The sequence below is a fragment of the Mirounga leonina genome, unplaced genomic scaffold (genome assembly GCF_011800145.1).
Source record: "Mirounga leonina isolate KUSES-001 unplaced genomic scaffold, KU_Mleo_1.0 Mir_165, whole genome shotgun sequence".
Taxonomy (NCBI): domain Eukaryota; kingdom Metazoa; phylum Chordata; class Mammalia; order Carnivora; family Phocidae; genus Mirounga; species Mirounga leonina.
Genome location: NW_023270415.1, coordinates 41105488 through 41249666, shown reverse-complemented (window position 1 = coordinate 41249666; position 144179 = coordinate 41105488). Strand labels below are relative to the sequence as shown.

The 144179-nt window shown below is 42.4% G+C and overlaps 1 protein-coding gene and 1 long non-coding RNA gene across 2 annotated transcripts; one reads left to right on the top strand and one right to left on the bottom strand.

Moving 5' to 3' along the window:
* The first annotated feature begins 28793 nt into the window (after positions 1 to 28793).
* Positions 28794 to 101318, top strand: CDH17 (cadherin 17). The gene is made up of 18 exons (XM_035011533.1): positions 28794 to 29400; positions 48151 to 48221; positions 53444 to 53542; positions 60315 to 60449; positions 61377 to 61515; positions 63464 to 63622; positions 63725 to 63924; positions 66289 to 66420; positions 66723 to 66873; positions 71414 to 71629; positions 75297 to 75373; positions 77289 to 77480; positions 85752 to 85996; positions 88873 to 89003; positions 93026 to 93265; positions 98231 to 98347; positions 98484 to 98597; positions 100768 to 101318. Exons 2-18 carry the CDS (start codon positions 48174 to 48176, stop codon positions 100866 to 100868), a joined length of 2496 nt encoding a protein of 831 aa, XP_034867424.1. The 5' UTR covers positions 28794 to 29400; positions 48151 to 48173; the 3' UTR covers positions 100869 to 101318.
* An 11030-nt stretch (positions 101319 to 112348) lies between these two features.
* On the bottom strand, positions 112349 to 128824 carry LOC118014750. Its single transcript, XR_004680369.1, has 3 exons — positions 128726 to 128824; positions 125721 to 126639; positions 112349 to 112390 (listed from the first exon to the last, which is right to left on the bottom strand). It is a non-coding gene; the product is annotated as an uncharacterized LOC118014750 (long non-coding RNA).
* Between the last annotated feature and the right edge of the window lie 15355 nt (positions 128825 to 144179).

Genomic DNA, 144179 nt, shown 5'->3' with positions numbered 1-144179 from the left:
TGCAAGCAACAGAAACCGAGATAGGCTCAAAATTGGAATAATTCTAGATAGTTTATAGGAATTAAGGGAAAATCTGAAGGGTAAAATCTCTGGAAATACAGAATATGTCTCAGCTCCAACAATCTTGTGTGTGCGTGTGTGTGTATGTGTGTGTGTGTATGTGTTCAAGATGAGGCAGCATTGTCACTGAAAGGTTTCAGTAAACAAGATGACATGAAAGGCAGGGTTGGGGTGGGGCGAGCGGGAGGGAGGGAGTGTTTCCCCAAAGGTAAACTAGGGTGTTGTTATGAGAGCGGGGGAGGGCTACTGGGCAGGCCAAACAGTAAGTGCCCACTATTCTTCACAGAAAACTTTCTCAGAGCTGTTGATATTGCATTGTGAATCTCAGGTCGGGAGGACCAGAGTATGTGACGTTTCTCATACCTGTTTGCCCAAGACAACTCTGGTGCATCCTACAGAATTAGTGTTCCACAGAACATGTTTTGGGAAATGCTCTCATTGCTAATAAAAAGAACTCTGTACTTGTACAAGAGCAAGTGCAGTCCTGGTTGAGTCTTTTCTTCAGTGTGTAAATTATTATTATTATTTTTAAAGATTTTATTTATTTATTTGACAGAGAGAGAGAGAGCACAGCAGAGCGAGAGGGAGAAGCAGACTCCCCGCTGAGCAGGGAGCCAGACACGGGACTTGATCCCAGGACTCTGGGATCATGACCTGAGCCGAAGGCAGACCCTTAACTGACAGAGACGCGTAAGCGCCCTTCAGTGTGTATATTAGACCCACCTTATGCAAAAGGCAAGAACACGCATCACATACGTGCCGGCGCTGAGCTGTGGTGAGTTTTGACTTCCCAAGTGCATGCTGGGAAGCTAGAGTCAGACTTGAGAATCCTCCCATAAACTCGCAGCTTGGGTGATGACCTCACAGAAGCTACACAGAAATATAGTCTATGAATTTTGGTGGACATATTATCTGTGTGATGGGTACAAATTTCTCTGTAACATTCCTCAGCAGGGCTGGTCTTTTTGGGGAGACCTCCACTCTTTTGGACTATTCATGACACCATGGGATTTATTTGAGGCCAAAAGACCTGGCCCTAAGGGAATGATTACCTTTATCACTATTGTTCTTTCTGCTACTCAGTACCCCACTGGGTGCTGGTCCCACCGTGTGTTGGGCACTGACACTCCGGGTGTGTTCCTGAGATGCCCTCCTCTGTATTCTTCTCCCCTGACTTCAGGCTCAGCACAGGGCCCTTCGTGCGCTCCCCAAACCTCTTAGCATCCTGCCTCTGCAGACATCCATGAAGCCAAACCCCCACTGAAGTCCACCACCCTGTGGGGTGGCGCGGGGGAAGGCTGGGATCGTCTTGCAGGAGCCCCATCTCCTCCACAAGCTCTGGAACTCCAATTCCATTAGACAGCGAGTCATTTCTGCTTCTTACCTCAAAGCATCAATGCCTCTATCCCCTCCTGTGGAACATAGCGACTCAGTACCAACCCTTGGGGTCAGGGGGTTGCAGACTGCTAGTCAAACTTCAGTTCCCCCAGGGGGTTTTAGACATCCCAGGGCCCTGACCCCGGAGGTTCTGCTTCAATACCAGAATGGGGCCCAGATCCAGCTCCCAGCTTATACAGCACGTCTTCTGACCACACTTTGATGAGCGCTGGCCTAGACCTGGTGACAAAGGCCTGACAAGTCTCCTGGGGGTAGAAAGAGCTCGGGTCTGTGAAACTCCACCGCTGGTCTCCCAGCTTCCAAAAACGGAGAGTGGCTTTCTTCTGAAGGGGCAACAGCATACAACCAATACGCTTCCATTTTCATCTTCTGATTGATTTGCCATGCCTCACCCCCGGGGAGTGGTGTTCTGGAAGTCCCTGTAAACACAGAGGGGAGAGTCTGGCTATTGTGGCTGCGCAGCATGGCCATGACCTTGGCCAGGCTCCTGGCTTGCTAACTCTTGGTTTCTGACAGGCTTGTGGCTTGAAGTGATTAGGGGCAGACAGATATGGGGGTTGCAGGGGCTTGTCTTCCCCAGGGCATAGCTGGGAATCCAGTCACCGATTTGGGAATCCTTGGTGACTTTCAGAACCAGTGCCTGCTATTTTCTGTTCCTTCCCCAGATTCCGTGCAGGCATCCATATTTCAATCTGTCACAGACCCTAGTGTTCCAGAAATGAGCAGCTCTTCACCGGGACTGCAGCAACCCCATCAGCTCCAGGTAAGGTGGGAATGGCTGGTTTTTTAATTCCAAAACTGAGGGCCAATTGGCAGGGTGATTTGGGGCCCTCTGAAGACAGGTTTTAGGAAGGAGCGGTTGGTGCTTTGGTAGGATCCTCTCAAGAGTCTGACTGGCCTCTCTTTCCAGAGGCTCAGGTTTGGGGATGAAGGACCTGCATGCTGAGGGCAATAAGCAAGGACCAATGAGAATGGGCAGTGGGAATGTTCCCGGTGCTGAGAATGGTATTCTTTAGAATGTGAACCTGGTGGCAGGACACTGGAGACACGGGACCTGCCTCAGTTCTTCCACAAATGGCTGGTCACCTCTGTGCTTCAGGATTTAGTCTTTGGTCAAGTGAAGAGGGTTGGGCTAAATCTATTAATTCAAAAATAAACATTTACTGAGCTTTGACTAGGCACCAGGCTCTGTGCTAGAGGGATGTGACATTAAATAAAGCATGATACATGCCATTGTGAAGATGATTTCCAAGGTCTCTCATCCGAGTCTCTAAAATAACGCCTGGCCCACAGCAGTCCTCACACACTGTGCTTTCACGTGCGTCATCATGACCGCACGGTGTGATGGTTGTCCTTCCCACCACGTGGGCGTCAAGTGACTGGTCTAAGGTCACACGGCTATGAAGCAGCAGAACTGGACGATGAATCCAGATCTGATTCTCAGTCCTGGGCTCTCTGCTCTGTAACTTGCTGTCTATGACTTTCCTTCTGGGTATGATGCTCTCAGCTTCCAGATTTTTCCACCCAGGGGACAAATAGCTCTCATTTGCCAAGCACTTACTTTAGGTCCTGCTCCCTGCGTTCTCTTGGAAATCTCACAGCAACCTCATTAGGTTCTGTTGTTATTGTCATCTTACAGAGGAGGAAGCCGGGTCAAGGAGGCTGAGGGCCTTGATGTCAAGTAGCGTGTCAGTGGTGTTTGATCCTAGGTCTGTTCTGGGGCTGCCGTGCTGTCCTGCCTTCTGGGATTGTGGAGAGAGATGACTGGGAGCACAGCGGGCTCTGTTCTCTCTTGCAGAGCTGAAGGCTGGTAGGGTCCTTCCTGGGCTCCCACTGGAGGATGGAGAGAGAGCCAGAAGGCTCCAGGGAGCTGGTTGTGATGAGGCCTTGGCCAGGGCCTACATTTGGAGTCTTTGTGGGGGAAATATGACAGACTTCAAAGCCTCAGAGACATCCCAGGTCCCACAGATCTAGATGTCCTAGTAGGAGTCAGCTGGAAGGCACGAGCACCCTGTCATTTTCCAGAAGAGATGGTATGCCCTGGCTGGGGAAGCTGCTTCTGGGGGTGCATGCCTGCCATCCTGTTCTCCCTGCTCCCACCCTCAGGCCAACTGCAAGGACGTTCCTCTTCCTAAAGCCTGCCAGTGGTGCTCCCTGTCCCCAGCTCTTGGAAGTCTGAAAACAAATTAACCTGTGGCTGGGCAGTGCCATCACCTCGGGGCTTCTGCCCAGCTTCATGCCATTGTGGGAAGGCTGAAAACTAGTGGGGTGCACCCCAGTACACAGATGGGGAGTGTAGGTTTAAAGGGGAGAGAACTTGGTCACCTCACGAATCACTGATAGAGGGAACTGGGCCTGAAGCCTTGACCTTACAGTTTCCAAGGGCAGGATGCCGAGCTGGCCCAGCAACATATGGCTCCCACCTGTGTTTGCTTTTAGGCACTTTATCTTATCTACTACAACCCTGCAAGGCAGGTAGTCCCGTCTCCATTCTACAGAGGAGGAGCCTCAAGCTGGGCGTGGTTAAGTAACTTGCCTAAGGCCAGTCAGCCAGAGGGCCACAGGGCAGGATTCAAAGTCAAGACCTTCTCGTTCCCTCCCCTGCGTCCCACTGTACCTTTTCTCCCTTCTCCCACCTGTGATTCTCCAGACATGTAGGGTTCAAAGGAAGGCTGAGTTCCCTGGATGTGAGTGAAGCACAGCTCGTTCTTTATGGTTGGTGGCTGGTAATTGGGGTCCTAATTGCCCATCAATAGCTGACCCTCCAGGCCCTGGATTTTAATTATCTTGCAAGCTGTTCTGATAAGCGTAGACTCTTTTGTTAGCAACAGGAAGTGTGTGGGAGGTGCAGAGGCTCCAAGGGACCTTTTAAGGTAGCCTGCAGCTTGGGAACAGTTATGGGTAGGGTAAGCAGAGCAGTCCGGAGATGAATCCACAAGCGGTAGGACCCCAGGAAAGGGGGCTCTGGGTGAAGTCACCCTCCGGTGACAGATGCTAATGGACGAAAGTCATGGCCTTTGCAGAGATGGGTGTGAGGCATGCTTGTGTGAGGAAAGACCGCAGGAAAGACTCACAGGCCTGCTCTGAAACCCAGGGATCCTAAACAAGCTCTCTCCACAGTTGCCCTCCCATAAAATACATGATTAATTATGATAAAAGCCTCTTAGAAATGTGAGGCTTGAAACTGGTTTTGCAATTAGCATGAGGAGAAGGTGCTTCACATTCAATTAATTTTTATCTGACGTGTCTGATCTCCTAAGGCAAGGCTCTGCTCCTGCTGAAAGGATGACATTCTCTGCCAGGGCCTGAGGGGATTGCAGCTCTGGATTCTTCCAGACTGGAGAGTCTTATTTGTGAGATGGGCAAGTAGAGCCCTTGGGGGTCTAATGAGCTTAACTGTCTTCTTTCCCACCCCCTGGAGACCCAGGGAGGTAAAATCTAGCCTGTCCTTTTGGAATTTGAAAGAGAAGTCAGGTGGCACAATTTTTTCTCAAGAAAGCATAATTCTTGAAGGGGGAAATTTCAAGTCTACACAGATGATTTTGACCCTGCACTGGCAGAGAGAGAGAGAGAGGGAGAGAGAGAGAGAGAAACACAAGCCGTGGATGGGGCTCTTTCTGGGTGCCCGATAGTCCTTGTGACCCCCTGGCTTTAGCATGGCCCACGTCTTGGTTTCTCCCCCCGGAAAATGCGGAGGGTCAGTGAACACGCCGGGTACTTGAGGCTTGGTCCCAGGGTCACAGTCACAGACAGGCTCTGGGGAAGAAGTGCCGCACCTTGGGACAGACTTAGATGACTGGGTGAGGGGGGAATGCCGATGTGACTTCAGGCTGGTCCCAGCTCCTGATCTGAGTGCTCGGTCCCCCCAAGTGGTCACAGGGACCCCAAAACACTGGCTCTGGCTGTAAATAGGGGGAACAGGGTGGGGGAAGCCAATGGAACCATTCGCTGGAGTGAAAAGTCCCAGGGGACTGTTTGGGGTGGCCTGTGAATGGGACAGGAGGATTTAAATCTGGGGTTTGGGGTCACTTTACCCTGTCTTCAGATAAGGCCAGTGGGCCATGATCGGCCACACCCCAGGCGGCCTGGAGGCTTGGAGTTTTAGGAATAAGCGTTCAGAGTTCTCACCACCTAATTACCCAGAGAGCTCTCAAGTCAGGCAGACCGGTTCCACCTCTTTCCTGTTGAGTCATCTTGGGGAGATTATTTAACCTTGTAATCCTTATCCTTACAATACGAAGGTCACAACCATCTCCCGGTAGGGTGATGTGATGGAATAATAGCAATGGACCCCTGGGTCTGCTGCAGGCATGCTCCTGAGCCTGCCAGCCTAACGGACTCACCTTTTCCTCTGATAGCCCTGGAGGCTCATCTGAGGCCCGTTCCACATTGTCCCATCTTCCTCCTTCATAACTTTGAGCTCTTGGTGGGGTGAGGGGTGTTTATCTCCTAATGGCCCCCCACTCTGATTTCCTGCTTCTGCGGGATTCTCCAGCTCCTTTGCACCTCCCCTGCTGTGACTGTCCTGTTACCACCCCTGCCCCTTTATTCACTAGGAAAAGTGTCATTAACCAAGGTGCTTGTGTCTACTGCAGATGTGGGCCTCGCTGGGCCGGTGCAAGAGGGTTTACAGCACAGACCAGACAACAACTTAAAAGTGAGGATTAGTGGCCCTTCCTTGTTCTGTGGGCCATACCCCTAGTCATCTGTATTAGTTAGCTATTGCTACATAACAAATCATCCCGAAACGTCGTGGTCACAATTCTGTGCATTAGCAGGTGAGGATCAATGAGGTGGTTCTTCTGGTTTCAGTGGGATTCTCATGTGGATCTTGAGTTAGCTGTGGGTCATTTTGCTGATCTCAGCTGAGCTGGGACACGTAGGCTCTGTTTCATGTGGTCTCTCAACTTGCAGCAGATTACACTAGGCTCGTGCGTGTGGGGGTGAGTAGAAGCATGCAATGTCTCTGAGATCTAGGCTCACAGTAGGCACCGTGTCACTCCCGCTGCACGGTGCAGGTCCACACAAGCCATAGGACCAGTGCAGATGCAAGAGCCCGGGAAAAGGACTCTACTTTTGGATGAGGGGAGTTGCAAAATCATATTGCAAAGGGTGTGCATCTGGGGAGGAGTGAAGTGTTGTTTCAGTTTGTTGTAACCCAGTACACCACCTTTTCCCTCAGGGTCTTGCCTGCTGTCTTGTGGGTGGATCTTTAGTCTTTCCTTCTCAACTGTCTAGAGCTCTTTCCAAATATTCTCTTCTCCCTGTTCTAGGGTTCCCAACTCTTCTTCCTACCTGAAGAAGACTCCAAAGTCTCCTGCCTTTATTATGCAGAATGTTTTTTTTTTGTTGACATCTTTTTCCTTCCCAGTCAAATTCACACCAAAAATGGTCCTAAGTGTGTGGATTAAAGTAAACCAGTGGTTCTCAACCTGCCTGGGCATCAGACTCACTGGCAAAGCTCTTAAAAATGACTGATGCCTGGATGTGAGGGTGATCTGGCTGTGACATCTGTCAGTCCATTGATCACCATGGTTGATTTGGCTGGCCAGGTGGATGTTCCCTTCCTCCCTCATGGCCCCTTGTACATCCCTCCAGAAGCTGCATGCTTGGTCCAAGAGGATGACCTTCCCCAATAGAAGAAGATTGTTCTTCTGTCAAGGGTATATGAGTAGCTGGTGCTCCCCAGCTAGAAACTCCAAACAAGCTCTCAGGGTCCATTCGTAGGAGAATGTAGGGTAGTCAAGCTTCCAAGACTCCAGATGCCTCCAAATAAGGTGTTTCATGTGGCAGCCTACCTTTCTTTTAAAAAACAATGAGTGATGCCTGAGTCCCACACCCAGGACTGGGGGTAGGTTTTGGATATTGTGAGTCTTTTTCTTTTCAAATTTTAAGTAGGCTCCATGCCCACTGTGGAACTTGAACTCACAACCCTGAGGTCAAGAGTCACGTGCTTTACCGACTGAGCCAGCCGGGCGCCCCTGGATATTGGTATTTTTAAAAAGCTTCCAGATGGGGCGCCTGGGTGGCTCAGTCGTTAAGTGTCTGCCTTCAGCTCAGGTCATGATCCCGGGGTCCTGGGATCGAGCCCCGCATCGGGCTCTCTGCTTGGTGGGAAGCCTGCTTCTCCCTCTTCCATTCCCCCCTGCTTGTGTTCCCTCTCTCGCTGTCTCTCTCTCTCTGTCAAAATAAATAAATAAAATCTTTAAAAAAAAAATAAAATAAATAAAAAGCTTCCAGGTGGTTCTAATACATAATGAGGGTAGAAAACCACTGGAATAAACAAAAATACCATGTATCTCTGAGATAAATTTTGCTCCTTCCTTAAAATGTGGACATTTTAGAAGCTGTTTTTTTTTTTTTTTTTAAGATTTCATTTATTTATTTGACAGAGAGAGAGACAGTGAGAGTAGGAACACAAGCAGGGGGAGTGGGAGAGGGAGAAGCAGGCTCCCCGCTGAGCAGGGAGCCCGATGCGGGACTTGATCCCAGGGCCCCGGGATCATGACCTGAGCTGAAGGCAGATGCTTAACTGACTGAGCCACCCAGGCGCCCCAAAAAGCTGTTTGTTTGTTTGTTGATAAACGAATTCCCCCTTTGTATTACGTTTGTAAAGTGTCCAGTGCCTTGCACACACTCACTAAATATAAGCTATCATCACTGTGACTGTTGCCATCATAGGCACCATAGTGTGGTGGTAAGGAATGGGGGCTCTAAGTCAGAGCACTTCACCTCTCTGCCTCAGTTTTCCTATCTGTAAAATGAGGATAATTAAAATTCCTGCTTCATAAATGATACTTATTTCGCAGTATGATTGTGGGTATTGCTTAATATGTCTTAATGATTATACTCAGACACAAAGTAAGTGTTCAGTAAATGGCAGATAGTACGTAATCATCGTTGGATTTATTCAGCACCCCATAGTTTACTAAACTCACCCTCAGTTTGCTTTCTCTTTGATCCAGTTTCCAAATCAAATGTGATGACAATGGATAGTGAGAGGTGCTCGCGCGCTAATTAGAGCATACTCGTGTTGGAAGAAGGCAAAGAGACATTTCCATTGCTTGGAGGAGCGCTCGGCTCTGCCAACTCCAGATTATTAAAAGCATTAAGAAAATTCTCTGGCAAACCTGGGTATCTTTTTTCTTTTCCAAGCTGAGTTTTCTTCAGCCCAAACATTCATTTTAACGGAGGCAGCCTCAAATTTGTGCAATTACTTGAGGAGAGCATAATTGGCACATTTAGCTCAATCTGGATGTCCTGGAGATAGTAGATATGAGCAGGGATGTGAAAATCTGGGAGCAGTCTGGGCCGGGTCCAAGTGCCAGCCTGGGTGTGGTGGGGGGCTGCCAGCACAATGAGGGGCATGGGTGGGACAAAGGACGTCTTGGAATCACAGAGTCAGAGTCAATGGGACCCTTTGATATCTAGACCCACATACAAGGAAATAGAATTCTAGAAGAACCAGGCATATCCAAAGTCACATGACTGGTGACTGGTAGAGCTTAGACCAGGGAGAACCATGGGGATTTTAACTGTCATTGTGTCCCTCCTCATGCTGGGCTTGTGTTGGGTCTTTATCTTTACTACTTATATCTCATAACTCCAAGAAGTAGGGATTATTGGCTCCTTTTTGCAGCTGAGAGAACAGAGTCTTCAAGAAGTTAAGATGTCACAGCAACTAAGAAGTTAGATCACAGCACAACCTGTGACACCACAAAAACAGTTTAAGGCACTGGAATAACATTTTAAAACACTCCTATAAAATTTTTATCACTTTGAAACAGATTGCTCACCTGTCACCAGATGCCAAATGACATTATCTCCATGGTTTTTTAGGAAGACCCTAAGTAAAAAACAAAACCAAAAACCAAAAACCACAAACTTTCCAAAAAGTGAAATTAGAAAACCCAAACAAATCTCACTTCAGTTTCCTGCCGTCTTACTCATGGATATGTGAAAAAGAAATTAGAGCTCAATTTAAGGTTTTAGTTCCTGATAAAATGGAATCATTCTTGAAAGAAGCTAAAATATAATGTGACCTGAATGAAACAATGTAGTATGATGGAATGATCCTCATATTTTACATAAACAATTTGGCTTAAAACTTGGCCCACCACATATATGGAAAATGCTGGAGGAATGGCATGGACGAGATCTTATTTGGTGGTAAAAAAGTCCAAATTAGGAAATATTTAGAAAATACACAATTTTATAATGGTCTCTATTAGAAAGCCATGTATGTGATATTATTATGCTAAATAAACTGTAAGAATTTAAAAAATGATAAATCTCAACAGTCCTGATAACTGTCTCGTCAACACAAAACAATTACAAAGCTAGAATGTGGTGTAGTAGACTGGTCGGTTATGGTTTTCAAGTTGGGAATCAAACTTCCTGGTTTTGAACCCTGGTGGGACCACTTTACTAGTTGTGTTACTTTGTGCAAGTTTACTTAACTGCTCTGGGTCCACTTCCTTACCTAGGAAAATAGTCATAAAGACTGTGGGATGTACCTCATAGTGTCTTTTGAGATCTGAATGTGTTAATGTATTATTTTCTTCTCTTTACAGAAATCCTCTCTGGGTATTACCTAATTGCTAGTGACATGTTTTTTGAAAGAAGGCAACTACTTTCCTGGTTTCTGGTCATTATCATTGCATTGGACAGTCTGGTGTTACCTCTCATCTCCTCTAATTTCCTACTTGTGCATGGCTGCCCTGGTGTGGACTACCCGCTCTTGCATTGTTTTTCACCTTAGCCATGATTTTCAGAGTTTTGGCAAATGTGCACGGACTGGCCCACGGTTTGCTGCAAGAGGCACCGTGGAAGGAAAGGCAGGCAGGGGCCAGCAAGAGATCAAAGTGCAGCCTTGCCACTGGCTGCCGGCCTCTCAGCAGCTCTTTGGAATAGTTCTGCCCAAACTATGAGCCGCCATTAGTCTAAGTTTGGGGTTGGAGGAGATAAGAGACCCAGCAGATGGCCTGGTGAGAGCCTTTCCAGGGCCTCAGTGAGACTCTGCAACAAGGATGATCGTCAAGAGGGTGTGATGGATTGAGAAATATGGGTGTGTCTTGCTACCAGAAGCATCCCCAAATCTCTTTAGAAGAGGAGGTATGGTTTGCCGTCTATTGGCTTGGATGTATATCTACATGAGTATTCCTCCCCACAACTCCCCTAATCACAGATGAAACCGTGGAACCACATGTAGTATGACAGACTGACTATCACAGGTTTCTTCTGTTACAGGCATTTTGTGTGCACTTTATGCTTTCCTTACTTCTGGCACAGCATAAAGAGAAGTCACAAGTCATATGAAATTTGAAGATCTGTGTTCAGATTTAGATTCTTCTATTAGCTGACAGATGCTAAGGCAAATCACTTAACTGAAAAGAGGTTCTCCATCTGTAAATGGGACCATAACAGTATTTAGCTCACTGGTTGGAAAAATAGCATCTTAGATAAAAAAAATGCCTATTTTCTCAATCAATGGATTATTTTTCTCACTAGAAAAGAAGAGATAAAATCGTACCTTGGAACTGATGCAGTGATGCTCTCATCAGGCCTGTGGCCTCTTTGGAGGTTTCTACAAGAACCCTGGTGCTTGGCATCACAACCTAGATGCTTCCTTCCTCACTTTGGGATGAATCTTGCTCAAGATGTATGAGAAATGTATGTGTAAGAGAGAAAGAGACTGTGAGCATTAATTTTATGTGTCAACTTGGCTGGGCATGATGCCCAGATATATGGTCAAACAATATTCTGGATATTTCTGTGAGGGTGTTTTTGGGTGAAATGAACATTTAGATCAGTGGACTTGAATAAAGCAGATTGCTCGCCATAATGCAGGTGGGCCTCACTCAATCAGTTGAAGGTTTGAATAGAACAAAAGACTGATTCCCCCCCCACCCTCACCCACCCCCTTCACCCCCAAGCAAGAGTGAATTTTGTCAGCAGATGGTCTTTGGACTTGAACTGTAACATTGGCTCTTCCTGGTACTAAGCCTTTTGGCTCCCCCTGAGGATTTTGGATATGTTAGCTTCCATTATTGCATGAGCCAATTCTTTAAAAAGAAATCTCTTTCTGTATAGATACACATCATATTGGTTCTGCTTCTCTGGAGAACCCCGACTAATACAGGGGTGGAGAGACAATGAAAACATCAGTGTTCTCTGCTGCTTTATATCAGCTGAGGGACTTCACTCGACAACCCAGCTCACAGCATGTTTCCAGGAAAATTTTGCATTTTAGGAATAGTCTTTTTGTCTTGTACCTGCTTTATATGTATTTGCTTATTTGGGATAAATTAAAAGCCGTAAATGAGGAATAGCATGGTGGTTATTAGATTGCACAGTGTTCAAGTGAATCTGAGCTCAAGCTAAGACCAAAGACACACACTCACTCCTCTTCTAAGGATACAACCCAGTTTGCATCAATGTAGTTCTATTTTAAGGACCTACAGGGCATGGAGTATGATATTAATAATTCCAATATGACAATAATAACAATAGGTGCCACCCAGGAGCCCTTACCGATTATGGGCATACATAGGACTTTATGTATGTTATTTCCTTACACGTGATAGCAGATTTGGGAACCTCCCCCAATGTACAGGGCAATCATTTTCTACCATATTCTTTCCAATTCAGTTTTAAGTCTGTTTTCTCCAAAACCTTCGTGTGATGGAGTAAATATTTTGGCGGAAGTCATATTTATCTAGATCCAATGGCAGGAGAGCCAGCGTGGTCAGAGAATGTTTTTTCTGGGGAAGCAAAGATTCTGGTTATATAGATTTCACATAGCCATATGCAGCTGAACATTTATCAGATAAATGTAATTCAATAAGAGATATTTAAAGCTCTGCCTCTCTGGAATATAATTGCATTTTGATGAGTCATAAACCTCTTCAGGACATCTCGCTGCCTCTAGGTCATCTTTACAGCCATCGATACTCATTGTATTGTATCACTACTTTCTAATCAAGAGAATGCTAAACAAATGAGCTCTCATTGAGTTACTTGCCACAGGGGAAAAGGGACTGCATCTGTCTATAAAAATATCACTCATGATCTATTTAAAAGTGATATAAGGCAATGGGAAAAAGGAGCTGTGAGATACACTTCCTTTTTACTCATTGCCCACCAGCACCTGCCAGGCTTTCGGAACGCCTTTGTCCTGCATTTGCTGCCTAGATAAATGGCCGAGGCATGAGCCGTCTTCTGAACTCACTTGCCTTCTGTAACAAGGTATTCATCCTGTCCCAGACAGTGCTGTTACCTTTATTTCAAGGGTTAGGATTTTTACTCAGGAAATGCTCTGTGAATGACCCCTGCAGGGACACCAGCCATCAGTATCCCCCAGGTGCTGCCCAGGGACCTGCCAGACCCAGACAGTGGAGAAAGGGTTTTGCAGGCAGACTTCCCTGGGTTAGAGGACAGACCAGGTCACTTACCAGCTGTGTGACCCTGAGAAAATTATTTGACCTCTCTGAACCTCCCCATCATCAGCTCTGATTTCTCTGACCACTGGAGACACAGAACACCAAATCATGCTGGGAAAGGCTAAAGACATTCCCACAGTGGCTGCAGATTCCTGGGGCTTAGTCTCCAGTGGGCAGTCTACCCCTTGCCCCCGCTACATTCCCCTCACTCCTAGGTCACGGGCTCCTGTGTTTGCACATGCTCTGTTTCACTCTGCACCCACTAGGCCACGAATCCTAGCTCCCGCGAGAGGCTTTGCATTTAGATGCTAACAAAGGAGAACAGTTTTTATGTTTCGATACTAATATTTTAAGACTTTGACCTCCAAATTTACCTTCTAATTCAGGAGTCTTCATTTAAATTTTCCAAAAGGCCAGATCCAGAATGTGAAGCAAGAGGATTCAGCACATGGTGTTAGGGTTGAATAGTCTCTTCTCAGGTGGCTTTCCAATTAGAATGTGCTCATGACTTTCTTTAAAGAAGGAAATGTCTTGATTATTTAATGAACAAAAACCCCACCACTCACCCATTATTGACTCAGATCCTCTGCTCAAGAATGAGAAGTTAGGGGGGCGCCTGGGTGGCTCAGTCGGTTAAGCGGCTGCCTTTGGCTCAGGTTATGATCCTGGAGTCCCGGGATGGAGTCCCGGGATCGAGTCCCGCGTCGGGCTCCCTGCTCAGCAGAGTCTGCTTCTCCCTCTGACCCTCCCCCATCTTGTGCTCTCTCTCACTTTCTCTCTCTCAAATAAATGAATAAAATCTTAAAAAAAAAAAAAAAAAGAGAAGTTAGGGAAGGTCAGAATGTATGTGTGTGTGTGTGTGTGTGTTTGTGTGTGACTTGAATTTCCTCATCTTAACATTTTCTTTCTTTTTTTTTAAAGATTTTATTTATTTATTAGAGAGAGAGTGCATATGCATGCGAGAGCGGGAGCAAAGACAGAGGGAGAGGGAGAAGCAGACTCCCTGCTGAGCAGGGAGCCCGATGCGGGGCTCGATCCCAGGACCCTGAGATCATGACCTGAGCTGAAGACAGATGCTTAACTGACTGAGCCACCCAGGCGTGCTTCATCTTAACATTTCCTAATAGAAAATTACAAATGCACACAAAAGTAGAGAGAACAGCATAATGAACTCCCATGTACCATCATCCAGCTCCAGCTGTTACCCCCTCATGTCTGATCTTGTTTCACCTCTGTCCCCCTCACTGCCCACCCTCACAGCCCAAATGGATTCTTCTGATGCAAGCCCCAGGCAGTAAACCATTTAATCTATAACTCTTTCTGTGTGTATCTCTACATGATAGGGGCTCATTAAGAACTGAAACCACATAGGGCGCCTGGGTGGCTCAGTTGGTTGAGCAACTGCCTTCGGCTCAGGTCATGATCCTGGAGTCCCGGGATCGAGTCCCGCATCGGGCTCCCTGCTCGGCGGGGAGCGTGCTTCTCCCTCTGACCCTCCCGACCCTCCCCCCTCTCATGCTCTCTCTATCTCATTCTCTCTCTCAAATAAATAAATAAAATCTTTAAAAAAAGAACTGAAACCACATAACTGTTATCAAACAGTGGGCAACATTGGAATTTTCCTAATTGTTTCATTCCCCTATCCCCACTCTTTAGAAAGAACTGGTTGTTTCAACCAGGTCCAAAAATTCTCTTAAATTTGTTTTAATCTATAGGCTTCTTCTCCCTCCTCCCCATCCCCCCCTTTTAAAAAAAAAATTTTTATTGTTATGTTAATCCCCATATATTACATCATTAGTTTTAGATGTAGTGTTCCATGATTCATTGTTTGTGCATAACACCCAGTGCTCCATGCAGAACGTGCCGTCCTCAATACCCATCACCAGGCTAACCCATCCTCCCACCCCCCTCCCCTCTAGAACCCTCAGTTTGTTTTTCAGAGTCCATCATCTCTCATGGCTCGTCTACCCCTCCGATTTCCCCCCCTTCATTCTTCCCCTCCTGCTACCTTCTTTTTTTTTTTTCTTAACATATATTGCATTATTTGTTTCAGAGGTACAGATCTGAGAATCAATAGTCTTGCACAATTCACAGCGCTTACCAGAGCACATACCCTCCCCAGTGTCTATCACCCAGTCACCCCATCCCTCCCACCCCACCCCCGACTCCAGCAACCCTCAGTTTGTTTCCTGAGATTAAGAATTCCTCATATTAGTGAGGTCATATGATACATGTCTTTCTCTGTTTGACTTATTTCGCTCAGCATAATACCCTCCAGTTCCCTCCGCGTCATTGCAAATGGCAAGATCTCATTCCTTTTGATGGCTGCATAATATTCCATTGTATATATATACCACCTCTTCTTTATCCATTCATCTGTCGATGGACATCTTGGCTCTTTCCACAGTTTGGCTATTGTGGACATTGCTGCTATAAACATTGGGGTGCACATACACTTTCAGATCCCTACTTTTGTATCTTTGGGGTAAATACCCAGTAGTGCAATTGCTGGATCATATGGTATTTTCAACTTTTTGAGGAACCTCCATACTGTTTTCCAGAGTGGCTGTACCAGCTTGCATTCCCACCAACAGTGTAGGAGGGTTCCCCTTTCTCCGCATCCCCACCAACATCTGTTGTTTCCTGACTTGTTAATTTTAGCCATTCTGACTGGTGTGAGGTGGTATCTCATTGAGGTTTTGATTTGGATTTCCCTGATGCCGAGCGATATTGAGCACTTTTTCATGTGTCTGTTGGCCATTTGGATGTCTTCTTTGGAAAAATGTCTGTTCATGTCTTCTGCCCATTTCTTGATTGGATTCTTTGTTCTTTGGGTGTTGAGTTTGATGAGTTCTTTATAGATTTTGGGTACTAGCCCTTTATCTGATATGTCATTTGCAAATACCTTCTCCCATTCTGTCGGTTGTCTTTTGGTTTTGTTAGCTGTTTCCTTTGCTTTGCAAAAGCTTTTTATCTTGATGAAGTCCCAATGGTTCATTTTTGCCCTTGCTTCCCTTGCCTTTGGCGATGTTTCTAGGAAAAAGTTGCTGCGGCTGAGGTCGAAGAGATTGTTGCCTGGTTCTCCTTTAGGATTTTGATGGACTCCTGTCTCACATTGAGGTCTTTCAACCATTTTGAGTCTATTTTTGTGTGTGGTGTAAGGAAATGGTCCAGTTTCATTCTTCTGCATGTGGCTGTCCAATTTTCCCAACACCATTTGTTGAAGAGACTGTCTTTTTTCCATTGGACATTCTTTCCTACTTTGTCAAAGATTAGTTGACCATAGAGTTAAGGGTCCATTTCTGGGCTCTCTTTTCTGTTCCATTGATCTATGTGCCTGTTTTTGTGCCAGTACCATACTGTCTTGATGATGACAGCTTTGTAATAGAGCTTGAAGTCTGGAATTGTGATGCCACCAGCTTTGCTTTTCTTTTTCAACATTCCTCTGGCTATGCGGGGTCTTTTCTGGTTCCACACAAATTTTAGGATTATTTGTTCCATTTCTTTGAAAAAAGTGGATGGTATTTTGATGGGGATTGCATTGAATGTGTAGATTGCTCTAGGTAGCATTGACATCTTCACAATATTTGTTCTTCCAATCCATGAGCATGGAACGTTTTTCCATTTCTTTGTGTCTTCCTCAATTTCTTTCATGAGTATTTTATAGTTTTCTGAGTACAGATCCTTTGCCTCTTTGGTTAGATTTATTCCTAGGTATCTTATGGTTCTGTGTGCAATTGAAAATGGGATTGACTCCTTAATTTCTCTTTATTCTCTCTTGTTGTTGGTGTATAGGAATGCCACTGACTTCTGTGCATTGATTTTATATCCTGCCACTTTACTGAATTCCTATATGAGTTCTAGCAGTTTTGGGGTGGAGTCTTTTGGGTTTTCCACATAAAGTATCATATCATCTGCAAACAGTGAGAGTTTGACTTCTTCTTTGCCGATTTGGGTGCCTTTTATTTCTTTTTGTTGTCTGATTGCTGTGGCTAGGACTTTCAATACTATGTTGAATAGCAGTGGTGATAGTGGACATCCCTGCCGCGTTCCTGACCTTAGGGGGAAAGCTCTCAGTTTTTCCCCATTGAGAATGATATTCGCTGTAGGTTTTTCATAGATGGCTTTTATGATATTGAGGTATGTACCCTCTATGCCTATACTCTGAAGAGTTTTGATCAAGAAAGGATGCTGTACTTTGTCAAATGCTTTTTCTGTATCTATTGAGAGGATCATATGATTCTTGTTCTTTCTTTTGTTAATGTATTGTATCACATTGACTGATTTGCGGATGTTGAACTAACCTTGCAGCCCAGGGATAAATCCCACTTGGTCGTGGTGAATAATCCTTTTAATGTACTGTTGGATCCTATTGGCTAGTATTTTGGTGAAAATTTTTCTTTTTTTTTTTTTATAATTCCTCAATACCATTTTTTTTTTAAAGATTTTATTTATTTATTTGAGAGAGAGAGAATGAGAAGGAGGAAGGTCAGAGGGAGAAGCAGACTCCCTGCTGAGCAGGGAGCCCAATGCGGGACTCGATCCCGGGACTCCAGGATCATGACCTGAGTCGAAGGCAGTCGCTTAACCAACTGAGCCACCCAGGCGTCCCTTGGTGAAAATTTTTGCATCCATGTTCATCAAGGATATTGGTCTGTAATTCTTTTTGACGGGGTCTTTGTCTGGTTTTGGGATCAAGGTAATGGTGGCCTCATAAAACGAGTTTGGAAGTTTTCCTTCCATTTCTATTTTTTGGAACAGTTTCAGAAGAATAGGTATTAATTCTTCTTGAAATGTTTGGTAGAATTCCCCTGGGAAGCCATCTGGCCCTGGGCTTTTGTTTTTTGGGAGATTTTTGATGACTGCTTCAATTTCCTTAGTTGTTATAGGTCTGTTCAGGTTTTCTATTTCTTCCTGGTTCAGTTTTGGTAGTTGATACATCTCTAGGAATGCATCCATTTCTTTTCTTTTCTTTTTTTTTTAAAAGATTTTATTTATTTATTTATTTGAGAGAGAGAATGAGATAGAGAGCATGAGAGGGGGGAGGGTCAGAGAGAGAGGCAGACTCCCCGCCGAGCAGGGAGCCCGACGCGGGACTTGATCCTGGGACTCCAGGATCATGACCCGAGCCGAAGGCAGTCGCTTAACCAACTGAGCCACCCAGGTGCTCCGAATGCATCCATTTCTTCCAGGTTATCTAATTTGCTGGCATAGTTGCTCATAATATGTTCTTATAATTGTTTGTATTTCTTTGGTGTTGGTTGTGATCTCTCCTCTTTCATTCATGATTTTGTTGATTTGGATCATTTCTCTTTTCTTTTTTTTTTTAAAGATTTTATTTATTTATTTGACAGAGAGAGAGATAGCGAGAGCAGGAACAGAAGCAGGAGGAGTGGGAGAGGGAGAAGCAGGCTTCCCGCCGAGCAGGGAGCCCGATGTGGGACTCGATTCCAGGACCCTGGGACCATGACCTGAGCCGAAGGCAGACGCTTAATGACTGAGCCACCTAGGCGCCCTCTCTTTTCTTTTTGATAAGTCTGGCCAGGGGTTTATCAGTCTTGTTAATTCTTTCAAAGAACCAGCTCCTAGTTTCGTTGATCTGTTCTGCTGTTCTTTTAGTTTCTATTTCATTGATTTCTGCTCTGATCTTTATTATTTCTCTTCTCCTGCTGGGTTTAGGCTTTATTTGCTGTTCTTTCTCCAGCTCCTTTAGGTGTAGGTTAGGTTGTGTACTTGAGAGCTTTCTTGTTTCTTGAGAAAGGCTTGTATTGCTATACACTTTCCTCTTAGGAGTGCCTTTGCTGCATCCCAAAGATTTTGAATAGTTGTGTTTTCATTTTCATTTGTTTCCATGAATTTTTTTAATTCTTCTTTAATTTCCTTGTTGACCCATTCATTCTTCAGTAGGATGCTCTTTAGCCTCCATGTATTTGAGTTCTTTCCGACTTTCCTCTTGTGATTGAGTTCTAGTTTCAAAGCATTGTGGTCTGAAAATAGGCAGGGAATGATCCCAATCTTTTGGTACCGGTTGAGACCTGATTTATGACCTAGGATGTGATCTATTCTGGAGAATGTTCCATGGGCACTAGAGAAGAATGTGTATTCCGTTGCTTTGGGATGGAATGTTCTGAATATGTCTGTGAAATCCATTTGGTCCAGTGTGTCATTTAAAGTCTTTATTTCCTTGTTGATCTTTTGCTTAGACGATCTGTCCATTTCAGTGAGGGGGGTGTTAAAGTCCCCCACTATTATTGTATTGTTGTCGATGTGTTTCTTTGCTTTTGTTATTAATTGCCTTATATAATTGGCTGCTCCCATGTTAGGGGCATAGATATTTACAATTGTTAGATCTTCTTGTTGGATAGACCCTTTAAGTAGGATATAGTGTCCTTCTTCAACTCTTATTACAGTCTTTGGTTTAAAATCTAATTTGTCTGATATAAGGATTGCCACCCCAGCTTTCTTTTGGTGTCCATTAGCATGGTAAATGGTTTTCCACCCCCTCACTTTAAATCTGGGGGTGTCTTTGGGTCTAAAATGAGTCTCTTGCAGACAGCATATTGATGGGTCTTGTTTTTTAATCCAATCTGATAGCCTGTGTCTTTTGATTGGGGCATTTAGCCCATTTACATTCAGGGTAACTATTGAAAGATAGGAATTTAGTGCCATTTTATTGCCTGTAAGGTGACTGTTACTGTATATTGTCTGTGTTCCTTTCTGGTCTATGTTGCTTTTAGGCTCTCTCTTTGCTTAGAGGACCCCTTTCAAGATTTCTTGTAGGGCTGGTTTTGTGTTTGCAAATTCCTTTAGTTTTTGTTTGTCCTGGAAGCTTTTTATCTCTCCTTCAATTTTCAGTGACAGCCTAGCTGGATATAGTATTCTTGGCTGCATATTTTTCTCATTTAGTGCTCTGAATATATCCTGCCAGTCCTTTCTGGCCTGCCAGGTCTCTGTGGATAAGTCTGTTGCCAATCTAATGTTTCTACCACTGTAGGTTACATATCTCTTCTCCTGAGCTGCTTTCAGGATTTTCTCTTTGTCAATGAGATTCGTAAGTTTTACTATTAGATGTCGGGGTGTTGACCTATTTTTATTGATTTTGAGAGGGGTTCTCTGTGCGTCCTGGATTTTGATGCCTGTTTCCTTCCCCAAATTAGGGAAGTTCTCTGCTATAATTTGCTCCATTATACCTTCTGCCCCTCTCTCTCTTTCTTCTTCTTCTGGGATCCCAATTATTCTAATGTTGTTTCGTCTTATGGTATCGCTTATCTCTCGAATTCTGCCCTCGTGATCCAGTAGTTGTTTATCTCTCTTTTTCTCAGCTTCTTTATTTTCCATCATTTGGTCTTCTATATCACTGATTCTCTCTTCTGCCTCATTTAGCCTAGCATTTAGCGCCCCCATATTTGATTGCACCTCATTAATAGCCTTTTTGATTTCTACTTGGTTAGATTTTAGTTCTTTTACTTCTCCAGAAAGGTTTCTCTAATAACTTCCATGCTTTTTTCAAGCCCAGCTAGTATCTTTAAAGTGATGATTCTGAACTCTAGATCTGACATCGTACTAATGTCTGTATTGAGTAGGTCCCTGGCAGTCGGTACTACCTCTTGTTCTTTTTGTTGAGGTGATTTTTTCCATCTTGTCATTTTGTGCAGAGGAGAATAGATTAATGAGAGAACAAAATGCTAGCAGGGTAACAACATCCCCAGAAAATATACTCTAAACAAATCAGAAAAGACCTGAAGCAGTGGGAAAAGAAAGGGAAAGAGAGAAAAGAGAAAAAGAAAAAAAAGAAAAAGAAAAAGAAAAAGATAAAGATAAAAACAAACAAAAACAGAACAAAACAAAACAAAACAAAAAAACAGAATGTGATCAAATATGATCAGGCTGGTATATAGATCAGTGCTACACACTAGATTTTGGGGGTATTTTGGTCTGTTAGAAGAAAGTGCCTCCCAAAATTTTAAAGAAAGAAAAACTTATATATGTACAAAAATAAGGGTTAATATGATGAAGGGATGGAATATGACTGTAAAGATGGAAATTATAAAAAATTTTATAAAAGGAATTGATAAGTTGTTTGAAAAAAGAAAGAGGATTTAAAAAAAAAGAAAAAAAAGGGAGAGAATGTGATCAGGCAGGGGAGTAGAAAAAAACCATACACTAGAGATTTAGGGTATATTTTGATCTGTTAGAAGAAACTATCTCAAAATTTTAAAGAGAGAACAACTTATATATATATATATATATATATATGCCAAAAATACGGGTAACTACTGTGACGGGATAGAATATGACTTTAAAAATGAAAAATAAAAATGTTTTTTAAAAAAGGGATTGATAAGATGTTGGTTGAAAAAGGGAAAAAGAAAAATTAAAAAAAAAAAGACAGTTAAAAAAAAATTAACTTTGAAAGACAAAAGAATCGTGGTAAAAAAGCCATGAATTCTCTGTGCAGTATTCCCAGAGCACTGGAGTTCTGCCATTCTCATTGATGTATAAACTTGGTCTTGGCTGGCTGTTCTTTTTTTTTTTTTTAATTTATTTTATTTATTTATTTATTTATTTGACAGAGAGATAGAGAGCACAAGTAGGTAGAGAGGAAGGCAGAGAGAGAGAGGGAGAAGCAGGCTCTCTGCTGAGCAGGGAGCCTGATGCGGGACTCGATCCCAGGACCCTGGGATCATGACCTGAGCCGGAGGCAGCCGCTTAACCAACTGAGCCACCCAGGTGCCCCTTGGCTGGCTGTTCTTGCCGATCTTCTGGGGGAGGCGCCTGTTGCTGTGGTTCCCAAATGTCTCTGCCGGAGGCAGAATTGCCCCGCCCTTGCCCCGTCCGGGTTAAGTAATCTGCTCGGGTTTGCTCTCCGGAGCTTTTGTTCCCTGCGAGCTTTCCGTACAGCTTTGGAGGCGGAGACTGAAAATGGCTGCCTCCCAATCTCCGCCTCGGAGGAGCTGAGAACTCAGGGCCCCGCTCCTCAGTGAGCCCCCAGAGAAAAGCAGTCAGTCACTCCCGGCTCCCTGGTCTCCGGCCACACTCCGTGCTCACCCGGCCTGTGACCGAGCATTTCTATCTCTGGCACCCGACCCTGTGTGGAGTCTCCAAACCCAGCAGATCCCTGCGGTGCACTCCTGCGCCACTCCTCCCGGGGGAGGAAGGTGAGTCTCCCCGGATCTGCCGCTTGTTGGGTCCCTGCTGGAGGAGCAGTGGCCCGACTGTGCCGCGGATCACGGTCTATAGCAACCCCGAGCTGGGAGTCCACGCCTCGGCTCCATCTCTGCAGCCGGCTTCCCTGCTCCGATACCTGGGACCTCTGCCGCACTCAGGCACCCCTGGTCTTTCTGTGACCCCGAGGGTCCTGAGACCACACTGTCCCATGAGGGTCCCCCCCCCCCACAGAGTGACGTCCCTCAGCGGAGCAGGCTTCTAAAAGTTCCGATTTTGTGCTCCACGGCTCTATCACTTGCCAGAAGCGGCCGACGGAGGCCCCTCCCCTGCCGTCTATCCTCCTGAATATCGCCTCGGATTCACTTCTCCGCACGTCCTACCTTCCAGAAAGTGGTCGCTTTTCTGTTCAGAGAGTTGTTGCTCTTCTTTTCTTCGCTCTCCTGTTGAGTTTGTAGGTGTTCAGAATGGTTTGATCCCTATCCAGCTGAATTCCTGAGAGGAGGCGAAATCTAGGTCTCCTACTCCTCCACCATCTTCTCTCTCTTTTTTTTTTTTAAAGATTCCCCACCCCCTTTTTAATTTATATATGGAAGAACCAGAGTCATTTGTCCTGTAGTTTCTCACATTTCGTATTTTGCAACCTGAGGTGTCATTTCATCCATAACCTGCTCTTCTGACCAGCATTTCCCACAGACGAGTTGTTAGACTCACATTCTAGAATTGGAGATTTGATCTGACTCAGGGCCACATTTTCATAAAAGAAGTCTTCATAAGTGGTATTGTAGAACTTCCCTCAGGAGGCACATAGAGAACAGTTATCTCTCTGTTCTAGCTCATCATCTTTGTGGAGATCCATTATTTCAGTAGGGCTTGCAAAATGGTAATATTCTTTCATTTATTAGCTGGAAGACTTCTCTAAAGAGAAACTTTTCCTTAAAAATTATTTGGTTACCCTGAGATTCATTTGTATAGGAAGGGCAGGTTCAATCCTTGATTCTTGCCCTGTATTTACATGTTTTCAGAATAATACATTGGTTCTTTACATCTTCCGAAGGTGATGAATACGTTTTTGTTGTGATCTCATGGATCTTACATATTTTGTGTGTTTCATATTGTGGTCATTATTCTTATTGGTTCTCAAAATTTTCCATCTTTTGCCTGTGAGAGCCTCTTCCTGTTGGCTTCTCAATCTTTGATACAACCACAGTAGTTTTTGATAACTTCCCTGCTGTCCGCTATGACAGATGTTCTGGGCACATTTTGTAGATTTCCTGCTGCAGACCTAGAATCAGCAATTTCTCCAAGGAGGCATAATTCCTTTTGTGAAAAATGATATTTAAAGATCACAAACTGGATGTAGGGCTGGCCATTGCTTACAAGTTGGTCATTGTTCCCAGGCTGTTTCAGTGGACAGAATGATAAAAAATATTAGGATAAAGTACATCATGAGTTCCAGCTAATATTTTGAATTTGGATTTAGTGATGTAAAGTTTTTTATTTAACTTCTTTGATTTTGTATTTGCATAGTTTCTCTCTTCTGCCTAAAATCCTGGTTCCAAACAATATTAACATAATTACTTTCTGCTTTACTATGTTTCAGAATAATGATAATAATATCATTACTAACAGTATGATATCTGAAACAGTTTAAGATTCTTTAAAGTTATTTTTGTCCTTAGGATCTATCCCACTAGGGATACACACTCAAATTACCGTTTTAAAGTTACTTGGATTAATTCCTCTCAGCGTTTATGCTGCCAACTCAGTACATAGTGAAGTTTATTTGTTTCATTTGTTTTCAACGTTTAGGAATTGCTTTCTTTTCATTTTGATTTAAGATTGTTTTTTAACTGTGTAAAGAACTGATGTGGTTCTGATGTCAAATCTATACACTAAGTTACATTGAGAGAATTTCTAGCTCTTGATCTTGTCCTCTCCACTTTGATCCCCCTCTTCCCCAATGGTAACTATTTTTTTAAGTTTTTAAAAAATCTTTTATAAGTAATCTCTACACCTCATGTAGGACTCGAACTCATGACCCTGAGATCAAGAGTCCCATGCTCTTCCCACTAAGCCAGCCAGGTGTACCCCCATGCCATGGTAACTACTAAACAAATGTGGTTTATTCTTCTATTTTCTAAAGTACAGATGGTTCCAGACTTATGATGGTTCCACTTAATGCTTTTTCAACTTTACAGTGGTGCAAAAGTGATACACATTCAGTAGACACTGTACTTCAAACTTTGAATTTGGATTTTTTTCCTGATATGCAGTTCGATCCTCTCGTGATGCTGGGCTGGAGAAGTCACAGCTCCTAGTCAGCCTGGAGATCATGAAGGTAAACAACCAATATACTCACAACCATTCTGCAACCATTCAACCCTTCTGTTTTTCATTTTCAGTACAATATTCAATAAATTACATGAGATATTAACACTTTATTACAAAATAGGCTTTGTGTGAGATGATTTTGCCCGACTGTAAGCTAATGTCAGTGTTCTGAGTGTGTTTAAGGTTGGCTGGGCTAAGCTATGATGTTCAGTGGGTTACATGTATTAAATGCATTTTCTACTTATAATATTTTCAGTTTATGATGGGTTTATCAGGACATAACCATATCATAAATCAAGGAAGATCTGTATAAGCAAATGCTTGCATGTATGTTTTTACATATGTACATAATTTTACACACAAATATATATATTTGTATCTTCTTAGACATTAGATGAGTAGTAGCATACTATATATTTTTTTAAAATGTTGCTTCTTTCACTTAGTATATCCTAGAGCTTGCTCTATATGGTTTCCGTAGAAATCATCCCCATTCCTTTTAATACCTGCAAACTGTTCATTGAATGGATGTACCACATTTTATTCAACCAGAACCTTATTGGTTGACATTTTGGTTGCTTTCAGTTTTTAGTAATAACTAGTGTTGCAGTGAATAACCTTGTACATTTATTTTTGGAAAAATTTTTCAGTGTCTTGTTGGGATAATTCCTAGGGGTGAGATTTCTAAGACAAAGGGTAAGTGTAATTTTGCTAATATCACCAAATTCCCACCCATGGGGTTGTATCATTTTGCATCCCCACTAGGAATGTGTGAGAGTAACTGTTTCCCCATAGCATCTCCAACAAGACTTGTATTTGGGTTTTTGTTAATCAGATAAGTAATAGTTTTTAATTTACATTTTTCTCATTTTTAATGAGGTACAGTGTTTTTTTATTCATATGTTTTAGGGCCACTTGCATTCCTTTTTAATGAACTGTTGTTCATATTGCTTGTCCATTTGTCTACTTTTTTTGGGTCTTTTTTGTTTCTATTTTTAACAGATCTTACACATTAAATATATCAACCTTCTCTCCATTATTGTTGCATATGTTTTTTTCTAATCTATCATTTCTTTTTAATTTCCTCTTGGTGTTCATGTACATGCAAAATTTTTTAATAAATTAATATTATTAAGTTTCTCAGGGTTTTCAGTATTTCTTCTGGTTTTGAGTTAGGAAAGTTTTTCCATTTCCTGGTCGTACAGGAATTCACCTTCTAGTACTTGTATGGTTCCCTTAAAAAAAATTTTTTTTTTTAAAAGTTCTGATCTACTTGAAATGTATTCTGGTGGGTGGTGTGAGGAATGGATCTTTCTCACATTATGCAGATTTTTGATCAGAAGTGGGTAGCAGCCACCAGGCAAAGACTCAGCTATTTGGTTAGGACATGGAAGGTGGTTATTCTGAGCTGTTGATACAGCCTTTTCTACTCAGGAACTTCTGTGGTTCAGAGCCAGAACTCACAAACTTCTGTGGTTAAGAGCCAAACTCACCAATGTCTGCAGTTAAGAGAGCGAAAGTTCCTCAAAATTGTCTACCGCAAACTAGAGATGCTAAAAGTAATTTTTATGGTGTTGAGCAAAAACAGAGTTGGAAAAAGCCTCCAAGAATCCAACCTGTCCATAAGCAAAAGAGCTTCTATATTTCAGATGCCAGTAGTCAGGCAGAGGGCAAAGCTGACATGATTTTATGAATTAACAAGCCTGACCTGTATTCCAGGTAAGGGAGGACCATTCTACCTTCAGCAGAGTTGACCAGAGGGCTGCTTCCAGACAAGACCATCATTTTCTTTTTCTAAGAAGCCAGTTTGGATGCTCTGGGGTGGGGGATCATGTGGTTCAAGGGAGGCATAGAAGAAACAAGATTGGACATGTGCTGATCATTGCTGAAGCTGGGTGGTGGTACATGGGGTTCATTACATTATTCTCTCTACTTCTGTTTATGTTTGAAATTTTCTATTACAAAATGTTAAAATGAGAAAATTCATGTCACACACACACAGCCAGGATGAAGCGTTTGGTATCTGACTATAGACTACAGATACTCCTGTGGGCCTTCTGCATCCATCTGTGAATCAAATTAATTGCAGAAAGATGATCCTAGCAGAAAGATGATCCTAGATGGATTTCATTAATTTAAACCTCTGCAGAAAAGCCTTTATTAAGTTACATTTTAATGCCATATCCTTTGCTTTTATCAATGGTGGATGTAAAAAAGGTCTTTATAGAGAATGTTTCTGCATCTTCTATACAATCAATGCAAAGAGATCTTACATTGTTGGATCTACACTCTAAAGTTGGAGGTTTGATCTGATTCAAGTACATTTTTTTTTTCAACATGAATCCTGCGTAGACTGATCTACCAGGAGGCATATAGTGACCAGTTGTGATTTGCCTATACTTATTATTTCAGTAGGGTTGGCAAAATGGTGATATTTGAATTCTATCATTCTCACTTCATTTATTTATTGAAAGACGTCTATAAGAGAAACTTTTCCCTGTGATCCTAGAGTTCTTCTCTGCACAGCATGGCAGACATGACTTAAGCTTGGAAAACTCTAAAGGAAGTGAACACCAGTTGCTACCACCTCAGGAGGATCTTAGTGAGCCCAGGAGGCTTCTGAAATGGAGAGCTCTGAATTTGGACAGAGTACTCTGTGAACTTATATAAATATGTCCTGGACAGAATATAGCAACATATGAATAAATAGGACTGGTTTAACATTGCCTACTTAAACATCAGAGAGTTTGCCAAAAGCAACAATTCTAGTTTTGGCATAAATTTCCCAGAGCTGCTTTTTAGACTGTTATAAAACAGAGTTGATTGTATACTAAGGCCTCTTCCGGTTAATGGCAGTAAAGCTACTTCGAGGCCAAGTGATAAGAGAAAGGGAGTGTTCATGGTGTCCAGAGTAGAAGCTGTGACTAGGACGTCCCTATAAATCAGGAGCAGAGTACGCAGTGGCAAAGATCTTGAGTTACCACATCCAAGTTCAAATCCTAGCTGGGTCATCTACCTAGCTATGTGCCCTGGAACAAGATATTTGACTCTTCTGAGCTTCCATTTCCTTGGTTGTAGATAGGGCTTGGAGACTGTGATCTATTTTTCAGACTTGTGCACATTAGAATAACATAAGCCAAGCACTTTGTCCGATGCCTGGACATATATAGAGAATGGATAATTCTCTATATAGAGATAATCAAAGTAACTGTTTATTTCTCAGAGTAAATAGTTAAACAAAAATCGGGACTCATCCTTAAATCCAATAGATGAACATATTTAAATTCAGTAGATGAACAGGTGGCAAATAACTTGTGAACTAATCAGATGGGTTACATGGGAAAATTGTGCAAAGTTCCTCAAGGGGAGAATTGTAGGCTCCACAAAAGATGAAGATGTTGCTCCAGGGCCATCGAGTCAGGGTAACTATCCAATCAGCTACCGATAGAAACCAAGTTCCTGCCATATTTCCAGAAGTCATTTGGTGAGAAATGCTATGTCCAAATCGTGTCCAATCTGATGTCTAATGATTCATCTCCAGCTTTCTCACTGATGTTTGCTATAGTTTAGCCTTTTTTTTTTTTTGTAGATTAGCTGTTAAAATAGAAACTTATACGAAGATTTGAACTTAACTTTCTGTGACTTCCTTTGTATTTGGTTTGGTGTGGTAAAGACACCAGATTTTAATTTTAGTTGTCTAGCAGCCTCTATTACCACGAGACATGGTGACTAGCCTCCTAGTTACTTAGGTTTGTGACAGATGGGCTAATTGCTCTTAGTTTCTGGTCTAAGTGTGGTTGGGAGGAGCAGATACTTACGGCAGGTGGAGTAGAGTTGAAAACCTCCTTAGAAAAGTAATTAATGGAAAACATTGAGAAACTCCTCTTTCCACCTTCAATATACAGTTAAATATCGTGATACCATTTTTAGACAGTTTGGAGCTCTCTACAAAGACCCCTAGTGCACCTTAGCATTTTACTCCCTTGATTGGGCCATTGCAGTGATGAGCACAGAGTGGGGGGTGTGGTATCAAGGGTCTAGTCTAAGATTTCCAAATTCATTCTGGTGATACATACAGAAGTCAAAGAATAGCATTAGAATTGGGATTCAGATCCCAAATTGCCAGTTTCCAAAGTCTGTGGTCTTGAGCACTCTGCCTTAAAGAATGGTACACTAATTTATCATGGAGCTGGATAAAGATGAGGAGAAGTAAGTTCTCACTGTCTGTGTCAGGCTTGGGAAATGTGCCACTGGCACTGTGACCCCAGGACGGGTCTCCGGGAATTCTCCCCACATTCCTTTGCTTCATGACCAAAAAAGGAAAAGAACCAAAGAGCTTTGTATTCCAAAGTAGAAGAAAATTAATTTTCAGAGCCCATAGTCCCTGTAGACTCATGTTAGATTCCAGAACGAAGGTCCACAAGTCAGCATTGTTGAATTGGGAGCCACGTGAATATTCAGTCACTGAAGGGAGGGTACATTTTAGAAAGCCCACTGAATCAGGGATAATTCAGTTATTGCTGGGGGCAAGGTGGGCCTGGCGTTAAGTATGACTCTGAGCAATACTGGTCACTAGGCCTGGCTTGTCTGAGCTGAGCTACAGTAAAAGCTAACCACTTCCTGATTAGTTCTGGGAGAGCGGGACCTTTCTGCAGAGCAGTTGACAGAGAGCGACTGAATCCGAGTCAGCCAGGGGATACTAGCGCTCCACGACAAGGGAGGTCAGGAGGAACCCTGAGAGGCCATCAGCAGGGAGAAGATTCAGGTGGAAAACGCTCTATGGGATACAGTGGTCGGTGTTACTCTTAATGGGAATGGCCCCTGGGCAGGTTGCTCAGCTGGGACAGGATTCCCGGTGAAGTAACTCTCAGGAAAGGTGGCAAGGGATGGACAGCTGGTGGGAACTGTATCGGGGTGCAAGGGCTGCTATTTTGGCTGTGGATTTGTGAGCTGATCTGGCTGCTTGGTGAACTTGAACCTGTCTGAGTGCTGTACCTTGTGGGTAAGTAGAGCTGTGCAGAGACGTGGTCTGCAGGCGGGAACCGGCAGCCGAGGGTAGCTGTTAAGTGCTTGGATTTTTTCTTCTATTCTTACCTGGATTCAGACCGTGGAGAATCTATTTTTACCTTCTTTGTTCCTCAATCTTTTTATTTGTAAAGTAATAATAATAGCCACTTCAGGGTTGTTGTGAAGATTAAGCAAGCTAATAGAGAGAGGGAGCACTTAGAACAGGGCCTGGCATGCAAACGTCAGGCCGGTGGGGCTTCACCTCAGCTGGGCCCTGGCACCAAGGACGACTTCCAGAATGATTGCTGGTAGCTCTCGCCAAAGACCCACCGATCAGAATCCCTGCGGTTCTCTGCAGCTAGGTGTGAGAACCCCTGCACTAAAAATTTATGATTATTTTTTCTTTTTAAAAAAATCGCCTTTGAGAGAGAGACAGAGAAAGAGAGTGGAGGGAGGGGCAGAGGGAGGAGGACAAACAGACTCCACACTGAGTGCAAGGCCTGATGCAGGGCTCCATCCCAGGACCCTGAGATCATGATCTGAGCCAAAATCAAGAGTCGGACACTTAACTGACTGAGCCACCCAGGCGCCCTAAAATTTATTATTTGTATTCAGAAAACTCTTTTGGGAGATTAAAAAAAAGAATGATGGGTTTTGGTTGACTTTATGTCAAGCCCTGTGTTGTTAACTGTTCCTGGTTTTCTTTTGCATAAAGTGGCCACTTACGGAAGGTACAGCTACGTCTCGTAAATCTGCTTGGCTGTAGTCCTGGTTCCAGGCAATTCTCCCTGTTTCTCATGCTTAGGGAGCCGCACTGGGGAGATCTAGGAGTAGAAAAGCCCGTCCGGAGTGGTCAAGCCATTCAGATTTCAACCAGGGGCAGGTGGATAAGCAGGCTCCAGCCATTTAGGATGCTCTGCTGGGCCTACTCCATGCTTTGCTAGAAGGGCGATCTGGCACCCTGAGCACTTGCTGATGAGGCCGGAGACTCTCCAGTAGATTCCATCCTTCCCTCCTCCCCTCCATGCCCTTCCTCTGCACGGTGGGCAACTCCTGTCCGCCCAGCTCTCCACAGGGGCATTCAGTGATTCACAGATGTGAGACTTCAGTTCCTGTATTTTCTCATATAGCAACTGGAAAATTTCAGGCCTAAGATAATAGGGTTTTTTTCCAGCAATTCTCCTGAGTTGTTAGTGAGACTAGGCTTAATGTCATCCTGAGCGGGAAGACCAAAGAAGGGAGAATTTTCTCCTCTTCATCTCTGGAGTTACTAGCTTAGTAGAAAGGCAGTGGTGAGGTCGGAGGTTTATCCAGTGTTGAACTGGCTGAGCCGAAACACTAGGAGACCGACCCAAGGGCCCTGTGGGGGAGATAAGAGGGGGATAAAATAATAAGTAAAACAGATATATTTAAATGAAAATAAAATTTTATTTAAATATCCCAAAGTATCTGCAATAGTAGAACCCAAATGATCTGTTTCTAAGGGACTGGATTGAGGTGACAGAAAATGTTTAGTCCATGTCTTGATTATTCCTATCAGGGTGGGATTGGTTGCAGGGAATACTTCCCTTTTTTGGTAACATATTTATTGAGATAAAGTTCATATAAAGTTCACATTTAAAGCATAGAATTCAATAGTTTTTAGTATATCCACAGAGTTGTGAAGCCATCGCTGGAAAGAATTTTAGAACATTTTTATCCCCAGTAAAAGAAACCCCAAATCCTTTAGTTATAACCCTCCAACCTCATGCCCTGACCCCTGGTCCCAGGCAACCATTAATGTACTTTCTACCTCTATGAATTTGCCTCTTCTGGACATTTCATATGAATAGATTCACACAGTATTTGGCCTCATAGGTTTGGCTTCTTTTACCTACCATTATGTTTTTAATGGTGATCCATGTTGTAGCCCATATCACTACTTCATTCCTTTTTGTGGATGAATAATATTCTATTGTCTGGATGAACCACATTTTTTTGAACCAGTCATCAGTTGATGGACATTTGGGTTATTTTCACTTTTGGCTATTATGAAAAATGCTGCTGTGAACATTCATGTACCAGATTTTGTGTGGACATACGTTTTCATCTCTCTTGGATAGATACCTAGGGGTGAAATTGCTGGGTCATATGGTAACATTATGTTTAAGTTTTTGAGGAAACGTTCATTATTATTTCCCAAAGTTGCTGTACCATTTTACATTCCCCCCCAGAAGTGTATGAGGATTCTGACTTCTCTGTTTCCTTTCCAATACTTGTTATCGTCTGCCTTTGTTATTATAGCTATCCTAACGGGTGTGAAGTAGTTTCTTACTGTGGTTTTGATTTCCATTTTGCTGATGCAGAGTGATGTGGAGCCTCAATTCATGTGCATGTTGGCTATTTGTATACCTTTTTAAAAAAATATCTGTTCCAATCCTTTGTCCATTTTGATTGTTTCTTTTAAATTTTATTTTATTATGTTATGTTAATCACCATACATTACATCATTAGTTTTTGATGTAGTGTTCCATGATTCATTGTTTGCATATAATACCCATTGCTCCATTCAATACGTGCCCTCTTTAATACCCATCACCAGGCTAACCCATCCCCCCATCCCCCTCCCCTCTAGAACCCTCAGTTTGTTTCTCAGAGTCCATAGTCTCTCATGGTTCGTCTCCCCCTCCGATTCCACCCCCCTTCATTTTTCCCTTCCTACTATCTTTTTTTTTTTTTTTAAACACATAATGTATTATTTGTTCCAGAGGTACAGGTCTGTGATTCATCAGTCTTACACAATTCACAGCACTCACCACAGCACATATCCTCCCCAATGTCCATCCTTCAGCCACCCCATCCCTCCCACCCCCACCACTCCAGCAACCCTCAGTTTGTTTCCTGAGATTAAGAATTCCTCGTATCAGTGAGATTATATGATACATGTCTTTCTCTGATTGACTTATTTTGCTTAGCATAATACCCTCTTGTTCCATCCACATCATTGCAAATGGGAAGATTTCATTTTTTTTGATGGCTGCATAATATTCCATTGTGTGTATGTATATATATATATATATATATATATATATATATATATATATATATACCACATCTTCTTTATCTCTTCATCTGTTGATGGTTGATTGGGTTTTTATTGTAAGATTTTTTTTTTTAGCATATTCTTGGGGCACCTGGGTGGCTCAGTTGTTAAGTGTCTGCCTTCAGCTCAGGTCATGATCCCAGCATCCTGGGGTCAAGCCCCGCACTGGGCTCCTTGCTTGGCAGGTAGCTGGCTTCTCCCTCTCTCTCTGCCTGCAGCTCCCCCTGCTTGTGCTCTCTCTGTCAAATAAATAAATAAAATCTTTTTTTTTTTTTAAAGATCTTTTTAGCATGTTCTAGATACAATTCCTTCTTAAATAAGAGATTTGTTATATATTCTCCCATTCTGTGAGTTCTTTTCACTTTCTTAATACTGTTCTTTGAAGCAAAAATTCTTAATTTTCAGTAAGTTCAATTTGTTTATTTCTATTGTTATTTGAAGAAACCATTGACAAACCCAAGGTCATGAAGATTTACCACTGTTTCCTTCTAAGACTTTTATAGTTTTAGCTCTTACATTTAGTGTTTTGATCTAGTTTGAGTTAGTCTTTCTGACTTGGTGTGAGGTAGGGGTCCAACTTCACTCTTTTGCATGTGGATATCCAGTTGTTTGATTACCGTAAAAAAGACTACTCTCCCCACCCCCAGGAAATACTTCCTAAGGACAAAATTTTCAGAGGCAGTCCCAACATTTTGGTGTCTAAGGAGAGACCCACCAAACAGAGAATGGCGATAGAGGTGGGATAGAGTGGGGTAGAGGAGATGGAAGCCAGCTGCTACAGTCTGAAGGGTGAACTGGATATGTGCAAAGACTCACATTGGTGAAATCTGATAAGGGAGATAGAGCTAGGTCTCAGAAAACCGACAAGATTATTGTAATTTCTTGGAATTTAAAGAAAATCTGAGGTCAAACAAAAAGTTCCATAGATCAAGAAAAAGTGTCTGAGGGAAGATGTGCATATTTGGATCTGCTGGATCCGATCTGCAGGTACGTATCAAACCAACGGCATTGTTGTCTGAGACAGATCCTGCAGAAATGGATCCTAAATAATGGGGGAAAATTAATTTCAAGTGTGGGCTTTGCTAAAGAATATTTACTAACAGATAAAGCACAGGATCCCTAAGCTTGTGTTTCTCACACAAGGGTTCTTGTGATCCCTTGCATCAGAATTCCAGAGTGCTTTAAAAAATGTTCATTCCTGGGATGCATCCTATACGTACCGAACTAGGATCTCATGGTGTAAGGCCCAGTTTTCATAAACTCTCCAGGTTTAGAAAGCTCTATAAGACATTTGTCCACTGTACGGCTGATGATGGGGATATTTACTAACCGTTCCATTTATAGGATTCGTCAGCAGTTTCACAACACAGTAACTAGAGCCAGATTAAGGACCTCTTCTACTGGGCCGTTGCCTGGAGCAACCAGCTACAGATGGAATTAAAGTATTCTTGAAAGAAACAACCGCAAACTGGGTCCACATCTGTCTAAGTAGTGAGGGGAAATGCACCAACCTTTGTTAGCCTCAAACTGTCTTTTTTGAATATTTTTAGGAGGAGCACAGGTGGCTGTCAGCTAAGTTTTTCAACAGCATGATTTTTGGTTTAGTGTTTCCTACTTGGAATTAGTGATTTATCTGAGCTGAGTCTTAAATCATTTAATAGTTCCTGAAAGTGTTCTGCTTTGGAAAATTGCCCCCCTCCACCGGCACTGTAAACAACAGCAACAACAACACAAAAGCCCGCACTCAAACAAACCCAGAGACAAGGATCGGAGCTACATAAAAGAGAGCTGTGTTGCTTAAATTTATCAGAAAATGGACACTGTTCTGGCCAGTGAAAGTAACCAGGGAAAATCTTGCTTCTGCCTAAAACATTCACTAGCAGAAAATTAATTTCTCCTCGTTTCACTAAATGAATTTGAAACAAAAGGTGTAAAATATTGGTGAGAGGGTGCGAAATCCTTTACTTGTTTGGGTTCCTGTGAGCGTTGGTGGAGCCTCCATGTAGTCCTGACTATTTGGAATTATTGAATTAAGCGACTGAAATGAGTTCGATTCTAAAAAGTATTTACTGAGTGCTCACGGAAGACAAAGTTTGTGCCATCATTAACAAGAGCAAGACAGATATTAAATAAGTAATTAAAAAATATTTTTGTACACTTCTCTTCGGTGAGGCTTGTGTGTTGATAAACTCGTGATAAAATGCTCTCAAAATACATGCTATGTAACACACAAAGTAGATGTTAAAATGCAAGTTCATGAAAGATGGAAAAACTTAGCATTCATAGATTTCATTTACTTTGAGTTGTCAAGAGTAAAAATATTAGAAATGTAACATACTTAGAATTTTAAGAATAATTCCAAATTTTCATGGAGTTTTTATCTGGGAGGCAATCCTAACTTTATTTCTTGCTAACTCGCATTGTTGATAAATTGCAACATTACTGATGCATTTTCTAGGGCTAATGTCCAAGGAATGGCTAAAACATTAGACAAAAGTGCTAAAATGTTTTAAACACCATGAATCTGTTAGTTAGAAGTATCTGCCCAAATCTTTTCAATACTTCATTTGTTTCTGTCATATAAATCATTTATATCTCCTTTGCTTTGATAAAGGGAATCAGTAATTTACCAATTAAATTTTCTTTATTCCCATTATTACTGAGTCAGTATTAAACTATTGAACTAGCAATGTTTCATTTTTGCATGAAAATGAATTCCTAAGATGCGGTGGTGTTCATCCTGAAACACAGGGCAGAACATATGGAATGATGAAATCCAGGCAATTTTATAAATTATAAATATATATAATTTATAATGATGAAACACACAGCTCTCAGACCATGCTAAACCATTATCCTGGAGAGCACAGGAAAAGCCTTTATAATTTAGAGATGCGATCACCTGTTGATTTTTCTGATGGGTGGTTTTGGCCTTTTAGAGTTTAATCAACCTGCTTCTCTGACTTGGAAGCTAGAGGATAGAAGTAGCATAAAATGTATAGGGAAGCCCAATTTAGGACCTTGGCTGTCCTCCATCAGGAAAGGTGTCATACAGGAGCCTTTCTTCCCATGGATTTCCTTATTACTCACATGGAACTAGAAGGACAATAATTTCGCAGATTCTATGGTTGTGGTGAATAGGTTGGACTTTGAATCAGACAGACTAGGGTTGGAGTCTTAATTCTCTAATCACAGGCTCTGTGACTTGGGCAAAAGGTAAAACTTTTGTTTTCTCTCTATAAGATGGAATCTATTTTGTGAACATGTTGTAAAGATTAAATGAGAAAACATATTTTTAAACTAATAAACCAATATGTCATGACCATAGTTGTATATTACTGCTGAGAAAGGATGACTAAAAGTGATACATATGTGTATATACTTTAAAAAAACACTTTATAGAGGGACGCCTGGGTGGCTCAGTTGGTTAAGCATCTGCTTTCGACTCAGGTCATGATCCCAGCGTCCTGGGATCAAGCCCCCCCCCCCCCCCATTGTGCTCCCTGCTCAGCAGGGAGTCTGCTGCTACCCCCCCACTCCCACCCCGCCGCCCCTGCTCATGTGTGCCTGTGTGCTCTCTTTCTCTCTTTCAAATAAACAAATCTTTAAAAAAACACTTTATAGATTTAAAAGTTCTTTTTTACATACATTATTTAAAAGTTTGTAAAGAAGCAAACTCCTTTTAGAACAATGCCGCCGGTGAGAGTCTTGTCATTGATTTCAGGAAGTGAAACATACAAGGGAAGCTATTTGATTTTACAGAACAAGGTCCTTTTATTTAACTAATGGGAGGGCAGAGGTGTTGTGAATTTGAGAATTGCTTAGCCTCACTGACCTCATTTCCTTAAACAGTTATGTTGGCTGTCAGACAAAGGAAAAGGACTTTTCCTAGCCCTGCTGATCCACTGAGCATGCTAAACCACTGGCGTATGATGAGATGGTTTCACTTTCAAGGTTCTCAAGATAAATGAGGCTTAGAGCAATCCTGGGCTTCTTAAGGGATCTGAGAAGGAAGAAGTCCATCTAGACAGTGGGTTGTGCTCTTGTTCTTTCACTATGCTAGATGCACACCTAGAGACAAATGGAAAGCACAACACAGCTCAGGAGGAGCCCAGAAATGAATATCAGAAGGTCAACAGAAACAGGATGAAGTGTGACACATTTGACACAAAAGTGACATTGATTCTCCAGTGTGGATTTCCAGAGTGACTGAGAGATGGGAATCAGAAATCAGTCTCAAGGACACCTTGACTTCAGAAATCTGGGGCTATTGGCTTTGTTTAATTGGAAACCTCATTTTGAGTGTAAGTAACTTGCTTTATAGGTAAATCTATTCTCAGAATTGTGAAGGACTTGTGTGTGTTTGGGGGGAAGGTGACAACTGGTTGTTTCATGCAGACTTTGAAGAGGACCCTTGAACTTCAGAAGCAGGCACCCCCAGTTTGCATCTTTGGCTACACCTTCTGAGTTATTTCTTACGTCTCTCCAGTCGTTATCAGTGAACTGCGTCATTGCTCAGACCTCGTGCCCTGCGCTCTGTGTTTGAGATGGAATTTACAAATATTTGTTAATTGTGTCTTCTATGCAGACACTATGCTAAATGTCAGGTGTACAAAATATGGACAAACTGTCTTGATGTCATGGAGCTAAAACTCTAGAGGCAGGTGAATACATAGAACGTTTTCCCACTATAACTTCCTTTTGTCCTCTAATTTACTTCTCTGCATTCAAAAGTTCAGACACCTGCTTGGAGATGTATTGGGTGTGAATTAGCTTCTTTTGGTACAAACCCACTTCTTTTCTGTAGTGATTATAATGATACCTTTTATGACATCTGATGGCTCCTGAGAATCAATAAAACCAGTTGATGGTTAATGTTTGACTGAAGGTGAAGGGAGAGGCTGGGGAAGCAGAGCAGTGCAAAGGGAGTGTTCTCCCGGGAGATTCTCAGGCCCCAGCAAGAGTCTCAACAGCTGAATGGAAGAAAATAACTTTTAACAACCATTTTGTTATTTACTTACGGAAAGGTAAGGGTTGACATGTCTTAACTATGTTGATAATGTACTTCTTCAAGAATGACAAAATAGATGGTGGAGGGGGAGTACTTAAGAAGTTGCTGGACAAATTTATTCCTTGAAGGGTGCTATGTGGCTGGGAAGGGGAGGGAAGTTTATTCTCAGTGTGATAAGATTTGCTTATGGAGCATAGTTTCTTTTTGGTTTCTTTTCACTAGACTCCCCATTCTATAAATTTATTTAACGAAGTGACTTTGGTTGGATCAAGGTTGACAGTGGAAATAAAGGAATGATGGAGTTGGGGTTGTTTAAATGAGTGTTATATCCACTCTTTGTGATTAAAATATAAAAGTGCCTAGTCCTAAGATGCTCTGGGGCTCTGTATTCTAAAAATCACAGTTGGAATCTCATTCTTACAAAGTGTCATCTCTCAGATGTGGTCTTCCACAAATGAACATTCTATCTATTTCTCAGAGAATGAGATTCAATTTAGGATTGTTAGGACTGTCTGGGACACAGTGGGGGAGGGGAAATGCATAGGAGAAAAGAAACCCTTTCTTAAAAGTATTGAATGTAAGACTTGAAAACTGAGAGACAGGGGCACCTGGGTGGCTCAGTTGGTTAAGCGACTGCCTTTGGCTCAGGTCATGATCCTGGAGTCCCGGGATCGAGTCCCGCATCGGGCTCCCTGCTCAGCAGGGAGTCTGCTTCTCCCTCTGACCCTCCTCCCTCTCATGCTCTCTGTCTCTCATTCTCTCTGTCTCAAATAAATAAATAAAATCTTTAAAAAAAAAACAAAAAAAACTGAGAGACAGACCTGCCTTCCCAATTGAGAGAGCAAGACTTGCTGTGTGTGTTGGTCAGCTTTTGATGCTTCTTTCCAGCTTGTTGGTGGATGTACCATTTGCTAACAAGTGATCATTTTGAGATGTCAAGTTGTGTACAGTTTATTGTGTCTTCAAAGGTCCAGTCTCTGCCTTGGTCTTGGTTTTTTCTTTATTATGGGTGACTTTTTGGGAACAGATGCTCTCTGTGATGGGGGATGCTCAGGAGGAGATTAGGAAGGCAGTGCAGCCTCTGACATTTTCTTGTTTTTATTTTTCTTTAAAAACTTAGCAAGTGAAAAATAGTTTAAAAGAAAAAGAAAGCACATTTAGGTGACAAGGAAAATGGACAATATTCAGCTCTCACCAGGAAAGGAAGTGTCTTTTGCTGAGTGAGGGTTTATTGCAGATTGCAGGGTGTAGAGTTTATGAGTCTTCAGGGTTGGGCAGATGGGTTAGGCCAGTTTCATCATTTGCCAGCCAGCGAGCACTGAGCAGATTGCTTAAGCTCCCTGAACCTTAATTTTCTCATCTATAAAATGGAGATACTTGCCTAACCAAGTAGTTGTGAGACTAAATTAGACACGCTTGTAAAAAGTTCGGAATATTGCTTGCCATGTGGTAGATGTTCAATGAATGTTAGCTCTCTCCTTTAGAAAGTTCGAGTGTTAGGGGTAACTGGGTGGCTCAGTTGGTTAAGTGTCAGACTCCTGATTTCAGCTCAGGTCATGATCTCAGGGTCATGAGGGAGATGGAGATTTTCTTTTCTCCAGCTTACTTTGTTGTAAGAATACAATATATAATACATATAACATAGAAAATATGTGTTAATTGACTGGTTATGTTATTAGTAGGACTGCCTGTCAACAGCAGGCTGGCTATTAGTTGTTAAGGTTTCAGAGAGTCAGAAGTTTTATGCAGATTTTTGACTGCACAGGGCTTTAGTGCCCCTAACCCTTGAGTTGTTTAAGGGACAACTGGATAAGTCTTCTGGTGAGGGGTGGGTGTGGCATCCTTTGAAACTTGCCTAGATGACCCCTGGGAAAAGTCATTGTTGTTCCAGGTGAAGTTTGCATTTCCTGTGCCTCCTCCCTTCTTCTTCTTCCTCCTCCTCCTCTTCTTAAAAATTTTATTCATTTACTTTAGAGAGACAGAGAGCATGAGAATGGGAAGAGGGGCAGAGGGAGAGTTGGGAATCTTCAAGCAGACTCCCTGCTGAGCATGGAGTCCGACCAATTCCAGCACCCTGAAATCATGACATTTATAAATGAGCCCAAATCAAGAGTGGGACGCTCAACTAACTGAGCCATCCAGGCACCGCCCCCCTCCCTTTTTTTATAAAAAGCAAAATATATGGTGGCAGAAACTCAACTTCCTATTCAGTTGTCAAAAGAACTCTCTGGAAAGGAGAATGTGCCCCCACTTTTCTTCCACATTAAGAGAGATGACTCTGAGAAGGAAAGCTGAGCATGAATCATCAGGCCCATCTCTCCAAAGGCCAGCAAACAAGTGCTTTTATGGGTCTTAGTTTACATGGATAGGCATAAAGAGATTTAATTGTTGGCATAAAATTGGATTCATTCAGAAATCCCTGGTCTCGAACCTAGATTGGGACTCATTCTGTGGTCTACTCATTGATTCAACAAGAGAAAAGTAGCTTAGTTTGTTACAGGAATATCTGTCTATCTGTTACTTGGGAGAACAAACAGAAATGTTTACGGAGGTACATTAAATATCAGTGTAATAAAAACATATTTACTTGGTGGTTGACATATTTTAAAAAGTTGATTTTTCACTTAAACATATGTAACAGCCCAAGCTATACCTGCTTATTGTGTATATGGCACAAAGAAAACTCAATTTCTCTTAAAAGATTCTGGAAGACTAACAGACTGAATTCTCTCTTCTCTGATAGTCTGAATCAATAATTTCTTACCATATTTTAATTATCTTCAAACATTAAGACTTGTGTTCTTGCGGAAGAGACAAAGAGAAGTCAAAATGGTAGATTTGTGCTCTTTAAGAATGTTTAAACTAGGGGCACCTGGGTGGCTCAGTCGTTAAGCGTCTGCCTTCGGCTCAGGTCATGATCCCAGGGTCCTGGGATCAAGCCCCGCATCGGGCTCCCTGCTCCGCGGGAAGCCTACTTCTCTCTCTCTCCCACTCCCCCTGCTTGTGTTCCCTCTCTCGCTGTGTCTCTTTCTGTCAAATAAATAAATAAAATCTTAAAAAAAAAAAAAAAGAATGTTTAAACTAAGGATGAACACCTCTTCCTCACAGGGAGGGTTCTGTGCATGGTCTCTGCAGTCAAATAGGCACCCTGTCCTCAACCTCTCTGAGCTCCATTTCCTTCCCTGTAGGATGACGACAGGACCTACCTTACACGACTGTTGTGATATTTAAATGAAATAAGTTGTCCAGAGTGCTTAACTTAGTAAATGCTCATAAAATACTAGCTAATTAAAAAAAAATATTTTTTTTCAACTAAAGAAAACTAACTCATGAGTGAGATATCATAGTGGCATGGTATTCTTTATGAAGACAGAATTAAATTAATTTTTCTTTGACTCACTTGCCCACCACAATTGTCAATTATGATCTTACTACAGGGATTAGAAGTGAACCTGCCACACTGCATAACTGTACATTTTTGTCATGAGAATCCTTGCCTCCAGGCTACTTTATAAATGAGCTAGTATTACAGCAAGTATTTGGGGGATTTTTGTTTTGTTTTGTTTTAATCTCTGTGTCTAAACCCGATGGGATGGAATCTAATTCAGATTTACCTCATACTGAATTTCTAAGGACAGAATGTGTGATTTTATTATCTTGACAAAATGCTGATCTGTATGCTTTATAAGACACAGATAACTGTTGTATAATACATGAGGAAACACTTTGTCAAAAATAATTAAGCCATCTTTTATGAGAAATAGTGATTCCTATGCTCCTCTTTAGGCCAGGGAAGGCCCTTATGATGTTCTGACAGATATGAACAAAAGCAAACTCTTCCCTCCCTTCCTCCTGGGGTTTCTGAGGTGTAAACCTGGATACCACAGGGCATTCAGCGCTGACGTCCTTGCTGCCTGCCTGCTCCAGACGTCAGGGAAGCACCCTGGCTAGATAGCCACCTGCTTCATGAGGAGGCCTCCCTTCCCTGTCACCTCCCCCCGCCCCCGCCTTTCATTCAGGGCTGGGCATTGTGTGTGGCTCTGAGGGGAGCTCCCCCTTCCTTTACTCACTTCTGGGGAGTGTTGGGCGGAATGAAGGCTAGCCAGGAATAAGCTTAAACACAGGTCTCAAAATATTCCTTAGAGCTCATTCTTTCTTTCTTTCTTTTTTTTTTTTTAAAGATTTTATTTATTTATTTGAGGCAGAGAGAATGAGAGACAGAGAGCATGAGAGGGAGGAGGGTCAGAGGGAGAAGCAGACTCCCTGCTGAGCAGGGAGCCCGATGCGGGACTCGATCCCGGGACTCCAGGATCATGACCTGAGCCGAAGGCAGTCGCTTAACCAACTGAGCCACCCAGGCGCCCGAGCTCATTCTTTCTTTAATAAGAATAATTATGGTAGTAATTTGTATTTAAATTGATCGTATAGACTTAAAACTTTTTAAGTCCTGTGGGGGGGGGCATGTATCTCTCATGAGCCCATTCATCTGACCATGAACCGATCGATAAAAACAAATAATCACCCTCAGTTTTGTATGTGTGTAAATCCAGATTTGCATATACTGAAAGATCGGCATATCTACATTACAAAAGCTTAGTGAGAGACCAGAGTGCTTATATTTGTTTTTTTTTTTAAAGATTTTTTATTTATTTATTTGAGAGAGAGGGAATGAGAGCGAGCATGAGAGAGGGGAGGGTCAGAGGGAGAAGCAGACTCCCTGCCGAGCAGGGAGCCCGATGTGGGACTCGATCCCGGGACTCCAGGATCATGACCTGAGCCGAAGGCAGTCGCTTAACCAACTGAGCCACCCAGGCGCCCCCAGAGTGCTTATATTTGTGTGTTGGGGTGGGGGACATCCATCCCTCCTTGTCTTCCTTCCTTCCTCCTAAATCAGTCTGAAATACAAGGCAGCAGCCTTGCTTTTATGCCTGCCTGTTTTATTTCTAGCTTATTACTGGCCACTTTAATTGGGTCCCTAATTTGTCAAGATTGCAAATCGGTCAGATCTTCCTGTGATTTTTCTAAACCTGAAGAAATGTGGTGCCAGAGATTTGCGAGCGAGACCAAAAAGATGGGCATGATTGATCTGAACATTACTTGCTGAGCAATGGTGCGAGCAGGCTTTTAATCTGATCTTTATTCATATCTGGCCTTGCTTTGTAATTTATGCTGCTCTTAGCAATATACAGTGCAGAGGCATGATAAAGGGCACACAGGGTATGTAGCGCTGTTTGGTCCTGGCGGTATTATGAATTCTAGTCACATCCTTTCCTGCCCACATCACCTATGATATTTGAAAACAAATTTTCTAGTCCTCTCCTCCTGCACTTTCTTTGTTCTTTGGAAATGCATAGTTCAACCTTTGAGCAGGGAAAATTATTTGAATTCAAAGACCTTAATGCCTTTTTTTTTTTTAAAGGATGAGAGATGACTAACTCTATTTAAGGTTTGCCTATCACTGAGCTTTTTGCAAGAGGGAGAAATCAATGCTTGTGTGTTGAGTTATTGAAGGTTTGGAGACCTGGGACCTAGAAATTACATGTCCTTACTCAGATAAATGGGGAAATGACAAGAGTGTCTAAAAATGCCTCTTGGAGGAAATGGAACCCAGCAGGAGAATTAATCAAGCTTCGAGTGGACCCCTGAGATGCTGTGGGCACGGCATGTGTAATAACTGAACATAGCCTTGTTGGAGGCCACCTCTATTCTGGAATGGCGGTGCCTTTCTCAGTCAAAACCAGTGTTCCTTGGGGTATTTAAATTGATGGGCTGGCATAACAAAGCACCACAGATGGGGTTGCTTGAACAACAGAAATGTATTGTCTCATAGTTCTAGAGGCTGGACATCCAAAGTCAAGGTGTCCGTGGGGTTGGTTCCTTCAGAAGGCCATAAGGGTCTGTTTGGGGCCCCTCCATTCTGCTTGTAGATGGCCATCTTGTCCCATGTGTCCACATTGTCTTCCCTCCCTGTGTGTCTCTGTATTCAAATTTCCCCTCCTCAGTGGGGAGTCAGCTTGTCCCTCTCCCTCTGCCCCACTGCTCGTGCTCTCTCAAATAAATAAATAAATAAATAAATAAATAAATAAATAAATAAAATAAAAAAATGGGGCCCCTGGGTAGCTCGGTTGGTTAAACATCCCGCTCTTAAGTTTTGCTTAGGTCATGATCTCAGGGTCGTGAAATTGAGCACCGTGTCGGGCTCTGCCATGAACGTGGAGTCTGCTTGAGATTCTCTCCCTCTCTCTCTGCCCCTCCCCTACTCCCATTATCTTTGTCTCTCTCTTTCAAAAAAAGAAAAAGAAAAAAGAAAAACTTTTTTGAATTTTTGGGATGATGTGTAATGGATGAAGTGATACTAGATGTCTTATTATGTTTATGAATAAGAGCATAAGTATAGAATGAGCCAGGCAGTGTGATCTTGGGCAAGTCTCTCGACTTCTTTGACCCTCATCTTTTGAATTTTGCTAAGACGTAGATTTTCATAATACCTGCTTCATAGGGTTCTTATGAGAAATCAATAAGGTAATGCATATAGAAGTCTTAGCAGGTGCGTGACAAATTGTTTTCAGTAAGTGTTAGCTGCCTTTGCATTGTTGTTCCAGCTGGACACAGATGCAGGGTGTGGGGGGATGTGTGTTTTGTGGACTGTGGTGAATCAGCCTGAAGCAACAAGGCCAGCAGCCCTGATTCTGTATTTGTCAGTGGTTCACGGTTAAAAGCAAGTGGTGGTGGCTTTTCAAAAATCCGCCCCCCCCAAAAAAAACCTTTGACCTGTGTTGCTAAGGATGTGCTTGGCCTCTCAGATAGTTGCCATAGAAACTGTCTGAATTTAGTCCTTGTGCCTGAGGGAAACCCCAACAAATAGCACACATTCCAAGCACATGGTTGTATTCAACCTTTTCAGGTAGTTCAGATAGAATGTCACTGAATTATCTAGAAATGTGCTCCAATCCTTTTCCAAGTAGTGCTCATGAGGAAATCTATCAAGTGTGTGTGGCTTGGTGCTTTTAGGCAGTTTCAGTTATAAACTATGCTTTCCCTCCAGCAATAGTATGATCCAGGATGTGAGAGTCATTAGTGGAATTATGTCCATGCAAAAAGGAAATAGAAGCAAGACTTGTTTGAGAGGCTACAGTCCCCTTCTGGCATAATCCCTGCAGTAGCGCGGTTTGCCTGGACGCATGGGTATAAAGGCTTTGCCTCACTGCTTCACTTGGTCGTGAGGACGTTGCTGGGAAGGCTGCTTCTTGAGCAGTCTCGTTATCTGGGCCACCGAAAGCCAGGGACTATGAAAGGAGACGTCCTGTAGGACAATGTTCAAAGTTCAGACGAAGCACATGGGGGTGGCTGGATGAATTTTTATTTAACAAACTGTTCAAAATATGAACTCATTGAACCTCATAAATCTCACAGGTAAATACTCTGATCATCCTTGCTTTGTGGTTGAGTAGACACAAGTCGGTGGAGGAGCCAGCTGGTCGAACTCCAGGGTCCGTGCTCCCAACAGCTGCACCGTGGGGTACATCAGTCTACAAATGAGTCATGGAACCCTAGGCATGGCGGTGGAAAAAGCAATTACTTCTACTTCCCACTGGAAACCTCTCTGTGAGGGATAAGACTAAGTGTAAATGACAAAATAAAGGATAAGTGCATTGCTACTTTCACTTTTCAGATTCCTTAAAACATCCCAGATGGTGGCCTGTCTGAGCATCTGACTAAAATAAGTCATTTATCTTATTTTTATTTGTTTTTCTATCATTCAATGTATATGTCTTTGGGAGATTAAAAGCACTAAAAAATCAGTTTAAGAAGAGATGATATGTATCAGCCAGTTTTTAACCTATTTACTGAGCAGAAATCTGTTAGTGTATTTAAAAGAGAAGAGACCCTTTTCATCGACAATAAAAATTTATTACTTTGCATCAAAACAAATCTTTAAATCTCAAATTAGTTTCCTTGAACATATTATGTTTATTCCGAAAGCTCTTATAGATTGGACAAATTCATAGGATATCACTGTTAGATAATTAAAATGTTTTAGAATTTAACAAACATCTGTTGAGGGATTAATATATGCAAAGCATCGCCTGACAAACTGTGAGAGGCTCAAAAAACTTTTAAAAATAAGGCCTCTGCCTTGAAGGATTTTGTTTTCTAGTACAGGCAATAACACAGATATATAAATAAATGATTTAAAAAAATGCAGTCAGGAGGGGCTTTGAGAGGAAGACACTTCTGGCTGGAAATTAGGAAAGATTTCATGAAGGAAGTAGGATTTGGGTTCTAACTCCATGAAGGCAGACTCTCTACCCCTTATTTGGTTATCCCACTTCTTAGCACAGGATCTGTCATATGAGAGAAGCTTTTTATAGTAATTCAGTGCTTTTAAAATCAATGAACAATTTGGACCTAGAAGGTAAGGTATGACCTGTAGTACATGTAGAGGTGAGGAAGAACAACCTCCCTCCAACTTCCTGATGCAAATATTGACTGTCCATTTATTCCAGCTGGCCTCATGCTGGGTGGGGTGGGCAGCAAGTGCCAAAGAGTGGAGGCAGGAAGGCTCAGGGTACAGAGTCCGTCCGGGTAGACAGAGTTACTGAGTGTGGGAAGGGAGTGGGAGATAAGGCTGGAAGAGTAAGTTGGGGACCAGTACTTGAAAACTCTTGAATGCTGAAGAGCTTGAGGAGAATGATCCCCAAATGCGCCATTATCGTCTGTATTTCTCCTCTTACAAGCTGATCATGTGCATTTCGCTAGATTAAAAAAAACAAAAACCGAGTTAGACTTAATAATTTATTCATTTACCTATTTGATATTGCAGTATGCTAGAGCCGGCCATTGTTATTTATTTCCATGGGTCTCCACACCACATAAGCAGTTGAAAGCTGTAGAAAAATGTCTTGTGTTTAGGATAATGAGTCAATTCTAAAATGATGTTTATACACAACGACCAAATTAATTCTGTTGCAAAAGCTAACTTTTAAACATTCACCGAGTTTATGACTGACTGTCCTGAAGGGTTTTAATCCTAGCTCTTCCTTCAAATAGCTATAGAACCTTGGGAAAGGTTGCTTCCCGGATTTAGCATGTAGAAACAATATATACATTTTTCATATCTCTGTTTCTCTGGGCCTACATCCGTATCTCAGCAGCTCCCTCACTACCTACGGTACCGTAGAAAGAGTTAAAAGAGGTTTGGGTCTTTGGGCTCTGACAGATCTGGCTGGAAGCATGGCAATGTCCCTTCCTACCTACGTACTGGGCGAATTGCTTAACTTTGAATCTCCGTGTCCTCCTATATAAAATTAGTATAACGTTTCCCAACTCATCCTGTCCGTGAGAAACTCACATGTTTATTATTGAGCAATTGTGTTGTATTTTCTGTTTGAGGAAACTGGCGCAGGGAAATTAAGTGGTAATACCCATGGCAGCACAGCTAGTGAAAGGTAGAGCTGGGTTTCTGGTCCAGGCTTTCGGACTCAGAATCCATTGTCTACACCACTGTTATGCTGTTGGTAAAAGCCCCTCCCCAAATCTACCTCCTAGTTGATACTTAATAAATGCTTATTTCGATCTTTATCTCCCAGGGCATTTGTAGCATTTGTGAGGCTAAAATGGGATAGTGCTTTTACCTTTTTAAAGTTCAAATATAAGCTATCCAATGTAAGGAATTAAAAAATTTCAGGGACTACATTTTTAGAGTGGTTCGAATTTCAGTAACCATTTTTTCATGCTGAGTATATTAGTGAGATAAATGCAATGTAGAAAAAGGGAAAAAAAGGAAAAGAAAGAAAGAAAAAGATGAAACAGTAAACCAGGATCACCCTTAGTCCCTAGAGATAATGAAGCGATTGGAATTTTAGTGAAATGAGTGCATTTTTCATTTTGTTGATCTTTTGGTTGGCAGTCCAGTATTATGACAGGCAACAGCCTTGCCTTACAGGCCATGTGGAAAATTTATATCAGATCTTAAAATCAGTTAGTCATGATGTGTCTCAGGGTGAAAGTTATAATTTCTAAAAAATGTGAAGCCACAAGAAAGAAAGGAAAAATAATACTGAACAGAAGAGAATAAGAACAGAGTTTGTATTCTTATTTGGTTGCTTTTGGAGTAATAAAAAGTATACCTTTTCCTTAGGCATATTGCCTAGTTAACAACAATGTTTAGAAGACCAGAGTTTGGCTGGTGAGGTCTTTGAATGAAGGACTGTGAACATTCTTGAGTTCTTTCTGTTTGAGGAATCTCATGTATTTGCCGCTTTGAATCAGAACCATTAAAATGTTAATATCTAGTTATCCTGGCATTTGCCCAAACATATCTTTCCCATGCATATAATAAAAGTGAAAACTATACTTCTTTTCTATCATTTAAGACCTATAAGTGGAGACGATTATAATAAAGCGAAGCAGGTAAAGAAATAGAATTACCATGAGCTTCTTTTGAGATGTTGACTTGTGTGTTCCTCTGGATGAGGTATCATGAAGCTTCTGGAAGACTGGGTTGTTCCCTAAAGAGAAGAAGCTGGCCTTTAATGATCCCATTCTACTAGGCTTATAACTGGATATTGTCCAATGATCCTTTCTGGCTGGAAAGACATGATTTTAACAGACTGGTAACTAATCACTTTTATTCTCTGGTTTATTCACAGGAGTTTCAATATAGAAAACGGCAATGATGCAAGCCCAACTGCATTGCTTGTGTCTCCTTATACTGTATTTGGTAAGAGGATGTTCTTTCTTTATTTACTAGAATATTTTCTGACATTTTCTACCTCATACCAGGGAAACAATGATTATCATGACTTAAAAAAGGTCTATCAAAATTAAATTGTATACAAAGGACCCGTAGTTTGCCCAGTGAAATGGCTACAAGTCATATGTCTATCCTGCAACCAGGGAAGTACTTTTTCTCAGCTCTTAAAAGCCAGTACCACTTAATGGACAAGGTTTAAAACAAATCTGTCTATTCATATTTAGACCTTCATGTATAGCTCAGGAAATCTGGAAAGAAAAGTATACTGAAGCCTATATTGGTCTTTGTATACAGTATATATGTATCTATAGTCTAGGTATATGTGTGTATATTAGTTTATGTCCCTTAATCTTGACTTTTTTTTTTTTTTTTACTTTGACCGTGAAAAATTACCACCGAAATATTAAGAAAAGCATTTTCTCTATTTTCAACCCTGCTCTGCTCTGTGCTTTTCTTCCCATATGTGGTTTGGAGTTTTCTGGTCAGAGTTGTCTTTAGCCATTTGTTAAGCCAACCCTCTCAATTGACAGGCTTCTACAAGTTGGAGCTGGATGGAACCTGGAGAGACCCAGCCCTCGATCTTGGGTAGATAGTGGGGTGCCAATGTTGTTTTATTCATTAGGCTCATAAAAGATCATATACTGACCCAACAATCTGTTGTATTATGAAGCAAGATTATGGGGAAGCATTTGCTTCCTCCTTAGAAGGACGTTACTAGATCTTCACACCTCAGATCTTGGTTCCTTTCTTCTGGGACCCCAAAATAACATCAAATTCTGAGTTCCTGAGAGCCCTCTAGAACCCTCACAGTCCCGAATATTTACAGAATGAAATAGAGCCAAACTTGTAAACCTAACCAGAGCCTTCTTCTTGGGGGAGGAGGGGAAGCTACAGTTCAAATTTTGTGAGCAAGGTGCCTCTGCACAGACCCGGGGCTCAAAACTTGTCACCAAGACTGCGTAAGGACTAGGTCAAACATCTCCTCTTGGCTTCTCTCCTCTTCTCATCCTTCAAATGCCCTTTGCCATCTCTATTATCACAGGCTGGTAGTGAAGTCAGACCTGGGTACAAAACTGGCACTGCCCCTTCCTAGTGATAGGAGCTTGGGTGAGTTACTTAAGCCCTGAACCTCAGTTTTTTGCCCTGTGGAATGGATCTCATAAGAGTACTTGCCTTTTTGGTAGTTGTGACAATTAAATGAGATAATGCATTTATAGAGCCCTGGGATCAGTGACAGGCACAGTCTAAGCACTGCATAAATATTGCCTATTCTTATTATTGGCTGCTATTACTACTGCATATATTGGGCCCAGCCTGGAGCCCAATGTGGGACTTGAACTCACGACCCTGAGATTAAGACCTGAGCTGAAATCAAGAGTCAGACACTTAACTGACTGAGTCACGCAGGCACCCCTTACTATAGCATTTTAAATATTCAGTGTCTACGCTCATATGGACTTTGACTTCCATGAGGAGGACTATCTTTTAGTCATGTCTGTAGCCTCAGCACATAGCACCATGCTAGGAGTAGAGTAGAAATTAAATATATAATTGTGGACTTATATTAGGAGACAACAAGATTTAAGAGAAGATTCTGTCATGATAATTTGATATTAGTGGGCTTATCTTGTCTGAGAATGGGACATGCATAATTTTTTTTCTGGATAAAAGGTGGGAAATCATTTTTCCTTCTCTCTAATCTCAGCCCAGTGGGACTTCTACCTAGAGTAAGAAATAATGCCCAAACCCCTGCTGGCAGCAAGAGCCTTGTCCAGGAGATAGCCACGTGCACAGCTGTGTCTGGTTGCGGGGGCGGGTTGCTACCTGTGCGGTGGGATTGCAGGGGCATTAGGATGGAGCCACTTCTCTCTCCCGCCCCCACCCACCCCTGCTTCCAGACCCTCTCCTGTGAAGACTGGAAGTTTAGTTGAAGCTTTCCTTCAGCATAAGGCTTTATTCAGCAGAGATAGCGATGTGAAGTGATTGCCAGTCATTTATCCCAGACTGCCAGTGGTTCTCCTGTTCTTTTCTGAGCACTGGTTCCCAGAGAGGGTGAGGAACATTGCATGAATATATTGCAAGGGCCCTGAAGAGAAAGCGAGTGAGTGATCTGGGTTTGGGAAAGTGTGCTGAATAGGGAGGCAGAGAAATCAAGGAGAAGCCACCTACTCTAGAGTTTTGCCTGGGATTATACTTCTTCTAGAAGGAATAAGAGTTTGGCATAAATACTATCTATCCCTGCAGAGAAGTCTTGCTGGAAAGTATGATGAGGACGGCTACGAGGCAGGCACATCTGGCAGCTGCATGTGTCCTTTGCTGGCCTGGAAGGCAGGGTAGCAGTGTGGCTCGGAATTGGGGCTTGGTGGTCCAACAGAGCTGGCTTCATCCCACATTCTCTGTCTCCGCTGTGGGACTTCTCTGGAGACACTTCCCTGATCTTGTTGAGGATCAGAAGAAATGATATGTGTGTGTGTGTGGGGGGTCTAGTCCCACAGCTGTTGCACAGGGAACATTAAAAAATGACAGTTCCCTTCCCTTCCCTTCCTTTTACCTCTTTGTGCATGATGATGGGCATTATCCCTCCAACTCCTGCATGGACCCTCTTTTCGTTTCACCAGTTCCCCCACACTGTCTTTCCCAGTTCTGGCGGTATGGCTTGATGACTCATGACATGCACATGCACTTTGAAATCTTTATAGCCTCAATAACCACGTTAATGACACAAAGGGAGATTTGCCGTCCTGTTATGAGAACCCGACTTTGAACCTTGCCACTGAGATAGACTGACTAATGGGGGTTTCTTCTGGATGCCATCACTGGTGTGAACTGCTGGAAGACTGGCCCCTGCTGACGTGAGCACAAAGTTGATGAAGGCAGTTTGCTGTTAAGTAGCGGCCTCACAGAAAGCCCCACCCTTGTCTTGTACCGACCATGGCAGTGCCTGGACGTCTACCTCCAGGTCTTGTGTCCCGTCCTCCAGAGAAGATGTGGAAAAGGAGTATAAGGGAGCAAGAGCGCCCAGAGGAAGATAGTCCTTAAAAGGAACTGATGAGCTAGAAGTCTATCGAATTATTGTGTCAGTTAAGAGTGCTTTCAATATAGGGAACAGGAAGTTCAACTTTGGAGCAACTTAGTAAGGAGAGTTTCTTTTCCTCAGAGAACAAGAAGCCTGAAGTGGGCATCCCAAGGCGGGTTTTGCATTTCTGTGATGTGACCAGAGACTTGAGCTTCTTTCTCTTTGCTCCCCCATTATTTGAGTTGGTTTGTCCCCTCATGGTTTCATGACAACCACCACAGCCATAGACATGAGGTCTATTGTCTGAGCAAGAACAACAGAGAAGGGGGTGGCAAATCCAGCCACATCTGTCTTTTTTCACTGGGAGAGTAAAAGCTTGACCAGGACTCCCCCAGCAGATTTCACCTTTTGTTTCATGAGCCCAAACTGGGTCACTTGGCTGCCCTGATGGCTTCCCAAGGGAGAGAGGTGGGCGATGGCTGGGGGCAGCTAGTCCATGAGCCTGCTACAACTCTGAGGGTGAGGGGACCAGATTCCAAAGCCCTCTGTGTTTTCATTTGCCAGATAACTGGTATCAAGTTAATCGAGATTCAGTGAACCAAGGGGCATAGTGGAAGCTTCTCCCCCCTACTCTTATCCCAATTATTATTCTCAGTATGTCCATCCCAAGAGTGTACTTGCTCTCCCTAAAGAAGTGGAAAACACCAAATTCTCTTCCCCCTAGTTCTTCTTACTTTCTTGGTTTTACCTCTCTAGCTCCCAAACCATATACTTCTCATATTATACTTCTGATCCTAACCTATCCCACCCCTGGTTTCTACACAAGTTGGAGACCTGAAGAATCACACAAGAAGGAGGGGACACCAGCTTTGGGTATGGGTGCTAAGTCCCTCGTTCTAGAGGGTGCCCTTTGTGGGTGGGCTGATGGCTGGCTGTCCCTGCGTGTGCCGCATGTTGTGCTCAGCTTCCTTTAGAGGCACAGTCATGGTGGAAGATGGAGGGATGGCAGGGGCTGCAGTAGGCTCCTCATCCTTCTGGGCTGGGGACAGTGGGAGTCACACCCTCCTGCACATCCTTGATGCTCCTGTTTTCCTGCCAGATTGTCCTGGCCATTTTTGCTCCCTCTGATGGGTAGTGGGGCACAGTGGCTGAGAGCACCCATCGCAGCCATAGGTTCGAATCCTGCTTCCCGTCCCAACTTGGGCAAATTGCTTCACCTCTCAGCATCTTAGTCTCATTGCCTGTAAAACAGAGCTAACTGTCAGAATTTGTCCCCAAGTTGTTGTCAGGATTAACTGCTCAGGACTGAGCTCACTGCATACTGATTCCTCTTTTCCCTGTCGCAGCCACCACGTACTGCTATCCCAGCCTGGATTTGGGGGTCTGCAGAGGCTGCTTGCCTCTCAAGTTCAGGGGCTTTGGGCTTTAGAAATATCGTAGGGCTACTGCTTAAAGTAAACATTTTGTTCTTTTTTTTTTTTCCTACATGAGTATAGATTGCTAATCAAATGTTAAAACAGGAAGTGTTTCTTGAAGTCGCAGTTCAAATTCAGATTCAGATTTGACTAAAATGTACCATGTAATGGTGTGCAGAGTAAGCACTGGACTCAACACATCTACATATTTCTCTCCCTTATAAATTCAGTTGTCCTTGAAGTGACTAAACTGTGGGGTGCTGGCAATCTGCCAGAAATGTTCTTCTAAACTAACCGGAGTAGAGGAGAGGTGTTTTAAGAAGCTGGTATAAAACTGTGTGGTATTTAGAAGGCAGAGTGGCACTGTGGGAAGATAGAAACTGGTTCAGTCAGAACCCCCTGTGTGTGCCCTGTCAGCCACTTGTGGAATTTACTCTGCGCAAGTGGCTTCACCTCTGTGAGCCTCACTTTGTAACATGGGAGTGTTAATATTCTCCCCATACGGTGGTTGCTGGAATGGTCAAATGAGAAAGACAGTGTAAGGCTCATGGCAAGCCATCTTGACATAGTAGAAGCTCAAGAATATCAAAAATCTCTTTCTACCTGTTTTGACTACATTTTGCATTGTTTTGAGCTAGTTTAGAATCTTGTGTTTCATATATCAGTCCTGGAAGCCTTAATAAAATCAGCAAGAGGGACGTATATATTCATAATGATGGGTATGCCAATTTTTCTCTTTGTCTTTCCTTTTTTAACAGACAATTGGATATAGCCAAGAGGGGAAGTTTAGTGGACCCCTGGAACCCAAGACATTTTCTATTTTTGAAGGCCAAGAAGCGAGTCAAGTCATATTCCAGGTAATGGCTCCTCTTGATCACTGTTATCTTGATTTTACAGGCTCTTGCAGTGGACTTTACTCCTTAATCTACTGTATAGAAGGAAATAAAATGGAGGCATGGCAGATCTCATTATCAAGAATGAGTTCAGAAGCTAAGTTAAACAGAGAGATGGGTGTCTCGGTCTTGTGAGGGGTTGTGCATGACATTCTCATTCAGACTTCTTCAACTGTGTCTGGAGGGAGTGCTCCCTTCCCTGGGGTGGGGAGCTTGGTACCTATAGGTTCTGCTTCTCCCCCAGGGTGGGAAGGGAACAAGCCTCTGGAGTGGAATGGCCACCTGACTGTCCATCCAATCAGTATGCTGCTTGAAGCATTGGAAGATGCAGGTTCTTTGGAGTAGCACTGGAATGGTGTGCTTTTCCTTAGTATCTCCTCTGAACCCATCCCTGGGCCCTTGCCTATGGGTTGGCCATGCTGGGAGGTGGTCATCTTCTGTAGTTAGATAACTGAGAAAAGCATCAGACTGAGGGGTGGCCTGTAGATGGGAATAAGAGACTCCAGCTATAAAGGACACTGAAAAAATCCTGGAAATATAATGGGGAGGGAGAAAAACATACTCCTGCATTTACCAGAAATCTTCTGGGGGAGCCCACTTGGCCTTGGAGTGGTTGAGGATGGTTTGATGAGCTTTTGGGGTGTGCGCATGACCCCCACCCAGGTACTGTGGGAGCAATGGAGGGTTGCTGAACACCTGCCCTGTGCTGCCAGAGGGAAAAGCATGTACCAAGGATGGGCAATATCGAATAGGTTTTCTGTGAGCACAGGTCCACATTCCAGTGAACAGAATCAGGACCACATAGAGGCAATCCCAAAGTTGCACACCTCACAGACCTAGAAACTGGCTGGATAGGATGATTTCAGTCTCTGAGGGTCCCATTCCTTGAGTTGCTTTACTTCTTTTTCTGTTCTTTTTCCATTAACCACCCTACAAAGCCTATCTCTTTTTGGCCAGTTGTCATGGCTGAACATTTCTTATTTATGGGTGAGTGTGTTGGAGTAGAGGAGTGGGAGATGAAGGGGATTTCCTTCCTAAGATCTCAGAATCTCTGTAGACCTAGGAGACTTTCGGTACCAACCACTTGTTTTACAGATAAGGAAACTGAGGCTTAAATAAGTTAATAGCAGAGCTGAGATTAGAAAACAGGTCTCGTGACTCCTAGTCAAGCAGACCATGCCTTCTCCATCTTTGTATGTGGAGAGGATGCAGCAAACTTAGTAGTAAGATGCACTTTGAACTCTTCATTACCGTGGTGGGAGGAGTTGTACAGATCCCTTCCTTTAGCACCGCTTGATGTATTCTTGCCTGGAGTTTGGGAGACACAAAGCGAGCTCATTGCCCCATGAGACTGGTCCTTGGGTTGGTAAGAGATCTTAAAAAACAGAACAAAGAAAAAAAAAAAAAAGAATTAAACAGTCACAGACTTCTTTCATTGAGGATTTACAACTAGCTCAGTACCCTAGGGGTTTCCAGATCATAAGATAGTATGATACAAATCTGAGCTAGGTCAGTTTTTCCCTTTCTAATGAGATTTAGCTTACACACCATAAAGTCTACTCTTAAAATGTACAAATCATGGATTTTTAATATATCACAAAGATGTGCAACTATCACCACTATCGAGTTCCAGAACATTTTCACGAGCCTCAAAGAAACCCTGTATCTATTAACAGTCCCCATTCTCTCTTCCCAGCCCCTGGTAAACACAAATCTACTTTCAGTATCTGTAGATTTGCCTATCTGGACATTTAATGTAAATAGAGTCATACATGTGGGCTTTTGTGTGTGGTTTCTTTTACTTAGCATGTTTTCAAAGTTCATCTGTATTGTAGCAGGTATTAATACTTTATTCCCTTTTTGTAGCTGAATAATATTCCATTGTATGGATATATACCACATTTTCAATAGCCATTTATCAACTGATGGACATTTATGGCTATGATGAATAATGCTATTATGGACAATCATGTACAACTTTTTGTGGACATATGTTTTCAACTCTTTTGGATATATACCTAGGAGTGGAATTGCTGGATCATAGTTAATTCAGTGCTTAACTTGTTGAAGAACCGTAAAACTGTTCTTCAAAGCAACTAAACTATTTTACATTCTTACCAGCATTGTTTACGGGTTCCAATTTCTCTACATCCTTGCCAATGCTTGTTATTATCTGTGTTTTTTATTACAGCTATCCTCATGGGGGTGAAATGGTATTATTTTTTTCTTTGTGGTTTGGGTTTGCATTTCCCTAATGACTAATGATGTTGAGTATCTTCTCATGTGCTTATTGGCTATTTGTATATCTTCTTTGGAGAAATCTTTTGCCTATTTTTTAATTGGGTTGTTAGAGCTCTTTATATATTCTGCATACAAGCTCCTTATCAGATATATGATTTGCAAATATTTTCTCACATTCTATGGATTTTTGTCTCATTTTCTTGATAGTGCCATTTGAAGCACAAAGGCTTTTAATTTTGATGGGATGTTTTTCCATTTATTTAGATCTTCTTTAATTTTTTTCAACAATGTTTTATAGTTTTCACTTTACAAATATTATATTTCTTCGGTTAAATTTATCCTGAAGTATGTTATTCTTTTCAATCGTGTTATAAATGAAATTGTTTTCTTAATATCATTTTTAGATTGTTCTTTGCTTGCATGTAGAAATACAATTGATTTTTTATATTGATATTTTATTCTGCAACCTTATTGGACTTGTTTATTAGCAGTAATAAATTTTTTAGATTCCTTAGGATTTTCCATATATAAAATCATGTCATCTGTGAATGGGATAGTTTTACTTCTTTCTTTCTAATCTGGATGCTTTTTATTTCTTTTTCTTGCCTAGGACCTTGAATACAGTGGCAAGATTGGGAAATCTTTTCTTGTTTCTAATCCTTTTGGGGAAAGCTTTTATTCTTTCACCATTAATTATAAGGTTAGCTGTGGGTTTTTCTTAGATGCCCTTTATCAGGTTGAGGAAATTACCTTCTTTTTTTTTTTTATTATGTTCAGTTAGCCAGCATATAGTAGTACATCATAAGTTTTTGTTGTAGTGTTCAATGATTCATTAGTCGCATATAACACCTAGTGCTCATCCCACACGTGCCCTCCTTAATACCCATCACCCAGTTACCCCATTCCCCCACCCGCCTCCCTTCTGTAACCCTCAGTTTGTTTCCCAGAATCCAGAGACTCTTATGGTTTGTCTCCCTCTTTGATTTCTTCCCATTCAGTTTTCCCTCCCTTCCCCTGTGGTCCTCTGCACTATTCTTTATGTTCCACATATGAGTGAAATCATATGATAATTATCTTTCTCTGATTGACTTATTTCACTTAGCATAATCCCCTCCAGTTCCATGCATGCCGATGCAGATGGTAGGTATTCATCCTTTCTGATGGCTGAGTAATATTTCATTATATATATGTATTGCATCTTTATCCATTCATCTGTTGAAGGGCCTCTCAGTTCCTTCCACAGTTTGGCTATTATGGACATTGCTGCTATGAACATTGGGGTGCATGTGCCCCTTCTTTTCACTACATCTGTATTTTTGCACTACTAGGTATTTAACCCAAAGATACAGAGGAAATTACCTTTTATTCCTAGTTTGTTGAGTATTCTTTTTTAATCAAGAAAGAATGTTGGATTTTGTCAAATGACTTCCTGCCTCTATTGAGATATTCATTTGGTTTTGTCCTTTATTCTATCAACATAGGGTATTAAATTAATTGATTTTCGTATATTGAACCAGCCTCATATTCTGGTATAAATTCTACGTGGTCATGGCATATAATTGTTTTTATATGTGGCTAGATTCAGTTTGCTAGTATTTTGTTGAAGATTTTTGCATCTATATTCGTAAGAAATAGTGGTCTGCAGTTTTATTGGGTTGTCTCTTCTGATTTGCATATCAGGATGATACTATCCTCCTAGAATGAATTGGGAAGTATTCCCTACTCTACTTTTTGGTAGCATCTGTGAAGATTTGGTGTTATTTTTTCTTTATGTGTTAAGTAGAATTTACCAGTAAAGCCAACTGGTACTGAGCTTTCCTTTGTGTAAGTTTTTAATTACTAATTCAATCTCTTTACTTGTTATAGTTTTATTCAGATTTCCTATTTGTTTTTTAGTTAGTTTTGACAGTTTCTGCCTGTGTAAGAATTCATCCATTTCACTGAGGTTGTCTAATTCATGGGGGAAATAATTACTTATCATATTCTCATTAACCCTTTTTATCTCTGTAAGGTTGGTAGCAATGTTCCCTTTTACATTCCTGATTTCAGTTATTTCAATCTTGTTTTTTTCTTATTTTTAATTATTGTTAAAGATTTATTAATTTATTTTATATAGAGAGAGCGAGCGCAAGCAGGGGGATAGGCAGAGGGAGAGGGAGAGTGAAACAGACTCCTCGCTGAGTGCAGAGCCTGATGCAGGGTTCAATCTCGGGACTGAGATCATGACCTGAGCTGAAATCAAGAGCTGGATGCTTAACCAACTGAGCCACCGAGGCACCCCTATATTGGAGATTTTCAATGCCCCCTAGGGTCATCTTACTTCCCAGAGGAACTTTTTAAGTATTTTGGTCAGCTTCTTGTTTGTATCAACTGTTATCACTGCCTCAGGTAGCTGCAATGTTAAACAATTGCTGATGATTATTTTTGACAAATTCTCCAAGAGAAAAACCATTTGCAGTGAGTGAACTCTGAGGTCAGATAAAGCCAAGCCTTTTGAGTAGGTGTTTCCAGGGAACTCCAGATAGGTCAGATAATAGCAGTTGTCTGGGAATGGGGATTTTGGGAAACTCCAAACCCTTTCTGCCCCCTCCATAGTACTGAGGCTGTGAGGCTGTTGGATTTCAAGGTTAATGCATATCTTGAGAAAAGACAATGGAATTAGGGCAAGTCAAAGTAATAACAAAACTTGGTTCTTATTGATAGTAATTTTCTTAATTAAACACTTCTTGGATCTTGCAAGCATTTGGTTAATTTCCAAGGTTCTGAAAAAGTTGATATTTATTTATAATTTTTTTTCCAGTTTTTCATTGCTTTTATGGAGGAAAAGTTTTTTTTCAGATCCTTATTCCATCTTTCCCATTGATATCCTTAAAACACAAAATAGTAACACTTTTCTTTATTATATAAACAACATAATATCAACAAGCAAACACAAAAAAGTATTCACTCACAGTTCTACCCACTTAGCACATTAACTAGTTTTTTCCCATATCTTGCCCACTGACATGAATGCTTTTGGTACTGTTACAATCATAGTTTAGATTTACTCTTATAGTCTCCTTTTGTTACTTTCCATAATATCATTTTTTCTTATGCTGCTTCATAATTTGTAGAATGAACATTTTAATGATTACTGTTTTATCAACTTTATGTGCTGTAATAATATTACCATCTTTAGTTTTTGTTCGTTAGGAGTTTTCAACTTTCCAGCATTGTAAATAAGGCTACTTATACTACAAGCATGTAGTTTATTGTTGGAGAAATATTTCCTTAGGATAAATTCTGTTAAGTGATGTTTGCTATCAAAGACTACATTCTATGCCTCAGGTGATTTCCAAAGGGAAATTTGTGCTAATTTACACTTCCATCAATAATATATGTGTTTCTTTATGTCCTGTACAACATTGGCTGTTATTGATTTTTAATGTTAATAAAAATTATAAATGTGTATTAAAATTATTAATGAGGTTGAACAAACTTTCATGTCTGCTTTATTTTATGTGAATTTTCTATTCTTGTGGTCTTAAAAGTGCTATAATTCTTCCATGAATAATTATTGATATTTTCTTCACTTCTGAAAACATAATTAAGAGATTGTCATATAGAATTTTATCAAGTTAAAGCCACTTCGAAATTGTTTTCCTTAATATTAAAATGTCTCTTGACCTTTGTCACAATGGTTAGAAGTACCAGATGACATCTTTTTTTATCCTAGCAATAAAGTTATTTCTTTTAATGTTTCTTAGAAGCTAGCAATGTTAAAGCTCTCAGATATTCTCAGAAAAAAATCTCATCTAACTCCAGCTACAATTTAAAGCATCAATTGGCTTTTGTCAATGTATTAAATTATATCATACATTGTTTCTTGAAGGAAATGTATTTTAAAGGTTAAATAGTTAATGTTCAAGCAAACTTTCAGAGTGTATCACTTTATTTTTTTTTTTTAAGATTTTATTTACTTATTTGAGAGACACACACAGAGAGAGAAAGAGGATGGGGGGCAGCGGGGCAGAGGGAGAGGGAGAAGTAGACTCCCCGCTGAGCAGGGAGCCTGATGTGGGGCTCAATCTCAGGACCCTGAGATCATGACCCGAGCAGAAGGCAGACGCTTAACTGACTGAGCCACCCAGGCGCCCCTAGAATGTATCACTTAATTTTATTTATTTATTTATTTTTAAAAGATTTTATTTATTTATTTGACAGAGAGAGACACAGTGAGAGAGGGAACACAAGCAGGGGGAGTGAGAGAGGGAGAAGCAGGCTTCCCATGGAGCAGGGAGCCCGATGCGGGGCTCGATCCCAGTACCCTGGGGATCATGACCTGAGCCGAAGGCAGACGCTTAACGAATGAACCACCCAGGCCCCCTAGAATGTATAACTTTAAAAGCTCAGATCTTATTTAGTGATTATACAAATGAAAATGTTACCTGAAATTGGCGACTTTCTACAACATTGTGTTTCCTTACAACCTAATCTGATTTTTGCCTTTTCCCAGTTTAAGGCCAGTCCTCCTGCTGTGACTTTCAAACTAACTGGAGAGACAGATGGCATATTTCAGATACAACCAGATGGACTTCTATATCATAACAGAGCCTTGGATAGAGAAACAAGAGCTGTTCACAAACTCCAGGTGACTTGAGAAGAGTCAAAGGAACCTAACTCCAACCTCTCTGAGCATCCTTTAGCTTTGTCCTAGAAGTATCACTCGCACATTCATCTCTTCCGTAGAATCCTGTTACAGCTCTCTTGACATTAATGGCATGCTTTGCAAATCTCATTTGTCCATTTTTTACCAACTACAAAGAGATACCCCTTTGGGTATGGCAAAGATACCCTCTTCCTCAGGCCTTTTAACCAGAGTAACTCAATTTGAATTGCCAAAGCCCTCAGATGGCATTACTTGTTCAAGTCTGGCCATGCTCAAACACCTGGATCAAAACAAGCCAGTGCTTCTCTGATATTTCAGTGGTATCTGCCTGTGGCTATTGTGTGGGCTTTGGACCCACAGAGAAGGCCGCATCAGTGTGGCGATGGAACTCCTGTGGGCCTTGCAAGAAGCAGAAGTAACCAATGTTCAGAGGCTCTGACTAAAGAGACCCTTCTCCCTCTTTGTCCTCCTTAGTTTTTTATGGTTGGCATCTGAATACATAGGAATGGTAGAGAGCTAATTGTAGAAAAAAGGGCAAGCAAAACTTCCCATCTAGTAACTTCTATTGGCTTTGCAAGTTGACTACTAAAATGCTCTGTCAGAGCACACGGCACCTCCATAGCCTTAAGGGTCAAAATGTTCTTATTTCACTGACTTATATTTAGAAAAGAAGCATGTCCAGTGTCCAGCATACCTTACTGCTGAGAGAACACAGACATGATTAGCAGAGTTTAACTGATTGGGTCCCTATTTTAGTAGCTCACAGTATGGGGCTTTTATGGGTGTCTTTCTCCCCTACAGTCACCAGGTTATTGGGTCGTTGAGCTCTAATTTCCTTCAACTGACTTTTGGGTGTGTGATATGAAGATCAGACTCATCAAGGTGGTTTCCTTTTCCTTTCTTCATCAGGTCTCAGCCCTGGATGCTCAAGGAGCTATAGTGGAGGGCCCAGTTCCCATCACCATAGAAGTGAAGGACATCAATGACAATCGACCCACATTTCTCCAGAAAGAGTATGAAGGCTCAGTAAGACAGAATTCTCGTCCAGGTAAAAGGCAGGAGTCCGGAGATATTTATGGAAAGGTGAAGAATATCAGGCAGAAGGGGCAGATTTGGGTGGCTAACAGCTGCAGCATCACTCATTCAGCACTTCCTTTCATACTTTAATTTCACAGCAGTCCTCTAGGAGTTATTTTATTATCCTCATGGCTCTAAGACATGGCGTCTCAGCTTTGGCACTATTGACATCTTGGGACCGATCATTCTCTTTTTGTCAGGGGCTCTTCCGTGCATTGTGGGGTGTTTAGCAGGATCCCTGACATCTATCTACTCACCAGACGCCAGTAGCAACCCCTCCTCCCAAGCTGTGACAACAAAGATGCCTTCAGACATTGCCAAATGTCACGTGGGGGGTGAAATCACCCTGGTTGAGAACTATGATTCTAGAACGAGCTTTAGAACACCGTAGAGCTCTAGGACACTCAAGAATACTCTGCAGAGGTGAACTCATTCTCCTAAATTCTCTCAGAAATCTTCATGCTCATGGTCACTGTTGGCTCCCAGTTCCTTTTCTTCTCTTACTTGCAACTCCTACTTACAGCTCATCCCTTCACTTTGCTTCTACCCTTCATTTCCATAAAAGCCCCTCATCAAGGCATAGGTGTGTGGCTCTATTGAAGATCTGGGGATATGAGGGAGCATTATGTCATAATATGAATATGAAGAAAATAAATGTGAGTATTAGACTTCTGAGTTCTCAGAAAAACTCTTGGCCATTTCTGCCAACTCACTGTCAAATTTCCCTCTATGTTACTTAATCTTCTTTATCTCTCTCTCCAATGCCCACTTCCAATAACTCGGGGAGAATATTCCTTCCACTTTATTACATGGAACATCTCTATCCCTGAGCTTACAACGAAAGACTCACTTATGAATTCTGCTAAATAAGAATCTTCCAAGTCTTACTCTTTCTCTCTTTACTAATAGGCTCTTCTAGATCAGTGGTTCCCAAACTTTTTGGTCTCCTGTGTTTTTTTAAAAATTATTAGTAACTCCAAAGAACTTTTTTTTTAAATATATGGGTTCTATCCAGTGATGTGTGGGTAAATGTTTAATAGCAGTCTCTCTGAGGGGAAAAGCCCTGATGTGTAGGATTTTCCAATTTCTGTGGTATAAATACTGCCACGATGGCTTATTTTAAGCTACCAATGGTGTTAATAATTGGCTCACAAAGTTTCTGGAAATTCAACCATTGGCTCTCATGAGCTGGCTCCAGTACTTCACTGATTATATCTACCAATATTTACTTTATTAGAATTTTAAAAATTTAATTCATGGTAAGTAATAATCAACACATTTTAGTGAAAAATAACTATTTTCAAAGACAAAAGGAATTATTAAGAGTGGCTTTGTTTTAATCTTTGCACATCTCTTAGTGACTGGAGTAATTCACTGAAAACAATTGGATTCTTGTCTTTTTCTGCATCCATTCTGTTGCCATATGCTGTTTTGGTTGAAGCATATGAAGCAAAACTGGCCTCACACAGATATGCAGTTGGAAAAGGGAGGAGTATTGTAATAGCATTTTCCGATAACTGTGGATATTCTTTGATACTATACCAGAACTCAACAAGTGGTGGTTTCTTAAAGGCTGATGGCAATGTGAAATCTAAAACTATATCAATGTCTTTTTTTTGATACTCCTTTGTGCTAAAATCCATTGAATTATCTTGCGCTTCAGTGGATCTTTTACACATGCATGAGTTTTTTACTCCATCAAACCTAAAAATAATCTCAAAGACCCCTACAAATCCTTGGACCATACTTTGAGAAACCTCATGTTAGTGGAAGGAAGTAGAATAAAGATTCATTTCCCCATTAGTATAAATTCCCCCATTCCCCTAAGAATTTTATCTTAGAAGAAAGAAGTGGCTATGGTTGGTTTGGATTTCAATTAACATCTTTTTTTTCCCCTCTGGGGATACTTTGTTAAACAGGAAAACCCTTCATGTATGTCAATGCTACAGACCTGGATGATCCCACCACTCCCAATGGTCAGCTTATTTATGAAATTGTCATTCAGCTTCCCAAGATCAACAACATCATGTACTTTCAGATCAACAACAAAACGGGGGCGATTTCACTTACCCTAGAAGGTAAGTCAAGTGATGCGCTCGTGAGACTGTCTGAGTCAGAAAAAGGGACCTAGATCTGTGTTACCTTTGGAGATGTTTCTTTTTCTCTCCTACTTCCCACAGGATCTCGGGCACTGGATCCCAGTAAGAATCCTAACTACAATCTGGTGGTCTCAGTAAAGGACATGGGAGGCCAGAATGAGAATTCTTTCAGTGACAGCACATCTGTGGATATTATGGTGAAGGAGAATATTTGGAAAGCACCAAAACCTGTGGAGATCGTAGAAAACTCAACTGATCCTCACCCCATCAAAATCACTCAGGTAGTGCCCAAGGAGTGTCTTGAGACTAGTAGATAAATGGCCTCGCTTTGTGGAGGCCCACTCTCATGATCTTCACTGATACATTTATTTGGTACATTTGTTCATAGCATAATTATAAAACAAACTAAGTAGATAAAGTCTCTGGCCCCAAGTCTCTGGAGTTTATTAGTTTATTATCATGGGTAAACGCTGGACTTTACCAGCTTGGATTCAGATACACACACACACACACACACACACACAAGCTTTAAAAGAGAACTTCGCTCACCCTCAGCTTCCAAGTAGATACCACTAATGTCTGTTTACTGTCAGTAGTATGGGATTTGGCTGCACTGGAGTGGGTTGTATATGGTGCACAAATCATGTGTATATACATGATTTGAATAGGAACTGTAAATATTTTTGAAAGGCTTCTTCTTATTCTTGTGAGAAAGTCTTTATCCAGTAGACTCATCCCATCATAGCCTGAGGGACAGACATTGGACTGGCTAAGAGTAGGAGTCAAGTAGGCAACCTGTACCCTTGGAGACCACCCTCCTGCAACTCCATCTTCTATATGTGCCTCTCCTCTTCATTCACATGTCCCCCTCTTCCCCTCCCCATGGCTGGAGCTCTTACCCTGGGTCCCCTCCTACCTTAGATCCTGGAAATCTGCTCTTGTCTCCACCCAGATCTTTTCTTTTCTGGAATATCAGGAGCTCCTTGACATGAAAGCTGTGGATTAATGAAAGAGCACTGGATTTAGAAGCAGATAACCAAAACCTTGTGCCTGCTCCATTATTTTAATGATCGATCATGAATAAGCTGTTTAACTCTTCTGAGCCCCAACTTCTCATCAATAAAATGGGGATAACAACACCTCTCTGGTTGTTGTGGAGATTAACTCAGAGGTAGTATCTGTGAAAGGGGATAAAAGGTATTAATGTTATGAGTCTCAGTTTGTAGTTCCCCTAAGGTTTTTCTGCACAGGTGTTGTTAAGGGGCACTGGAATGGCCCATCCCATCATATCTATTGTCTATCTTAAAAGGATATTTAATTGTTGAAATGTTGAATTAATGAACCTCACCTTCAGGGTGAGAAAAGGAATGAAAGCAAGAGGTAGTTTGCTTTACCAGCTAAGAAAATGTGTCAGGACTCACAGCCATGAGAATTTCAGACTTAGGTCTTTACTAAAGTCTTATTTATTATTTAGGTTATCTCCATAAGGACTTACAAATGCCAAAAAGAACAAACATACTTATTTGCTCTCAAGGTTGTTGAAGTAGAGAAATTCTAGAGTGCTACACATGATACCCAGGCCTGGGGGAAAGTGCTTTGGGTGTCTTGAAACCCAAGAAGAAGAATCGAGGGGGACAGCTCAAGAGAAAACAAGTCAGACTGAATTTTTAGGACACAGGAGTGCTCCCTGAGAACCAAGAACACCGTCTTTGGCTTGGACAAGAGGGTGGTGCTTAAATAACTAACCAGGGATGAGGGAGGCTCCTTGATACCCTTCCCGAGCTGGTCTAAGAGAATAGTTCAGTCTGGAAATTTCAGATAGCCATAGGAGCTTGGGCAAGTCACTTAAACATTGTGCCCTAGTTTCCTCATTCATAAAATGGGTATAACAATTGTCTCCACCGCTCTACCTCATTGGGCTCTTTGAGAATTTAATGAGATAATACTTAAAAGTGTTTAGAATTGCATCTGGCATATGGCAAACCCCCAGTAGATGTTATTATTAGTATTAGAATATCAGAGAGGCCGGGCTCTCTCTCTAGCAAGTGGACTGATCTTACTACTGAGTTTATTTATTTTTTGCCAAGTTGTTTACAAACAATACTAGGAGTTGGCAATTATTCTTATCTCTTTAAGACTAAATATTCAGGGGAGGAACGTGTTTTACTTTTGAACTATCTGTCTTACTTAAATCATGGCATGGAGATGAGGTTAGAGTGTCTCCTATTGCTCTTATCATCTTCACTGGGGAGTTATAGAAACTTGTCATACCTCTTGGCTTTGTTCTCAGATAGTACCAGCTGTAAAGTACATTTTGTTCCTTAAATTGATGTTGCACGGATAGTAGGAAGACTCCATGGTCAGACTTCCAAAAGAACAACCCACAGCCTCTTTAGAGGGTTCACAAAAGTTGTTTTAGAGAAGAAAAATACCCCTGTGTGCTTTTTTTGAGCGCTATAACTTGGTTAAAAAAAAGAAGGAAAAAAGACTTATTTTTGGTTGAATATGAAGTAGTTATAGAAAACCACAGACATACAAACGAGATTGTCAGAAATTTCAGATTGAGAACGAGAAAAGTGTTTATTCCTTTCCAGTTCTCTTGGTCTTGATATATCTCTCCTGACAACTCACTGTGGCCCTTACAGGTGCAGTGGAATGAGCCAGGTGCACAATACTTCTTAGTTGACAAGGAGAAGCTGCCAAGATTCCCATTTTCAATTGACCAGGAAGGAGGTATTTATGTGACTCAGCCCTTGGACCGAGAAGAAAAGGATTCGGTGAGTAAATCTGGGAAGAGTTTCACGGGCAACAAAGACAGAGTCCTGTGCCTATGGACAACTCAGGGCAGAATTGATTTTACTTAAAAACAACAACAAAAACCCCAAACTGGTCCTGAACCCCAGTACATGTTTGCTTTCAAAGACAAGAGAGCACCCCACAGATCTGACCCATTTCATTTTTTCTTGTTTCCCAGTTCAAAGTAAATTGAAAATAAAGGGGTAAATTAAATAGCTGTTTTCTTTGCCTTTTAATGGGATGATGGAGGAGTCCTGTCTTAACACTGATCTTCCTGTTGTAGTATGTTTTTTATGCTGTGGCAAAGGATGAGGTTGGACAAGTGCTTTCATTCCCACTGGAAATTCATGTGAAAGTTAAAGACATTAATGATAACCCACCTACATGTCCATCTGCAGTGACCGTATTTGAGGTCCAGGAGAATGAAAATATAGGTAAGAAATGGGAGCTGTTCAAAGCCATGTGATTGTCCTCCATATGTTACGTCCGCAATCCCTTTCTCCTCTCCACCAGGTAAAAGATGGGCAGGTAAGTGTGATTGGGGATCATCTGTGCATGTCTGGCACAGGAGAGAGATTTGAACGCACTTTGGGAATCACACAGATACAGTATTTCGGCTCAAATAATATCTGGGTAGCGTTCTTAAATTGGAGCTTTTTTTTTTTTTTTAATTCTTATGTTAATCCCCATACATTACATCATTAGTTCTAGATGAAGTGTTCCATGATTCATTGTTTGTGCATAACACCCAGTGCTCCATGCAGAATGTGCCCTCCTCAATACCCACCACCAGGCTAACCCATCCTCCCACCCCCCTCCCCTCTAGAACCCTCAGTTTGTTTTTCGGAGTCCATCGTCTCTCATGGTTCGTCTACCCCTCCGATTTCCCCCGCTTCATTCTTCCTCTCCTGCTATCTTCTTCTTCTTCTTTTTTTTCTTAACATATATTGCATTATTTTTTTCAGAGGTACAGATCTGAGATTCAACAGTCTTGCACAATTAAATTGGAGCTTTTATAACTACTACCACCACTGCTACCACGATTACTCCCACTACTATTACTGTTACTACTACTACTACTATTACTTCTACACCCTTTCCACTACCCCTGGCACTGTAACCACTTATGCCCATATCCTGAATACATATATAAGGTTATCTCATTTGCAAGGTTTTCCCATAGATTCTTATTTGCCTTCTAACAACCTCAGTAACAGATAAAATCTCATGAAATTTGCTAAATAATTTAGATGAATAATTACATCCAATGTCAGATACCTTGCAGTAAGTAAGCACCAAAAATGGAAGTTGACTTTTGACCCTTGATCCTCCCTCTCTAGGCGTCAAATAATAGTTCAGGAAGCTGGTAGATGAAGTTCGAGTCCTACCTCTTTTTGTCCTTGCAAGTCTTCTTGACCTGCTGTGTTGCCTTTTACTGTGTCGAATGGTGGCTTTAGTTTTGTACAGGGGACCTCTACTACGAGGACATTAGGATTTCTGGGAGTTTTGTGACTTCCCTGGATTTGGGACAACTCTTGTCTATTACCCTGTGCTGATGAGCCCGTTGATTGAACAGGCTGGTATTTCTTGACATGTGTTTGTCTGTTGTTTTGTGCAAGTTCCAGAGGCTTACAAGGTTAGCAGTCTCTTATGACTGCCACTCTTCGGGCTCTGTTGTCCTTGTGAGCAGATCCTCTCTCCCATGCCTTGTGGAGACTCTCATCATTTTCTTTGATCGCTCTACTCTTCTTGCTACACATTTTTGACACAGTGGGTGCTGTTCTGGCAGCATGATGGGCCCTGCTCCTGTGGCTTGTTTGCTCAATGTGCATGTTTTATTTGTTTTGTTTTGTTTTTGTTTTTTTTTCTTGCTGTCAGGAGTCCTATATAGGTGGCCTGTGGTCAGTGTGTTTTGTTTAGGGCCTGTCTTTTTCATTTATTCTAATGTTTCTGCAGCAGGAAGGGGTACATGACAGCGTGAAGGATTTTAATTAATTACAAGGAAGAATCTTCTAACAGTGATGTTGTGTAACAATGGAATGAGTGACAATAGCCAAGAAATACTTGTGGCATCACCCTTTTTGAAAACCTCCCAGATTTCTGGTCTGTGATACTGAATGAAGGCAGAAGACCTTTGAAGAACTTTCCAGATGATCCCTCAAGTCTCTTTTATAGGGCCTAACATTTTGGTGTATTCATTATCTATTGCTGCATAACAAACAGTCCCCAGACTTTGCAGCTTCAAACAAACATTTATTATATCACGGTTTCTGTGAGTCAGGAATCAGAGTGCAGCTCTGATGCATACCTTTGATTCAGAGGGAAAGTTTGGTGGGGGGGGGGCGGGCAGGAAGACCTTGAAAAATGGTGAGCAAGATGAAAGGCAGTATTTTTTATAATGTAATCTCTGAAGTGGCATCCGTCACTTTCACCATATTCCATTGATTAGAAGTGAGTCACTAGGCTCAGCCCACACTCAGAAGGAGGGTGTTACACCTCCAATATGGGGGATCACTGGGAACCATTTTAGAAGCTGCCTACCTTTGTGAAGAGGATAGTACTAGTTTTCTGAGACTGGTGAGGAAGTCATTGTTGGTAGAATAAATTGTTCAGGGGCCCAGGGAGCTATTTGCCTCTGTAAAGGTGAGAATTTATTTTGCGACAATGTCTCACAAAGTGTCGAATAGTAGACTTAATGGACCAGGAATTCTTATAAATCAACAGAGATTGAGTCTGTTCTTTATATTTAGCCTAAAAGAGGTACAAAACCATGTCCCTGCCCTTTGGGGGCCTTACTGTCTAGCTCAATAAAATACTAAATTATTCCTTAGTGTGTTGATAGTCTCCTCTTTGGTGTCTTTGATTAGCTAGAATCTTGTGGGACTCACGTCCCCAAGTTTTAGCAGTGCCAATATTAATTCTGAAATCCCACTTGTTACCAAATCCTATGTGTTCATACAGGAAGTTTAGCTTTTCGTAAAAGCCCCACCTCCTTAAAGTATTTCTGAGTACCCCAAGAGCTGCTGTAAATACCTCTGAATCAGTTTGGGCTGCACTCGTTCCTGGCCTTTGTTCTTCAGAGACCTGGCCCTCCTTTTCCTTCTGGCGCGTCCAAAAAGTTCTCTGCTCCCACCAAAGAGGCATCCTCTGCTGGAATTTCCCTGGTCACTGATGTCAACAGTCCTTATGGTGCCTCTGACAGCTGGAATTTTCCTGTGAGGTGGGAGAAGAACAGTGTCCTCTGTGTTACACTTAACTTGCTGAGAGGAGAGGTCCAAAGCAGGGCTTCTCCGACCCCAGAGGATCACAGGATTCAGTAAGATACTCTTTCATCCCAACACACAGACACTTAAGGGCAGATGCATGCCACAAAGGTGACTTGGTTGTAGTGGATTCAGCAAAAGCAGCTGCTACTCTCTTGGGTAAATATTCGCCTGTGCCCTGTTGGTCATGATGCCCCCTCCCAGCCCACGGGACACGTCTACATGTGTCTAGCTCCATGACAGACATAACATAAAAACTTCCCTACCTCCCCCCTCAAAAAAAAAAAAAAAAAGAAAGAAAAGAAAAGAAAAGACAACACCTCCAAATTTCCATGTAAGTCAGCGAATGCAAATTGATTGGGGAAGGGGTGAAACCTAACTCCACAACTGGGATGTATTCAAGTTTTAGCCCCATGGTGGGATTCTTGCTGCCTATTGGAAACCCACGATTCTCATTTCACAGAGCAAGATGATCCAGAACCTATTACAACTCACCCAGAACTGGAGGGAGCAGTGAGTCATAGCCTCTGCCTGCTGGAACTCCCCAGACCGAAACACTCACAGGAATAAAATACATAGGGCCATAACCCGCAGCAAGGCGGGGGATGTGTGCCTGTTCTTTGCCCTGTGTTATCTGCGGGGTGGGGTCAGTCTCTGCAGTTGTTGCATGAAGTTGCTTAGAAGCAAGCCACAGTTGGCTTTTCCTTGTCGAGTTACACCATTTGTCTTGTCTATCAGTGTCCAAGGGTGGCTGTAACACATTACCACAAACTTGGCTTCAAACAACAGAAATGTATTCTCTCACAGTTCCGGAGGCCAGAAGTCTAAAATCAAGATGCCAGCTAGGAGAGAATTCTTCCCAGCCTCTTCTAGCTTCTGGTGGCTCCTGGCATTCCTCGCTGCTTATGGCGTAACTCCAGTCTCTGCCTCCTCCTTCACATGGCCACCCCCTCTGTGTGTGTCTTGTGTCATCTGATCTTCTAATAAGAACACCAATCACTAGATTTTGGCCTACCCTAAGTCCAGGATGATTTCATCTCAAGATCCTTAACTAATTACATCTGCAGAGGCTTTATTTCCAAATAAGGTCATATTTGAGGTTCCAGGTGGACATGAATTTTTGTAGGATGCTATTTGTTATTGGCTGAATTCTGTCCCCCCTAAAATGCATATGGTGAAATCCTAACCCTCAGTACCTCAAAGGGGGACTATTATTTAGAGCTAGGGTCTGTGAAAAGGTAGTTAAGGTAAAATACTGTCATTAGTGCGGGTCTTAATCCAATATGACTAATGTCCTTCTAAGAAGAGAAAATTTGGACTCAAACACGTCTGGAGGAATGACCAGGTGAAGACACATGAAGACAGTCATCTAGATGCCAAGGAGAGAAGTCTCAGAAGAAACCAACCCTGCCAACCCCTTAATCTTAGACCTTTAGCCTTCAAAAACTGTGAGAAAATAAATTTCTGTTGTTAAATCTGCCCAATCTGTGGTGCTTTGTTATGCTGGCCCTATCAGACTAATAATATACTGCTCAACACACTACATTATGGAAAGAGTTAGAAGAACCAAATAAATGTAAGAACTGTAGTCTGCTACTCAAAGTGATTTACAGTACTTTCTAGGGATGTGCTTATCCAGTGAACCCATTTTGAATACAGTAGATTAAATAGAATCTGTAATGGATGGATTCCTTTTATTCTTTCTCCACAGGGAGCAATATAGGGACTTTCACTGCCCACGACGATGATGAAGAAAACACTGCCAACAGTGTTTTAATATACAGAATTGTGGATCAAATCCCCACGTTTCCCAAGGAAGGACTTTTCCTGGTCCAAACCTACTCAGGAGTGTTCCAGTTAGCTGAGCGGTCCTTGAAGAAGCAAGACACTCCTCAGTATAACCTGACTGTGGAGGTGGCTGACAAAGGTTGGTATCACGTTCACTGTCAAAAGGAAAATCCCTGTTTTCCTTCTAGTTGTGCTTTGTTAGGCTGCTCTGATGCCTGGGTGTATTACAGGATGCCATCCGAGAGCTCTTGCTTCCTGCGTAAGACACACATGGAGCACAGAGGCAGTTGGTCCAACGCGGTAGAGGCCAGAGTTACAGCTCAGGCAACATTATTGTATTAGTTCCGGTCCTCTGAGAAGCAGATGCCAAAAGGGGATTAAATGTATAAGGATTTTATTAGGGGAAAGGCCCATGAGAAAAAAATGGGGGGGGGGGATGTCCGGAGAAGGTTGGGGGAGCCATCAGACCACAGTACAAGCCTAACCCTGAGTGAAGGAAGGCTGGTGGGAGTACCATAGACCGCAGAGAGTCAAAAAAAAGTTGGCCAAGGCCCCTGGGAAGTCCAAAATTGTCCACCGAATGAGTCTGTGATCTCCTAGAACATGGCTGTCTTGGCCTGCCTGCCTTGCCTAGTCACTGGCTAGGGGCAGCCCATGGGAAGCAAGTCCTCCATGCAAACGTGCTGCTGGATGTCAGAGCACAGCAGGGAGCCATCATCAATTAAGTTCCCTGTTGTTGGAGGTCGGCAAGGCCTATTCTCATGGCCACTGAGATCATGACCCAGAACATTAATCGTATTTTCCAATTCTCCCTTTTGGACTCCAAGGACTCTTACTGTATGAAAGAGTCTAAGGACTCTATTGTATGAAAGTGGAGGAGAAATGCATCTTTGGGGAAGGTCTGTCTTCTATCACCCCTCACTTGGCCATGAGACGTCAGGAGACATTGTTCCTGACTCCTATATAATTTCAAAGCAAGTCGTTCTTAATCTTTGTTGGCTCACAAGACCCTTTGAAGATCTGATGAAAACTGTGCGTTCTCTAACAAATGCATGCATTTTTGGACGATTGTGCACAGACACACAAAAACACATGTATTCAGAGCCAGATTGATTTTGGGGGCACACACACACTCCTAGGTTAACAATCTTTCTCTGAGTTAATGAGCACCCAATCTCAGATGACCAAATAGTTCAGTAATCATTGTGCTAGGAGTCACAGATTATATAGGTATGGAGAAGAAAAGAGCATCATTTCACACCACTCCTCACATTTCCCCCTTTGTACAGATGTTGACATACCGAAGAGAATTAGGGTTTAACAGGCCCCCAATACAGGCTTTTTGGAAGTTAGTAATTTGGCAAATAGTGAGGGCCTACTATATATGTCCAGAATTATGTTAAGAGGTACAACAGAAGTGAGTATAATAAATCATCCCTGCCTATGGTGAATTAACAATTTCACACCATTAACCATCCATTCTTTCAGCAAACAGTTACTGAGCACTTACCTTGCATGAGACACCATTCAAGGTATTGAAGATACACAGGTGAATAAGACCCAGGGTCTGTCCTCAAGGAGCATTCATGATAAAGGAGATGGACATGTGAATGAATAAATTACAAGAAACATGTACAAGGTAACCCATGAAGGATATGAGTGACTTAGTGGAGGGAGAGAGCAGGTCAGGCTTTCTGGAAGAGGTGTCATTGAGCTGAGTTTTGAAGGATGAATATGACAAGTTACGAAATAGTGCAGAGCTTATGGAGGAGAAGAAATTCCATCTACAAATGCAGGGAGACCTGAAGTAATATGAGGCTATAAGAGCATAAGGTGGAAATCAGATTACAAATTGTCTATGTTCGTGAGTACATCTATAGAGAACAGGGACCAGATAACAAAATAGATTTATACATAAACATATATGCATGCAGATGGAATTAAACATTAAATTGTGCACTAATATAGCCTAGAGACTAGGCTTAATTAACATAGTTTTACATAAAATTGGAGAGGGCTCGCTACCCAGGAGGCCACACTACTGGCCCAAGTGAGGTTTGTGCAGAGCTGGGAGCCAGCGAGTTCAGGTCCTGGCAAACCACCCCCCCTCTACCCCCGACCCATTGTTAACCATTCTTGTTGTCCTCAAATGTTCTGGAGACTGACCCCAGCTTTTATCAGCATCCATTATTATAATTCAATTGTTATTAGATCACAAGCCTGGCCTCATGTCCAGTGCATTGGACACCATCTCTGGAGTTAGACTGCCTGAGTGTATCTGTCGGGATCCTAGCAGGAAACAAGGAATAACCAAGAAGAGTTTAAAGAAGAGATTATTTGAAAAGGTTGTGGGCAGGGTTAAGGGAAACCAACTGGAGGCACGAAGTGCAATGGACAGCCTCCCTCCACGGAGGTGTGAAGGGGCGATTGAAGGGAACATTCCACGAAGGAACAAGCCCTCTACTTTTGCCTACAGAAGAGGCTGCTGGGGGGAACTATCCCCCGACCTCTCTCCTCCTGCCCCTCCTCCCATCCCCTGGCAGCAGCCAGGGTGCCCGGATGCAGTCTCTGAGGTCAGCTTCCCAGGACACGGAGCGGGGTGGAAGGGTGGAGAGCAGACAGAGAAGGCAAAGGGAGCACAAGGATTTGAATTCTGGCTTGACCACTAGTTAGTTGTGTGACCTCAGTCTGGTTACCTAACTTCTCTATCCTGTGACTTCCTCATTCATGAACTAAATGAGGACGATCATAGTATCTACGTCATGAAACTTGTATGACAATGAAATGAGTAATGCTGGTAAAGCACTTCATGCAGGGCCTGGTACACAGAGAGTGCTGACAGTTTGTATTATGACAAGAACCCCAGTTCTGTTATTATCTACATTTCATAGATTAACTAACTGAGACGCAGAGACCTGGAGGGACACACATCTGATAAGCTCTCCCACATCTGATAAGGGACAGAGTCAGAATTCAACAGTGGGACTCCCGAGCCCTGAGTCTTAGCTATTATACAACACAGTACATCATGGTTTAGAGCCATGGTGACCCCAACAGAGAACCTGTCATGTTGTTTCTCATTCTGGATATATCCCTGGCACCCCATCCCCACCTGTATTCCACGCTCATCTTGGACCTTGCTTGAACCTGCTCTCTCGGACTAGATCTTTGAATTGTCAAACCCACCCCTCAAAGCCTGTGTCATTTTCCCAGGGTTCCATGAGCTACTTCTGAACCCCTCTTGCCTCCCACAGTCTGGGTAGCCAGGCCTCTTGAAGGGGGCTAACTGTACTGCTTCTTCCCTCATTTGGAGGAATAGGCACCCAACCTTCCCACCATGGAGGACAGAGGAGATGCAAGATGGTTAGTGCCGGAAGTGCTCAGAGAAGGAAAGATAGCTGGCTGGGTGACTCAGGGAAGGCCTTCTGGAAAGATAGTTTTGCTCTAGGTTTTGAAGGTTACATAAGTTTCACTAGTTAGAAAAGAGAGGTTGCTTCACAGGAAAAAAAAAAAAACAAACCAAACAACCAGTCTTGATGAGGAACGAGTCTTACCTGGGAAGGAGCGGTTGGAGGACAGTGGGACAGCCAGGGAAGCTTCTCCCAGAGCTTTCTCCAGCCTCCTTTTGCTGACCTTCTTGTGGGTGCAGGTGGGGAGCAGAGGATCCTGTCCCCACAAACACTGCATGTCAGTAGCAGGGTTGTGGCTGTGACTGTCACTTCCCTTGCCAATGTGTTTCTTGCAGATTTCTGGTTTTAACACATGATGTTTAATGAATATTTTTGTGATTTGACTTTGATTTTCAGATTTCAAAACCCTCTGTCATGTGCAGGTCCATGTTATTGATATCAATGACCAGATCCCCATCTTCGAAAAATCAGATGTGAGTAGTTTTCACCTGTTGTTTTATCTTTGCTGTGTTCGTATTACTTGACCCTTACTTCTGGGATAAAGACACAGCGGGTAGTTAGGAAAAATTCCAGACTTTAAAGGTAACTTTCTAGTCAGTACACTGGTAACAAACCCAGACACCATTTTCATTGGAAATCTTCAGGGAACAACGGCATTCACTGTTAGAGTATCTGGGAACATCTGTTTATAAACTCCTCCCAATGGCTCATTTCTTCCAAGGGCTTGCTTAAAAGCTGCAATGACAAGCTTTGTCAAACTGAAAGGATTTGAATGGCTACTTGCATTTTGTCCTTATATATTTTGTGACAGTGAATGGATTACCACTAGGTCTCAAACAAGCATTTTTAGTCAAAAACTTAATATTTGGAATACTGGTGATTTAAACTCTGTTTGCAATAACTGGGTAAGAGAAAGAGAAAGGGAAAACTGACCTCTCGGTTAAGCCAAAGAAGAACGTGCTTAAGACAGTTGCAAGAATTAGGAAAATTGGGCAGAAAGAGCAGGGGAAAAAAGATCAGTTGAGAGAACATCAAGAAAAACGTTCACTTATTTTGATATGGGCTTTAAACTTGGGGGTGGCTTTACCACTGCTTCCCTTAAAAGGGAGATCTCTATTCTGGAGCAGAGAGAAGTCCATTTGACTAGATTGTTCTGTCATGTTTGAAGTCACTTATGGGATAGCCCAGAGCCCTGTGATGATGATCATAAATCAAAATAGGGACGAAGCTGTGACAAAGGGAATTGATTTATGAGAGGGTTTGGGGCGGCAAGAGGTGTGTCTGAACCTAAGGGGTAGCAGGCGCTGGGGCCCCACAGGCATGAGATAAAGAGCCCATTCCTTCTCAGTCTCCAGGAGCCTTTCCTTGGGTTGTGGTTTTCTTGTGTTCCATCTAGACAGTGGTTTTACATTGAGGGTAAGAAGATCCTGCTTTGGGAGTTGGAAATGCAAACTGTACCTGAGAGAGAGCAAGTGGGCGTCTGTCATTGCCCCAGGCCTCCCCTGGGCCCTGCCTGTTACCATCTTTAAGATCATGACGCCAATAGGGATGACCTGGGAGATTTTCAGCAGAGAGGTGGGGGTTGGTCCGGGCCAGTGAGCAAGAACACAAGCTTTGGAGTTGGACAAGCATGGGCCTGAGTCCCAATTCTGTGACTTACCAGCTGTGAGCTCCTGGGTGCGGTTTACCTCTCCAATCCTTTGCTTTTCTGCCAAACGGAAATGACAGTATAGCTACTTGATAGGGTGCTTTGTTGCTTATCTTTCCTGAGTCCTTATCATGTGCCAGGCATTGAGGGGGTTTACATGCTTTATCTCTCTCAATCCCCGCAGCAAACAAGACATAGGTTGTGTTGCTATTATTTCTGTAAGACAGATGATGAAACTGAGACTTGAGGAAATGAAGTGACTTACTTCAGGTCACCCGGCTACTAAGTGGCAAGCTGAGGATTCATCCCCAGGCTGTTTGACTCCAAAGTTCAACCTCTTAACCTCTCTTCCTTGGTGGATTACAGATTAACTAAAATAATATATGTAAAATGCCTGCCATAATTTAGGTACTCAACACATAGTAGCTATTTATTTATATCATTACTAGTATAATAACTGCAGTTAATAAACATATTGGATGTGAGAAGGGGAATCTGTTTTAGAATCCTACCAGTAGCTCCCCGAGACATGTTTCTTGGTGCAATGGATATCAGTCTACGAGGATGACTGATGTCAAAATCAACGGCCACATATTTATTGGTAGGAAAACATGCTTGGTAAGTATTGATGCAAACTATGATTTGTGTTCATTGTGAATCCAAAGAGACAGATTTGCCCTTTGGAGATTATGCTTGATGACAACGGACATTCTCATTTCCTTCCCCTGTTTTTTTCTTAGTATGGAAGCCTAACCCTTGCTGAAGACACAGTCGTTGGGTCCACCATCTTAACCATCCAGGCCACAGATGCTGATGAGCCATTCACTGGGAGTTCTAAAATCCTGTATCGTATTACACAGGGAGATAGTGACAGACGACTGGGGGTTGACACAGATCCCCAAACCAATGCTGGATATGTCATAATTAAAAGGGTAAAGAGCCTCTTTAATGGATTTTTTTTCTTTTTTATAAATCAAGTTTCTTATGACAGTGCAAGGATCGATAAGCAGAGATAGTGGATTAGCCGTTACCTTTCAGGTGTGGTGAGGGACTCCTAGAGCACCCATTCATTCTCATCCTCCTGAAAGACAGAAGGCCAGGATTCTAGTTCTGGGTCTGTTGCTGAGCAAGTAACCTTTGTGGAGGGAGGTAGGGTTGCCATATAAAATATGTAAAATATAGGATAAATGATTTTTTAGAAAAAGTATGTCCCATGCAATATTTGGGACATACTTCTAGTAAAAGAACTGTTTGTTGTTTACCTAAAGTTCAAATTTAACTAGGTGTTCTATATTTTTATTTGTTAAATCTTGGGAGCGTGGAGGTTTTGCTGAGGGCTTTACCTCTCCTTTTGCAAATGTGGGCTATTAGACTGGATGAGCCCTATGAGCCCTTAAGGCTGTAGACCCTCCAATGTGTCAGCCATAGATCTCTTTTCAAGGTTTAATAGACTTATCCTTTCATCCTATCCTTCCTGCCAATCCCCTACTTTCATCTTTTCTGATATTGCTAAACTCACTGGCTCTCACGTTATCTTACCTTCTGTAAGGACTAGGAAGTCTAGAGCCAAAGTCTTGATTACTATAGTCCCTGCTTCTTTGTGCAGGATCTTTCTAGCCCTCCCTCAGTCTTCTCCCACCGCCTACCGTATACACCTAAATCTTGACCTTTTTCTCCATGGCTGCCTCATCTATGCTTTACAGCATGTAAATGGTTTACCAGATGACTCTATAGGAAGCATCACTCAATGTCATCTGATATATTCGGATTTATAAGGGGTCAGAATTACAGCAATAGTGGGTCCGTAGGCATGGTTGGGTGTTGGTGCTTTATGGTGTGGTGTGCTAGAGGCTGCAAAAAAGGCTCAGGAGGAAAGTTTTAGACCAGAATCAAGGAAAGCTGAAGAGGAAGATGAAGTGGAATAATTTCACAGAGGATGGATAGAGGCACGGGGATAAAAGTGCTAGTGCCAACGCGAGCCTGGGGGCAGAGTTTCGGGATTCTGATCCTATTATTACCATACACTTCACCTCCAACAAAGGGCCTCATGGGGCTCCGGCAGTGAAGTTTGTGTGAGGACCAACTGAAACCATTAGGATCCTGTGTCAGTCTGACATTTGGAAAAGGACTAGGGACGACTCCCCCCACCCTGTTCATGGCTGTCTACATGGAGAAGAAGAATTGCAGAAGGATCAGATAAAGGAAAGGGCAGTTTTCAGAGTTGGCAGTGGGTGGTCCAAGCAGCAGGCTGGATCCTTTCCCAGCAGGAGGGGGCAGACAGCTCCCAGTTTCTCCCAGGACCAGAGCTCTCTAGACATCTAAGAGAAGATAGAGGCCTGCCCATCTCGGTACGAACGATTCCCACATGTCAACATTTTCTCGTGGTGGCTTGTTGGGAGCCAACTTAAGTTAATTGGACCATTTGTGGCTAATGGGCACCTTTAGGGAGATGTTGGTGACCCCGAATGATTAGTGGTGGGTGCGAGCTGTGAGTAGTCTTCCACACAACCTTGACATGAGGAGGTATGTTACAATCCAGCAGGCTTCTGACCAAAATCCTTGTCATATCCTTTTTGTTTTGTGGTTGTATTCCTAGTGTCTGGAATGCTGCCTGGCACATAGGAGAGTTTGATCAGTATTGGTTGGCTGAATAAATAATTGAATTCTGTCCTATACACAGTTATTAACAGACAAGCACAAAAACAGTCATCCAACTTGTGCTTTAGGCCTGTGAAATCCTAGCTCTCTGTCCTTCGGGCACTGTGATAATAGTATTCTAGTGAAAGGATTTGTCTGACTGTCCAAAGAAAAGGGATCTGAGACAGAGACAGAACAGAACTGGAGCTCTAGAACTCTGAAGGGTATAGGCTGCTGGACTAGCCAGATGCTCACACTCTCGTTCATGTGATGACTGAGAGATTATAGTATATTTTAAACCAAACCGCATGTCTTGGATACCACTTGGAAGGATACCACCTTCCTCTCTTTGTAAGATCACTCTGCCAATTAACAAACCTTCCAGTGCTGCTTGAGCTAGTCGCTCAAGGCCTGCAGTAGCTGCCTCTGGAGCGGGCATCTCTGATTAAGATCTCTTCAACGCTCAGCAACAACTGACCCTAAGGTGTGGATTCTTGATTAGGATACCCCAAATGTTAACCAGCCGCCCTTAGGATGTCTGTATTCACTATGACAGATGCATGTATTTATACTGTTTTCAGTGTTTTAAATAAATTAGACTCTATAATGTGGTTACTTGTGTATGACTTAGGCTTCTAATTCCCTACACAATTAAGCTGCTAGGGGTCTACCACTGCTTTTGAACCTTTGTGTTAATAATTTTTTAATGTTTAAAACTAGTTTAAAAAAAAACACATAGGGGCGCCTGGGTGGCTCAGTCAGTAAGCATCTGCCTTCGGCTCAGGTCATGATCTCAGGGTCCTGGGATCGAGCCCCGCATCGGGCTCCCTGCTCGGCGGGAAGCCTGCTTCTCCCTCTCCCACTCCCCCTGCTTGTGTTCCCTCTCTCACTGTGTCTCTCCCTGTCAAATAAATAAATAAAATCTTTAAAAAAAACCACATAACATGGAATCTATCCTCTTACATTTTATAGTGTACCTTCTCTATATGCCCCTGTTGTAGAGCATCTCTAGATCTCTTTTGCTTGCAAGAATGAAACTCTATGTTCCTTGAACAGCAGCTCCCCTTTTCCCCCACCCTCCAGCTCCTGGTGACCACCATTCTGCTTTTTCATTTCTGTAAGTTTGACTCTTCCAGGTAGCTCAAAGACATGAAGGCAAACATAATTTGTCCTTCTGTGACTGGCTTCGCTTAATGTTCTCAAGTTTCTTCCATGCTGTAGCATATGGCAGGATTTTCTTCTCTTTTGAAAAGGCTGTATAATTTTCCATAGTGTGTATATACCACATTTTCCTTATCCATTCATTTGTCAGTTGACATTTTGGTTGTGTTCACCTCTTGGCTACCGGGATTAATGCTGCATGATCATGGGAGAGCAAATATTCTGTTTTCAGTTCTTTGGGGCAAATAGTCAGGAGTGGATTGCTGGATATAGTTGTTCTAGTTTTCAGTTTTTTGAGGAACCTCCAGGCTGTTTTCCACAGCAGCCCTAGCATTTGACATTCCCACAAACAGTGCATGAGGGTTCCAGTTTCTCCACATCCTCGCCAGCACTTCTTTCTTAAGTTTGATAATGGCCATCCTAACAGGTGTGGTTTTGATTTGCATTTCCTTGATGAGTAGTGATGTTGAGCATCTTTTAATATACCTGTTGGCTAGTTGTATGTCTTCTTTGGAGAAATGTCTACTTAAGTCCTTTGCCTAGTCATTTCTAGGTAAAAATCAGGTCATTTTGGGTTTTTTATGCCAGCAATTTGCAGGAGTTTCTTCTTAATACGATGCATATCACCTCTCATCAGATACCTGGTTTGTAAAATAATCTCTCCCATTCTGTAGGTTGCCTTTTCAAGCCGATGCTGATTTCCCTTGCTCTCCCGAAGCTTTTCAGTTTGATGTAGCCCCACTGGTGTAGTTTTGCTTTTACAGCCTGTGCTTTGGGTGTCCTATCCAGAAACTAAGCTTCTTAGTCACCTTTCTATCAGGAACTGTTCACCTGAATTACAGATATGCTAATTGTGGGCAGATTTGGCCTAGGAAGCCCTATTGCCCGACTGTAGTCCACTTCACTTTACGGAGCATGTCTGCATCCCTTCTCCTTAGTGCTCCACCCTGACCTCAGCCAAGGCACAGCTAAGCTCCACTGTGCAGATGAGGTTCAGGTCTCCCAGCCGTGGCAGAGCTGGGAACTTGACCCCAGAAACCAGAAACCAGAAACCATTAGGGAGATGGTTTCTGTTGAGGCCTTGTGTTGCCACCTACTAGCCCTGCGACCTTGACCATAGGGGGTCAGCTCTCAAAGCCTCAGGTCTCTCATCTGTAAAAATAGGCAAAATGGTGGCACCTTCTTGAAAAGGATGCCGGAGAATTAAACGGGAAAATACATATATAGCTCTTAGCCCAGCACCCGGCACAGAGTAAACTTAATAAATGTCCAGCATTATTTTAATTCTGATTAATTCGAGCTAATTTAGCATCTCTCGTTTCTGACACTACATGTGTGCGTTTCCACACCAAGCAATTCTTTGACACCGGCCTGAAGGCCTACAATTTAACTCAATTCTGGGACTATCTACCTGGAGATAGCACAGACTCCACAGGGTAAGGGCTCAGTCCCACGAGACTGCCCCTTCTTCGGAAGCCAGTTGCAAATCGCGGATTGTCATCTGTGCTTTGGAGCGACTGGCTGTAAGTTGGCTCTGTGACTCCCTCCTTGGGTCCCACCACTTGCTAAAATAGCTCACAGAACTCAGAGAAACATGGACATTGACTAGTTTATTGTATCATGGATATGATAAAGGACATAGGGGGACAGCCGATGAAAAGATCCATAGGGCAAGGTCTGGAAAGTTTCCCCAGTGCTGGAGCTTCTTCCTACTCTTGAGTTGGGGTGCCCCATTCTCCCAGAACATGGGATATGTTCACCAACCTGGAAGCTCTCTGAACTTGTGGGATTTTTATGGAGGCTTCATCGTATAGACAGGGTTGATCATTAACTCAATCTCTAGCTTTCTCTCCCTTTCCTGGGAGGTGCAGGTGGGGCCAGAAGTGCTTGATCTTTCTGGTGAGCAGCCTCCATCCCGAAGCAACCCAGGAGCCCATCAAGAATGGCTTCATTAGAACAAAAGGTATTCCTCTCACCCAGGAAATTCCAAGGGATTTAGGAGCTCAGTGTCAGGAACCAGGGGCAGAGAACAATATATATTTTTTCTATTACTTCACATTCCAACGTGATGTTGAGGATTAAACAAGTTTTGGAAATGCTGTCCTCCTCAATGTTTACTGCTGCCCAAAGCTCTGGCCAGTCATGCGGTAGAACACAATAGTCTTGGGGCCAAGCGGGTATCAGGAGCGGCAAGTCTATTCCTTTGAGTCCTGCCTGGCTTATTGACAATTCCCCTATGGGATCCCCTTTTTGAAATTTGGGGTTTTGTTTCAGCTTTAATTTCTTTAAATGCAAACGTTGTCACTTCTCTATCATGGCTGGTCATTTTGAATTCTCAGTCCTTGACCTGTTTTTAACTAGCTTAAGTGTCATTTGGAAAAGTAACGCACGCACTTTTCCTCATCAGTGATCACTGGTGACAATGTTACATATCCCCAGTCTGCACTCCTCTCTCTCAGCACTTCTATCTCTGCCTCCAGGCTGAATCTAAATCACTGGGTTTGATTTAACTCAAGCAGTTGTCTGAAGAGGAAAGGTGGCCTGAGCATGTTTTGTGAGCTCATTTGATGACTGTATCTCATCAGATGGGACCCACAACCATCCCAGGAGGCCATGATAGGTCTCTTGACTTGGCTTTGCAGGCACATCCCCGTGTTATGAACGACGATACACAGGGTTTGATAAGGCTTCTCCTTGATTAAGTTCTGCTGATGATCATTTGCTAATTTAGCATCTTTCATTTCTGATTTTTTCCCTGGAAGATCTGGCTCAGTGTTTTTCCTGGTGTGAAAGTTAAGCACTCCGATCAATGGCAGGCTGCTTCTTTCTCCTTTGTTCTTCCATTCAGTATGTGTTTAAGGAGCACTGACGCCCTCTCCTAACTGGTCTCCCAGTCGAGGGTGGGTACCCCTCACGTGGCTGCTCCCAGAGTTATTTTCCAAAAAAAAAAAAAATCTGACCACATCAGTTCTTGTGCCTTGTGCCTCCCTTTGCTCCTCAAGGATGACGTTCCAGCTCCTTAGCTGGATGCACAGTCTTCTCTGTCTCAGCGTCACGCATTCTATCTTGATGATACAGGCTGCTTCCCATTTGCAGACGTAGTGTCTCATTTCTTTATCGCCCACCTCTGGGGGCCTCAGTGATGGGAGGGGAAAGCCAGGGAGGCCCCTGAAGATCTGTTTGGTGTGAGGATGGGATGCACCTCTTCTGTCTGAGCACCCAGAGAGTGGAGCTGCCTGCCTGAGCCTGGGCTTGGCTGGACCAGCAAGGAGCAGAGAGTGCTTCCTTTGTCCACAGTGCAGGCTTGCTCTGGGGGCTGCTGTCTTTCTGTTCCAACTACCAGGCTTTCTCGGTTTGATGCCCTTGCCTTCATTCCCCGAGATGAAGAGTGGGTCTCTGGGAGTCAAAAGCTCCAGCTTGCATCCCACCCCCAGGTAGGGAGACCTATCAGACCACTTGGTGGTGATCAAAATGTCATCATGGGGCCATGGCCTGCAGACAGTGGGTGCTTATCTCTGTGAGCAACCTCTTTTTTACATCTCATCTGGCTTACAAAATTTTATATCCTTTATATTATATCCTGTCCATTGCTTCTTATTTTCTATCTCAAATGGCCTTGAATCTTCACACATAATTCTTTCTCTTCCATATGAACAACCTTTCTATCATACTTTCTATTTGAACTAGAAATTGGGTTGTGATGTTGTGTGTGTTTGTGTGTGCATGGAGGAGAGGGGTTTCTGGAGAGTGGGAATTTTCTCCAGAATGTCTTTTCCACTGGAGCCCTCAAGGGCCCATGAAGACCGAGTCTTCCTCATCTTTCTATTTCTTGACTGATACACGATGGATACTGTGTGCCAAGGAAGAGGGGAGAAGCAAAGATCAGTATAACACAGAGAGCTTATGCTTAGTGAGGATCTAAAGTAGATAACCAAACAATTAGAGTCTTGAGTCAGAAACTGAGAGATTACAGAGGACATGGAGCTTGTCCATTTGGAGATAGCAGATGGGGACTGGATGTAGAGAGGACAGCATTGAGCCAACTCCTGCCTGAGGGGGAGAACTTTTTCAGATGTTAGGGAAGGGCAGGCCAAGCTAATGCAATCATGTGTCAAATCCTCCGCGAGTTTTTCTGTTCGTGAATGGATATTACCATTTTTGTTCAACCGATGAGAAACTGATATAAACTAAAGTTAAAAGACTGACAGCTCACCAAGAGATCCTGGGTCTTATAGGCCTGGGAGAGTGAATCAAATAATGTAGTTTCCATAATCCATAATCCATAAAGTACCTTTTGGGCTTCGCTTTGGTTCCTTTGTTTTTGAGGTCCTTGGTACCATTGAGACCGTGACTGTATACTCACTTGTGCGCATAATATAAATATTTAGGTTTTGGTTTCTAGGGCTTCACGGATTCCCAGAAGCCTTTTAATCCCAGATGAGAAGCCCAACTAGGCCTTTTGGACTAGGAATTTTTTCCCCTCAGAGAATCATGGACTCAATGTCTTGAGAGAGACCTTAAAAGTCACATAAAACCAGTTGCTGAAATGCTACGGAAGTCCTTTCTATGCTGGCCTGTCACACGTTGTTTAAGCCTGTTCTTGAAAGGTACCAGAGTTGGGAATTTACTGTTTTTGGAAGCCACTCCTTCTGTCTTGGGTAGCCCTGCTGGATTCTTCCTCATACTACACTCAAGTTGGTTTCTTGATTCTTGATTCCTGGCTCTGTCCAGCATAGTCTGTCACAAGAGCAGACCCTCTATCTTTCGATTTTCTCTGCTAACCTCTCCTACCTTTTATGCAGGTAAGTTCTTTATTTTGGGGTTTGGATTCGGAGGTCCCTGGGAAATCATTCTCTATACAATGTGGATGTCTGTATATAAGCCTTTCCCTAGCTGTCTTCTGAGAATTTTCTTGAGAGAACTAGTAAGTTTCTGCTCAGTGAATGAAGTATCCCAGGGTTACATAAATTTAAGGGACGCTGCATTGATTTCCTCTTCTAGGAGAGTCATAATGCATCTAGCACATCGAAAGCTCTGATAAGTCCTGCAGCAAAGACTTTGGCTCTGTTATCATTCTGACAAGTAGGTTTTTGCTGATACCAAATTGGGAACTGCTGCTCTGTAAGAAAGTATTTATTTATTTATAGAGAAAGAGAGAGAGTGTATGGGGGAAGGGGCAAAGGGAGAGGGAGTGAATATTAAGCAGGCTCCACACCCAACGTGGGGCTCGATCTCACGACCCTGAGATCAAGACCTGAGCTGAAATCAAGAGTTGGACGCTTAACTGACTGAGCCACCCAAGTGCCCCTGTAAGAACGTTTTTAAAGGACCATTGGGAATGAAGCTTTTAAGGGAGCCAATCATCCCCCAAATTAATTTTTCCTCTTTTTTCTCCCCCTACACAGCCTCTTGATTTTGAAACAACAGCCATTCACGATATTGTGTTCCAAGCGGAAAATCATGAGCCTTTGGTGTCTGGTGTAAATTACAACACCAGCTCTTCTGCCACGTTCAGACTTATTGTGACAGATGTGAATGAAGTACCAGAATTTTCCGAGCGCGTATACCAAGCAAAAGTCAGTGAAGATGTGGCTATAGGCACTAAAGTGGGCAATGTGACTGCCAGGGATCCGGAAAATCTGGATATAAGGTAGAGGAGAGCAGTGTTGGGTAGGCCCAGCTGTGCTGGGACCATGGCCAGTGGGGAGGAGGAAGGGTTGGGAGGGATAGAGAAGCTGGTCTGACTCCAGTGCTCTCCTCTAAGAAAGCAGCCGGTGATCTGAAGCTGTATCCCAGGATACAGAGTGGACATGACCTTGGTTCCAACAGTCATCAGTACCCTGGGGGCATCAATGAGAAATCAGGCTCAGGCAAGTGGGAAGCATGTCAGCTTCCATCCCAGCCCATTCACCACAAATCCCAGCTGACGGCTGGTGAGTTCAGGAGATGGGGTCCAGAGACTGGGCTACCTAAAGCCAGGCTCTGTGTCTGTACCAGCCATGGGAGCCAGGGTTTGGGGGAGAGTTGCTGTCCAACCCCTAAGGTGGACTGAAGAAGTTCTTTCTAGACAGAGAGAATGAAGCAAAAGCCCAACTGGACAGACTCACCCACTTGATAGGGTTAAGGGAATCTTCTGGATGTAGAGTGCCTACGTTCTTTGGCTCTCCAGACAACAGGTCTGGGGTGACAAGACTCATTCCAGAGCCTACCCCTGGAGAGGCTAGTGCTCAGGCTGAGGTGGTTAAACAAAATGTGCAAATCTTTCCATCTTAGCAATTCTCCATCATTTTTTCCCCAGTGCAATAGGACCTACACAGATTTGTCTTAAACATGTGCAATGATAATTTGCCCAAGATATATATGTTGTGTATACATCAATATCTATAACCTCTTTGAGATTTTTTGTTAATAAGCACACGGATAGGATTTGAGCCCGGATATTTTGCTTCTGTTTTATCACATTGGCACTACTGTCCGTGGCCTAACGAATACTTCAGCCTAAACCATTGGCTTAACCCATTGCATATGGTCCCGAATGCCAATTCCTGAAATTCCTCAAAACATTTCAGGGGAGTCTTGCCTCCCAGTGAGCTGTCATTTAGGCATGTGAAATCACCTCTAAGACCTTTTTCTTTGTCAGGGAGTAAAGTTCCTACCTATTGTTTCATTCTCTATGTCCCATAAAGGCAAAGGGAAGAGAGAAAGAATAGTGGGGGCTACGCTGTGTGGTTTAGAGTAGATACTACTGTATACATCAGAGTCACAAAGTATGATGGGGCACAACATGTTTATAATTTACAACCATTTATTGTTTAACAAATGCTTCTGCCTTCTGCACGAGAATGCTATAAAAATCATCAAAGACAAGTAAATAGAAATTTGAGTTTATGAGTGGGCAAAACAAAAACATTTAAGAAAAGTTCTTGGATCAAGGAAAAGGTATACCAAAAATCCTATTAAATTGAAATCAGGAAGATGAGGATGAAGACAGAGAAGGGGAGTGTCCTGTAAGAAGACAAATGAAAAGAGGCTTTCAAGAATGAGGAATAATCAATCAATAGTTCTGATGCTAGTAATAAGTCAGTTAAGAATTAAGGATGACTCCCACGTTTTTGGCCTGAGTTCATTCTTTTTCTCTCAGTTCGGCAAACTCATAATCCATCAGCACCCAGTGGTCCTTTAAAAAAGTAGATCAGATCATAGGACTCCTCCGAAAACCCTCCAAAGAGTTCCCATCTTACTCAGAATGAAATCCCAAGTACATAGGATTTCTTCTTCATCACCCGTACACACGGCCTAACAGTGCTTGGCATATAGAACATACTAATATTATGAAAAAAATTAATTTGATGAAAGAACACATCCTGACTTTTTAATCATGCTCTTGCTTTTGGACATGTAGGTTGTTTCCAGTATTTTTTTTTATTGTATAAAATATTTTGAATCTATGTATGAATGTAATTCTTTTCTAACTTCAATTAAATTGTTTTTTATTTGGGGACAATTTCCAGAGGTGGTATTCTGTGGTCTGAAGACATGGACATGCTTATGGCTATGTTGTATTCCTTCCCAAAGGGCTGCACTAATTGGGGTGTTCTGGTGGTTCTAGTCTTATCTCAGATTCATCTCTCGTACACCTGCCAATGAGTTCCACTGAAAACACAAATATGACTAGAACACTTTCCTGCTTAACAGCATTCTGTTGCTGCCCATTGCTTCCAATGATCTGGCTCCTTCCACCTCCCTGGCTTCATCTTTTGCCATCCACTGCTTCCCATTTTTATCCCAACACCGCAGTGCCCGACTCCCCCACACCACCAGGCTAGTCCTTGGCCTCTTCTGCACTAGCTCACACAATTGTTCCTTCTTGAGCATTCTTTTTCTTGCCTTAGTTAACATCTTCGGCTTCAGAAAGACTTCTCTGGGATACCGCAGGGCCCCTCTCATTGTATTTGCCACATTTTATTGGAACTATCTATTTCTGTGTCTGTCTCTTCCACTGGCCTAAGAGCTCCCCCCCCCCCCCTTTTTGGGTAATCTCCTCTCTTTTTCTAATGCGCAATATTTGCTAAGCACTCAGTAGATGTTTGTAGAATGAGCAATTAATTCACTGTGCCACGAGCAGCCTGAGTATCCACCCATTCACCTAACATCTCCACCCCTGGGTGTCCGAGTTTTCTTAGAGGGAGTGGTTGGCTAATCAGTTTTCAAAGATGCTTCCAGGTTGTTTTAATTGGAATCCTTTGATTTCCAGGAAAGTTGAACTTTTTTCCTCTGGAGTTTGTGACTATACCTTTTTTAATAAAACAAATATAACTACGACTCTGTAAGGATGCGCAAATCTTCCTTTTGAAGGTGGACGGTATGCAAGTAAAGCATCAATAATATAAAATAATGATCCTTTAAATATGCTGTAAGGGATACGCAAGGGATGAGGCTCTTAGAACAGCATAATGATCTTAAACTATCTTCGCATCTTCGCACAGAGTAATGTGGGTTTTCTTTTGCTCTTTTCACCTTATGAAGTTATTCCCTGAGAGACAATGGCAGAGGCTGGCTTAAAATTGACCCCGTCACGGGTGAAATCTCTACTGTGGCTCGGCTCGACAGGGAAGCTGAGAGTGTCTATCGGGTGCAAGTGGTGGCCACCGAAATAGGTGAGGAAAAAAAGTAACGAACGATTAGGGGCTACACCGATAGACATGGGAGGGAAGGTGAGGTGGGTGGGAAAGTTCACTGGATCCGATTGTCAGAATATCTTCTAGTGGAAGGATGATAAAGGTACCGAAGGGGAGGGAAGTGCTCACACCTTCCTGGCTTGGTGCAGGGGGGGATCCACCGGCATCTCTCCGGCAAGGGTGCACCTGCAGGCTGGCCAGGCTGCAGGGGTGCTCTTTCCGGTTGCTCTTGTTTCCTGTGGGGGCTACAGCTTTGGGGAAGGTTCCTGCATCTCTGCTGAACTACATCCCCTTCCTCCAAGGCGGTTGTGGGTTTCTCCTGAGAGCAGGGCCAAACCACTGCCCTGCTGACCTAGGCCATGACTTGCTCCTTCAGCCTTAAATTGCAGTGGCTCGGGGCTGATCCGTTCTGAAACAGAAAATGTTTTATGCCATGTTCTCAACTTCCATATGTGCCGGAATCACCTGGGAGCTTGTTCGATCAGATACAAGGGGTTCATCTCTGGAGACTCTGATTCACTAGGTTTGGGTGGCCCTGGGTATCTCTGTTTTGCTGAAATTGGGTAAGCTTTTGAAAGGAAAGACTTATTATATAGATAAGCCAAGGATGTTTGAATCATCCTTATAATCCTTGCATCCCACTTAATCTGGTCATGGTGATATATATTCCTCTCTGACTTTGAATGTGGAGTTCCAGAGAACTTGAAAAATTAAAATAAACATACACCCATAGGAATAGTATGCTTACCAGTGATAAAACATTAGGTTTCTTTGCATTTAAATGGAATTTTCCAACTTAGCATAGAAATTCTGTTGATCTTATGCTGGTTGAATCCTCTAATTGAGTAGCAAATACATCTGCCCGGTTTACCGAAAAATGAGAATGGAACAAATTAGGACTAAATAAATACAGTTTTAGACCAAAAAAATAAACTTCTAAATGTGAGTCCCAGGAATTGGGAGGTGGAATGGGGAACATTCCAGTGGATGGGAATCATAAAAATGGCCCCCGCATGTGAAAGGATTAAGAAAAACAAAAGTGCCACAGTCAAGTTAAGCCAATGAGGGTAGAAATGCTGGAGTCTGTGCCAAATTTGGAAGAGTTGTGTGCAAGCAGACACGCCTTGCTGAGGCGGATCAGGGACTCGCTCTCTCCCCTGCTTGTTTCCGGACGAGCACGTTCCACTCTCACATTGTATACATTGAACTCTTGATTTAAAAGCTCCCGATTAATCAGTAGGAAGTTTCCGGCTGAGCCTTTATGCCTCACATTCCACTACAACATACTGTGGAGATCAACACTTCACTTTGGATGTGTCCTAGAGACCTCTCACGTTTTAGAAGTTCCATGAATCAAAGCCAGGATCCCAAGCCCTGTTCCCTTTGTTGGTTCTGAAACGGTGCAGATAGATGAAATGACTTCAAGAGCACCGTGGCTTTTCCTCCTTTGGTTATGTGTTGTCAGGGCCATGGAAGACAGTTGAAAAGCAAAGCAAGAGGACAAGGTTCACTGGAATTAAAACAAGATGGGGTCAGGGAAACTGTGGAACTGGTATCTGATTGACGTCAGGGAGAATGAGAAGAGTCAGTGTTTACATTGCACTGGCAGCCCTGGTTTTAAGCACTTAGTGTAATAACTTAATCCTCATACAACACTATAGGTAGGTGCTATTCTTGACCATATTTTATGGATGAGGAAGTCAAGGCACTGAGAAGTGAAGTAACTTGCTCACAATCACACAGCTACCATCTGTTAAGGCTACAGAGTTAAAATCTCTCACCGCTACATCATAGTAAATAACGTTTGTGCAGCCCTTTACTATTTTCAACAAACACTATGTGTGGGATCCTCACAAAGTCACATATCTTATAGCTGAAAAAACGATGTGTAGAAAACTTAACAAATATGCCTAGGTCAGTGTTGAAGAGAAATTGTGGGCTCTAGAGTCAGACTTCCTGGGGTGGAAGCCTTTCTATTGCTGTGTGACCTTGGGATGTCACACAACTTCTCTGAACCTCAGTCTTGTCATCAGTAAACACACATCGGAGTTGTTTTGAAGTAATGTATACCCAAAGCAATCTACGCATTCAATGCAATCCTGATCAAAATAACACCAGCATTTTTCACAGAACTAGACAAACAATCCTAAAATTTGTATGGAACCACAAAAGACCCCAGATAGCCAAAGCAATCCTGAAAAAGAACAACAAAACCGAAGGCATCTTGATTCTGGACTTCAAGCTCTATTACAAAGCTGTCATCATCAAGACAGTATGGTACTGGCCCAAAAAACAGACACATAGATCAATGGAACAAAATAGAGAACCCAGAAATGGACCCTCAACTGTATGGTCAACTAATCTTCAACAAAGCAGGAAAGAATATCCAACGTAAAAAAGACAGTCTCTTCAACAAATGGTGCTGGGAAAACTGGACAGCCACATGCAGAAGAATGAAACTGGACCACTTTCTTACATCATACACAAAAACAAATTCAAAAGGGATGGAAGATCTAAATGTGAGACAGGAAACCATCAAAATCCTAGAGGAGAACACAGGCAGCAACCTCTTCGACCTCAGCCGCAGCAACTTCTTCCTAGAAACATCACCAAAGGCAAGGAAAGCAAGGGCAAAAATGAACTATTGGGACTTCATCAAGATAAAGAGCTTCTGCGCATTGAAGGAAACAATCAACAAAACTAAAAGGCAACCTACAGAGTGGGTGGAGATATTCGTAAATGACATATTGGATAAAGGGCTAGTATCCAGAATCTATAAAAAACTCATCAAAATCAATTGCAATTGTACTACTAGGTATTTATCCAAAGGATACACAAGTGCTGATTCAAAGGGACACATGCACCCAAAAAATAAATAATCCAGTTAAGAGATGGGCAGAAGACATGAATAGACATTCTTCCAAAGAAGACACACAAATGACTAACAGACACATGAAAAGACGCTCAACATCACTCGGCATTAGGGAAATCCAAATCAAAACCTCAATGAGATACCACCTCACACCGGTCAGAATGTCTAAAATGAACAACTCAGAAGACAACAGGTATTGGTGAGGATGCTGAGAAAGGGGAGCCTTTTTGCACTGTTGGTGGGGATGCAAACTGGTGCAGCCACTCTAGAAAACAGTATGGAGGGTCCTCAAAAAGTTAGAAATAGAACTTCCCTATGACCCGGCAATTGCACTACTAGGTATTTATCCAAAGGATGCCAAGATACAGATTTGAAGGGGTACATGTACCCTGATGTTTATAGCAGCAGTGTCTACAATAGCCAAATTATGGAAAGAGCCCAGATGTCCATCGACAGACGAATGGATAAAGAAGATGTGGTATAGATATACAACGGAATATCACTCAGCCATCAAAAAGAACGAATTCTTGCCATTTGCAATGACATGGATGAAACTAGAGGGTATTATGCTAAGCGAAATAAGTTAGTCAAAGCCATATATCATATGATTTTCCTCATACGTGGAATTTAAGAAACAAAACAGATGAACAAAGGGGAAGGGAAGGAAAAACAAAGTAAGTTAAAACAGAGAGGGAGGCAAACCATAAAAGACTCTTAACTATAGGAAACAAACTGAGTGTTGCTGGAAGGGGGGGGTGGGCTAAATGGGTGGCGGGCGTTAAAGAGAGCACTAGTTGGGATGAGCACTGGGTGTTGTATGTAACTGATGAATCACTAAATTCTACTCCTGAAACTAATACTACAGTATCTATTAACTAACTTGAATTTAAATAAAAAAATATTAGCACATAAATCTTAGTTATTATTATTATCACTGAGACTTTTTAACCAGGAAATGAAGCCAGGTCTGATTCTAAAATCTTGCTATCTTCCTACTACCTCAGTACACCCAACTGCTTGAACTGTGTGTGTGTGTATTTTTTTTTTTTTTAAGAAAAAGAAGTATCTTTTTCCCATTAAGAGGAAAATGAGAGAGCTGATACCATGTTTCAATCGCTCACTGCCTTAGGTGGCTCCTCCCTGAGCTCCATAGCCAGTTTCCACCTGACCCTCTCGGATGTGAACGACAACCCCCCTCGGCTAGCCAAGGACAACTCAGGCTTGTTTCTGTGCCATCCCCTCCAAACAACCGGAAGTGTTATTTTCAAGGCCACTGATGATGACCAGCAGTCATTTCGGGGTCCACAGTTTGAATTTTCTCTTGGCAGTGAAATCTTACAAAAGGACTGGCAAGTTTCCAAAATCAATGGTAAGTTGTCAAAAGTACATCAAACAAGCACTGATCAATGATTAAAATTAGTTTTTATTTGCATTTCTTCCATGCTGCAGGTACATGCTCTGAAAGAAAACTTGTAGAGAGGAGCTCTTCAGAGGGAAGAAAGCCCTGGGCTTTGGAGGGAGGAAAGATTAACACACAGCATCCCCTTTAGTGTACATTGGACAATTGGATAATTGAACAATTTGAACAGCATTTGCAAAATTTCCAATGGCAGCTGAGAAACAGATTTCATAATGGTTCTTAAAAACAGCTTCATTGAAATAACAATTGTCATCCAATAAGCAGCACATATTTAAAGTGTACAATTTCATAAAAATTGATAAATGTAGATATCATTGAAGCCATCAGCACAATAAGGACAAGAACACTTACACCACCCCCCAAGATTTTTCATGCTCCAGTTGCAAATCCCATTTTCCACCCCACCCTGCCTATCCTCCACCCCCTATCCTCAGGTAACCACTGATCTGCTTTCTGTCACTATAGATTAGTTTGCATTTTCAAGAATTTTATCTAGATACAGTAATACAGTATGTATTCTTTTTTGTCGGCTATTTTCACCTGGCATCAATGCTATAAGCATTTGTGAACAAGAATTTTGTAAGAGCATACACTTTCATTTTTCTTGGTTGAATCCCCAGCAGTAGAATGGTTGGGCCATATGGTAGCTGCATGGTTAAATTTTTAAGAAAATGGCAAATTGTTTTCCAGTTTGTAACATTTTCCATTCCTATGGGCGCATGAGAAGTCTAGTTGCTCGATGTTCTCCCCAACACTTGTTATGCATAGTCTTTTTGATTTTAGGCATTCTAGTGAGAGTGCAGTAGCATTTCATTTTGGTTTTAATTTATGTTTCCCTAAAGACTAATGGTGTTGAGCATCTTTCCATGTGCTTATTTGCCACCCATGTATCTTCACTGGTGAAGCGTCTGGTCAAATTGTGTGCCCATTTGAAAAATTTGGCTGTTTGGTTTCCATTGTTGACTCCTAGCATTCTTTCTATAGCCAAGATACAAATTCTTTGTCAGATAATATGTTTTTGTTTTTTTTTAAGATTTTATTTATTTTATTTCAGAGAGGGAGTGAGGGGGAGGGGGAGAGTGGGAGAGGGAGAAGCAGGCTCCTGGCTGAACAGGGAGCCTGATGTGGGACTCGATCCCAGGACCCAAGGATCATGACCTGAGCCGAAGGCAGACGCTTAAGGACTGAGCCACCCAGGTGTCCCTGTCAGATAATATGTTAATAGATACTTCCTCACAGGACATGGCTTGTGTTTTCATTTTGTAACAGCGCCTTTTGAAGAACAAATTTAAAATTTTTTATGGTATCTGATTTATTGATTTTTAAATTTTATGTAATTTGTGACTTTTTTGGTGTAATATTTAAGAAATTTTTGCCAAACCCAAGGTTACTAAAGTTTTCTAATTTTTTTCCCCCTAAAGGTTTGATAGTGTCAGCTTTTACATTTAGCACCATGGTCTGTTTCAAGTTAATTTTTAAAAAAAATTTTATTTATTATTTTTAGAGAGAGAGAAAACTCGGGGGGGGAGGGGCAGAGGGAGAGAGAGAGAGAATCTCAAGCAGACTCCTCACTGAGCATGGAGCCCGCCATGGGGCTGGATCTCATGACCCTGAGATCATGACCTAAGCCGAAATCAAGAGTCCGATGTTTAATTGACTGAGCCACCCCAGTGCCCTTCAAGTTAATTTTTGTATGTGATATGTAGTTAAGGTCAAGTTTCATTGTATTTAATAGGACTATTTAATTGTTCTGACATTATTTATTGAAAATATCCTTTTCACATTGAATTGTCTTGGCAGCTTTGTCAAAGATCAAGTGACCACATGTATATGGATCCATTTCTGGACTTTTCTGTTTCGCTGATCTCTTTGCCTACCTTTATACCAATATTACACTGTTTTGATGACTGTTACACTATAATAAAACTTCAAATCAGATAGTGTAATTTTTCCAACTGTGTTCTTTTTCAAGAATTTTTCATCTATTCTAGGTCTTTTGCATTCCATATAAATTTTAGAATTTTGCTTGTCCATTTCTATCAAAAAAGCCTGTGGAGATTGTGATTTGGGATCATGTGAATCTATAGCTGAATCTGGGGGAGAATTGACATCTTAACAAAACTGAATCTTCTAACCCATGGACATGCTATATATCTCCATTTATTTAGGTCTTCCTTAATTTCTCTGAGCAAAGTGTTTTAATTTTCAGTGTATAGTTCTTGCAAAATTTCCCCTAAGCATCTCATATTTTTGATGCTATCTTAAATGGCATTTAAAATTTTAATTTTTAAGTAATTCCAGGATATGGGAATATAATAATTGTTTTTGTGTTTTGATCTTATATCCTATGACACTGCAGACCTCACTTTGCTGTGCTCTCTCTTTTCCTTTTTTTATGACTCCGTAGATTTTCTATGTGGGCAATCCTGTTGTCTGTGAATAGTAACATTTTAATTTCCTTTCCAAACTGGATGCCTTTTATTACTTTATCTTGCTTTTTATTACTGGCTAAAACTATCAGTAGAATGTTGAATGAAAGTAGTGAGAGTAGAAATAACCTGGCTTGTACCCGATATGGGGAGAAAGCATTCAGTCTTTGACCATTAAATATGAAGTTTGCTGTAGCTTTTTTGTCCATGCCCTTTATCAGATTGAAGAATTTATCTCCTATTGCTAACTTGCAGAGAGGGTTTTCTTTTCTTTTTTTTTTTTTTTTAAAGATTTTATTTATTTATTTGGGTGAGAGAGAATGAGAGATAGCACTAGAGGGAAGAGGGTCAGAGAGTCAGAGGGTCAGAGGGAGAAGCAGACTCCCTGCTGAGCAGGGAGCCTGACGTGGGACTCCATCCCAGGACTCCAGGATCATGACCTGAGCCGAAGGCAGTCGCTTAACCAACTGAGCCACCCAGGCGCCCTGCAGAGAGGGTTTTCTTTCTTTCTTTTTTTAAACTGGGAATGGATGCTAAAATTTTCATATACCTCTTTTGCATCTATTGAGATGATTGTATTGTTGATTTTTTTTTTTTTTTGGTCTGTTGATTGGTGAATTATATCAATTAACTTTTGGATCTTAAACCAGTCCCTTCTTGGTATAATGCCTAGTTGGTGGTGAAATATTAGCATTTTTATATATTGTTAGATTTGATTTGCTAAAATTTTAAGGATTTCTCTATCTGTATTTTTGAGGAATATTGGTCTATATTTTTCTTTCCTTGTAATGTCTTTGTTTGGTTTTGGTATCAGAGTAATGCTGGTCTCATAGAATGAGTTAGGAAGTATTCTACTTCTTCAGTTATCTGAAAGAGTTTATGTAAAATTGTTTTTTATTTCTCTCTTAAAGTTTTGTAGAATTCACCAGTAAAGCCATCTGGACCCAGAGCTGTCTTTATAGGAAGTTTTAATTAAAAACTCAATTTCGGGGCACCTCAGTGGCTCAGTTGTTAAGTGTCTGCCTTTGGCTCGGGTCATGATCCCAGGGTCCTGGGATCGAGCACCGCATCGGGCTCCCTGCTCGGCCGGGAGCCTGCTTCTCCCTCTCCCACTGCCCCTGTTTGTATTCCCTCTCTCGCTGTCTCTGTCAAATAAATAAACAAAATCTTAAAAAAAAAAAAATTCAATTTCTTTAATAGATACAGGGCTATTTAAGTTATAGATCTCTTGTTGGTTGAACTTGTTAGTTTGTATCTTTTAAATAATTTATCTATTTCATTTGATTTGTCTAATTTATTGGCACAAAGTTATTTGCCATATTATTTTATTATTATTTTAATATCTACAGAATATGTAGTGATATCATCACCTCATTCTGATATTGGAAAATTGTCTCTTTTTTCCAAATCAATCTGGCTAGAGGTTATTAATTTTATTGATATTCTCAAAGAACCAGCTTTTGATTTCATAGGTTTTTCTCTATTTTTTGTTTTGTATTTCAGTGCTCAGATCTTTATTATTTCCTTCATTCTTCTTATGTTGTATTTAATTTGTTGTTCTTGTTCCATTTTTATTAAGTGGAAGCTGCAGCAATTAATTTAGAAATTTTTGCTTTGTTAACATGGGCATTTGGTGCAATAAATTTATCTCTTAGTGTCATGTTAGCTGTGTTCCACAAAGTTTGATATATTGTGTTTTCATCTTCATTCAGTTCAAAATACTTTCTAATTTCCTTTTACATTTCTTCTGTGACTCATGGGTTATTTAGAAGTGTATTATATAGTTTTCAAATATATGGGGATTTCCCACATCTTTCTGATTATTGATTTCTAACTTAATTTCATAGTGACCAGAGAACATTTGACTGGAATACTTTTAAATTTATTGGGACTTTTGTCTCTCAGTACTTTAAAGATATTTTTTTACTGTGTTTTGGATTGCATTGTTCTTTTTTGTTCCCTTAAATGTAATGTATCTTTTTTTCTTCAGATGCTTTTAAGATTTTCTTTTCCACTAGTTTTAAGCAATTTGATTATTACATGCCTTAGTGTAGTTTTGTTTGTTTTTCTTTTTCCTGGGATTTACTAATCTTCTTGGATCTGAGGATTTAGAGTTGTCATCAAATTTGGAAAAACAGTTGGCAATTCTTTCTTCAAATACTTTTTCTCTTCCTAATTCAGTGTTTAATTCAGTTTAACTTTATGAAAAATCATAGCGATAGGGAATAATGATAACCAGCTATATTCAGTAGTATTCATTCTACAGAGAAGTCATGATCGAGAAATCACAGGATGCTTTGGCATCCTGTTTGACATTCTGAAAAGTACACGTAGAGTGGTAATACTTTGGGTAGTTTAACTCATACTTACATCGAATCTTTTCCTGGTCAACCTTAGTATGTACTGCAAAGATGAGCTTTATTCCCGTTGATACATAGTTCTGAGGTTGTGTTTTCATGTCATTCTTTTTTCCCTATTCTGACAGGAACTCATGCCAAACTTTCCACCAGGCACACGAACTTTGAGGAGAGAGTTTACAACATCCCAATCCACATCAGTGATGGTGGTCGGCCACCCTTGATAGGAACAGTGTCTTTACCAGGTAGGTATTATCCCCCAGGCAACTTGGGATAATGTCTGTCACCATGGGTAGTTTGAGAGAATTTTTATCTTTGATAAGGAATTCTGCAACTGTTTACTTGAAAATGTATTTTACTGAATACTGCTCTGCTTTTCAGTTACTTTCTGCAAGTGTGTGGAAGGAAGCTGTTTCCGGCCAGCAGGTCACCAGTCTGGAATGCCCACCGTGGGCATGGCAGTTGGTATACTCCTGACCACCTTTTTGGTTATTGGTGAGTATAATTTCTCAGATTCAAGGATTCCTGCTCTGGGTCTTTGAAACCCTTACCTCAGGGTCTCTCTTCAGGACTGGTCTGATGGCTGCTCACTGGCAATCTATGCAATAGCCAGGAACACAGATCACTAGCAAATTATGAGACTTTCCCAGTTGAGGACTGCTGCCTTCGTACAACCCTTTACTTATCATTGCCTTGTTGGTTGGTTTGGGAAATATAACACAAGAGGCTTTAAAGCATAAATTGTTATATTTTGGGCCTAGTTACTGAGGTTTTGTGATGAAGGAGAAAGAAATGCAGGTGATGTGCCCCTGCTATGTGCCAGGCACTGTGCTCGATGTGGGGGATACAGTGATGGGCAAGACATACCAGATCCTACATTCAACAGAGCTCACAGTCTAGTCTACCATTGTTGGAATAGGTAGAATCCGCTTTCCAGTGGAGATGCTCACATACCTGAAATGTTGCATATTTTCATGACTGTAGATTCTGATTCTTTATTACCCCAGAACAATTCTAGCTTATCACAGGCCTCACTCTGCCTTGGCCCCTGGCCAAGCTAGACAGCAGAGTCCCCATTTCTAGCCATCTTCTTTTTTTGTGAAAAGCGCAGTGCTTACTGTGGTAATCGTCCTCTTTCAACTGTTTTCCTCACCGTAAGTTAAATATTAAAGATAGATCCTTCATCAAGTCAGATCCACTTGACTGAAGGGGTTTACACCATTTCACATCCTTTCTCTTTTAAAAGGAGGGCTGGGATTCTTCTAAGAATTCTTCATTGTTCTCTTGGCATCTGGTCTTTTCAGCCACGACCCAATCTGTCACATTGGACTCTGATTCACAGGTCTAAAAGGGATCTCATTTCCTTATACCATTCCATTCAAGTTTCTCATTGTCACGACAGGGAAGGACCTTTGTGACGTAGCCACAGTCCATCCTGACATGTGCATGGGGATCATCTTTTATCCCTGACCACAGGCTGGTACACACCTTTCATACTAATTGAGCTGGCCTTTTGAGTTTTCACTCACTTACTAAGCTCCCTTCTGCCTTCTAGGCCTTTTCTTACTCTGTCCGCTCTCCCATCTTAAAAGGATTTTTGAGCTTATGCACCAAATAGTTTTCTCCCATGACAATTTAATCCCATAATTTTTGCCACACATTAAAGATTGGATGAGTTTGGGGATATCTAAAGATAGAAGTAATAGGATCTTACAGTTTCATATCCTTACTTTTTTCAAAATAGCTTTGGGATAAGTGCAAGATTCTTTTTTTTTAATTTTTTAAAAGATTTTATTTGTTCATTTGAGAGAGAGAAAGAGAGAGACAGAGAGAGAGAGCACAAACAGGGGGAGGAGCAGAAGCAGACTCCCTGCTAAGTGGGGCTTGATCCCAAGACCTGGAGATCATGACCTGAGCCAAAGACAGATGCTTAACTGACTGAGCCACCCAGGCGCCCCTTAGTGCAAGATTCTTAATCAGTCTCTGAGCATCCAGTCTTTTCTGCCATGATTCCTCCTGTAAATTTACTGCCAGGTTAATTTCCTTCAAACAACTCCCCTTTTCCATATTGGTATCTGGTTTATAGTATGCAATTAGTGCTAAAATGCATGATGTAATTTTGTAGGAGTTCAGAGATAAGAGAAACCAGAAAGGTTAGGGAGTCTACTAGAGCTGGAGCCATGAGGAAGGCACCAAAGAAAATGTGGTATCTGGTGTGGACACACCTAAGCTTTAGGTAGGTGAACAGGTCAGAGAACAGCTTTCTGGTTGTTCTGATTGGACTATTTCCTCTAAAGAAGAGGAAGGACTGGAATAGACATTTATTGACTATGTCCAAAGATCAGGAACTCTATCAGATGCTTATACACATCGTCTTCAGCATACATTAGATCCTATATTCCTTGGTAAAGACCCAGTGATATCCACCAGCTTAGATATGATTTGGGAGTTGATACATACTGACAACAAAATAAATGATAAGCTTACGAATCCAAGAAAGCCAATGCCTAGAATCCCTTATTCACCAGGACAACAAAACTTTGTTGAACCACAGAAAGAAATGAAGTCACATGAGTCATTTTTTCCTACCACAGTACTACTTTAAAACGAATGTGATAGTACATTTTAAGATTCCATCTCTTTGACCCTGCATTTTCTCTTTTAGGTATAATTTTAGCAGTTGTGTTTATCCGAATAAAGAAGAATGAAGGCAAAGATAATGTCGAAAGTGCTCAGGCATCTGAAGCCCAACCTCTGAAAAACTGAATTTGAAAAGGAATGCTTGAGTTTATGTACTGAGTGCTATTTCAGTAACACAGCCACTTAATCCCATAATTTTACTTTTTTATCCAGCATGTGCACTATAATTTTTTACAGATATACCCTCTTGCCCTTTAATATTTTATTACTCTTTGATATTTTGTGTGCTATAGACATTAGAGACATTTCCCATTCTCCCATGACACTTTCCCCTCTGCAAAAGCTTTAGCTATTTATCCAAAACAAAAAAATGTATGTGTTTTTCCCTTTAGGGAAAGATGGACTGATGAAATATTCTGTTCATTTTCTCCTTATCAAGATTTATCAGTCATCCACCACAGAACTTCCTGGATTCCATTTATACTTTCTCTAATTCCATCCTGTGTCTCCTTCCTCATGTCTCAGTTGGTATTGCACTAATTTTAAAACATTCATTGGAGAAAAGAACAAAGTTAAGTCTCAAGAAAAAAATAAAATGGAAGCCTTGTCCCTTGGTGTGAACAGAAACTATTTTGTGTTATTAGCCTTCTTTAACTCACTGTGGCTCATATTGCTCTTCGTTTGAGATTCTTCCACTTGGATATGGCACAAGTCTACCACAGACCACACAGGCCCACTTCCATAAATTTTGGTGCAGAAACCAACCACTGACCAGATTTACTTACTACCTACCATGCTTATGTTCTGCACATGTTTTCCTTATGTGTATGTTAATAAAGTTTTGGTTGCTGTATATTTAACAGTGAAAGAAAATAAGAATACATGGAAAAAGTAGTGACAAAAATCAAGAATAAATGTTGACTGTGGTTTTGTTTCTTGGGCTCTTTGGCTCTGCTTCCTGGTTCTTTGCATTTGTTGAGGGAATATCTGGTAAACAATGATTACTTAACCTTGACCAGAATTGCCTCCCATGTAGAGCTAGTCTGTAAGGAGGAGTCTACAATAAAATAAAAGTTCACTGCTTTCAGGACCATAGGGTGGGTTCAAGACAGATATTTTGAATAAGAAAACCTTAGATATTTGAAGCATTTTTAGGTCTGGAACTATTATTGTCTGGCCCATGCTTTGAACCTTGAAAACATTCAACATTACAAAGCCTCTCAGAATTTTCAAGAGTTTTCTGGAAAAGAACTTGTATCTGCAAAGGTGCTCTTACAATGGTAGCTGAAGCAGGCCATGAAGTTCTATTTTTCATAAATAATCCTTTTTGTGGACTTGTATTGTATTTTTTATAGGCAAAAAATTAAAGCAAAAGAAAATATCCAAACTCTAAGACCTCAGTATTGCTTTCTTGTGTAATATCTTGTGCTTCAGACTCTTTTACCTGTTTTTTCACATGAGGCTCATTGAAAACCTCATAATGGGTAAGGTTTCCCCTTGTCTCACTGTACATTAAAAGACAAAATAAAAAAAAAAAATCCCCCCCCCAAAAAACCAAAATCCAAGAGCACCAAAAGCAAATTTACTTCACAAGTTATACCCCAACCCAAAGAATAGTCTAACTTTATCAGTAAATTCAATAAGTATTTTACTTGTGTGCTCTTGTTTTTAAAGATTTATTTTATTTTATTTATTTATTTAAAAGATTTTATTTATTTATTTATTTATTTATTTATTTATTTGAGAGAGAGAACACAAACAGAGGGGAGGAACAAAAGGGGAGGGAGAGGCAGACTCCCCGCTGAGCAGGGAGCCCGATGTGGGGCTTGATCCCAGGACCCTGAGATCATGACCTGAGCCGAAGGTAGATGCCCAACTGACTGAGCCACCCAGGTGCCCCAAGATTTTTTTATCTGAGAGAGAGAGAAAGAGAGTGAATATACGGGCAAGCAGGGGAGGGGTCCAGGGAGAGGGAGAGAGAGAGAATCCCAAGCAGATTCCCTGCTGAGCATGGAACTTGACACGGGACTTGATCTTAGGACCCTGAGATCATGACCTGAGCCAAAACCAAGAGTTGGACACCCAACTGACTGACCCACTCCAGCGCCCCTAACTTGTGTGTTTTTGCCCAAGAGTGGCTATGATGTGACATTTATGTCACAGAAAAATGCATCATTGCATTATTTTCAAGAAATCCTATTATCATTATTGAAAGACCAAAGTAGTCCAAGGCAAGTCTGCTGAGGTAGGTTCAGGGGTCTATCCTTCTTCAATTCAGTGTTATTCTCTCTGGACCAATTTGTACCACCTAATAATAGGTTGATCGCACAGAACCTTCTCATCTAAAATCTTTGATTAGTATTCATATTTTTCTTGCTCTTTTTTTTTTTTTTTTTTTCCGGGCTGGCCCTTTCTCTCAACCTTCTCTTCCTTCCACAACCAGATCTTACCCATTCTTAAGGTCTTAAAGAGCAGTTTAAATGCTGGTCCCTTTGGGAAACCTCAGATTTCCTACAGGAGACCAGGTCATTACCTCATCTAAACTTCCATGCTGTGGTGAGAAAGATTGTTTGGCCAAGATCCATTTCCTCTACCAGTTCTAGTAGTTCTATTTCCACAGGGAAACATTTCTTCCTCCCCTCACCTACCTATATTCTTTGGGCAGAGCCAACCCCCTGTGTTTCCTCATCCTTCCAGCTTTAGAGATAGGCACTTTATCTCACTAAAACTTCTAGAATTCTAGTTGAAACTCTTAAAAATCGCTCTCTTTAAGTGGAATTTGCTAAACTAGTAGGAAGTAAACTTAGAGCATTCTGATCACCACAAAAGGTGAGCCTGCCCCTGAACGAGGACCATGTAGAGATAAGAGGAGAAAATTCAAAAGATGTTGAGTATCAAGATCCAGATGTGTTTGAAGGCAACCTTGCCCTGGCCTTTTCTATCTTGTGAGCCAGTACATTCCTTTTTTGCTTAAAGCTCAATGGATTTCTGGTCCTTGCAACAAAAAGGATGGTATTTGAACCTTGCATATGGTCCCTCTCATGTTCTACAATTAGAGCTCTTTTGATCTCTGCAACTAGTCTGAGACTTCTCAGAATCTTTTCAATGCCACTATGACAAGTCTTGGCTCATAGTGTTTCCTCCATAGTTTTTTGAAGAATGTGTAAGTGAAATAGTTGATTCATTTTGGCCACTCATGCTATTGTCACTTAAGTGCCACCCATTTGACAAAATTGGAATGAATTCATTCTTTGGGTTCACCTACTGTATCCTCAAAGACACCTTAAACTCCCACTTCACCACCCTTCTTCCTCCTACATACAAACCCTGATGCTCCATGCAAATGTCCTCAGAGCTGACTGGTCTGTGAATTAAAAAGCCCCCGAGGGGCACCTGGGTGGCTCAGTCATTAAGCGTCTGCCTTCTGCTCAGGTCATGGTCCCAGGGTCCTGGGATCAAGCCCCTCAGCCTGCTCCCTGCTCCGTGGGAAGCCTGCTTCTCCCTCTCCCACTCCCCCTGCTTGTGTTCCCTCTCTTGCTGTGTCTCTCTCTGTCAAATAAATAAATAAAATCTTAAAAAAAAAAAAAATCCCCTGAGGAGTTCTGCATGGTTAAGAAATAGCTGTGAGACTGAGGGTGGAGGGGGGAGAAATAGATGGCAGCTTTGGTGAGTAGCTCTATAGAATGTCTCAGAAGTTTCTGGGGAGCAGTAAATTAAGAGTGGAGATCTCCAGGTGTTGCTCCATGGTCTAAACAACCCACAGTCAGGAAGCTGAGATGACTTCTGATGTATCTAATGTAAGAAGGAACCAATTCACTTCCAGGATTCTGTGCCATGCTATATGCATCATGGAAGCTTGTTAAACTTGGAACCTTAAAAGTTATCCAAAAAGATACAGTATCTTACAATTCAACTTTTAAAAAATCAGTTGAACTATTCTTAAGTGTACAGTTCATTTGCATTAAGTAAATCCACATGGTTGTGTAACCATCACCAACAACCATCTCCAGAACATTTTCATCTTCCCAAATGAAACTCTACCCAGGAAACAATCACTCCCCAATCCCCTCCTCCCCTGAGCCTCTGGTAACCACTATTCTAACTTTCTGTCTCTGAATTTGATTATTCTAGGGACCTCATATAAATGGAATCCTACCATGTTTGTCCATAATATCAATGTTTTAAAATAGTAACAGGAAAGAAAAAGAAAATAGAATTCAAACCTCAAAGTTATCTCAGGAGGAGACTAAGACTAATGCTATTTTTGATTTTGCCTGTATCCGTATGTGTCACACACGTATACATTTAAATATACATTTTAGACACGTGAAGATATCCATACAGTGGATATGTTTGTTCCCTAAACACCACATGCACTGGCATTGCTCCTAAATTTCTCCTCACAAAAGCCTGTCTCATTCTGGCTGAGTCCCAAGAAGTGTGGTCAGCTGTTGGATGACCAGCTGTCTACTACAGGGGTTCTCAGTGGATGCGTGTTAAAATTACCTGGGGCAGTTTTTCAAAAGCACTCATTCTGTGGTTAAAATTAACAAGTCAGGAAATGACAGATGTTGGCGAGGATGCGGAAAAAGGGGAACCCTCTTACACTGTTGGTGGGAAGGCAAGCTGGTGCAGTCACTCTGGAAAACAGTAGGGAGGTTCCTCAAGAAGTTAAAAATAGAACTAACCTATGATCCAACAATTGCACTACTAGGTATTTATCCAAAAGATACAAACAGTGATTCGAAGAGGTACCTGCACCCCGATGTTTATAGCAGCAATGTCCACAATAGCCAAACTATGGAAGGAGCCTAGATGTCCATCGACAGATGAATGGATAAAGAAGATGTGGTATATATATATATACAATGGAATATTATGTAGCTATCAAAAAATGAAATCTTGCCATTTGCAACGACATGGAAGGAACTAGAGGGTATTATGCTAAGCGAAAAAGTTGATCAGAGAAAGACAATTACTATATGATTTCACTCATATGTGGAATTTAAGAAAAAAAAAACAGAGGATCATAGAGGAAAGGAGGGAAAAATAAGATGAAATCAGAGAGGGACACAAACCGTAAGAGAACTTTAACTATAGGAAACAAACTGAGGGTTGCTATAGGGGAGGTGGACGGGAAGATGGGGTAACTGGGTGATGGGCATTAAGGAGGGCACATGATGTCATGAGCACTGGGTGTTATATGCAACTGATGAATCACTGGACTACCTCTGAAACTAGTAATACACTATATGTTGGTTAATTCAATTTCAATAAACAAAAAATTCTCATTCTGGGGCCCCATCCCCCAATTAATTAGTATCTCCGGGCAGAGGGCCATAACTTCAGCATTTAAAAAAACTCTCTCTGAGTGAATCTTAATGTGTGACCCCAGCTGAGGACCCTTATTCTGGACAATCCCCAGAGGGCATAGTCAGTACCAGGGTGGTGTGGAATGTGATCGTTTTTAGGGTCTCAATCAGTGTTCTTCTTCAGAACCTTGGCTCCCCAGTCCTTTCAACTTTCTGGGCACCTTCAATCCTAACCAGCCCTGCCGAGACCCGTTCCCAGGTGCAAACACGGACCTGACCCAGAGCTCAGGGGTGGGGGGTTAGCACTGGCAGGAGAGTCATTCCTTGGCCCACAGAGACCCTTCAACTAAGAGCAGCCTGGTGGGTCCAGACCCAGGTCATTCTGCCATCACCTGGGAGCCTGAGAACCCCAACCGAGAAGCAGCGAAGAGAGAAGCCGATTCAGCTGCAGGAAAGCAGCCCTGTCCGCAGGCCAGAGCTGGGCAGGGAGCACCAATGCCACACTTTTCGCCATAGATTCAGCTCTCAAACATTACTCTAAAAAGGCGTGTCTGCCTAAAGTGACCCTCTTGTGTCTGTGCTTGGAGAGTTGGCTAAGTAAAGAAATATTACTGACCATGTAAAAAACGAACGTTTTTTATAACACAAACAATTCTTTTCCATTTTACTGGTTTTCCATTTTTACACACTGGCATGTTACAGGCCCCATTTGACATTTCAAAATGATTTCCTGAGTCCGTGCTATGCGTTAGTCGTTCGTAAGCCATCTGGGCCCTTTAGGCACCGAGGCCTCTTGAGATGGTAGATATTTCTAGGGTTCGGGGTTGATCCTGGAGTGCAGGCCTGGTAATGTCTCCGGTGAAGGCAGAAGCCGTCCTTGAGCCTCCAGAGTTATCTGTCTACAATAGCCATTGGTTTCTTTGGACAGAAACCAAAGCCTTCTTTTCCCCTGTGGTCCTGGTCCTGAGAGAAGCAGCTGAGTGGGCAATGAGACAGGAAGGACAAGCGAAGAAGGAGCAGGCCACAGAAGCAAGTGTTCATCTGATTGAGAGAAAGCATTTTCAGTGTTTCCATCACAACAACTGGGCTGATGTATAAGTCCAGGATTTGAAAGGCTACATTTGGAAATGGAGGAGGGTGTGAACACCAGGAGGTGCGGATAAAAATAGCCTGTGTGTTTACCTAGCATTTTTAGTTACTCTTGAATTAAGCACAGGAAAGGGAGGAAACAGAATCTATTCTTGGTAACAGAATATAAAACTGGGCCTCTTTGGCTCCTGGCCAAGCAAAGATCCCCACGACAGAATTTCTGGTGGCTCTGCCCAGACACAACCCAAGGGAGGCATGGCCTGGTTGATGGAGGACAAGAAGAACCAGGAAAATATTCTCGAGGTTTTCAAGTCCACTGCAGGGCAGGAGCAGAGAGGCTGTGGCTGAGGGTCCCCACTTAGTTTTGCCTTTTACAGTGGGGTTTCAGTGAGCCTTCCTGGGGCCTCCGAGTGGGGAGGGATTTTCCTCAGGAAGCGAACGTGGCCTTGTGCAAGCTCGCTGAAATCCGGGCATAGCCTGTGCCGAATGGCACGGAGGTAAGGCATCCAGCGGGTTTGCCTTCTCCCTGGGCTATTCCACATCGTCTCAGCTCTGCTTCTTGTCCTCTGGCGGCCCAAACCATGCTTGTCTAGGCAGGAGAGGCAGAAGTGTCGCGTGGGTCCAGGGAGGCACTGGCGTGTTCTCCAGGAGACCCTCCGCGACGCAGAGGCCAAGGTGGAAATAGACAAGGAAGAGACTGATGGGAGGACAGGCCTGTGAGGGGTAAGAGAAGGAAAGGGAGCCCCGGAGCAGGATAGAAGTTTGAGAGCTGTTGAAGAAGAGAGGAAGGAAGGAAGATGGATAGGAAGAATGTGGGGCCTCTGCGTGGTGAGGCTTTCAGAGTCTGGCGGCGGCGGGGTGGGGGTGGGGGGGCAGATGTCGATCCCCAAAGCAAAGACTGTCTGTCCGTCGGAGCCTGTGTTGGATCGGAACCACCCAGCTTTGCAGCCCCTGTTGTCTCGGTCGCTGACTGGGGGTGTGATCGCAAAGGTAGGGGCGGAGGCAACCAGTGGGGGCGCAGAGCTGAGCCTGTGCTCCCAAGGCTGTCAAAGTTAGTTTGCTCTTTTACTTATTCATCCCATATAGTAGCTAATGATTCTACAACATTGGCTGGTCTCGGTGTAAAGATTGCCTCCTCTGAGATGTCCTGCCTGTTACTTTCTATCATAACACCTGTTAATTTCCTTCCTAATGCTCTTCATAGTGTGATAATTGTGTCCTCTATTAGCCTGCTTTTTTAGGGGCAGAGACCTTGTTCCCTGCTGTGTCCCAGCACTGAGCATGATGCCTGGAGTGCAGTAGATGCTCCAGTTTTTAAATGCATGAATGGCTTAGCTTAGAATCTGATTGTGGAGCCAAGATCTATGTCTAGGACACAGAAAAGAGTTAGCTGCTCAGCTGCTCAAAGAATGGAGAGATTGATGTGTGCATTAAACAGGACGGGCAGAATTCAGAGACAGGGACAGCCAGGGAGGAAAAACCAGTGTGGGGAGGAAATCCAGTCTGTGGGAGGACAAAAAATAGTTTTCTCTTCCCTGCAGGTTTGAAGCACCTTCATTTTCAGTATCTGGAATTGTCCTAGATTTCCTTATACCATTCTCTCCTTCTACTTGTTGGAACGCGGGCTAAGGTCCTGATGGCCAGTTGTCCAGGCTTCTGTCCCTGGGGTGTTTTGTGGGACCCCTTGGGAGACTGAACACAATATTGGGACTGAACTTTCATATGGCTTCTCAGCCTGGGAATGAGGATGTTTTGGGGAAGCCATCATGGATTCTGTTCTCATTTTTACTGTGCATCATGGACTAAATGACTTCTAGTGTCCAGAAAGGACCTCAGATGCCCTTATTTTAGAAATCCTTTGAGGATTTTAGAAGTAGAGATGGATCTCACCAATTATAGTGTCTTCAGTCAACTACTCCTGGTTATTTTTTTCCCACACAGAGATAGAATAGAGTACATAATTTGATTCACTCACTGAATTATGTACTTGCAGAACTTTGAATTTCATTGATTTCCACACCATACATTTTGAAGATTTTTTTTTAGGTCTTTATAGATTAAAGATCTAAATGTGAGACTTGAAACCATAAAAAATCTAGAGGAGAGCAAATGCAGTAACTTCTTTGACATCAGTTGTAGCAACTTCTTTCTAGATATGTGTCCTGAGGCAAGGGAAACAAAAGCAAAAATGAATTATTGGGACTACATCAGAATAAAAAGCTTCTGCACAGTGAAGGGAATAATCAACAAAACTATGGAATGGTAGAAGATATTTGCAAATGACATATCTGATAAAGGGTTAGTATCCAAAATATATAAAGAACTTCTAAAACTCAACACCCAAAAAACCCCCCAAATAATCCAATTAAAAAGTGGGCAGAAGACATGAACAGACATTTTTCCAAAGAAGACATCCAGATGGCCAACAGACACATGAAAAGATGCTCAATCACTCATCATCAGGGAAATACAAATCAAAACTACAATAAGATATCACCTCACACCTGTCAGAATGGCTAAAATCAACAACATAGAAACAACACGTGTTGGCGAGGATGTGGAGAGAAAGGACCCCTCTTGTACTGTTGGTGGGAATGCAAACTGGTGCAGCCACTCTGGAGAACAGTATAGAGGTTCCTCAAAAGGTTAAAAATACAACTACCCTACAATCCAGCAATTGCACTACCAGGTATTTACCCGAGGAATACAAATACAAATACTAATTCAAAAGGATATGTGCAACCTGATATTTATAGCAGCATTATCTACAATAGCCAAACTATGGAAACTACGGAAACAGCCCAAGTGTCCATTGACTGATGAATGGATAGAGAAAATATGGTGTGTATATATAAATACAAGGGAATATTAACTAGCCATAAAAAAGAATGAAATCTTGCCATTTGCAACGATGTGGTTGGAGCTAGAGAGTATTATGCTAAGCAAAATAAGTCAGTCAGAGAAAGGCAAATACCATACGATTTCACTAATCTGTGGAATTTAAGAAACAAAGCAAATGAGCAAAGGGGAAAAAAAAATAGAGAAAGGGAAACCAAGAAACAGATTCTTAACTATAGAGAACAAACTGATGGTTCCCAGAGGGGAGGTGGCGGGGGGATGGGTGAAATAGGTGATGGGGATTAAGGAGGACCCTTGTGATGAGCACAGGGTGATGTATGGAAGTGTAGAATCACTACATTGTACACCTGAAACTAATATAACCCTGTATGTTAACTAACTGAGATTAAAATAAAAACTTTAAAAAAAGACTGTATATATAGAATTAATAGAATTTAGAAGGAACAATAGAAAAAGTAAGGTGGAAATAAGATTATGATATTATGTGTGAAAATAAAGGGAAAAATAAAAACAAAGTATAATTTTAAAAAAGACTCGTTACCATTTTATACATGTTCTGCCTGATGTTCAACAGACATCTATTTATCTTACTTGTCTAGAAGGATGTCTCTGTATAGAGTATCAAGTCTTGTTTTTATGATTTATTCATGTGTTTGCCCCCCGCCCCACCCAGCACACACTCTCAGATCCTTTAGGGCAAGAGACCATGTCTTATTATCATTGCAATTCTGCTGACAGCAAGGAATCTTCAATGAACAACTTCTTGGTAGATGTTGAATTAAACCAAAGAGTTCTAAGACCTTCTGGAAGTTTGGTTCTCTGCTCTTTTTAGCAGAGCAAGTTGCCTCAATTCACCTGAGCCAAAGGTTGTCACCTGTTAACCATATAAACCAAAATCCATGTCCTCCTTGTCAAAGACTATTAAAGAACCTAGAGATCTCATTTTAACCTTAACTGATCTGTGACTTAATCTGGGGAGCCTCTCCTTGCTCAAGATTAGACATTATTGAACAAGAATACAAAAGAATGAACTAAAAATAACTTTCTGCTATAATGGAACAACAATCTAAAAATCTAAGCAAAACCCTTTTCCACAAACCTCAACCCTTTAAGAAGCTTCTAGCTATTTCAGAATTTGAAGGGAATATTAATCGCCACATTTCAGCCAAGGACAACACCATGTGATGGAGCTAGGAATGAAATCATTTGGGTATGTATTTTCTGGAACCCTGCCCTGAATAGTTTTCTTCTTGACATATGTCCAGCTCTTCAAAACAGCTTTAAAATCCTGTCTAGAATATAAAAGAAGCATGGCGAATGCTCAGAGTGAGGGAGAGAAAAGGAAGGAAACATTTGTTGAGGGTGAGGGAGCATTCACCCTGACAGCGCCTGGTGAAGCTGCTTTGTCAATGGGAGCTTTATCGAAAGAGTCCTCTTGGTGGCTGACATGATATGGACTCCCAGAATTCAGATGCTCTGAATTTAGCTAAGAATCATCTTCTTCAGATTCATGCATTATTCACAAATGACTATTTATTATTTCTTTATCCCTAAGAAGCCGGTGGTAAGTCGTGGTAACATCCACTATAGCCTTTGTTCCTGCAGCTTTCTCTTCGTTAATTGTCTTGCTCAACAGAATCCTGTCAGGTCTTCCGAAGGAATCTTGGATGTTCCCAGACTCCAGGCTCAAGGACTCTTCGATCTGATGATGACTAAGTAAATGTTTACAATGATTTTTACCCACCTAGGATCATTTCTGTCTCTCGTATTTTACCATGATCAGAACCTGATCCTAAGATCAAGTGGAAAACATTTTAAGAAAATAAAGGGTATGAAAACCCCTTCGTGAGGCCAGATCTGTGGCGTTACAGAGAGACAGCTGGGAACAGTCAGCCAGAGAGGGCTGCAGAATTCATAAACCATGTTAAGAGTTTTGGTGCCCTGGAAAAAGCTCTGAAATGTTCCAATCATTAAATTTCTCAACTGAAATCATTTTCAGATGAGCAAATTCGGGACAAACATTACCAACTTTTTAAAGTACATCATAGGTTCCAAAAGCAAAATGGAAAACAATAAAGCAGAATGGCCTGTTTTTACTCCACCTGCTTATACAGATGATTTCAGATTTAATACAGAAGTGGAATCAAAGGAAATCTCTGGTATGTTTATTCTCAGAGCCAGTAATGTGAATCTAGAAGTCCTGGGCCACTGATTCAAAGGAGTTTAATCTGTAAATGATTCTGCCAGTTAGAGTAGTTAATGTCAGGGCATCTAACACATGGTAGATGCTCAGGAAATGGTCATTTCAGTGATGCATCCATCCTTGGGCAAATGACACTTGATGAAGAGAATAACTGAAAACTTGAAGTTTGGCAGAGTAACATGGACCTGTGAAAGAAAATAAAAACAGCAGCTAAGTAAAGGTAAGACAAAACCTTGCAAACTGAGGTGTTGCCAAAAATTAAAGGAGAAAATTGTAAGAAAGAGTGAGCCGTTGACAAGGTCAAATGTAGTCAGGTGCCTTGGAAACCTGACCAGTAAGGGTCAAGTGCGTTTAACGACACAGGGGAATCTGGATGATAATAGTTATAGTTTGCATCCGAGACTCATTCAGTAGGCAGTCTCTGAAATTGCGCCCCCCACCCCGCCCCCGGGCATTCACGCACTTGTGTGCCCCCGCGACCATGAGTGCGGGCTGGAGTTAGTGACCCGATCCTAGTCAATCGAATCTGGCAGAGAGGATGGACATCACTGCTGATACTGGGTAACAGAAATTCGGTGGCTCTTCTCCCAGGCTGTCCTCTCACTTTCTTTCTCTCATTTGCTTGTTCTGGAGGAAGCCACATTGTGAGCTGCCCTGAAGGGAGTGTCACATGACAAAAAACCCTGATGTTTCTGGCTGACAGCCGGCGTGGACCTGAGGCCCTCCAGCAGCCAAGCACATTCCTGCCATCATGTACTATGTCAGGAGTTTGTATTAATAGACCTGGGTTTCTTTCTTTTATCTCAAGAAATACCACTACGTCATTGCTAAAGATCAGTTTGCAGCCAGTCTCTCACCTAAAAGCAAAGAGTGGTGGCCCTACGGACTTAAGGATGGACACAGAAGACACCCTTCCTAAATGACTGGCCGACTTAGCTTTCCTTCTTCACGCAGGGAGTTCTGTTAGCTCACTATTCTAACTGGCTTCTTGAATAAAAAGGAAGACTCTGGGACGCCTGGGTGGCTCAGATGGTTAAGCGTCTGCCTTCGGCTCAGGTCATGATCCCAGGGTCCTGGATCGAGTCCCGCATCGGGCTCCCTGCTAGGTGGGGAGCCTGCATCTCCCTCTGCCTCTGCCTCTCTCTCTCTCTCTCTCTGACTCTTATGAATAAATAAATAAAAAAAATTAAAAAAAAAAAAAAAGGAAGACTCTTGCATCATTCCCAGCTGGCTCTGTGGACATTGGGGAAATAAGTTAAACAAGCTGTGCCTCAGTTTCCTCACAAGTAATATAAAGATAACAATGGCCCCTCCTTAAAAATCATAATAATGAATATTTGTTGAGAGCTTACTGCATACCAAACACTATTTTTAAAAAAAGATTTGTCGGGCGCCTGGGTGGCTCAGTTGGTTAAGCGACTGCCTTCGGCTCAGGTCATGATCCTGGAGTCCCTGGATCAAGTCCCGCATCGGGCTCCCTGCTCAGCGGGGAGTCTGCTTCTCCTTCTGACCCTCCCCCCTCTCATGTGCTCTCTCTCATTCTCTCTCTCAAATAAATAAATAAAAATCTTTAAAAAAAAAAAAAAAAGATTTGTCTATCCATTTTAGAGGGAGAGGAAGAGAGTGAGCAGGGAGAGGAGCAAAAGGGGAGGGAGGGAGAAACTTTAGCAGACTCCACGCTCAGTGCAGAGCCTGACGTGGGGCTCGATCCCACGACCCTGAGATCATGACCTGAGCCAAAACCAAGAGTCAGACACTCAACCCACTTCGCCACCCAGGTGACCTACATACCAAACACTATTTTAAGCACACTAAATATGTCAAACTCATTTAATCTTCACAACTCGATAACATAGACTTTATTATTATTATTATCATTATTGCATTTTATGAGAAAGGAATTGAAGGGTAAGAACCTTCCCTTTGATCACACAGTGGGCAAGGGGCAGAGATTGGATAGAGGGTTACTGTCAGGACTGAAGGCCATAATGGCTGTATGGGAAGCCCTGCTGGGCACATAGTAGGTGTGTGCCCTAACACGTGCTAGGTGTTATTTCTAGGTCACCTTCTGCCCACGATATCACCTTAGACACAATTATAGAAACCTGTTGAGGTTCTTGAGTGAGGGAAGTAGCACAAATAAAAGCACTGAATATTCTTATTGAAACCAAGTTAGTGGGGTAGTGACACGCCAGGGGAGGCAGTGATGGGTTTTCGAGGAAGCCGTTGAGGAGAAGCAGCAAGTGCAAGTCAGGCTCGGGGCCAGTGTGGATGGACAACTAAAGGCAAGCTCGGGAGAGGAAGGAGCGCCGAGTTCTCACAATGGCTGGAAGGGTCTAAGAGAATGTGAAGGGGATGACTGTGCAACAGACTTCCCCACTTCTTTCTAAAATAATCTTCAGTGGTCTAATCCTTTTGTTTTTCTGTTTCGTGACTGGAGAGTCATTGGCTTTCTTTCTGCCTCCCAGATAACCCCACTCTATTAATATGGACTCTTAGAACATTTTTTCCATTCCCCAAGATAAACTTAACGCTAACCCTGCCCTTGATTTCATCTGTAGCCAAAGTGAATTTTTTTGCATCTTTACTTGTGTTGCCTCCAACCCTGTTTAAAACTTGTCACTGAGTTCTTATTTTCTCAAAGATGTTTCCTGCAATCAAAAAGATTTATTCTTTAATTGAACTTCCATGGAAATAATTTTAAGCATCATTTCCCCCTTTCTTCTTTACAACTCTTCAGCGTGGATTTCTGTTCTGATGTTTTTCAGAAATGGGACCTTTGGGGACTGTCTTGTGATTTGTGATGTCCTCAGAGCAATGACTCTTTCCTTTCACAGAGGCTTTCCTTCTCTGACCTAGGTTAACCCCTTACCCAGGCCCTTGGCTCCCTCCTCTCCAAGAGTCTACTCTTGGTCTTCTGTCCCACCATCACCCATGGCTCCCTCTCCTATGACCTCCTCCCACAATCTCACTGACTCCCTGTCTCTTCTAGTCTTGCTAGTCCTTGAGCTGTTGTCCTCTTCCCTTCCTGCGGCGATCAAGTCTCTCCAACAAATGGTATCACAGGTAGTTTCATCACCTTGGTCCTATTACCCTTTAAAAATACCTACTCCTTGGTGACCTATGGCCTCCTGATTGTCAAAGTCAATATGTTTCCCTGATTTTGTCCTCCTTAATCTCTGGGTAGCATTTGGTATTGTTGACTCACCTCACCCTTCCCAAATTTCTTCTCCTTCTTCTGGCTTCCCTTCCAGGAAGTAGTGCTTTCTCCAGGCAGCTGTCTCAGATTTCCCCAAATAAGATGGGACTTCTTCCTCCCCGCAATTGCATGTGTCTGTGTCACATCTTCGTATCTGTCCTTATAGATTATAAATTCCCTGAGAGCAATGACCTTGTTTTTAGACCTCTCCCCACACACATATATACACATACAACCTGGAGCTAATACAGTGCCCTGCTCAAGACAAGTATTTAGCAAACATTAAGTACAGATATAAACATGGTCTCAAAATTCAGAATGCAGGCTGAATATGGCCCAAAGATGTATTTAATTTGGCCCACTTAGTGATTTTAAAAAAATTTGAGTTAAGGATCAGTATTTAAAAATTGGGATATTTAAAAAACATTTTTTTAAATTGGAATATTTCACATAAAAAACTAGGATGTCTTGGTCATTTTCTTTGACAAGTCTGGTTTAATCTGGTCTGGGTCCCCATTCCTACATGGTAACAGTTAGCAGGATCTGAGCATCCACGGTCCCTTGGGTGGGACATATGTTTTTCACTTTACTCATTGACATTTTCTTTATGGTCCCTCTAGGCACTTTTGTTTTATGAACTCTTGACGAATGAACCAAAGCAACTGGATTGAGGAAAAACAGACTCTTCGGTTTATCCATCCACTTACCTATTGGCTCTTGTATCTGGCTACCTGTCAAGAATTTGGAGGGGATGGGAAATTGGAAGTCTCTCTGAGGTCCCTATAACTGGCCTGGGTCTGGAGATAATGCTTCCTCCATAGTTACTCCTGCTGATAACAGAATCTCCAATCCTAACACACACACACACACATACACACACACACACACCTTTGATATATGGTTTAACTTCAGTTGCCTATTGTCAGTGTTCCCCCTACACACACCCTCAATGCATCTTGGAGTCTATTTGCCTTTATTCATGTGGTTGTGAACTTTGGGTTGGTGAGCCATGGAGGAGGCATTGGTGGGGGCAGGGAGAAGAGGAGGAATTGCTTGGAAGGGATAATGTGGTATCTGTTCCTCTAGGGATGGCCTTTTGGGCTGAGTGTGCACTATGGTGAAGAGGGAGACTCCAAAGCTAATGTGAGTGTTGGGAGGGGCTCTAGGTAGAGCTGCCCAGATGCCCCAGCAGACACAGAGTGACCAGAATTGTAAAAGAGTCCCTCTGGCCTTTGCCAGAACTTCTGGACCTCTCTTCACCCAGAAGCCTGAGAGATTTGGAAGTGGACGAGATACTACTCTTGGCCTGGGTGGTGGCCTTCTTGTGATGGGCTGTGACTGTGGCCAGGCTTGCCACATGGAAGGCAATGTCAATGACAGGGAGTAGAAAGGGAAGAACAGAGCAAGTGTGCATATCCACACACTGGTTGTAGGTCACTTGTGAAGTTTTCTGAGGGCTCCCTGGAGTAAATGGAGAACATCTTGCTGAGGTTCTACCATTACACAGATGGGGCTACTGAGTTATTAGACATTGGTTTACAGGTATTGGTGTTCACATCTATATTCATTGACATATAAAGTTGGCCTCTTCAACAAAGAGACCTAAAGAACAGTGGTTTAAATGAAAAGTTGACTTCTCTTATGGGTAAAAGTTCAGGGAGATAGTCCAGGGCTAGTATGGCAGCTTCACCATCAGGGCCTTACCTACTCCTATGTTGCTGCTCTGCCATACTTTTATTTTTTCCCCAAAGATTTCATTTTTAAGTGATCTCTACACCCATCTTGGGGCTTGAACCCACAACCCCGAGATCCAGAATCATATGCTCCACCAACTGAGCCAGCCAGGCACCCTGGCTCTGCCATCCTTAATATGTGGCTTTCACCTCATGGTTCTAGATGGCCCCTCACACTCCTGCCATCATGTCTGCATTCTAAGCAGTGGGAGGGAAGAAAGGGGAAAGGGTGAAGACATCGCTTCTTTTTAAAGGCACAACAGGGAAGTTGCACAGATCATTTCTTATATCCCATTGGTCAGAACTTTGTTACAGGGCCATCTTTAGCTTCAGGGGAGGCTGAGAAATACAGCATTTAGCTTGGTAGTCATGTACCAACTTAAAAATTCTATCTCTCTAGAAGAAGGGAAGAGTGAATATTAGATTTCAACCAGAAGTCTCTGCCATAACAGCTGTCTCTACTGGACTGGAAGCTCACTGATGACCAGATCTTTGGCAACCCTGATTCTACCAAGTGCTAGCACAATATGGATGCATAGTTGATGGTTCATAAACAAGATTTGCCACAAAATCTGCTCTTGCTACCCTTGTCATATAGGCAAGTCATGGAGTTAGTGCCGTCCCATGGCAATGTCAGGGAAGGGCTCTACACAGAATCCCCCAGTGCACATAGCTGCTAGTGAAGACAACAGAAGAGTTCTGGGTGGGTGGGTGCTTGCTTGAGGAAACCCAATTTATAATCATCTTTATAAACAACCAAAGAGAACCCTCAGCCAGTAATATTAGGAGACCAAGAGCTTGAATTTCTTCTCTGGTTTATGATACAGGTTGTCTCAGCATGGCTCCTTTGCCAGTTACCATGAGAGGTAGATACTGGTAATGTCTTCTTCCATGGCCTAAGGGTACTAGTGGAGAGCAAAGAGCTTTGCTTTTTTTTTTTTTTTTTTAAAGGAGTTTCCACACCCAGCATGGGGCCCAGCATGGGGCTTGAACTAATGACCCTGAGATCAAGACCAGAGCTGGGCTCAAGAGTCTGACATTCAATGGACTGAGCCACTCAGGCACCCTCAAAGAGTTTTTCAATTAAAGGTCAATGCACTGCAGAATTCTAATCCTGCAGGAGGTTTGGCTAAAAGGCTCATTGCTTGAGGTTTTCCAGCCTTCCTTAAAGGGCTTGTTTCTAGACAAAAAGATTCCTGGCTCCAGGGTTGAAGTATGCTTGGGAACTCTGAACGGGTGGGTGTGCAGACCTCCCTCTCACTCTGTCCTTGCATGAACTGTGCAGGCCACCATTCCCCAAGGTGTTGCCAAGAATGTTTTTGAAGTACATGGTTTCAAGCATGTCATCTGTAGGAACAAGAGTCATATTGACAAACACATGGAAAGAGCATGGATTTAGAATCAGACTTTGTATTAAGCTGCAACTCTACCGTGTAGGGGAGAGACTTTGAGCAAATCCGGTAACTTCACAGAGCCTCAGTTCCTCATCTCTAAAGTGGGTTGCATGCCTCAACAGAATCCTTAAAAGAATGAGATCAGCTAAAACTGTGTATCAGAAAAGCACCTTGTACACAGAAAAACACTGTGATAATGCTATGTGTGTGTGTGTGTGTGTGAGAGAGAGAGAGAGAGAGAGAGAGAGAAAATGTTATTTTTAAGTCTAGTATGTTACACCGCTCTTGCTGATTAGGAGACTCTGCCTCAGATCCCTCCCCCTGTGTTGGGGAGGAACATTTGAAGAAGAATCACATTAGCTCCCTTCTGCTGTTGCAGCCCCCACTGTCTGGCTCATTGTTCCTGTGGTTCTCCTCCACGGCCATGAATGGCCCATTCTCAGGTTAGTCAGCAGATTAGAGCTTGGCATCAGAGTCAGAGAGACCTCAGTCTGCTCTCCAGTTCTTGCTTGAGTTACTTAGCTGTCTGAGTCAAGATTTCCAAGTGGGAAAATATAGCAGTGTATCAGTTAGGATACTTTTGGCCACAAGTAGCAAAATAATCCAATTCATACTGGCTTAAGCAGTAAGGACATTGATTCTGAATTCTTCTGATTCAGCAATTCAATTGTACTATCAAGGAAGCTGGTCTTGACTTCTCTCAGCTCTGTCATCCTCATGCTGGCTTTGCCCAAGCTGTTAGCTATATGGTTGCAGGTGATCTAAGCATCAAAGATTAAGGAAACTTTTCTAAGAAGTTCCCCAGGAGCATTCTCCTCTCAACTCACTTTCAAGTTGAGGGGTCTCTGATCGGATGGGGGCCCCCAAATGTGAGGGAAGCCAGTGGCACGGGTGGTGAAAGGATTCATGTGAGGCAGAACAAAGGAGTAGAAGTTTATTGGACCCACCACAAGGGAGCTGTGGGCAGGACAGCAGAGGCGAGGCTGTCTGCCATGAAGCGGTGGGTGGGGGCTGCTTTTAAAGGAGGAACGTGAGGGGGTATCGGGACCTGTGGAATTTTCTCCTTTTTGGTAACTGTGCCTGGTTGTAAGTAGCCCATTGGTCAGTTAGGGCTTATGGCTATTTTGAGGTGGGTCACCTGCTGGGCCTGTCTTCAGCCAGGGGGTTGGGGTCACTGTGGGCCCTTTTACCTTACTCAGGTTTCCGTTGTTCAAGCCTGTTGCCTACAAATGGCCCCTAAGGTAGCCATTCCTGAACCAACCACCAGGAAGGGGTGGACTTACTCTGAGATAAATCAAGCCCCTCATTGGATCAGGAATACTTTTGGTTTTCCTGAAGCTGCGCTAGGGAAAAACAAAACATGACACCGATAGGGCGCCTGGGTGGCTCAGTCGTTAAGTGTCTGCCTTCAGCTCAGGTCATGATCCCAGAGTCCTGGGATCGAGTCCCGCATAGGGCTCCCTGCTCGGCGGGAAGCCTGCTTCTCCCTCTCCCACTCCCCCTGCTTGTGTTCCTGCTCTCGCTATCTCTCTCTCTGTCAAATAAATAAAAAATAAAAACAAAAACAAAAACAAAACATGACACCGATAAAGGAGAGGGAAAAATGGATGCTGAGTGGTCAACTAAGAGTTTCCTCTGCCAGGATTCCATGAACCCATCAGGGTTATGTGAGGGTTAAAAGAAATATGGTAATGAAAAGGAAAACACTTGTTCCCTATATTCACTACTCACTGAATACTTCTGTACTCCACGTGTTGGGGGTGTGGTTCCCCTCCCCCATACCAAGCAATTCTCTAATTCTTAGTGGACACCAACTGGGTGTCCTACAAATTTAACTCAATTCCATTCTATTGGCACGATCTCCCTGGAGACAGCATCAGATTTCACAGGTTAAGGGTTCAGTCCCACAAGAGTGTCCCCAATCCCCACTTTGGATGCCAATCACCAGCGCAGGTTATCATCGGTGCCTCTGGGCTATAAATCTGAGGTTCTCACCCTGGCCTTCTTGGGCTTGATAATTTGCTAGAGTGGCTTAGTGAACACAGAAAAACAGTTTCCTTATTAAAGTACTGGCTTATTATAAAAGGATACAACTCAGGAACAGCCAGATGGAAGGGAGGCAGAGAGTAAGGTACGAGGGAAGGAGTGTGCAGCTTCCACGCACTCTCAGGGCTTACTACCCTCCCAGCACCTCCATGTTGAGCAAGCTGGAAGCTCTCTGAACCCTGTACTCGAGGGGTTTTAACAGAAGCTTCCTTACATAGGCATGGTTGATGAAATCATTGGCCATTGGTGATTAAAGTCAATCTCCAGCTCCTCTCCCCTTCTGGGAAGTGGGGGTTGTGTGGGGCTCAAAGTTCCGACACTCTAATCACAAGGTTGGTTCCCTCGGCAACCAACCCCCATCCTCTTGGCTTTCCAAAAATCACTTCATTAACGTAAACTCAGATGTGGTTGAAAGGGACTTGTTATATATAACAAAAGATTGCCCTCCAGCCTTTATAGCACTTATCACTTATGGTAAATAAGGGACAGGGACAGGGAGAAGCAGAACAGGAAGCCCAACACGGGGTTTTAGGAAATTACAAGGGTTTTAGGAGCTCTTTGCCAGGAAAGGAACAAAGACCAAATACGTATTTCTTATTGTATCACAACAGCACAGGTAGTGAGTGCTAAATTGATGGTACCCATTAGCATTACTGCTCTCTTTTTTTCCTTCTCCCATCAAACTCTCTTTATTCTGGATCCAGCTGCTTCAAGATCCAGATGTGTGATCCTATGGACATTCTAAAAAGGTGGCAATTTCTGGTATCAAGCAGCACTGTGGGACAAGACTTCAACAGAGGGGACAAAAACCCTACATCATTACCATCCCGAAACCTCCTTAAGACTTTCATTGGGCACAGGTGTCCTTGAAGCTGACCCGGGGCGGGGGGTGGGGGGGGCGGGGGGGCGGGGGGGCTCCCGCTGTGCTTGCTGTGTTTGGGGAGCAGAGGGCCTGGCAGCAGCCCTCAGAGGTGGTTCTATAGCTGCAAGAGCTCGGCCCAGCAGCTGGCAAGCTCTCTGCCTACATCAGCACCCCCAGGGCCCTCACTCCTCTTTCTTTGCTAAACCCAGCAAATGAAACCGTGTGCTCATGATTCACAAAATCCTTTTTGACAGAGTTATCCTGAGCAGAACTGCAAAGACAACAGGAACAATATTTTGAAAATATTAATCTGATATAGTTTTCATTTGCCTGTAGTTCTTGAGTCATAAGTCTGAGCATTAGGCTTATTACTCAGAGAAAGAGGGTGGTTGCTTCTAAAAATAGCAAAATACTGTTTTTCATAATCCATTCTTGGGTATGGGTTTCTAATTTAGAACATTCCAAAGCATAGAATGGGTTATTTTTTACAAGCCCATCTGGCTCAAATGCCTGCTCCTAAGACACGTTCCTCATGTTTCCCAGTTGGGAGTAAAGGAAAACAGCATCCCATAATACCTCCTTGATGGCAGTCCTCTTAATCTCCCACAGTAGATTCCTCCACTCTTCTCTCTGGTCTCATTGTCTCCTTGTACTGTTCTCTCCACCTGTCTTTGCTTTCTCTTTGCCTACCATTTTTTTTCCACCCTTCCTTCAAGACGCAGCTCAAAATTCATCTTAAGGAAATCTTTCTTGAATAGCCTTGGATTATACAGAGTCATTTTGTTGCCAGGTGAACTGGGGAGACCCTGGGCCCTGAGACCTCCACCAGCCCATCCCAGTGATGTCACTGGAGGCTCCTGGTCTCGTTGAAAGAGAGAATTCAAGGACAGACCAGACACAGCGGATGAACAGTGCAAGCAGGGAAGTTTATTAAAATGAAAGTATACTCGGAGAGCCTGGGTGGCTCAGTCAGTTAAGCGTCTGCCTTCTAATTGGGTCATGATCTCAGGGTCCTGGGACCAAACCCCGTGTTGGGCTTCCTGTTCAGCAGGGAATCTGCTTCTCTCTCTCCCTCTGCTGCTCCCCCTGCTTATGCTCACCCTGTTTCTCTCAAATAAATAAAATCTTAAAAAAAAAAGAGAAAGTATACTCTCGAGATGTAAGAGCTGGTGAGCTCAAGGGAAGTCTGAAGGAAGATGTTAGTGTGCAGTCATTTAGTTCTGCCATAGGTATCTATTCCCAAGACAACAATATAGTAATTGTACACGTGATAAATAGAAAAAAATGTAGGTGCAACCAACCTTATTAATTGGACATTTCATTCTAATTTCATAGATGGTATTCTAGTGAGTACAGAAGTATCAGGTGACAGAGAAGAGGTATTCAGAAATTTGTTGCTTCCTTCTGAAATGTAACAAAACCTACCAACCAACCAACAGAAATTCCAGGGGTTCTCTTGTGGGCAGGTCTCTGTGGCCTTTGAAGTTGATCACTATGGTGACACACATCCTTATCAGTGTTCTGACCTCATATAACACTAGTCAGGAGTATTGGTTGTAGAGGCAAGGATACTCTTGCTTACCTAACTCTATGGTTAAGAACAAGCCTCACACCTGTAGGGGAAAAAAGCAGTATCTTAGGACAAGAATGCACCCAGAACACATCTCTCTTGGCCCCAAAAGTCCTCGTGACAGATTCATTAGCTTCCCCTTGGGGTGTCCACTTAGATGTAGCTAATGAACATTTTTAACTCAATAAATATAATTAGACATATATGTGCATATGTATGAATTCCACAAAATTACAGAGATTCCACAAAATTAAAACAAGACACCACCCATTTCTAAAGCAGGCACTGAAGACATATTATATTGAATTGATTGATTCACAGGATTTACTCACCAAATCCAGGACGCAGAGGGGCGCCTTAGAACAACTGAGATTATGAGATGCTAATAGACTTTTGATTGAGGTTCAATACTGCTTCCACCCCAGACATTAGTAATCAGACTAGCATTTTTGGATTGGGTTCTTTCTTTTAGACAGACTTCATCTGTCCTGCCTATAAGATTTTCCAAGCCTCCCATTTGCTGGGACTTTTTATCTGATATTTTAAGTTTCCTTTTCTTTAAACCCTTTACAAGGATATGACCTTCTCAAGTTTTAGCCTTTTAGTTTCATTTTTCTTATACCTTTTATGAGGAGGTATTTTTTTAAAGATATATTTATTTATTTGAGAGAGAGAGAGAGCAAGCATGGGGAGGGGCAAAGGGAGAGAGAAAGGGAGAGAGGCAGACTCCCTGCTGAGTGGGAGCCTGACATGGGCTGGTCCCACGACCCCAAGATCACGACCTGAGCTGAAATCAAGAGTCAGAGGCTCAACCCACTGAGCCAGCCAGGTGCCCTGAGGACGTATTTTTAAATTTTAAAAATTTTTAGAGAGTTTATTTATTTGTCAGAGAGAGAGAGCACAAGCAGGGGGAGAAGCAGGCTCCCCACTGAGCAAGAAGCCCAATGTGGGACTCAATCCCAGGACCCTGGGATCATGACGTGAGCCAAAGGCAGACACTTACCTACTGAGCCACCCAGGCATCCCAAGGAGGTATTTTTTTTTTTTAATTTCAATTCTATAGTGCTTTTCATTTCTTTAAGTATTTAATGTAATTAATAATCAATAACTTCCTATTAGGTAAGTCAGTGACCACTTCATCCCCTTCACTATTAACACTCTTATAAGTGGTTATGTCTTGACATATTGCTCCATAAATAATTCAGTGAAAATTAATACTTTGGTTGAGTGTAGATGAGCATGTTTAATAAGAGAATAATGTACATCATTTCATCCAGTTCTCTCCAAAGGTCCACATAGTAGCCCTCAGTCAAGTGACCTTTCCCTCTTGTCTCACCTTGGCTCAAGGAAAGGAGATGTGCCAGTGACAATTGGTATAAGATTCTCATTTGCAAATATCTTAAACTTTCTGGAATGAAATGCTGACTCACTGTTGGAAATGATAATGTGTTTGGATCCAGGGTTCCTGGGGTCCAATAAACAGACCAGGGTCAGTTGGATTTCAAGCACTACTTAGTATGCCTGAAAATAATGGACACTATCTGAGATTGCAAGAGAGATCTGAGGCAGAAATAGGGGCATATGGAGTTATTTGGAAAATAATTCCCCAATCCAAATTGTATTCTGTTACTCTTTCTCAAAGTACACTGTCTTTTTCAACATAGCATTTATAATAATTATAATAATGTGTTTGAGTCTTTAATTTGTTAATGTTCATCTCCTGTACCCATCACGAAGCTCCAAGAAGGCAAGAACCATATCCTTCACTATTGGTGTTATTATTTTTGAGGTATTACTTACCTATATAAACATATGCAAATCTTAAGTGCATAGGTTGATGGAAATTTTTTTGTGCATGTACACCCACATATCTACTACCCAGGTTAAGATATAGACCATTTCCACCACTCCAGGAAGTTCTTTTATGTCCCTTCCTAGTCAATATTTCTATTTTGTATCATTACAGATTAATTTTGCCTGTTCTTGAACTTCATATAGATGGAAACAGACAGTATGCATACTCTCTTATGTCTGGATTTTTTTTTTAACTCAATATAAGTGTTTTTGAGGTTCATTCATATCTTTCTATGTCTTTAGCTTTTTTCCTTACTAGTATATAATATCCCATTACACTAATATATCACAATTTATGTACCATTCTCCTGTTGATAAACTTTGGAGTCATTTCTAGTTTTAGCCACAATGAATAAAGCTGCTACGAATTCTTGGAGAAGTCCTTTTGTGACGTACACGTTCATTCTTCAGTATATGCCTAGGGTAGACATGCTAGGTAATAGGGTAAGCATATGTTTAACTTTGTATATACTGCTAAGCAGTTTTCCCAGATTGCTGTACCATTACGCACTTCCCCCAGTAGCAACTGGGAGTTCTAGTTGCTCCACATCCTTGTCAGCACTTGATGTTGTCATTCTTTTTGGTTTTAGCCATTCTGTTTGGTGTACAGTTGTATCTCATTGGAGTTCCAATTTGTATTTCCATGATGAGTAATTATGTTGAATGAAAATCTCTCTCAGGATTATCCTTTCTCTCCCACAATCTGCAAACAGAACTATTTGTTGATTGAGCAGAAACTAGTTTGACTAACTATAAATGCAGGTATAATAGAGTTTATATTTCTTAGGTTCTGCTGGCCCAGTTTGTGAGAGTTCTTTGTTCACTCTAAAAGCATAGAATTCTATTGGAAATTTTACCTTTAATTTCTGTGACATGTAGAGAAATAATCTCACCAGAAGGGATTTTCCTTGTGCCCTTATATCTGAAAGTTTGGTTCCACAGAGAGCTTTTGTAGGATGGTATCCTGGGTTGAATAGTTTCCCCTTAAAGTTCATGTCCACCTGAAACCTCAGAATATGCCTTTATTTGGAAATAGGGTCTTTGAGGATATAATTAGTTAAGGTGAGGTTATACCAATTTAAGGTGAGCCCTAAATCCAATGATGGGTATATATATATCCAAAGAAGGCCATGTGAAGACCCAGAAGCACATGGAGGGAAAGAAGACCATGTGAAGATGGAGGCTGGAGAGATGTGGCTGTGGGCCAAGGAACACCAAGGATTCCCGGGAGCCACCGGAAGCTAGGAAGAGGCAAGGAAGGATACTTCCCTAGGGCCTTCAGAGGGAACATGGCCCTGCAGACACCTTGATTTCAGACTTCTAGCCTTCAGAACTGTGAGAGATTAAATTTCTGTTGTCTCAAGTCACCCAGTTTGTGCTGTTTTGTTAGGCAGCCCTAGGAAGCTAATACGGATGGCTTCCTGGAGAACTCCGTATCCTTTCATGGGAACTCCATATCCAAGGTGATGGAGCAGGTTCAGCTGAGAATTCTTAAAAGTACCACACTACGGTGCATTGCAGTAGAAGCTCTGCAGTGGAAACAGCAATGCTTCAGATGTGATTTTCTTTTTTTGGTTAAACCAAATAACATGATAGTGTGTCATTGGAAGTACGTCTCTGACATTTCAAGATTCACTGAATATCCAGGGATTAGGTCAAGCAGTATTTCTGTGTTCCGTGGGCTCTTGGAAGCTGACTCATCATTGTTGAAGATTTTCTGTTTCATTTGCCTCAGAGTAGAATGGAAGTTTCTCAAGATAGAGCTCAGCACGATGCCTGGCACAAAGACGGGTATCAATAAATATTATTCAATAAACTTTGTAGTAATTAGTTGTCAAGCAACAGAAACTAACTCAGACTTACTTTCATGGGCTCATACAACTATGAAGATTGGGACAAAGGTTGATTCTGTAGGGCTAAACCTGGGGGCCCATAAGTTTCTCTCAGGGGACTGTCTTTCCATTTCTCAGTTCTGTGTTAGCTTCATTCTTGGGTATGTTCCCCCCACCTTTCCGCGTAAAGGCAAAGAGAGCCATCAGCAGCTCTAGGCTTACATAATTCTCACAGTTAGTGATCCTAATGAAAAAAGAAAGGAGGGCTTCTTTTGTTACTAGTTCCAGAAAAAGTCCAGTGTGCTCCGATGTATCCTGCTTGAGTTATAATAACTGTGACCAGGGGAGTGGAGAACTCTGGACAGGCCCAGGTCACAGATGGCTGAACCACAAGGACTGAGATTGGGGAGGGTTGTTTCTCCCAAGAGACCTCCGCAAACAAAAAACATATCCATCACTTGCCTAACACTTGCCTAAGCTGTCACTTGGAGTCATCTTTGGAATGGAATGCCACTGCTGGTAATTGCTCAGACTTCTTATTTATGGACTTCGCTGGTTGTCTCTAGAAGTCTCATTCCTATATCATTCAGCAGTTAGGAGAGAGCAGACCATCAACAACAGTCTTCTTCTGGAGCAAACTTCGCTGGGCTAACCCATCCAGAATCCAAGTAGGTTACAATTACAGGATCTCAAAAGGAAGAAAGACACTAATGGAAGTTGAAAGGAATAAAGCAGTAAGATTGAACCTCCTGCATTCCTAGCACACAAAGACCCATTTTAAGACTGGCAGAACCAGGTAGCATTGCAAGGACTCTCCAAACTTCTGAGCCCCGGGTGAAATCAAGTAGGGTGATCAGTTTGAAACAGAAAGGAATTTATGCCTTGGGACTCAAATTAAGCATGACTGAGATGCTCAATCATCATCTCTTGGATGATTGAGAATTTTCTTTCTCTCTGTCTCCATAGGACAAGAGTCCATCAAACAAACATTTTAACTCTTCAAAATAAGCAGGATTTAGAATATAAGCAAGTTTATTTTGTGTTTAAAAAAAAAGAAAAAATTAAGTTAGACACTCTTAGCAGTGTTGAAATAAATTTCTAGGCTGGAGATGAAGCCACTCCTGCCCCGGGGTACTGCATCAGCAAACCAAAACTTAGATAATTCCGGAATCCTTGTCAATGCTCTGCTTGACCGGAAACTCATCGTATACATCTGGTCAGCCAAACCCTGAATGCCAAGCCAACTCGAGGCTCTAGCCTTGGTTCCTTGTTCCTTCATTTTCTATTTTTCTCTTTCTTGTTACTTATTCTTTATCCTATAAAAACTTCCTACTTTCTGCCCTATTTTGCAGTTCTCTGAACTCTTGGGAACCGAGACTGACTGCCTCCTGAGGTGTTAAATAAAGTTTGTTTGTAACACCTAAGTTGTCTTTTTTTTTTTAAAGATTTTATTTATTTATTTGCGAGAGAGAGAATGAGATAAAGAGAGCATGAGAGGGAGGAGGGTCAGAGGGAGAAGCAGACTCCCTGCCGAGCAGGGAGCCCAATGCGGGACTCGATCCAGGGACTCCAGGATCATGACCTGAGCCGAAGGCAGTCGCTTAACCAACTGAGCCACCCAGGCGCCCCCCCTAAGTTGTCTTTTAAAATAACGTTTAACAGCAGCTAGCATTTATGATCATATGACTTATATGTCAGGTGCTATGCTAAATGCTTTATTTTAAATAGTTAGTATTCCCAACATCCCTGTAAGGCAGCTACTCATACCATCTCTGAGATGTTTCAAGGATTGTCCATTCAGCAGTTTACAAGGAATTTTTTTAAAGTACATTACAATTTTAAAATTCCATATCTATGGTTCTTTGAGTATAGAATGGGGAAGCAAAAGCCAGTTGGCTCCACATGGATCACAAAAGGATGAAACCCGATAACATATATAAGGAGAGGACCTGGTCCAGGGCCTGACCTAGCACCGGAGAAGCTCCATCCACCTTAGGTCTATTTGCCGCCAGCCCCACCCCTTCTCTCACCACTTTGGTCTCCACTGCCGGTGTCCTGGTCTTGTAAAAGGCTCCTAAGAACAATGAGAGTGAACTGCCACAGTGAATCAGGAAAAGACCAAAAATGAAGCCACTCTCTGAGGGCACGTCCTGGGGACCCAGTCACTGTTGGCTCCGGAGAGTGACAGGAAACAGGCAGGGCTGTTGGCTTCCAGGTGTCCCCCTGAGCCAACTTGTTGACATTTCTCAGAGTGCATGCTTCCCGTCTGACTTTTAAAACATGTGCTCTCTCTCAAATGCTTCTCAGGCTTCCTTGAGCTTCTGGCTTATTACAAGAAGTATTCCTGCTATTCCAGAAATAACTTTTTTTTATAAGTGCCTGCTGATAGTTGAGACCTAGTCTGTGAAGCAATGTTGGACTATGTCACGACTCTGGAAAATTCTCTAACAGTGGCCCTTTCCCTGATGCTATGATATTTAAAAAATGATTATTTTTGTTAACTTTACAAAAGGATATGGAGGCTTTTTATAAAAATTTTATAAACATTAGAAGTCAACAAGTAAAAGGAAGAAAACAAGAAAAGCTGTCCTACCCGCCTAATTAAGAGACTAGTTCATATCCTTCTAAATATTTTTGTCTTTTCCTACAAAGGGCTCATACAATGCAAACTATTTTGTGATTTGCTTTTTTGCATTTAATAATATTCAACTAAGTATTTTCCCATGTCTGCAAATACAGTACTGTAACTCATAGTTATGTAACAGCATAGTATTCCACTTGTGGGTACAGCTACTTCCTAGTTAAGTAAAACAGGGTGAATTTGGTAGGTGCCATATGTTCTGATAACTTCATACCAAAACAGACATTCAAACACTTGGTTGAAAAAACCAAAAAAAAAAAAAAAAAAAACCCACCCCAAAAAAAGAACAACAACAACAAAAAACCTAAAAAAAAAAATGTAATGGTTGTTTTCCTAATAGAATATCAAAGAATTGGTTTGGTTACTTTGTCCCCTGAGACCAATGCTCTTCTTCTTACTGCATTAACTTAATTGGTTAGGAGCTCTGAGGTTCTGTGTACAGATCCTAAATGTCCCTGAAAAGCTAAACAAAAACGTCAGATAAACATTTGATGTAGGCTTTCCTGCCGACAGTCAGAGCTGCGTGCTTTGCTCTCGGCGGGTCTGGCTGGTACTGACAGGGACCCTCACGCCTTGTTTATTGCTCCATCCTCCGTGTGATGTCACTGGACGTGGGAGGGAGGTATGTGCCCGTGGTGCAGACGCACTTCCAGCCGGCCTTCTTCAGAGGGCTCTGTCCTTGAACAGACTTTCTCTTGTCACTGAGATCATTTGTTGTCATTTGTAAGGAGCCTTCCTGGCAGTACTATTTAGAGGTGATGCCTTCCTTGGTTTTCTTTCTTGTTCTAGTACGCAATGTGTAAGATCATGTTCCCTTGCTTGCCACAATATTCTTAGGCTGTTGAGGGAGGTGGGAAAGAAAACAGGAGACGGTGTTTGCTAGAGCTTTTGGCACAAGAAGGATCATCTTCCCTTTAAGGAGATGCAGAAGGCCGTGGCCACCCGAGGTCACACCCCTGTGACAGACAGCTTCAGAACCCAGTACCCCACAATGCCGTAACACAAGGACACAGGAGATGTATCTTGTGAGCTTTCTCCCTGGCCTTCCAAGTGCGTGCTGTGAACCCCTGCACCACCTTTCCGGAGAGTGCCTCTCAAACAGCAGAGCTACCCCTTCCCTGGAGGTCTCTCCTCTCCTCTTGACCCCAAAGAGAGTTGTCAGGTTGGTACCTCTGCCTGGTGCTGGCTGGCGCGCAACAGCCTCCATCCGATGTGGGTACCTCCACTTCAGATCTGCTTGAGAGCTTTGCCTCACTCATCTTTAGCCTTCTAGGGTGAACTAGATGAATTGGCAGTGGGAACAGAGCTGACTGTTGGGGACAAAACTGATGGATCGATTCAGAGACCGAGGCCATGTGAGGAACTGGACGTGCTCTTACGGCTAGGTTTCCCCAACACCCTCCCCTCGAGCACATTGCCCACCATCGGGGATAGGAATTAGCTTGTTATTTCTGGCCTGGGTCTCCTTCTGGCTGACGGGTCTCATTCTCTCTCTACATGTCAAACCTCCATTCTGGCTTCTCTTAGCTCAGAGGCTTGTGCTCTGGACTCTAAAATTTCCTCCCAGTGATATTTCAGCAACTGCCCTGGACTCTTTCCTGTGTTTTCATCATGTCTGTTGACATGGCCTCTTTGTCATTGCCAGCTTTTTTGACCTCGCCACCTTGGCCTGCAACTCCCTGCTCCTTAGGTAGAGTCCTTCACCTCCCAGCCATCTGCGAGGCATCTGACTCTCTGCTGCCCTCTAGTCATCCCAAATGGAACTGCAGCATCTGGATGCAGAATTAACTCCTGGCGGGCTGGATCTGTACTTTTAAAGACCTACCAGGATCCAGGTTGCTGTGCAGGCTCAAAGCCCACTAGGTTTGTTTGCTTAAAAGCAGCACCCAGGTCTGAGACAGCAGGGCCTCCGGGCCTGGGGCTTTTCTGCACACGTGTTCCATAAACACTGGGTAAGGCCTGATTACCCAAAACCCTTGTCCTTCTCCCACATGGGATTCTGTAGGACAGAAATAGAAGGGTAGGAGGGCAAATGAATAATCATGGGAGCATAATCTTCTCTCTGAGTAACTGAAATCCACTGGATTATGTCTGACCTCCTTTTCCTATCAGCTTTTATCCTGAGGGAGACCATTACACAGAAGGGAGAGAAAGATCCTTTGTTTATTGCATTTGCCATGTGGAATCAATTATCGAGAAGTGGTACATTTCTTGAATGGACGGTCACTAACAAGCAGCACTGTAGTGATCCTCATCGCAAATGATCCAGAATTTTCCATGAGAATCTTTAAGGCACCAAATTGAAATGAGGCTCCATCTATAATCTCATTGAGAATGAACAAATCCCCAGTTCCACTGATAATAAGGAAATTATCCACTTAATTATGTCAACCAGAGAGAAGTGGCCCTTCCTTGACAAATTTGCATTTCATTTTGTGCTCTGATTACTGTGGGTGGAGGAATGTCTAAGAAGTGTTCTGTTCTCTGTGTGCTATGGCAGATGTTATGATGGAGTCACTTTTAGTTATTCACAAAACTATCTTTAAAGTAATAAAAACATAAGATTGCCACCCTCATCAAAAAACATTTATTTTCACAAACAGATAATGAGGCAAATGGTCTTGTGTTCAGATTCTGGGTCAGACTGCACGATTAGCTGTTGACTTGGGACAGCTATGACATCTTGTTCAGGATGAAAAGGAATAAAGCCTGTAAAGTGAACACAGAGACATTGTGGGCATAGTCAGCACTCAACAAAGAATGAGTTGAAGGCACCTCTATTAGTTTCCTATTCTTACTTTAAACTTAGTGGCTTTAAACAACACTAATGTATTATCTCATAGTTCTGGAGGCCAGAAGTCTTAAAATCAAGATGTTCTTCTGGAGGGTCGAGGGGAGACTTTATTTCCTTGCTGCTTGCAGCTTCCAGAGGCTTCTCACATTCCTCCTCCGGGCCCTATGTTACTCTGACCCTGCTTCCACCCTCCTGTCTCCTCTGACTCTTCTGCCTCCCTCTCTCACTTAGAAGAACACTTGTGATTACATTGGGCCCACCCGGATAATTGAGGATAATCTCCCATCTCAAAATCCTTGATTTAATCATACGCAAAGTCTCTTGCATGTAAGGTAACACATTTACAGGTTCCGGAGACTGGGATGGGAGGTCTTTGTTGGGGGGGAGCACTATTCTTATCTAGCAACATATTTCATTCTCAGGTCTTTGAGGATCTTTCGGCAGCCCAGAGAGTGGCATGGCTTGGATAAAACACAGGCTGGAAATGTGTAAAGGTTTAAGGACTTCTGAGTTTGGGAGCAGGGATGAGCAGCCCTTTCTGGCAGATAGGTTGACCACTTAATTCAAAACAATTATTTCCCGGGGCGCCTGGGTGGCTCAGTCGGTTAAGCGTCTGCTTTCGGCTCAGGTCATGATCCCAGGGTCCTGGGATCTGAGACCCGCATCGGGCTCCCTGCTTGGCGGGGAGCCTGCTTCTCCCTCTCCCTCTGCCTGCCAATCTGCCTACTTGCGCTCTCTATCTCTCTGTCAAATAAATAAATAAAATCTTAAAAAAAAAAAAAAACAGTTATTTCCCAAACTCCAATCGTGAAAGAACAATGAGAGTGAGCAGATAGATACAGAATAATAGCTTTTTTTTTTTTCTGTATCACAGTATCTGGATGCAGATTGGATTGAAAATGCTGAAAAGTTGGTGGTTGGACTTGACTTCTGAGTGTTACAGCCCTTGGTCAGGTTCAGCCCTCTGGCAAATTGTTCTACGGCCAATTGGAAGTAGCAGTCCTGACTCCATTCCTGTGATGTCAACTTCTCATGCTCTCCTGTGTTGTCAAGAGGTACCAACCAGCATAGAAGTCAATCAACCACTTTAGCCTCATATTTTTGTAATCAGCATTAAAAAGGAACAGTCACATTTGGAGACTATAATGAATGATCAGAATCACAGGGTGCGAGGCTGGGAGGAAATTTGGAGATGGTCTCCTCCAAATGCTGGTTTTCTAGGTGTGGAAACAGGATTTGGAAAGGTTATGTGACTTGCCCAGGACACGCACTGAGTGGCAATAGGAGGGCCGGGTTCTGGGGACCTAGATTTCCGGTGAGATGCTCCTTCCATTTGAACGGAACGACAAGCCTGCAGCTGTGGAATAATGGTGAGCAGTGGTGCCATGCTGTGACAAGAGTTGCCAACCTCTCCTAATTTGCATGATTAATGCCTTTTTCTCACTTGCATTTTTGAGTATAGTATGAGCCTTATATGCTAGCCCAGTGTTTCTCAAACTTTAGTGGGCATCAGAATTTCCCAGCAGTGTTAAAACAGATTCCTGGGCCCTACCCCCAAAGATTCGGATTCAGTAGGTCTGGGGTGGCACCTGCAGATTTGCATTTTTACAAATTTGTAGGTGATGCAGATGCTGCTGGACCTGGCTTATGGAAGCACTCCTCCAGTCGCCCATCCGTCTATCCCGGGAGAGAGGGTGGTAGAGATTAAACCAGCAGGAAGATCGCGGTCCGCTTCCACTATGCAAAGTACAATTAGGCAGTAAGACAGTAGTCTTACAAACCATACTACTGTCTTGAGAAATCATTTTCCATATCTGGGAATTTGTCTCTTCTTTTAGCACATAAAAAGCACTTAGCAGATACACCTGTCTACAGAGTAGAGGGAATTGCCCTGCCTACCATTAAGACTTAGATGGAACACAGAGCAAGGAAGATATGATAAGGGGAAGCCTTGACTGATTCCAGGCCCAGAGATTGTAGGAAGAAGATGGAAAATGAGAGAAATGTGTGTCCCTGATTGCTGCTTGCTGAGCGCCAGCCTAGGGTGTAAGATAAAAAGAGGGAAGTGCTCAAGGCAAGGAATACTTGTTTTTAAGGGATTCTGGGAAGAGCCCACCCACAGAGGCCTGCCCTGAACAGTCTGAGGAGTAGCCACAATGACTTGGAGGCACCGATCACATTTTGTGGTTCTGCTCTGGCATAGATGGGACCCAGAAGTGTATGAGAGACTGGTCCCATACGTAGCAGGATCAAGATAGCTCGTCCAAGAATACTACCCAGAATCATTTCCTTGAGCAGCTGCCCGGAAAGGTTCTAACGGGGGATCACAACCAGGCCTCAGTGAGGTCTTCAACGATGTAAGAGGTGAAGGGGACTGATTTGGCTGGCACGAGCTGTTGGATCCCAGCAAGCTGTGAGAGGGCCGTGTCCTGACCACATGGGTTCTCCAGCCGCAGGCTCCTGCTACACGAGCTAAGAGCGCAGGGTGTAACTAGCTAATTAAGGGATGCCCCCCGAGGGACTGGTGGAGGCAGACAACACAAGTGCTAGCCTATGTGGGGCCTTCATGCACATTAGAAGAAGGTGTCTTTGTGGGCAGAGGGAAGACAAAGGGTATCCGTCTGGGATGACCAACTGGAAAGAGGTGCCCCTTCTCCAGGCTGGTGCAGCTCCAGCCAGGTCATGGCTTGGCAAGCAGGGCATGGGCTAGAAGGAGACCCCCACTCCCACCACACTGAGGCACCTGGTTCAAGACCCAAACAGACTAACCACAGCAGCCATGCCGTGTCTCTTCCCGGCCACATCCCTACCCTCAGGTACCATCTCAGGATTAGGAAGAGTTAGGCTGTCTCTATGCATTATGATTCCAGGGGGACTCAATCTACCTAAATGGACTATTTAAATGACCAGAATGCACTAAGCTTTAAGGTGAGATAGCCATATGATTAAATGTTTTATTCTTCCTGCTTAAAGAATAGGAATTTGGGGGGAAACCAGGCCGGTGCGAGACTAAAATCTTTGGTAGATGGTTTGCAAAGATGGCTGCAAGGCCCCCTCCCCACCCCTGTATGGGTGCCCCTCTGCCTTGTGACTTTGCATCTCCTCCCATCTAGAGAAGAAATATTTTTCTCCACCCCTTGAGTCTGGGCTTGGCCGTCTGACTTTCTTTGGCCAAGTGACATTAGCAAACATGAAGCAAGCAGAAGCTTAAAATGTGCTCAAGCACTGGGGCTCGCCTTCGCTTTCATCCGAGGGCCTCCGACACCGTGTGAGCAAGCCAGGTGAGCCCATCAGAGGATGAGACGAAAGCTGCAGAGACAACTGGGAATCGTGAAAACTCTCCGCACAACCGACTCAGTCCAAACCCCGTACTATGTGACTTGACCAAACACTAGCTTCGCTTCTAGCAGCCTCCTGTTCCCCTTGAGGTCCTGTCTAGAAAAGTTCAAGGCTGCCAAAAGAATTGACCCTTTGCTTCAGCCAACACCTGAAGATAGGTCCCTGACTTCCCTTTCTCAGAGCATTTATTTAAAAAAGCATATGATTGTGAATCCTTCCACCCTCCCTTTCTGATGTACAGACATCTCATCAAGTCTAGAGTATCTTCCTCAAGGACTTGAAAGTCATTCCTTTAAAATGAAATCATCAGGAAGGACAGGACCTCTGTCTCCCAGTCTGTGGGAGGGTAGGAAGCTAACTTCGCTAAGCCCAGTTAGCAGACACTTTGCGTAACCACATTTACACCAACTATCCTTCCTACCCGCTTTTGGTAATTTTTCACCTCCCTGACTCTGCGTTAGCCCAGCTCCCAACTCCCTCATTTTCCCATTTATATGCCCGGTCACTCCTGTGCAAACCAAAACTGGGAGCTCTGCTCTTTTCCCTACCGCAGTAGATATAGAATAAAATCTGTTTCACCGCTTTTAACCATGTCTGGCTTTGTTTCTTTCTGACAGACCCCATGCTGTCCCACAACCCTTGCCTTCCCAGCTGAGGTTCCAGACATGAGTAAAGCTATCTTAGACCATCTAACTCCAACGGAGACAGCCCAGATAAGAAGAACCACTCAACCAGTAGTAAATATTTGAGAAATAATAAATATTTGCTCTTTGAATCCACTAAATTTTGGGGGTGGTCTGTTACATAAGAGGAGCTAACTGAAATGATTTAGTTTTTTTGTGGTTTTTTTTGGTGCAAACTCAAGTTATAGAGTAGGTTAAGTTCATGACTCTATTGCACTTGTTATAATATCTTGTGAGATGTTTCTAAGAACCCAACTAAAAGTAGATAAACCAAGTCCACTAGTGTGGCTGGGTTGTATAACAAAATACAAGGCAGGTGGATTTTTAAAACCATTAATTTAACCTACACTTTGGGTTAAACCAGACAAACATGGTCCCTAGAGGAAATGAATATCCACCCTCCAGGTGAAATGGACTGGCTGCAGGCTGAGCGTTCCAGGTGCCCTATCGATTCTACTCAATTATCTCAACATTTCTTGAAGATTCTTACAGAGTTATGACACATTGATGGGTTGCAGTCGAGTGCAGGATGGATGGTAATTAATTATTAACTTGTTACTAGTATACGCTAATATTGCCAATGGCTAACTTATAAATTAGAGTGGTCTCCAGGTTCTCCCAGTAGAATGACTATTCCAACACACTTGCATTTGGAAGTGCTTCCAGGAGCGGGGGAAAGAATGGAGCTGCAGAGAATGCAACTGGAATTGCATACTGTTTCATGTCACCTAGGAAAAAAAGGAGATTCAGAACTTTGGTCTGGTCTGACTGATTGCCATCTACCAATCAACTGATTGATCTACCAACAATGAGGCAGGAAGCTCTGTCTTGGTGACCTTGACCCTGAGCTGATCCAAGCCTGAGCATGCTTGACATTTTCTACAGGGCTGGCACAGTCTTATTCCTTTAAATGTCCACTTTTACTGTCGGTGGGAGGACCTTAACTGTTTTGTTTTTTAGCAAAATTTACAAATGCTGTAAGTTAGCTGTATCTTGTTCCATACAGATTCTTAGAATGTTTGCTCATAAAATTGGTTCAGCTAAGGTTGTTATGGAACCTGACGACTGGCTGGAGGGGAGAAGGTGATAGGCGGCAATGTCTTAACTGCCTTGAGGTGCTTAGTAGGTGCTTGTGAGGGAACCATCTTTATATATGACCTGGAAGACCAGTGCACTGATTTATGAAGTTAACCAAATTTGGAAATGTTAGTGACAAAGGTGAAATAATTCAAATGATATCAAAGATGGAAGAATCCTGGACAAAAACCAAAAATTATTTTCAACTTCAGGAAAGATATGAACCAATATCTAGAAGGCACACTGATCTAAAATGCTGACTCTGTAGATGGGAAAACCCCCAGAAATTGGCAACTACAGGAGAATATTAATTAATGTATGCACTGCATGAAATATGTAATTTGTAAACCACTTGCTTTCTGTTTATAAAGATTCTTTACAGCATTACTGGAGTGTTCACTACATTGAAAATTGAAAGTTATGTCTGTCTAGTGTCATTTTTTGTGCTTATGCTACTCTCTATTGCAAAAGCTATCAACCTAGCATACACTTATTAAGCACCTACTATTTTCCAGTTACTGTGCTGAGAAAGCAATTGGAAACAGGTGACTGTCATGTAGCTAAAAGAAGCAAAAACTTCCGTGAGAGGAAGAAACTGTTTTTGCATTCATTCCATCCTTAATTCTTTATGAACATGTGATCCTATCAATTGTTATTATTCCATTTTATGTTCGAGGAAATGAGGCATGAAGAAAGCTGATTCACATTGCTGTCATCATTCCCACTGTCATCTCCGTACTCCTTACGGAGCGCTTGCTAAAGGTTCAGGCTTGACATTCACTCTCTCATTTAATGTCCACAGTAGCTCTGAGGTTCAAAGCGATTCATTCATTCGGGGCTGAGCACCTATTGTTTCCTAGGTGCTGGGAATACAAGGACGAATGACAGGTCATCCTGGCCTCCAAAGAATTTTTAGCCTATTACAGAAGTCCCTTGTATAAAGCACTGCAAGTAGAGGTGGGGTGGGGATTTAAATATGGGACCACCCGGTTCCAGGACTGTGCTCATCTCACTAGACTCAACACACATTCATGACTTACCCGCTTAGTGTCAGGTTCTGGGTCAGGAAGTGACCAGGGGATAAAAGAGCTGGGACTTGACCCCAGACCTCCCATCCCCATTGAATGTTCTTCGTCCCACACCTGCTGCCCCGGTGACCCCAAACTGAGCAAACCCCATGGGAAACACTGAGTAGGGTTGTGGTGTGTGGTCTCACCTGGTTCAGAGGCACCCCCCCGCCACCAACACAGACAGCCCTTTCCAGGTCCGACTGGCCATATCCCCTCCCCACTGCCGGAAGGGAACCCTCACTTCAACCCTCATCCTTGGCTTCTTTTTCCTGGGCTGCCTGCAAGACGCCAGAGACTTAGCATAGGTTTTATTTATTCTTTTCTCCCTGAGGTTTTGCTTATGTGTACTTTCCAGTTTCTAAAATGCTGAAAGATATATTGTCCTTATTTTTAACCGGGCAGCTTATTGCAGAGCCACTCACAGAATAACACATCTTACAAGAGCTTGCTGCAGATGTAGCGTGCACTTTAATTTAAGGCTGTCCTTGTTATGCTGTTATAGCCGTCGGTCTTGACCTCCGGGATTTGTCTCACCTAATGAAAGTTGCAACGACTATGATTTTTGCCTGAAGTTTTACATTTTTAGAAGGATGAGGATTGCTTAAATACAAATTAAATCCATTTAATTGAGCAAGCATTTTAAGGCCCCCTGAAGTGTAACCATCAATAATGGAATGTCCCAGGTTGGAGGCTGAGGGGCTGGCAGGCATGAATAAGGCAGCCTGTGCCCTCTGGGAGACTTTGATTTAATTGGAAGGTAGGTTGTTTGGCGTAGTGATTGAGAGCAGGGTTCAGCAAACTTTTTCTGAAAAGAGTCAGAAAGTGAACATTTTAGGCTTTGTGGGCCATGGGGTCTCTGTCATAACTACTCAACTCCACCTTTGCAACATGAGAAAAGCCATAGACAATAGTTTTTAAAAAAAACCACATGGCTATGTTCCAATAAAACTTTATTAACAAAAACAAATAGTGGGCCAAATTTGGCCCACTAGCGAGAGTTTGCTGATTCTTGGTTTAGAGCAAGGTCTCTGCCATCAGACTGCCCATTTTATAGCTCTGTGCCTCTCACTGCAGGACTGTAGGCATTCTACTTAATCCCTCCAAGCCTTGGGTTTCATGTCTAGAAGCGGGGTTGGGAATAAAAGCTGCTTCCTGGGATTGTTCGAAGATTGAATGAGCTAGGGCTTATTGGCTCCTGGTTGGCTCCTGATCAGAACTCAATAAATGTTACCACTATTACCACTAAGCCAGGAGCCCAGTCAGAAACGACACAGCAGTGATGACAGCTATCGAAGGAGAGAAGGGAACCCTAAAATCGTAAAGTGTTGTAAACAAACTCTCTTCGAAGCAAGGCCCTCCAGAAGAGGGGTATAAGGACCAGATCGCCACCTTCTGCGGCTGTCTCTGACCTTTCCAGGCAAACGTGGCTGGCTTTTGCTCTGCTCTCAGCATGTTTTGTGCAATCCTCCATTAGAGTCTTTGGAGGCACTCCTGAGGTCACCGACTGTCAACATCTGTCCCCACTCCTTTGGGAGCCCCTCCTTCTGGGATCCCAGGACCCAGAACAGGGCTGGGCTCATGTTAGGTGATTAATAGTAGTGATCAGTATGTGATTAGTAGGTATTGCTCTCAGATATTTTTCAATGTTTAGGATTCCATACAGGTAGAGAAACAGCTCTGCTGTTAACAACCCCAAGCTCTGTCAAGCCAGTCCAGTTTCCAGGGAGTTTTGGATGAACCCCCCAAAGCTGCTTTGACTGCTTTCTTTTCACTGCAGTCCCGAAGCTGGATCTCTCCACCATTCTGAGGAATGTCTGTTCCCTTTCTTCCTCAGGGTCAAGGACTGATCCCGGTAATGCTTACAGGATGTTCTTGAATAACCAATTGCCCTCTGATTATTAAGTGAATAATCTTTTACTCATGGAAATGAAAAACAAGTGAAGATGCCAAAGTCAAACAATCTGAGCATGGCAAGTCTCTGGTGGATGGAGGCCACGCCACTGTGCAGAGACCCAGATAAACAAAGAGCATGCAAGCCAGACAGCTCACTTTCCATCACCTACCCAGTAGGCACTCTCTAGCACCTTCCTGGCACAGTCTAGAAGGGAAGTGCCAAATGGGGACACGGCTGACATCCACCTCAGTTCTCACAGACACAGATCAATGGACCCTGGCACCTGGTTCATCTCTTATTTGAATTGTTTTGAAAGCTCAGGGTAGGGAAAGCCAGCAGACTCTGCAACACGATGTGCTATTGGTCTTCACCAAATGCACTTCAGCTGTCTGCTTATGGTGAGTCATTCTCCACTGGGCTGTGGTGGGTGTGGCGGGGGAGGGAGGGTGGAGGAGGCCTCTTTACAGAGAGGGCGGAGGAACTAGGGCCACCACATCCCAGGTCTTTGTGCAAGCCGGGCATTGTTGCACACTTCTGTCTAAGCCACAGAGTCAGAAATGTAGCAGAAGGGAAGAATGGGGGCCTGGGAGAGGAAGAACAAAACTAGCATATATCAGTGCATGGGCAAGCGTTGTGCCTGATGCTGATACACATGATCGCAGTAAATTCCCACAAAAATCCTGGCTTCTTCATGCCAGAGCACTTCTCTACCCCAAATCCTAAGTGTGAAGGCAATTACCAGGTTTTGATCAATCTCCACAAACCTCCAAGACATTCTATCACTGCCTCATGTTGTCCCCAAGACCAGTCAGCACTTTTTATGTTGGCTTTCCTCAAACTTGGCTTTCTCTCTTTTGCCACAGGACCTTTGCACATGCTATTCTCATTATCTGGGACTCTCTTCTGCTGACTCCTCAGCCTCCAGCTTTTTATCTAAGTAACTCAATATTTAGATCTCAGTTCCAGTTTTCTTCACCAGGAAAGCCTTACCTAACTCTGAAGTATAGGTCAAGTATTTTAGTTTCAGGTTGCATTGTTTCTCTTCAACCCAGTTTGTGATCAGACGTTTATTGGTGGTAAGTAGTTAACATAGTGTTTTATCCCCATTATTAGCATAGTTCCTGGCTCCAGAGCTGAACTACTAGGATTTAAATCTTATCTCCAACACCTGCCATCTGTATGACATGGGCAAATCACAACATCTCTGTGAGCCTGCATCTATAAAATGGCAGTTAGAGTGTTATCGATGTCATAGAGTTGTAGGGACGGACGATGAAGTGCGTGACACCTTCTGAGGTGTTCTTGTTGTTGCTTCTCCTTGGTGTCGACCCTTGCTTGGGTTTCTGCATTCACAGATAGCCAGGACCTTGGCTTTTCCTGCTTTGAGCAACTGGTTTTGCTGTCAGATTGGTTCGTTTTGGCCTGGTCAGTCTATGATTTTTTTCTCTTCGACCCCTGACCCAGTTTTCAGCCCCAACACTCAAGTGAACTAGCCCTGGCTTGAGTCCAGATTGTGAGCACTGCTCTGGAGGAAAGGGAGAGAGAGGTGACCACCGGGTGGAATTGGACAGACTCAAGCTCTGACCCACAGACATGCCTCCACCCATGGGCTGCAATCAGTGAGGGGCCGAGAGCTGACAGGCTGATCAATACGTGGAGACTCTCCAAAACTCTGCCCTCATGGCATCTGGCCACATTTTCTTTCATTCCCCTCCCTGACCATGCAGCATTCTGTCACTGCTCTTGATGGATGGCCTGAGCCCTTTGGTCCTGAAAACAGCACTGAGGAGAATTATGTTAGTGGAGGGTTTTCCACTATAATCATTCTTCTATTATCACGTTATGATTACATGTTTACATGAGGAGATTATTTTATTTTTAATTAGTTTTTGATTATAAGAGCAGTATAAATGTACATGGTTTAAAAGTTCACACTGATTAGATGCCCAGAAAGCTTATTTAAAAACTCTCCTCCAACTTACATATATGTGTGTATCTCATCCCTCCCAGGGATTGCTCTATTGTCCTTCTAGAAAAGTGTTTGCCAAACACGCAATTTATGCAAAAGTATGTATCATACATCCCTTTCTACACAAATGATATACATATTGCCCTGCACAAGGGCACTTCTTCTTCTTTTTTTTTTTTCTTTTGAGAGAGAGAGAGAGTACGTAGGGTGGGGGTTGGGACAGAGGGAGAGGGAGAGAGAGAGAATCCCAAGCAGGCTCCACGCCCAGTGCAGAGCCCAACTTGGGGCTCAATCTCACCACCCTGAGATCATGACCTGAGCTGAAATCAGGAGTCAGACACCCAACGACTGCACCACCCAGGCGCCCCCAGGGTGCTTCTTTTAATGAAACTGTAACTTTGTTTCATTTTAAAAGATGAATACAGATTGAAGGAGAAACAGACATTCAAAACACCACTTGTCAACCTGTGCTGATTCTTCAAATATTATTGATGTATGATTCATTCTTCACAGGGTAATAAAATTCTATTCAGAAAATTCAGAAAAAGTCATCACTATAAAACCAAAGGAAGTTTTGGTCTTAAATAGATATTTAATAGTACTTGTACAGGGTAGGCATTTACCAACTGTTAGCTATTGTCACTGCCACTATTGTTATCATTATTAGTATATTTCAGAAGGGAAAGCTGCCCGAGAGCAGCTGATTCCTCCTTCCTTTGTGCCACTACTCACCCTTGTATATATACTGTGTAGTCACATCAGCAGTTCTAGATTTATCATTGTGTGTTTGTATTTATTTCCTTTGGAGTCTTATTGCCCTTTCAAGCCCCACGGGCTCCATAGTGCCTGGGATATGCTACATGATTGGTCTTTTCACTGTCAATCCTTCTGTAAACATTCAGCTTCCACTCTCAAACATAAATAAGCAGCCAAGGATCATCAGACTTGAGGAGAGCTAAGTCATAGGCTCCAGGCTTTCCTCCAACACAGAAAAGAGATGAAGAGAATAATCAGCATGATGGTGGAAGTTAGTTTCAGGACAATTGCTCTGCCTAGAAAGAAACCAGAGGAGATGGAGAAAAAGTACAGTGGTCGTCTCCAAAAGAAAAGCATAATTAATAGGTCAGGATGTGCTTGACCATATTGAGGGGAATTTTACAGCTCTGTAAGTGAATCTGGTTAAAAATTTTTTAAAAACCCTAAGAGACTAAAAAACAGCACAATCCTCAACTCCAGGAAAAACAAGAAGTCCTATAACAAAGCAAATTAAATAAACAACACTTGCATAGTTGTAAAAGTATAAACACAAAATAGTAAGTTAACCAAAACTTAGGATATAAATATACTTGGAAGACAATAGTAAAGGGAAATTGAGATGGGAGAGAAGTATAATAAAGCTTATATTCCAGAGTATGAAGTCAGTAGATAATGTCTATAAAATTGAAATTAAAAAAAGTAAGAAATATTTGTAAAGGCAAATTACTTAGACATTATGAAAGTTCCTCAAAAAATTAAAAATTGAGGGGCGCCTGGTTGGCTCAGTCGTTAAGCATCTGCCTTCAGCTCAGGTCATGATCCCAGGGCCCTGGGATCGAGCCCCACATTGGGCTCCTTGCTCCATGGGAAGCCTGCTTCTCCCTCTCCCACTCCCCCTGCTTGTGTTCCCTCTCTCACTGTGTCTCTCTCTGTCAAACAAATAAATAAAATCTTTAAAAAAAAAATTAAAAATTGAATTAACATATGACCCAGCAATTCCACTTCTGGGTATATATTCAAAAGAATTGAAAGCAGGATCTCGAAAAGATATTTGCACACCCATGTTCATTGCAGCATTATTCACAATAGCCAAGACATGGAAACAAACGAAGTATCTACCAACGAATGAATGGATAAAGAAAATGTGGTATATACATACATCGGAATATTATGTAGCCTTAAAAAAGGAAGGAAATTCTACCATTTGCATCAACACGATGAGCCTGGAGGACATTATGCTAAGTGAAATAAACCAGTTACA

Bases quoted from the DNA above. Each gene is read 5' to 3' on its own strand.
- CDH17 (XM_035011533.1), top strand. From the start codon at position 48,174: ATGATGCAAGCCCAACTGCATTGCTTGTGTCTCCTTATACTGTATTTG. The intron at 61,516-63,463 runs GTAAAAGGCAGG...TTTGTTAAACAG, and splicing joins AAGACAGAATTCTCGTCCAG to GAAAACCCTTCATGTATGTC. The intron at 98,598-100,767 runs GTGAGTATAATT...TTTCTCTTTTAG, and splicing joins GACCACCTTTTTGGTTATTG to GTATAATTTTAGCAGTTGTG.